Source organism: Phyllobates terribilis, unplaced genomic scaffold (assembly GCF_046119375.1).
Source record: "Phyllobates terribilis strain yellow unplaced genomic scaffold, ASM4611937v1 Scaffold_13__5_contigs__length_258822181, whole genome shotgun sequence".
Lineage (NCBI taxonomy): Eukaryota > Metazoa > Chordata > Amphibia > Anura > Dendrobatidae > Phyllobates > Phyllobates terribilis.
Genome location: NW_027362773.1, coordinates 77,333,287 through 77,477,465, shown reverse-complemented (window position 1 = coordinate 77,477,465; position 144,179 = coordinate 77,333,287). Strand labels below are relative to the sequence as shown.

General features: G+C 43.5%; 2 protein-coding genes across 3 annotated transcripts; one reads left to right on the top strand and one right to left on the bottom strand.

Moving 5' to 3' along the window:
- The first annotated feature begins 36,168 nt into the window (after positions 1–36,168).
- TRAF6 (TNF receptor associated factor 6) lies at positions 36,169–72,770 on the top strand. The gene is made up of 7 exons (XM_073658143.1): positions 36,169–36,296; positions 42,649–42,985; positions 44,707–44,857; positions 45,612–45,770; positions 46,399–46,470; positions 46,617–46,694; positions 70,403–72,770. Exons 2-7 carry the CDS (start codon positions 42,681–42,683, stop codon positions 71,312–71,314), a joined length of 1,677 nt encoding a protein of 558 aa, XP_073514244.1. The 5' UTR covers positions 36,169–36,296; positions 42,649–42,680; the 3' UTR covers positions 71,315–72,770.
- A 10,842-nt stretch (positions 72,771–83,612) lies between these two features.
- PRR5L (proline rich 5 like) lies at positions 83,613–139,703 on the bottom strand. Of its 2 annotated transcripts, XM_073658142.1 has the most exons (10): positions 139,533–139,703; positions 121,173–121,420; positions 119,305–119,385; positions 111,654–111,702; positions 108,811–108,868; positions 108,227–108,318; positions 106,758–106,898; positions 92,556–92,688; positions 87,340–87,480; positions 84,291–84,427 (listed from the first exon to the last, which is right to left on the bottom strand). In XM_073658142.1, exons 2-9 carry the CDS (start codon positions 121,340–121,342, stop codon positions 87,353–87,355), a joined length of 852 nt encoding a protein of 283 aa, XP_073514243.1. In that variant the 5' UTR covers positions 121,343–121,420; positions 139,533–139,703; the 3' UTR covers positions 84,291–84,427; positions 87,340–87,352. The 2 variants fall into 2 exon arrangements, with proteins under 2 accessions (XP_073514242.1, XP_073514243.1); XM_073658141.1 differs by lacking the exon at positions 87,340–87,480 and having other exon boundaries at positions 83,613–84,427.
- Between the last annotated feature and the right edge of the window lie 4,476 nt (positions 139,704–144,179).

The following is a 144,179-nucleotide window of genomic DNA, read 5'->3' as shown; positions in this document are numbered from 1 at the left end:
CTACTATAATACTGCCCCATATGTACATAAATATAACTACTATAATACTGCTCCTATGTACAAGAATATAACTATTATAATACTACCACCTATGTGCAAGAATATATCTACCATAATACTGCCTCCTATGTAAAAGAATATAACTACTATAATACTGACCCTATGTAAAAGAATATAACTACTATAGTACTGCCCCTATGTACATAAATATAACTACTATAATACTGCCCCTATGTACAAGAATATAACTACTATAATACTGCCCCTATGTACATAAATATAACTACTATAATACTGCTCCTATGTACAAAAATATAACTAATATAATACTGCCTCCTATGTACAAGAATATAACTAGCATAATACTGCCTCCTATGTAAAAGAATATACCTACTATAGTACTGCTCCTATATACAAGAATATAACTGCTATAATACTGCTCGCTATGTTCAAGAATATAACTACTATAATACTGCTTCTATGTACAAGAATATAACTACTATAATACTGCTCCTATGTATAAGAATATAACTACTATAATACTGCTTCTATGTACAAGAATATAACTACTATAATACTGCTCCTATGTACAAGAATATAACTACTATAATACTGCCCCTATTTACAAGAATATAACTACTATAATACTGCCCCTATGTACAAGAATATAACTTCTATAATACTGCTTCTATGTACAAAAATATAACTACTATAATACTGCCCCTATGTACAAGAATATGACTACTATAATACTGCTTCTATGTACAGGAATATAACTACTATAATACTGCCCCTATGTACAAGAATATAACTACTCTAATACTGCCCCCTATGTACAAGAATATAACTACTATAATACTGCACCTATGTACAAGAGTATAACTACTATAGTACTGCCCCTTTGTACAAGAATATAACTACTATAATACTGCCCCTATGTACAAGAATATAACTACTATAATACTGCCCCTATGTACAAGAATATATCTACTATAATACTGCCCTCTATGTACAAGAATATAACTACTATAATACTGCCCCTATGTACAAGAATATAACTACTATAATACTGCCCCTATGTACAAGAATATAACTACTATAATACTGCCCCTATGTACAAGAATATATCTACTATAATACTGCCCTCTATGTATAAGAATATAACTACTATACTACTGCTCCTATGTACAAGAATATAACTACTATAATACTGCCCCTATGTACAAGAATATAACTACTATAATACTACCTCCTATGTACAAGAATATAACTACTATAATACTGCCCCTATGTACAAGAATATATCTACTATAATACTGCCCTCTATGTACAAGAATATAACTACTATAATACTGCCCCTATGTACAAGAATATAACTACTATAATACTGCCCCTATGTACAAGAATATAACTACTATAATACTGCCCCTATGTACAAGAATATAACTACTATAATACTGCCCCTATGTACAAGAATATAACTACTATAATACTGCCCCTATGTACATAAATATAACTACTATAATACTGCTCCTATGTACAAGAATATAACTACTATAATACTGCCTCCTATGTACAAGAATATAACTACCATAATACTGCCTCCTATGTAAAAAAATATAACTACTATAATACTGCTCCTATGTACAAGAATATAACTACTATAATACTGCCCCCTATGTAAAAGAATATAACTACTATAATACTGTCCCCTATCCACAAGAATATAACTACTATAATACTGCCCCTATGTACAAGAATATAACTACTATACTACTGCTCCTATGTACAAGAATATAACTACTATAATACTGCCCTCTATGTACAAGAATATAACTACTATAATACTGCCCCTATGTACTAGAATATAACTACTATCATACTGCCCCTATGTACATAAATATAACTACTATAATACTGCCCCTATGTACAAGAATATAACTACTATAATACTGCCCCTATGTACATAAATATAACTACTATAATACTGGTCCTATGTACAAGAATATAACTACGATAATACTGCCTCCTATGTACAAGAATATCACTACCATAACACTGCCTCCTATGTAAAAGAATATAACTACTATAATACTGCTCCTATGTACAAGAATATAACTACTATAATACTGCCCCCTATGTAAAAGAATATAACTACTATAATACTGTCCCCTATGCACAAGAATCTAACTACTATAATACTGCCCCTATGTACAAGAATATAACTACTATACTACTGCTCCTATGTACAAGAATATAACTACTATAATACTGCCCCTATGTACAAGAATATAACTGCTATAATACTGCTCGCTATGTTCAAGAATATAACTACTACAATACTGCTTCTATGTACAAGAATATAACTACTATAATACTGCTCCTAAGTATAAGAATATAACTACTATAATACTGCTTCTGTGTACAAGAATATAGCTACTATAATACTGCCCCTATGTACAAGAATATAACTACTATAATACTGCCCCTATGTACAAGAATATGACCACTATAATACTGCTTCTATGTACAGGAATATAACTACTATAATACTGCCCCTATGTACAAGAATATAACTACTATAATACTGCCCCCTATGTACAAGAATATAACTGCTATAATACTGCCCCTATGTGCAAGAATATATCTTCTATAATACTGCCCTCTATGTACAAGAATATAACTACTATAATACTGCCCCTATGTACAAGAATATAACTACTATAATACTGCCCATTTGTACAAGAATATAACTACTATAATACTGCCCCTATGTACAAGAATATATCTACTATAATACTGCCCTCTATGTACAAGAATATAACTACTATAATACTGCCCCTATGTAAAAGAATATAACTACTATAATACTGCCCCTATGTACAAGAATATAACTACTATAATACTGCCCCTATGTACAAGAATATATCTACTATAATACTGCCCTCTATGTACAAGAATATAACTACTATACTACTGCTCCTATGTACAAGAATATAACTACTATAATACTGCCCCTATGTACAAGAATATAACTACTATAATACTGCCCCCTTTGTACAAGAATATAACTACTATAATACTGCCCCTATGTACTAGAATATATCTACTATAATACTGCCCTCTATGTACAAGAATATAACTACTATAATACTGCCCCTATGTACAAGAATATAACTACTATAATACTGCCCCTATGTACAAGAATATAACTACTATAATACTGCCCCTATGTACATAAATATAACTACTATAATACTGGTCCTATGTACAAGAATATAACTACGATAATACTGCCTCCTATGTACAAGAATATCACTACCATAACACTGCCTCCTATATAAAAGAATATAACTACTATAATACTGCTCCTATGTACAAGAATATAACTACTATAATACTGCCCCCTATGTAAAAGAATATAACTACTATAATACTGTCCCCTATGCACAAGAATATAACTACTATAATACTGCCCCTATGTACAAGAATATAACTACTATACTACTGCTCCTATGTACAAGAATATAACTACTATAATACTGCCCCTATGTACAAGAATATAACTGCTATAATACTGCTCGCTATGTTCAAGAATATAACTACTACAATACTGCTTCTATGTACAAGAATATAACTACTATAATACTTCTCCTAAGTATAAGAATATAACTACTATAATACTGCTTCTATGTACAAGAATATAGCTACTATAATACTGCCCCTATGTACAAGAATATAACTACTATAATACTGCCCCTATGTACAAGAATATAACTTCTATAATACTGCTTCTATGTACATGCATATAACTACTATAATACTGCCCCTATGTACAAGAATATGACCACTATAATACTGCTTCTATGTACAGGAATATAACTACTATAATACTGCCCCTATGTACAAGAATATAACTACTATAATACTGCCCCCTATGTACAAGAATATAACTACTATAATACTGCCCCTATGTGCAAGAATATATCTTCTATAATACTGCCCTCTATGTACAAGAATATAACTACTATAATACTGCCCCTATGTACAAGAATATAACTACTATAATACTGCCCATTTGTACAAGAATATAACTACTATAATACTGCCCCTATGTACAAGAATATAACTACTATAATACTGCCCCTATGTACAAGAATATATCTACTATAATACTGCCCTCTATGTACAAGAATATAACTACTATAATACTGCCCCTATGTAAAAGAATATAACTACTATAATACTGCCCCTATGTACAAGAATATAACTACTATAATACTGCCCCTATGTACAAGAATATATCTACTATAATACTGCCCTCTATGTACAAGAATATAACTACTATACTACTGCTCCTATGTATAAGAATATAACTACTATAATACTGCCCCTATGTACAAGAATATAACTACTATAATACTGCCCCCTATGTACATAAATATAACTACTATAATACTGCCCCCTATGTACATAAATATAACTACTATAATACTGCTCCTATGTACAAGAATATAACTACTATAATACTGTCACCTATGTGCAAGAATATATCTACCATAATACTGCCTCCTATGTAAAAGAATATAACTACTATAATACTGCCCCCTATGTAAAAGAATATAACTACTATAATACTGCCCCTATGTACATAAATATAACTACTATAATACTGCCCCTATGTACCGAAATATAAATACTATAATACTGCCCCTATGTACATAAATATAACTACTATAATACTGCTCCTATGTGCAAGAATATAACTACTATAATACTGCCTCCTATGTACAAGAATATAACTACTATAATACTACCTCCTATGTACAAGAATATAACTACTATAATACTGCTCCTATGTATAAGAATATAACTACTATAATACTGCTCCTATGTACAAGAATATAACTACTATAATACTGCTCCCTATGTACAAGAATATAACTACTATAATACTGCCTCCTATGTATAAGAATATAACTGCTATAATACTGCTTCTATGTACAAGAATATAACTACTATAATACTGCTTCTATGTACAAGAATATAACTACTATAATACTGCTCCTATGTATAAGAATATAACTACTATAATACTGCTCATATGTACAAGAATATAACTGCTATAATACTGCCCCTATGTACAAGAATATAAATACTATAATACTGCCCCTATGTACAAGAATATAACTACTATAATACTGCCCCTATGTACAAGAATATAACTACTATAATACAGCCTCTATGTACAAGAATATGACTACTATAATACTGCTTCTATGTACAAGAATATAACTACTATAATACTGCTCCTATGTATAAGAATATGACTACTATAATACTGCTCCCTATGTACAAGAATATAACTACTATAATACTGCCTCCTATGTATAAGAATATAACTGCTATAATACTGCTTCTATGTATAAGAATATAACTACTATAATACTGCTTCTATGTACAAGAATATAACTACTATAATACTGCTCCTATGTATAAGAATATAACTACTATAATACTGCTTCTATGTACAAGAATATAACTGCTATAATACTGCCCCTATGTACAAGAATATAAATACTATAATACTGCCCCTATGTACAAGAATATAACTACTATAATACTGCCCCTATGTACAAGAATATAACTACTATAATACAGCCTCTATGTACAAGAATATGACTACTATAATACTGCTTCTATGTACAAGAATATAACTACTATAATACTGCTCCTATGTATAAGAATATGACTACTATAATACTGCTTCTATGTACAAGAATATAACTACTATAATACCGCCCCCTATGTACAAGAATATAACTACTATAATACTGCTCCCTATGTACAAGAATGTAACTACTATAATACTAACCCTATGTACAAGAATATAACTGCTATAAGACTGCCCCCTTTATACCAGAATATAACTAGTATAATACTGCCCCATGTACAAGAATATAACTGCTATAGTACTGCCCCTATGTACAAGAATATAACTACTATAATACTGTCCCCTATGTACAAGAATATAACTGTTATGTTCTGCTACCAAAGCTAAGGAAAGAGAGGAGATCTGTCCCTACTATGAGACTCAGCTGAATCCCTACGATGTAACAGGGAACCTGATCCTGCGATCAGACCTGCTAAAGTCCTAATCTAGTCTGTACGAAGACCTATAGATGTGGGGAGGGAATCCCTACAAGTACTAAGGACTGGGAGGAATATGGGACACCTCCTAACAGAAATAGTAGCAGACAGACGAACAAACAAAATAGATAGAACATAGAGGTCCGTAGACCAAGCAAACTAACAGAGTTAGATACAGAGCACAGGCAAGCTAGAAAGTAGATATACAATGAAGTCCAGCAAAGCCAGAAGGGCGGAGCAGGACTAAATAGGCCAACAAGGTCATGTGACCAGCAAAGGAAAAAAAAACTAACAGCAAGGTTCTAACAGTACCCCCCCTTCTAAGAGGATCCTCCGGATCCCCTAGGACCAGGCTTATCAGGAAATCTCCTGTGAAACGCTCTGATAAGTCTGGACGCGGAAACATCATCTGACCTCACCCAAGAGTTATCCTCGGGTCCGAAACCTTTCCAGGCCACAAGATACTGCAAACTACCTCTATACCGTCTAGAGTCAAGGATGCGAGAAATTTCATATTCCCCGTCCTCCACCACCGGAGGAACAGAGGCAGAGGCGTCACCATCCGACACAACAGCTTTTTTTAACAGAGAGACATGAAAGACCGGATTAATTCTCCAGGAGGTAGGAACCTCCAACCTAACAGCAGATTGGTTGACAACCTGAAGCACCTTAAAGGGCCCTACAAACTTGGGACCCAATTTCTTAGAAGGAATCCTCAACCGCAGATTCCTAGAGGACAACCAAACCATGTCACCAACAGCGAACAAAACCTCCTGTCGTTTCCTATCAAAGTAGTCTTTAGATTTTCTGTTGGCCTCCTGAAGATTACCACGCACATCCGTCCAAACTCTTTCCAAATCACCGGAAAAATTCTCCTCCTCAGGCACGGCAGATCCCAACTTGGAGAACGACCCAAACGACGGATGTCTCCCAGAACAACAAAAAAAAGGCGAACAACCAGCAGAAGAAGATGTATGATTGTTCAGAGCAAATTCGGCAAGTGGCAGAAACTCAGACCACCCCTCTTGATTGTCTGCCACAAAACAACGCAAGAACTGCTCAACATCCTGGTTTTTCCTTTCTGTCTGGCCATTAGATTCAGGATGATATCCGGACGAAAACGACAAATGAATTCCCAACCTGTCACAAAAGGCACGCCAAAAACGAGCCACGAACTGAGGACCCCTATCAGAAACAATGTCAGTAGGAACGCCATGAAGTCTGACAATTTCCTTGACAAAGGCCTTAGCGAGAGTTTTAGCGCAGGGCAGTTTGACGAAGGGAACCAAGTGACACATCTTGCTAAAGCGGTCCACGACCACCCAGATGACAGTAAAACCCTCAGAGGGGGGAAGGTCAGTTATAAAGTCCATAGCCAAATGTGTCCAAGGAGCACTGGGAACCTCCAAAGGACAAAGCAACCCCGCAGCAGGAGTATGTGAGGACTTAGATCTAGCACATATAGTACATTGGCGCACCCACTTAATGACTTCCTTCTGCCATCCAGGCCACCAAAAACTGCGACCCACCAGTCTCTTGGTCTCAGAGATTCCGGGATGACCTGCCAACCGAGATTCGTGACACTCAACAAACAAATCTCTCCTAAAGGTCTCAGGCACAAACAACCTCCCATGAGGAGTGTTAGATGGGGCATTCTCCTGAGCTTTAAGAATCTCATCTTCCAAAACGGAGTCTAAAGCAGCTATCACAACACCTTCTTGTAAAATGTTTTCCTCTTTCTCAGCACCGACTATGGGAGAAAAACTGCGAGACAAGGCATCCGCCTTAACATTCTTAGTACCAGGGATGTAAGTAACGGAGAAATTAAACCGCGAGAAAAACAGTGCCCACCTAGCCTGACGGGCATTCAGGCGCTTGGCAGCATCAAGATATATCAGATTTTTATGATCCGTAAGAACCTGAACGGGAAATTCCGCACCTTCCAAGAAGTGGCGCCAGTGTTCAAATGCGAGTTTAATAGCCAATAATTCCCGATTACCAATATCGTAATTCAATTCAGTCTCCGAAAATTTTTTTGAAAAAAAGGCACAGGGATGTAATCCATCCCCGTTATCCTGAGACAATACTGCGCCAACCCCCACAGAGGAAGCATCAACCTCAACCAAAAACGGCCTAGTAACATCAGGCTGCATAAGGATGGGAGCAGAGGTGAACCTCTCCTTGAGATACACAAAAGCTTCAATGGCCTCAGAAGACCACTGAACCGCATCAGCACCTTTCCTGGTGAGATCAGTCAGAGGTTTGACAATACTAGAAAAATTTTTTATGAACTTTCTATAGTAATTGGCGAAACCCAAAAACCTCTGTATCGATTTCAAACCAATAGGCCTAGGCCATTCCTGCACAGCCTGAACCTTAACCGGGTCCATCTCAAAACCTTTGCTGGAGATAATGTAGCCCAAAAAACTAATTCTCTGTACAGCGAACTCACATTTCTCCAGCTTAGCAAAAAGCGAATTGTCCATTAATAACTGTAATACCTCACGCACGCTCCGCCAATGAGACTCCAGATCTGGCGAATAAATCAAAATGTCATCCAAATACACAACCACATTTTTACCGATCAAAGGTCTAAGGATGTCATTAATCAGATTCTGAAAAAATGCAGGAGCATTAGTAAGACCAAAAGGCATAACCAGATTCTCAAAATGACCCACAGGAGTGTTAAAAGCAGTCTTCCATTCATCACCCTCCTTCATGCGCAACAGATTGTATGCCCCCTTAAGGTCAATTTTAGAGAACCACTTGGCCCCCAATAACTGGTTAAACAGATCAGGAATCAATGGCAGTGGGTAAGGATTGCGTACCCTAATTTTGTTAATCTCACGAAAATCCAGACAAGGACGTAAACCGCCGTCCTTTTTTTTTACAAAAAAAAATCCAACCGCCACAGGAGACTTAGAGGGCCTAATGTGACCGGCGGCCAAGCTTGTCTGTATGTATTCCTCCAAAGCCTTCCTCTCAGGAATAGTAAGGTTAAATAAACGACTTTTAGGAAGAGTCGCTCCAGGGACAAATTCAATAGAACAATCATAGTCTCTATGGGGAGGCAAAACCTGCGATTCCTTCTCAGAAAAAACTCTCCAAAAATCCTGAATAGGAACAGGCAATTCTCCCCTATCCAAAGCTGCAATACGCCCGTTACAACACTTGTCATAACATTTATGGCTCCAGGATTTAATTTCACTGGTAGACCAATCCAGTACAGGATTGTGAAATTTTAACCAGGGCAATCCCAATATTACTGGAGAAGGCAAGTTATTCAACACTACCAAATCCAATTTCTCATGGTGAACACCATTAATAGTGAGAGGAAATTCACTGACCTTGAGAGTAATATTCTTCAAAGGGGAGCCATCCACAGAAACCACAGCAATGGGGGATGACAAAGGTTCAGGTTTTAAATTGAGTTTTTCCACGAATCCTCCATCAATTACATTCAGTGTAGACCCGCAATCAACAAACACCCGAAATTCCATTAATTTTTCCTGAGCAATCGTGGAAGCAGCTAAAAATATACCCTTGGAATTTAAACAGGCAATACGGGCATGACTGACCATTTTTTTTTTCTTTCTTCATACGAAGCTCACAGCCTTTAATCAAATGACCAGATCTTCCGCAGTAGAAACACAAGCCTTGCGAAAAACGACGGTCTTTTTCTTGAGAGTGAGGTGCCACCGATCCAATCTCCACCGGTTCACCACTGTTAGTACACACATTATCATAACCAGAAACTGACATAGCAGAGGATTTGCTCTCATTAACCCTAGCACGCAGTCTTCTATCCACCCGTATAGCTAATTGCATAGCCTGTTGCAAATCTTCAGGTGTAGGATAAGCAATTAGCAGGTCTTTAACCCTTTCACTGAGCCCAGCAAGAAATAGACTTTTCAGAGCAGAATCGTTCCACCCTGTTTGAGTGGACCAACGACGAAAATGTGTACAATATTTTTCCACATTACCCGATCCTTGTTTTAGACGTCTCAACTCAGTCTCAGCTGATGCGACACGGTCAGGATCATCATATAATAGTCCCAAAGCAGAAAAAAAACTATCCACTGATCTGAAGCATGAATCATTAGGTTGCAAAGAAAAGGCCCACTCCTGAGGCTCTTTGCGCAAAAGTGACATTATGAACCCTACGCGCTGGGATTCATCCCCAGAGGACTTAGGTCTCAAACGAAAATACAATAAGCAAGCATTTTTAAATGAAAAGAATTCTCGGTGTTCACCAAAAAACAAATCCGGCAAACATACCTTAGGCTCCAAGAAATGTGCTCCAGGACAGTTACTCACGTGCTGACGGAGCTCGGCCACCTCCAGAGAGAGTCCCTGCAGGCGATGAGCCAAATCCTGAACCGACACCATGATGGAAAAGAAAAATCTTTCCTTAGAGAATTTGCTGGCTGGACTTACTGTTATGTTCTGCTACCAAAGCTAAGGAAAGAGAGGAGATCTGTCCCTACTATGAGACTCAGCTGAATCCCTACGATGTAACAGGGAACCTGATCCTGCGATCAGACCTGCTAAAGTCCTAATCTAGTCTGTACGAAGACCTATAGATGTGGGGAGGGAATCCCTACAAGTACTAAGGACTGGGAGGAATATGGGACACCTCCTAACAGAAATAGTAGCAGACAGACGAACAAACAAAATAGATAGAACATAGAGGTCCGTAGACCAAGCAAACTAACAGAGTTAGATACAGAGCACAGGCAAGCTAGAAAGTAGATATACAATGAAGTCCAGCAAAGCCAGAAGGGCGGAGCAGGACTAAATAGGCCAACAAGGTCATGTGACCAGAAAGGAAAAAAAAACCTAACAGCAAGGTTCTAACAATAACTACTATAATGCTGTCCCCTATGTACAAGAATATAACTACTATAATACTGCCCCTATGTACAAGAATATAACTACTATAATACTGCTCCTATGTACAAGAATATAACTACTATAATACTGCCCCTATGTACAAGAATATAACTACTATAATGCTGCCCCTATGTACAAGAATATAACTACTATAAGACTGCCCCCTATGTACAAGAATATAACTACTATAATGCTGTCCCCTATGTACAAGAATATAACTACTATAATACTGCTCCCTATGTACAAGAATATAACTACTATAATACTGCCCCTATGTATAAGAATATAACTACTATAATACTGCCCCCTATGTACAAGAATATAACTACTACAATACTGTCCCTATGTACAAGAATATAACTACTATAATACTGCCCTCTATGTCCAAGAATCTAACTACTATAATACTGCCCCTATGTACAAGAATATATCTACTATAATACTGCCCTCTATGTACAAGAATATAACTGCTATAATACTGCCTCTATGTACAAGAATATAACTACTATAATACTGCCCCTATGTACAAGATTATAACTACTATAATACTGCCCCTATGTACAAGAATATAACTACTATAATACTGCTCCTATGTACAAGAATGTAACTACTATAATACTGCTCCTATGTACAAGAATATAACTACTATAATACTGCTCCAATGTACAAGAATATAACTACTATAATACTGCCCCCTATGTACAAGAATATAGCTACTATAATACTGCCCCTACGTACAAGAATATATCTACTATAATACTGCCCCCTATGTACAAGAATATAACTACTATAATACTGCCCCCTATGTACAAGAATATAACTACTATAATACTGCCCCTATGTACAAGAATATAACTACTATAATACTGCTCCTATGTACAAGAATATAACTGCTATAATACTGCCCCTATGTACAAGAATATAACTACTATAATACTGCCCCTATGTACAAGAATATATCTACTATAATAGCGCCCCTATGTACAAGAATATAACTGCTATAGTACTGCCCCTATGTACAAGAATATAACTACTATAATGCTGTCCCCTATGTACAAGAATATAACTACTATAATACTGCCCCATATGTACAAGAATATAAGTACTATAATACTGCCCCTATGTATAAGAATATAACTACTATAATACTGCCCCCTATGTACAAGAATATAACTACTACAATACTGTCCCTATGTACAAGAATATAACTACTATAATACTGCCCTCTATGTCCAAGAATCTAACTACTATAATACTGCCCCTATGTACAAGAATATATCTACTATAATACTGCCCTCTATGTACAAGAATATAACTGCTATAATACTGCCTCTATGTACAAGAATATAACTACTATAATACTGCCCCTATGTACAAGATTATAACTACTATAATACTGCTCCTATGTACAAGAATATAACTACTTTAATACTGCCCCTATGTACAAGAATATAACTACTATAATACTGCCCCTATGTACAAGAATATATCTACTATAATAGCGCCCCTATGTACAAGAATATAACTGCTATAGTACTGCCCCTATGTACAAGAATATAACTACTATAATACTGTCCCCTATGTACAAGAATATAACTACTATAATGCTGTCCCCTATGTACAAGAATATAACTACTATAATACTGCCCCATATGTACAAGAATATAACTACTATAATACTGCCCCCTGTGTACAAGAATATAACTACTATAATACTGCCCCTATGTACAAGAATATAACTACTATAATACTGCCCCCTATGTACAAGAATATAACTACTATAATACTGCCCCTATGTCCAAGGATATAACTACTATAATACTGCCCCCTATGTCCAAGAATATAACTACTATAATATTGCCCCTATGTACAAGAATATATCTACTATAATACTGCCCTCTATGTACAAGAATATAACTACTATAATACTGCCCCTATGTACAAGAATATAACTACTATAATACTGCTCCTATGTACAAGAATATAACTACTATAATACTGCTCCTATGTACAAGAATATAACTACTAGAATACCGCTCCCTATGTACAAGAATATATCTACTATAATACTGCCCTCTATGTACAAGAATATAACTACTATAATACTGCCCCTATGTACAAGAATATAACTACTATAATACTGCCCCTATGTACAAGAATATAACTACTATAATACTGCTCCTATGTTCAAGAATATAACTACTATAATACTGCTCCAATGTACAAGAATATAACTACTATAATACTGCCCCCTATGTACAAGAATATAGCTACTATATTACTGCCCCTACATACAAGAATATATCTACTATAATACTGCCCATATGTACAAGAATATAACTACTATAATACTGCTCCTATGTACAAGAATATATCTACTATAATACTGCCCCTATGTACAAGAATATATCTACTATAATACTGCCCTCTATGTACAAGAATATAACTACTATAATACTGCCCCCTATGTACAAGAATATAACTACTATAATACTGCCCCTATGTACAAGAATATAACTACTATAATGCTGCCCCTATGTCCAAGAATATAACTACTATAATACTGCCCCCTATGTCCAAGAATATAACTACTATAATACTGCCCCTATGTACAAGAATATATCTACTATAATACTGCCCTCTATGTACAAGAATATGACTACTATAATACTGCCCCTATGTACAAGAATATAACTACTATAATACTGCCCCTATGTACAAGAATATAATTACTATAATACTGCTCCTATGTACAAGAATATATCTACTATAATACTGCTCCTATGTACAAGAATATAACTACTATAATACTGCCACCTATGTACAAGAATATAACTACTATAATACTGCCCCTATGTACAAGAATATAACTACTATAATACTGCCCCTATGTACAAGAATATAGCTACTATAATACTGCCCCCTATGTACAAGAATATAACTACTATAATACTGCTCCAATGTACAAGAATATAGCTACTATAATACTGCCCCCTATGTACAAGAATATAGCTACTATAATACTGCTCCAATGTACAGGAATATAACTACTATAATACTGCCCCTATGTACAAGAATATAGCTACTATAATACTGCACCCTATGTACAAGAATATAACTACTATAATACTGCCCCCTATGTACAAGAATATAACTACTATAATACTGCCCCTATGTACAAGATTATAACTACTATAATACTGCCCCTATGTACAAGATTATAACTACTATAATACTGCCCCTATGTACAAGAATATAACTACTATAATACTGCTCCTATGTACAAGAATGTAACTACTATAATACTGCTCCTATGTACAAGAATATAACTACTATAATACTGCTCCAATGTACAAGAATATAACTACTATAATACTGCCCCCTATGTACAAGAATATAGCTACTATAATACTGCCCCTACGTACAAGAATATATCTACTATAGTACTGCCCCCTATGTACAAGAATATAACTACTATAATACTGCCCCCTATGTACAAGAATATAACTACTATAATACTGCCCCTATGTACAAGAATATAACTACTATAATACTGCTCCTATGTACAAGAATATAACTGCTATAATACTGCCCCTATGTACAAGAATATAACTACTATAATACTGCCCCTATGTACAAGAATATATCTACTATAATAGCGCCCCTATGTACAAGAATATAACTGCTATAGTACTGCCCCTATGTACAAGAATATAACTACTATAATACTGTCCCCTATGTACAAGAATATAACTACTATAATGCTGTCCCCTATGTACAAGAATATAACTACTATAATACTGCCCCATATGTACAAGAATATAACTACTATAATACTGCCCCTATGTATAAGAATATAACTACTATAATACTGCCCCCTATGTACAAGAATATAACTACTACAATACTGTCCCTATGTCCAAGAATATAACTACTATAATACTGCCCCTATGTACAAGAATATATCTACTATAATACTGCCCTCTATGTACAAGAATATAACTGCTATAATACTGCCTCTATGTACAAGAATATAACTACTATAATACTGCCCCTATGTACAAGATTATAACTACTATAATACTGCTCCTATGTACAAGAATATAACTACTTTAATACTGCCCCTATGTACAAGAATATAACTACTATAATACTGCCCCTATGTACAAGAATATATCTACTATAATAGCGCCCCTATGTACAAGAATATAACTGCTATAGTACTGCCCCTATGTACAAGAATATAACTACTATAATACTGTCCCCTATGTACAAGAATATAACTACTATAATGCTGTCCCCTATGTACAAGAATATAACTACTATAATACTGCCCCATATGTACAAGAATATAACTACTATAATACTGCCCCTATGTATAAGAATATAACTACTATAATACTGCCCCCTATGTACAAGAATATAACTACTATAATACTGCCCCCTATGTACAAGAATATAACTACTATAATACTGCCCCTATGTACAAGAATATAACTACTATAATACTGCCCCCTATGTACAAGAATATAACTACTATAATACTGCCCCTATGTCCAAGGATATAACTACTATAATACTGCCCCCTATGTCCAAGAATATAACTACTATAATATTGCCCCTATGTACAAGAATATATCTACTATAATACTGCCCTCTATGTACAAGAATATAACTACTATAATACTGCCCCTATGTACAAGAATATAACTACTATAATACTGCCCCTATGTACAAGAATATAACTACTATAATACTGCTCCTATGTACAAGAATATAACTACTATAATACTGCTCCTATGTACAAGAATATAACTACTAGAATACCGCTCCCTATGTACAAGAATATATCTACTATAATACTGCCCTCTATGTACAAGAATATAACTACTATAATACTGCCCCTATGTACAAGAATATAACTACTATAATACTGCCCCTATGTACAAGAATATAACTACTATAATACTGCTCCTATGTTCAAGAATATAACTACTATAATACTGCTCCAATGTACAAGAATATAACTACTATAATACTGCCCCCTATGTACAAGAATATAGCTACTATATTACTGCCCCTACGTACAAGAATATATCTACTATAATACTGCCCATATGTACAAGAATATAACTACTATAATACTGCTCCTATGTACAAGAATATATCTACTATAATACTGCCCCTATGTACAAGAATATATCTACTATAATACTGCCCTCTATGTACAAGAATATAACTACTATAATACTGCCCCCTATGTACAAGAATATAACTACTATAATACTGCCCCTATGTACAAGAATATAACTACTATAATGCTGCCCCTATGTCCAAGAATATAACTACTATAATACTGCCCCCTATGTCCAAGAATATAACTACTATAATACTGCCCCTATGTACAAGAATATATCTACTATAATACTGCCCTCTATGTACAAGAATATGACTACTATAATACTGCCCCTATGTACAAGAATATAACTACTATAATACTGCCCCTATGTACAAGAATATAATTACTATAATACTGCTCCTATGTACAAGAATATATCTACTATAATACTGCTCCTATGTACAAGAATATAACTACTATAATACTGCCACCTATGTACAAGAATATAACTACTATAATACTGCCCCTATGTACAAGAATATAACTACTATAATACTGCCCCTATGTACAAGAATATAGCTACTATAATACTGCCCCCTATGTACAAGAATATAACTACTATAATACTGCTCCAATGTACAAGAATATAGCTACTATAATACTGCCCCCTATGTACAAGAATATAGCTACTATAATACTGCTCCAATGTACAGGAATATAACTACTATAATACTGCCCCTATGTACAAGAATATAGCTACTATAATACTGCACCCTATGTACAAGAATATAACTACTATAATACTGCTCCAGTGTGCAAGAATATAACTACTATAATACTGCTCCAATGTACAAGAATATAACTACTATAATACTGCTCCTATGTACAAGAATATAACTACTATAATACTGCTCCTATGTACAAGAATATAACTACTATAATACTGCTCCAGTGTGCAAGAATATAACTACTATAAAACTGCTCCCTATGTACAAGAATATAACTACTATAATACTGCTCCAATGTACAAGAATATAACTACTATAATATTGCTCCTATGTATAAGTAAGATCATTTTAGTACGAGACTGGAGCAGTAATGTCTTGAGATTGTTTCTTGTCTCGCCCAGTGTCAGGCTGCTGTTTAGCACACTCTGTGATACGTATTGCCTCGGCTGCTGCCGGTGACAGCTGTCAGTAAGATTTTCATCTCTTCCTCGCACAATGCTAATTTCTAATAAACCTCACATAATACGTCACAGCCTTTGCCTGTTGTAACGCTACGAGCCGCGTTTTAATTGAAGTTTGTAGATCTTTATTAGCACGGCTGAGCTGAATTCCTTTTCTCATGAAATATTAAACATCCCTGAGACTGGCACCGAAGAACCCTCCAGCTGCACAGGGTCTGTGCCATCACACTTACATAATGCAAGAAACACAAGCTGCAAAAGTGCAGAGACAGTTCACAGTTTGCAATCTATTTTTTTTGGGGGGGAGTGGCAGAAATTGGAAAACAGCAGGGTTTACTACAACCCCTGGCAAAAATTATGGAATCACCGGGCTCGGAGGATGTTCATTCAGTTGTTTAATGTTGTTGAAAAAAAGCAGATCACAGACATGGCACAAAACTAAAGTCATTTCAAATGGCAACTTTAGGGCTTTAAGAAACACTAAAAGAAATCAATATTAAAAATGTGGTACTCAGTAAGGGTAATTTTTTTCAGACCAAGCAGAGGGAAAAAATTATGTAATCACTCAATTCTGAGGAAAAAATTATGAAATCATAAAAAACAAACACACAAAAGAACACTCCAATACATCACTAGTATTTTGTTTCACCACCTCTGGCTTTAATAACAGTTTGCAGTCTTTGAGGCATGGACTTAATGAGTGACAAACAGTACTCTTCATCAATCTGGCTCCAACTTTCTCTGATTGCTGTTGCCAGATCAGCTTTGCAGGTTGGAGCCTTGTCATGGACCATTTTCTTCAACTTCCTCCAAAGATTTTCAATTGGATTGAGATCCGGACTATTTGCAGGCCATTACATTGACCTTTTGTGTCTTCTTTCAAGTAATGTTTTCACAGTTTTTGCTCTATGGCAGGATGCATTATCATCTTGAAAAATGATGTCATCATCCCCAAACATCCTTTCAATTGATGGGATAAAAAACTGTCCAAAATATCAATGTAAACTTGGGCATTTATTGAAGATGTAATGACAGCCATCTCGCCAGTGCCTTTACCTGACATGCAGCCAGATATCATCAATGACTGTGGAAATTTGCATGTTCTCTTCATGCCATCATCTTTATAAATCTCAGAATTGAGTGATTCCATATTTTTTTCCCTCTGCTTGGTCTGAAAAAAATTACCCTTACTGAGTACCACATTTTTTATCTTGATTTCTTTTAGTGTTTCTTAAAGCCCTAAAGTTGCCATTTGAAATGACTTTAGTTTTGTGCCATGTCTGTGATCTGCTTTTTTTCAACAACATTAAACAACTGAATGAACATCCTCCGAGCCCGGTGATTCCATAATTTTTGCCAGGGGTTGTATAGTAGTGGGAAGGTGTGTACACTTTTGCTAGCAATATATTCATTGATCCAATGCATTTGGAATAATATTGATGCCAATTATGTTGATTAAAGATTTCCAACTGTTCAGTGTACACAGCTCCTATGCAGAACTATGAGATTCTGTGGCCGTTGCAATCTCTGTACTGTATTTCATCAATTTCTCAACATAAACCGCAGTATAATCTATTAAAGAAGGGATCAAGTAATCGCATGTTGAAGTCACCACTTTAATGAGACTAAAAAAATAAAGTAGAAAAGTTTAATACAATGTTTAAAAAAAACTGAAAAATAATTAAAAAAAGCAACAAAAAAAGTCAAATAATAAAAAAGCATGAATTATTGTCATCTTTGTATCTTGTAAAAACCCAAACTATAAATTTATCGGAGTTGTTGTTGTTCATCCTCCTAAAAAAAAAAGAAAAACAGAATAAAAAGTGATGGAAAAAGTTTTCTCTGTCTTATCTGCTCAGTGAAGTACGACCCTTGGTCATTCTATCGATCGTCGCTCGCCGGGCAGTTCTATCCCACGTTGCTTCCCTCAGTTCCCTAATGGCCGTGCCGATGTCGCTCTTGATGGTGTCTAATCCAGCAGATTCTTGGACGTATTCTTTTTCTTCTGCCACTGACCTATCCAAGCAAGACGTCTTTCTCCACCGACGGACTGGCTGAATGGCCAAAATAAGCTAACTTATGCTTGGTTATCTTAGCTTCCAGTGACAGTTTTGGCTTGACCTGGTCCAATCCTCACTGTCAATGGAAATCAGTGGAAGTCTTAGAAAGAGTTGTATGTGCCGCAAAATACTAGCAATAAAAACTACGACTTGTCCCGCAAAATGAAGTTCGCAGAAAACAATGTCAATGAAAAAATAAAAAAAGATTTTTTTGTAAATAAAAAAAAAAAAGTCGGTCCACCAAAAATTTATGGGACAAAATTTTTACTGTTTTGAATGAAAGTAGTAAAATATTAAAATATATTTGCTGTTTTTTGCTTGTCCTGCCTCCCAAAAAAATTGAATAAAGAACTATCAAAATGCCACCAGTGAGAAATGCTGCTCATCAACCAAACATGGTGCTAAAACAGCTTTCAGACATTTATGACATTTATCCTCAGTTCTCTTATTATTATTTATTATGCTTTGCTTATATATTACTCCGCACTTTACAGACATCATCATCACTGTCCCCATTGGGGCTCACAATCTACATTCCCTATCAGTATGTCTTTGGAGTGTGGGAGGAAACCGGAGAACCCGGAGGAAACCCACGCAAACACGGGGAGAACATACAAACTCCTTGCAGATGTTGTCCTTGGTGGGATCTGAACCCAAAACCTAGATCTCTTACCTATATCCCCTAAATGCTTTCCAGACTTTGATAACTAGCTGGAGCACCGCAACACTCTTAGCTGAATGATGGGGGTCCCGGGGGTCTACCCCTGACCTACGACTCAGTAATGACCTGTGGTTCAATGAGTATTTTTAATTGATAAATGACTATGTATCATGTGCATTTACAATGTTGCAATATATCACATCTTGTTGCATTCAAAAGCTTTCAGGCGTTATTCCTTTCTGAAAAAATTAAGACTAGAAAATGGCATCATTTTATGATTAGTTGGGGCACTGGCGGACACAGACATAAAAGGGCCCCTGTGCAAGAACAATATATGGGCCCTTTGCAGCCCAAGAGCTCCTAAAAATGCAACATTGCAACTGCTTTGGAGGTAGAAATGGGCCCCCTTACATCTTGGGCCCCTGTGCGGCCACACAGGTTGCACCAATGGTATGTCCGCCCCTGAGTAGGGGTCTGATCTCTGGGACCAATCCTGAGTATTTAGGATTTGCAATGCTGATCTATGTTCTCTCTGCACAGCGGCCATCACTCTGACGCTGGACAGTGAAGAGTTTGCACTAGTCAATGCAATAGCCCCTTCATTCTTAGGATTGTTGGGGGTCCTAGCGACCATAAAGTGATGGCTGTCCCTGGCATTACACCATTACTTTATCAGATGGGAATAACCCTTTAAAGGGGTCATCTCAGGTTGAATGAAGTTGGCCAATCAATAAGCCGATTCCTACAGTTTTGGCTTCTGATACATGTTTGGATCTGTTGGCCAGAGCAGAAGCCGCTGGTACTGGTCAGCTCTATCCTTTGGATATTATTAAGCGTGGCCCCCTACTCAGGACCCCTCTTATGCCATAAAAGGGATTAAAGTATAGGACTCCATTGACTGTAGAAATCCTGATGTTGAGACTAAAGAAATAGCGAGCTGACGAATGTGTGAACTGTGACAGCTGTATTATCTCAGGATACTAAATATTTCAGCATAAGTTCCCCCGTCCCTCATTCCTCATGCGGATACTGCCCCCTAAAGGCGACTCTACAAATAGCACATGAAGGGAAATTCTGTCTTTGAAACGTAGAGTCTACTGTTCAGGTTTCCTACCTATCTGCCGATGAGCAAAGTCAGAAGAAAAAGACCAGATTGTCAGTTTTGATACATTTCAGGGTAGAATTTCACAATATGGTTACTTTCTAGCCTTACATTATGGCATAGATGGGGGTGTTCCCGTCTGAGTAAGGGACGACGTATCGCCACTTAATGATTGCTGGGGTCCGACAATGATTGACGACATCACAAGCCCTGTCTTTGGAGACATCAAGCCATATAGGATGAGAATATTCCATGGACAGACTGATTTGACTCTGCAGCGTCTCCATCTCCGTGACCGAGCAGACCCAAATATCAGAAAGCGAGAGTGGCCATTAAACTTCATTTTTAAGAAAGTGACACATCAACTTCAGGCTCTAAAAGACAAGTCTTAAGATTTCAGGTGTGGAACTATTAGCAGGTTGTAGTGCTCGGGGGGCAAAAACCTTCTCTCGGGTTCCCTTTGACCATAAAGTTTCAAAAAGAATGACACTTTTACTTTTTGACACTACAGTGCTATGGAAACCAGGAAATAATCCTAGAGAACTGGAGAATAAAGAGGAGCTGAGACGCAAAGTGCATTTAAAAGTCGCAAAACTTCCATTATTATACAAGATTTTAGACATAAAGCTTTAGTCGATTTGGAGTGCATTCCTCATTTCAAACACAAGAGGGCGATAGAAACTTTGAGATAATAATCATTTCCTACATTTCATCGTCATAATGAAAAATTAATGAGACAAAAAAAGAAAGTGAAAAACATCACCAGATCTCCACAACTCTTCAATCTGTCCGAGCTGGAAGTTTTCTTTCTGGCGGCTCCCTGCTCTGCCTTGTAAAGTGGAGTCCTAAGTGTGTATTCGTCTATAACTTCAATGCACCCTAATAAAGCACTGCAACTGTCTGATAGTGATGGCCTTAGGTTATCAATATCAGATCGGTGAGGGTCCAATGCAGAGGTGTAGCCTGAAGCTCATACCCCAACGCAAAACCTCAAACGGGCCCCCAATTATCACAGATCTTTATTAGTTATGGTCTTTTCATATGAGCCAAAGGGGCCTTTTATGCCCCCTAGGCTCCAGGACCCGGGTGTGATTGCAATCCCTGCACCTATTATAGTTTCGCCCCTGGTCCAACGCCACTCACCCCCACTGATTATCAGCTCCTTTACACATTCGAATACCACAGCGCCATACACTGTGTAGTGGCCGTTCTCAGGAACTGCAGCTCTGCTCCGAATGAAGTGAAGTTGAGCCAAGCTGTGGCTCTTGGCAGCGGCCACTACACAGTGCACAGAGCCATGCTCTTCAGCTCTCTACACTATGTACATCCAGGGCTGGTAACAGCTGATCACAGAGGGCGCTGCGTGTCCGACCCCCACCGATCTGATATCGATGACCGGTCCTAAGGGCGCAGTCAGACGGCCGCTGTGCAGGGATATACCGCAGGGAGCACCACTGTGCAGAGATATACCGAAAGGAGCACCGCTGTGCAGGGATATACTGCTGGGAGCACTGCTGTGCAGGGATATACCGCAGGGAGCACCGCTGTGCAGAGATATACCGCAAGGAGCACCGCTGTGCAGGGATATACTGCTGGGAGCACTGCTGTGCAGGGATATACTGCAGGGAACACTACTGTGCAAGGGATATACTGTAGGGAGCACTACTGTGCAAGGGATATACTGTAGGGAGCACCACTGTGCAGGGATATACTGCTGGGAACACCGCTGTGCAGAGATATACTGCAGGGAGCACTACTGTGCAAGGGATATACTGCAGGGAGCACCGCTGTGCAGGGATATACTGTAGGGAGCGCCGCTGTGCAGAGATATACTGCAGGGAGCACCGCTGTGCAAGGGATATACTGTAGGGAGCACCACTGTGCAGAGATATACTGCAGGGAGCACTACTGTGCAAGGGATATACTGTAGGGAGCACCACTGTGCAGAGATATACTGCAGGGAGCACCGCTGTGCAGGGATATACCGCAGGGAGCACTACTGTGCAAGGGATATACTGTAGGGAGCACCACTGTGCAGAGATATACTGCAGGGAGCACCGCTGTGCAGGGATATACCGAGGGGAGCACCACTGTGCAGAGATATACCGCAAGGAGCACCAGTGTGCAGAGATATACTGCAGGGAGCACCGCTGTGCAGGGATATACTGCAGGGAGCACTACTGTGCAGGGACATACTGCAGGGAGCACCACTGTGCAGGGATATACTGCAGGGAGCACCGCTGTGCAGGGATATACTGCAGGGAGCACCGCTGTGCAGGGATATACTGCAGGGAGCACCACTGTGCAGAGATATACCGCAAGGAGCACCAATGTGCAGAGATATACTGCAGGGAGCACCGCTGTGCAGGGATATACTGCAGGGAGCACCGCTGTGCAGAGATATACCGCAAGGAGCACCAGTGTGCAGAGCTATACTGCAGGGAGCACCGCTGTGCAGGGATATACTGCAGGGAACACCGCTGTGCAGGGATATACTGCAGGGAGCACCGCTGTGCAGGGATATACTGCAGGGAGTACCGCTGTGCAGGGATATACTGCAGGGAGCACCGCTGTGCAGGGATATACTGCAGGGAGCACCACTGTGCAGAGATATACCGCAAGGAGCACCAATGTGCAGAGATATACTGCAGGGAGCACCGCTGTGCAGGGATATACTGCAGGGAGCACCACTGTGCAGAGATATACCGCAAGGAGCACCAGTGTGCAGCGCTATACTGCAGGGAGCACCGCTGTGCAGGGATATACTGCAGGGAGCACCGCTGTGCAGGGATATACTGCAGGGAGCACCGCTGTGCAGTGATATACTGCAGGGAGCACCGCTGTGCAGGGATATACTGCAGGGAGCACCACTGTGCAGAGATATACCGCAAGGAGCACCAGTGTGCAGAGCTATACTGCAGGGAGCACCGCTGTGCAGGGATATACTGCAGGGAGCACCACTGTGCAGAGATATACCGCAGGGAGCACCAATGTGCAGGGATATACTGCAGGGAGCACCGCTGTGCAGGGATATACTGCAGGGAGCACCGCTGTGCAGGGATATACTGCAGGGAGCACCACTGTGCAGAGATATACCGCAAGGAGCACCAGTGTGCAGAGCTATACTGCAGGGAGCACCGCTGTGCAGGGATATACTGCAGGGAGCACCACTGTGCAGAGATATACCGCAGGGAGCACCAATGTGCAGGGATATACTGCAGGGAGCACCGCTGTGCAGGGATATACTGCAGGGAGCACCGCTGTGCAGGGATATACTGCAGGGAGTACCGCTATGCAGGGATATACCGCAGGGATCACCGCTGTGCAGGGATGTACCGCAGGGAGCACCACTGTGCAGGGATATACTGCAGGGAGCACCGCTGTGCAGGGATATACTGCAGGGAGCACCGCTGTGCAGGGATATACAGCAAGGAGCAGCGCTGTGCAGAGATATACAGCAAGGAGCGCCGCTGTGCAGGGATATACTGCAGGGAGCACCGCTGTACAGGGATATACTGTAGGGAGCACCACTGTGCAGAGATATACCGCAGGGAGAAACGCTGTGCAGGGATATACTGCAGGGAGCACCGCTGTGCAGGGATATACTGTAGGGAGCACCACTGTGCAGAGATATACCGCAGGGAGCAACGCTGTGCAGGGATATACTGCAGGGAGCACCGCTGTGCAGGGATATACTGCAGGGAGCACCGCTGTGCAGGGATATACTGTAGGGAGCACCACTGTGCAGAGATATACCGCAGGGAGCAATGCTGTGCAGGGATATACTGCAGGGAGCACCGCTGTGTAGGGATATACTGTAGGGAGCACCACTGTGCAGAGATATACCGCAGGGAGCAACGCTGTGCAGGGATATACTGCAGGGAGCACCGCTGTGTAGGGATATACCTCAGGGAGCACCGCTGTGCAGGGATATACTGCAGGGAGCACCACTGTGCAGGGATATACCGCAGGGAGCACCGCTGTGCAGGGATATACCGCAGGGAGCAACGCTGAGCAGGAATATACCACAGGGAGCACCGCTGTGCAGGGATACGGAAAGTATTCCGACCCCTTTACATTTTTCACTCTTTGTTTCATTGCAGCCATTTCGTAAATTCTAAAAAGATCATTTTTTTCTCATTGAAGTACACTCTGCACCCCATCTTCACTGAAAAAAAACAGAAATGTAGAAATTTTTGCAAATTTATTAAAAAAGAAAAACTGAAATATCACATGGTCATAAGTATTCAGACCCTTTGCTCAGCATTGAGTAGAAGCCCCTTTTGAGCTAGTACAGCCATGAGTCTTCTTGGGAATGATGCAACAAGTTTTTCACACCAGGATTTGGGGATCCTCTGCCATTCTTCCTTGCAGATCCTCTCCAGTTCCGTCAGGTTGGATGGTGAACGTTGGTGGACAGCCATTTTCAGGTCTCTCCAGAGATGCTCAATTGGGTTTAGGTCAGGGCTCTGGCTGGGCCAGTCAAGAATGGTCACAGAGTTGTTCTGAAGCCACTCCTTTGTTATTTTAGCTGTGAGCTTAGGGTCATTGTCTTGTTGGAAGGTGAACCTTCAGCCAAATCTGAGGTCCAGAGCACTCTGGAAGAGGTTTTCATCCAGGATATCTCTGTACTTGGCCGCATTCATGTCTCCTTCATTTGCAACCAGTCGTCCTGTCCCTGCAGCTGAAAAACACCCCCATAGCATGATGCTGCCACCACCATGTTTCACTGTTGGGATTGTATTGGGCAGGTGATGAGCAGTGCCTGGTTTTCTCCACACATACCGCTTAGAATTATCACCAAAAAGTTTTATCTTTGTCTCATCAGACCAGAGAATCTTATTTCTCATAGTCTGGGAGTCCTTCATGTGTTTTTGAGCAAACTCTATGCGGGCTTTCATATGTCTTGCACTGAGGAGAGGCTTCCGTCGGGCCACTCTGTCGTAAAGGCCCGACTGGTGGAGGGCTGCAGTGATAGTTGACTTTGTGGAACTTTCTCCCATCTCCCTACTGCATCTCTGGAGCTCATCCACAATGATCTTGGGGTTCTTCTTTATCTCTCTCACCAAGGCTCTTCTCCCACGATTGTTGAGCTTGGCTGCACGGCCAGATCTAGGAAGACTTCTGGTGGTCCCAAACTTCTTCCATTTAAGGATTATTGAGGCCACTGTGCTCTTAGGAACCTTGAGTAATGCAGAAATTCTTTTGTAACCTTGGCCAGATCTGTGCCTTGCCACAATTCTGTCTCTGAGCTCCTTGGGCAGTTCCTTCGAGTTCATGATTCTCATTTGGACTGACATGCACTGTGAGCTGTGAGGTCTTATATAGACAGGTGTGTGCCTTTCCAAATCAAGTCCTATCAGTTTAATTAAACACAGCTGGACTCCAATGAAGGAGTAGAACCATCTCAAGGAGGATCACAAGGAAATGGACAGCATGTGACTTAAATATGAGTGTCTGAGCAAAGGGTCTGAATACTTATGACCATGTGATATTTCAGTTTTTCTTTTTTAATAAATTGGCAAAAATTTCTACATTCCTGTTTTTTTTCAGTCAAGATGGGGTGCACAGTGGACTTTAATGAGAAAAAAAATGAACGTTTTAGAATTTACCAAATGGCTGCAATGTAACAAAGAGTGAAAAATTTAAAGGGGTCTGAATACTTTCCGTACCCACTATATACAGCAGGGAGCACCACTGTGCCGGGGTATACTGCAGGGTGCACCACTGTGCAGGGATATACCACAGGGAGTACCGCTCTGCAGGGATATACCGCAGGGAGCACCGCTGTGCAGGAATATACTGCAGGGAGCACCGCTGTGCAGGGATATACTGCAGGGAGCGCCGCTGTGCAGGGATAAACTGCAGGGAGCACCGCTGTGCTGGGAGCACCGCTGTGCAGGGATATACTGCAGGGAGCACCGCTGTGCAGGGATATACTGCAGGGAGCACCGCTGTGCAGAGATATACTGCAGGGAGCGCCACTGTGCAGGGATAAACTGCAGGGAGCGCCGCTGTGCAGGGATATACTGCAGGGTGCACCGCTGTGCAGGGATGTACTGCAGGGAGCGCCACTGTGCAGGGATATACTGCAGGTTGCACCACTGTGCAGGGATATACGACAAGGAGTACCGCTCTGCAGGGATATACCGCAGGGAGCGCCGCTGTGCAGGAATATACTGCAGAGAGCACCGCTGTGCAGGGATATACCACAGGGAGCACCGCTGTGCAGGGATATACTGCAGGGAGCACCACTGTGCAGAGATATACCGCAAGGAGCACCAATGTGCAGAGATATACTGCAGGGAGCACCGCTGTGCAGGGATATACTGCAGGGAGCACCACTGTGCAGAGATATACCGCAAGGAGCACCAGTGTGCAGCGCTATACTGCAGGGAGCACCGCTGTGCAGGGATATACTGCAGGGAGCACCGCTGTGCAGGGATATACTGCAGGGAGCACCGCTGTGCAGAGATATACCGCAAGGAGCACCAGTGTGCAGAGCTATACTGCAGGGAGCACCGCTGTGCAGGGATATACTGCAGGGAGCACCGCTGTGCAGGGATATACTGCAGGGAGCACCGCTGTGCAGGGATATACTGCAGGGAGTACCGCTGTGCAGGGATATACTGCAGGGAGCACCGCTGTGCAGGGATATACTGCAGGGAGCACCACTGTGCAGAGATATACCGCAAGGAGCACCAATGTGCAGAGATATACTGCAGGGAGCACCGCTGTGCAGGGATATACTGCAGGGAGCACCACTGTGCAGAGATATACCGCAAGGAGCACCAGTGTGCAGAGATATACTGCAGGGAGCACCGCTGTGCAGGGATATACTGCAGGGAGCACTACTGTGCAGGGACATACTGCAGGGAGCACCACTGTGCAGGGATATACTGCAGGGAGCACCGCTGTGCAGGGATATACTGCAGGGAGCACCGCTGTGCAGGGATATACTGCAGGGAGCACCACTGTGCAGAGATATACCGCAAGGAGCACCAATGTGCAGAGATATACTGCAGGGAGCACCGCTGTGCAGGGATATACTGCAGGGAGCACCGCTGTGCAGAGATATACCGCAAGGAGCACCAGAGTGCAGAGCTATACTGCAGGGAGCACCGCTGTGCAGGGATATACTGCAGGGAGCACCGCTGTGCAGGGATATACTGCAGGGAGCACCGCTGTGCAGGGATATACTGCAGGGAGCACCGCTGTGCAGGGATATACTGCAGGGAGTACCGCTGTGCAGGGATATACTGCAGGGAGCACCGCTGTGCAGGGATATACTGCAGGGAGCACCACTGTGCAGAGATATACCGCAAGGAGCACCAATGTGCAGAGATATACTGCAGGGAGCACCGCTGTGCAGGGATATACTGCAGGGAGCACCACTGTGCAGAGATATACCGCAAGGAGCACCAGTGTGCAGCGCTATACTGCAGGGAGCACCGCTGTGCAGGGATATACTGCAGGGAGCACCGCTGTGCAGGGATATACTGCAGGGAGCACCGCTGTGCAGAGATATACCGCAAGGAGCACCAGTGTGCAGAGCTATACTGCAGGGAGCACCGCTGTGCAGGGATATACTGCAGGGAGCACCGCTGTGCAGGGATATACTGCAGGGAGCACCGCTGTGCAGGGATATACTGCAGGGAGTACCGCTGTGCAGGGATATACTGCAGGGAGCACCGCTGTGCAGGGATATACTGCAGGGAGCACCACTGTGCAGAGATATACCGCAAGGAGCACCAATGTGCAGAGATATACTGCAGGGAGCACCGCTGTGCAGGGATATACTGCAGGGAGCACCACTGTGCAGAGATATACCGCAAGGAGCACCAGTGTGCAGCGCTATACTGCAGGGAGCACCGCTGTGCAGGGATATACTGCAGGGAGCACCGCTGTGCAGGGATATACTGCAGGGAGCACCGCTGTGCAGGGATATACTGCAGGGAGCACCGCTGTGCAGGGATATACTGCAGGGAGCACCACTGTGCAGAGGTATACCGCAAGGAGCACCAGTGTGCAGAGCTATACTGCAGGGAGCACCACTGTGCAGGGATATACTGCAGGGAGCACCACTGTGCAGAGATATACTGCAGGGAGCACCAATGTGCAGGGATATACTGCAGGGAGCACCGCTGTGCAGGGATATACTGCAGGGAGCACCGCTGTGCAGGGATATACTGCAGGGAGCACCACTGTGCAGAGATATACCGCAAGGAGCACCAGTGTGCAGAGCTATACTGCAGGGAGCACCGCTGTGCAGGGATATACTGCAGGGAGCACCACTGTGCAGAGATATACCGCAGGGAGCACCAATGTGCAGGGATATACTGCAGGGAGCACCGCTGTGCAGGGATATACTGCAGGGAGCACCGCTGTGCAGGGATATACTGCAGGGAGTACCGCTATGCAGGGATATACCGCAGGGATCACCGCTGTGCAGGGATGTACCGCAGGGAGCACCACTGTGCAGGGATATACTGCAGGGAGCACCGCTGTGCAGGGATATACTGCAGGGAGCACCGCTGTGCAGGGATATACAGCAAGGAGCAGCGCTGTGCAGAGATATACAGCAAGGAGCGCCGCTGTGCAGGGATATACTGCAGGGAGCACCGCTGTACAGGGATATACTGTAGGGAGCACCACTGTGCAGAGATATACCGCAGGGAGAAACGCTGTGCAGGGATATACTGCAGGGAGCACCGCTGTGCAGGGATATACTGTAGGGAGCACCACTGTGCAGAGATATACCGCAGGGAGCAACGCTGTGCAGGGATATACTGCAGGGAGCACCGCTGTGCAGGGATATACTGCAGGGAGCACCGCTGTGCAGGGATATACTGTAGGGAGCACCACTGTGCAGAGATATACCGCAGGGAGCAATGCTGTGCAGGGATATACTGCAGGGAGCACCGCTGTGTAGGGATATACTGTAGGGAGCACCACTGTGCAGAGATATACCGCAGGGAGCAACGCTGTGCAGGGATATACTGCAGGGAGCACCGCTGTGTAGGGATATACCTCAGGGAGCACCGCTGTGCAGGGATATACTGCAGGGAGCACCACTGTGCAGGGATATACCGCAGGGAGCACCGCTGTGCAGGGATATACCGCAGGGAGCAACGCTGAGCAGGAATATACCACAGGGAGCACCGCTGTGCAGGGATACGGAAAGTATTCAGACCCCTTTACATTTTTCACTCTTTGTTTCATTGCAGCCATTTCGTAAATTCTAAAAAGATCATTTTTTTCTCTTTGAAGTACACTCTGCACCCCATCTTCACTGAAAAAAAACAGAAATGTAGAAATTTTTGCAAATTTATTAAAAAAGAAAAACTGAAATATCACATGGTCATAAGTATTCAGACCCTTTGCTCAGCATTGAGTAGAAGCCCCTTTTGAACTAGTACAGCCATGAGTCTTCTTGGGAATGATGCAACAAGTTTTTCACACCAGGATTTGGGGATCCTCTGCCATTCTTCCTTGCAGATCCTCTCCAGTTCCGTCAGGTTGGATGGTGAACGTTGGTGGACAGCCATTTTCAGGTCTCTCCAGAGATGCTCAATTGGGTTTAGGTCAGGGCTCTGGCTGGGCCAGTCAAGAATGGTCACAGAGTTGTTCTGAAGCCACTCCTTTGTTATTTTAGCTGTGAGCTTAGGGTCATTGTCTTGTTGGAAGGTGAACCTTCAGCCAAATCTGAGGTCCAGAGCACTCTGGAAGAGGTTTTCATCCAGGATATCTCTGTACTTGGCCGCATTCATGTCTCCTTCATTTGCAACCAGTCGTCCTGTCCCTGCAGCTGAAAAACACCCCCATAGCATGATGCTGCCACCACCATGTTTCACTGTTGGGATTGTATTGGGCAGGTGATGAGCAGTGCCTGGTTTTCTCCACACATACCGCTTAGAATTATCACCAAAAAGTTTTATCTTTGTGTCATCAGACCAGAGAATCTTATTTCTCATAGTCTGGGAGTCCTTCATGTGTTTTTGAGCAAACTCTATGCGGGCTTTCATATGTCTTGCACTGAGGAGAGGCTTCCGTCGGGCCACTCTGCCATAAAGGCCCGACTGGTGGAGGGCTGCAGTGATAGTTGACTTTGTGGAACTTTCTCCCATCTCCCTACTGCATCTCTGGAGCTCATCCACAATGATCTTGGGGTTCTTCTTTATCTCTCTCACCAAGGCTCTTCTCCCACGATTGTTGAGCTTGGCTGCACGGCCAGATCTAGGAAGACTTCTGGTGGTCCCAAACTTCTTCCATTTAAGGATTATGGAGGCCACTGTGCTCTTAGGAACCTTGAGTAATGCAGAAATTCTTTTGTAACCTTGGCCAGATCTGTGCCTTGCCACAATTCTGTCTCTGAGCTCCTTGGGCAGTTCCTTCGAGTTCATGATTCTCATTTGGACTGACATGCACTGTGAGCTGTGAGGTCTTATATAGACAGGTGTGTGCCTTTCCAAATCAAGTCCTATCAGTTTAATTAAACACAGCTGGACTCCAATGAAGGATTAGAACCATCTCAAGGAGGATCACAAGGAAATGGACAGCATGTGACTTAAATATGAGTGTCTGAGCAAAGGGTCTGAATACTTATGCCCGTTTGATATTTCAGTTTTTCTTTTTTATTAAATTTTGCAAAAATTTCTTCATTTCTGTTTTCTTTCAGTCAAGATGGGGTGCAGAGTGTACTTTAATGAGAAAAAAAATGAACGTTTTAGAATTTACCAAATGGCTGCAATGAAACAAAGAGTGAAAAATTTAAAGGGGTCTGAATACTTTCCGTACCCACTATATACAGCAGGGAGCACCACTGTGCCGGGGTATACTGCAGGGTGCACCACTGTGCAGGGATATACCACAGGGAGTACCGCTCTGCAGGGATATACCGCAGGGAGCACCGCTGTGCAGGAATATACTGCAGGGAGCACCGCTGTGCAGGGATATACTGCAGGGAGCGCCGCTGTGCAGGGATAAACTGCAGGGAGCACCGCTGTGCTGGGAGCACCGCTGTGCAGGGATATACTGCAGGGAGCACCGCTGTGCAGGGATATACTGCAGGGAGCACCGCTGTGCAGAGATATACTGCAGGGAGCGCCACTGTGCAGGGATAAACTGCAGGGAGCGCCGCTGTGCAGGGATATACTGCAGGGTGCACCGCTGTGCAGGGATGTACTGCAGGGAGCGCCACTGTGCAGGGATATACTGCAGGGTGCACCACTGTGCAGGGATATACGACAAGGAGTACCGCTCTGCAGGGATATACCGCAGGGAGCGCCGCTGTGCAGGAATATACTGCAGAGAGCGCCGCTGTGCAGGGATATACTGCAGGGAGCACCGCTGTGCGGAGATATACTGCAGAGAGCACCGCTGTGCAGGGATATACCGCAGGGAGCACCGCTGTGCAGGGATATACCGCAGGGAGCGCCGCTGTGCAGGGATATACCGCAGGGAGCGCCGCTGTGCAGGGATATACTGTTGGGAGCACCACTGTGCAGGGATATACCGCAGGGAGCACCACTGTGCAGGGATATACTGCAGGGAGCGCCGCTGTGCAGGGATATACTGTAGAGAGCGCCGCTGTGCAGGGATATACTGCAGGGAGCACCGCTGTGCAGGGATATACTACAGGGAGCACCACTGTGCAGAGATATACCGCAGGGAGCACCAATGTTCAGGGATATACCGCAGGGAGCACAGCTGTGCAGGGATATACCGCAGGGAGCACCGCTGTGCAGGGATATACCGCAGGGAGCACGGCTGTGCAGGGATATACCGCAGGGAGCGCCGCTGTGCAGGGATATACCACGGGGAGCGCCGCTGTGCAGGGATATACCGCAGGGAGCGAAGCTGTGCAGGGTATACTGCAGGGAGCACCGTGGTGCAGGGATATACTGCAGGGAGCACCACTGTGCAGAGATATACCGCAGGGAGCACCAATGTGCAGGGATATACCGCAGGGAGCACCGCTGTGCAGGGATATACCGCAGGGAGCACCGCTGTGCAGGGATATGCCGCAGGGAGCACCGCTGTGCTGGGATATACCGCAGGGAGCACCGCTGTGCAGGGATATACCGCAGGGAGCACCGCTGTGCAGGGATATACTGCAGGGAGCACTGCTGTGCAGGGATATACCGTAGGGAGCGCCACTATGCAGGGTATACCGCAGGGAGCATATCTGTGCAGGGATATACTGAAGGGAGCACCGCTGTGCAGGGATATACTGCAGGGAGCACCGCTGTGCAGGGATATACTGCAGGGAGCACCGCTGTGCAGGGATATACCGTAGGGAGTGCCACTATGCAGGGATATACTGCAGGGAGCACCGCTGTGCAGGGATATACTGCAGGGAGCACCGCTGTGCAGGGATATACCGTAGGGAGTGCCACTATGCAGGGATATACTGCAGGGAGCATAGCTGTGCAGGGATATACTGCAGGGAGCACCGTTGTGCAGGGATATACTGCAGGGAGCACCGCTGTGCAGGGATATACCATAGGGAGCGCCACTATGCAGGGATATACTGCAGGGAGCATAGCTGTGCATGGATATACCGCAGGGAGCACGACTGTGCAGAGATATACAACAGGGAGCACCGCTGTGCAGGGATATACTGCAGGGAGCACCGCTGTGCAGGGATATACTGCAGGAAGCACCACTGTGCAGGGATATACCGCAGGGAGCACCACTGTGCAGAGATATACCACAGAGAGCATCGCTGTGCAGGGATATACTGCAGGGAGCATAGCTGTGCAGGGATATATTGCAGGGAGCACCACTGTGTAGGGATATACCGCAGGGAGCACCACTGTGCAGAGATATACCGCAGGGAGCACCGCTGTGCAGGGATATACTGCAGGGAGCACCGCTGTGCAGGGATATACTGCAGGGAGCACCGCTGTGCAGGGATATACTGCAGGGAGCACCGCTGTGCAGGGATATACTGCAGGGAGCACCGCTGTGCAGGGATATACTGCAGAGAGCACCGCTGTGCAGGGATATACCATAGGGAGCGCCACTGTGCAGAGATATACAGCAGAGAGCATCGCTGTGCAGGGATATACTGCAGGGAGCATAGCTGTGCAGGGATATACTGCAGGAAGCACCGCTGTGCAGGGATATACCGCAGAGAGCATCGCTGTGCAGGGATATACTGCAGGGAGCATAGCTGTGCAGGGATATACTGCAGGAAGCACCGCTGTGCAGGGATATACCGCAGAGAGCATCGCTGTGCAGGGATATACTGCAGGGAGCATAGCTGTGCAGGGATATACCGCAGGGAGCACCACTGTGCAGGGATATACCGCAGGGAGCACCACTGTGCAGGGATATACTGCAGGGAGCGCCGCTGTGCAGGGATATACTGCAGGGAGCACCGCTGTGCAGGGATATACCACAGGGAGCACCGCTGTGCAGGGATATACTGCAGGGAGCACCACTGTGCAGGGATATACTGCAGGGACCACCGCTGTGCAGGGATATAGTGCAGGGAGCACCGCTGGGCAGGGATATACTGCAGGGAGCACCGCTGTGCAGGGATATACTGCAGGGAGCACCGCTGTGCAGGGATATACCACAGGGAGCACCGCTGTGCAGGGATATACTGCAGGGAGCACCACTGTGCAGGGATATACTGCAGGGACCACCGCTGTGCAGGGATATAGTGCAGGGAGCACCGCTGGGCAGGGATATACTGCAGGGAGCACCGCTGTGCAGGGATATACTGCAGGGAGCACCGCTGTGCAGGGATATACTGCAGGGAGCACCGCTGTGCAGGGATATACTGCAGGGAGCACCGCTGTGCAGGGATATACTGCAGGGACCACCGCTGTGCAGGGATATACTGCAGGGAGCACCGCTGGGCAGCGATATACTGCAGGGAGCACCGCTGTGCAGGGATATACTGCAGGGAGCGCCGCTGTGCAGGGATATACTGCAGGGAGCGCCGCTGTGCAGGGATATACTGCAGGGAGCGCCGCTGTGCAGGGATATACTGCAGGGAGCGCCGCTGTGCAGGGATATACCGCAGGGAGCGCCGCTGTGCAGGGATATACCGCAGGGAGCACCGCTGTGCAGGGATATACCGCAGGGAGCACCGCTGTGCTGAGATATACTGCAGGGAGCACCGCTGTGCAGGGATATACTGCAGGGAGCACCGCTGTGCAGGGATATACTGCAGGGAGCACCGCTGTGCAGGGATATACTGCAGGGAGCACCGCTGTGCAGGGATATACTGCAGGGAGCGCCACTGTGCAGAGATATACCGCAGGGAGCACCGCTGTGCAGGGATATACTGCAGGGAGCACCGCTGTGCAGAGATATACTGCAGGGAGCACCGCTGTGCAGGGATATACTGCAGGGAGCACCGCTGTGCAGGGATATACCATAGGGAGCGCCACTGTGCAGAGATATACAGCAGAGCATCGCTGTGCAGGGATATACTGCAGGGAGCATAGCTGTGCAGGGATATACTGCAGGAAGCACCGCTGTGCAGGGATATACCGCAGATAGCATCGCTGTGCAGGGATATACTGCAGGGAGCACCGCTGTGCAGGGATATACTGCAGGGAGCACCGCTGTGCAGGGATATACTGCAGGGAGCGCCGCTGTGCAGGGATATACTGCAGGGAGCGCCGCTGTGCAGGGATATACTGCAGGGAGTACCGCTGTGCAGGGATATACTGCAGGGAGCGCCGCTGTGCAGGGATATACTGCAGGGAGCGCCGCTGTGCAGGGATATACTGCAGGGAGCACCGCTGTGCCGATATACGTGCTGTGAGAGCTATAAGGACATAATAACACAACATTGGTCTGTAGGAGGAAAACACAGGAAGAAAAGGAGTTAAATATGGAGCGGGCACCGCAGCATCCAATCAGATCACTGCTCTCATCTGTACACAGAACCTCTGAAACGTGAAAGTGTCTTCTGATTGGTTGCTGACAGACGTCTGTCATGTAGTTTCTCGGGTCACGTGATATGACTTTTTCCCGTCACCTGGTGTACCACTGGTCACGTGCTGTGCGTCACGTGGTGCCGCTCGTCACAGACTAGGTGTTACTGGTGAGAGGAGGAAGTCTCTGCCGAGAGTGAAACCGGGAGCGGGGCCGTGCGGGTGAGTAACCGGGGGCCGGGAGGGAGGCGCGGGGTCTGCGGGGCGGTTACTCCCCGTGTATAACGTGTGCTCGCCCGGCGGCTCGGACATAAGCAATTACACGACCGCAAGTGAAGGATGGAGTCGTGACTGGGGTTTTCCATCAGAAGAATCCATAGGTCATGACAGTCTGTGATCAGTGGAGGGCAGACTCCAGGGACCCCCCCCCCCCACAGATCCTGAGATTGGTAGCGCCCGTCCCCAGGGTCTCAGTGGTCACAGAGGTGGGGGCAGCGCCCAGTGACCTTCACACATGTCCTCCCCTCACCCTGAGGGGCAGGGAGCCGGGACCCCCTATACTATGCCTCAGAGGGGTCCTGAAAGTGGATCTCAGCGCTGCGCCAGGAAACTCCATGGTCTGTACAAGCCCTTTAAGTGGCCGTACACAGAATGATCCTCTGCCGCCACATTTGTCGTTTTTTTTTAGCGGGGCGCTCTGTGTGTGGCGGGGCGCTCTGTGTGTGGCGGGGCGCTCTGTGTGTGGCGGGGCGCTCTGTGTGTGGCGGGGCGCTCTGTGTGTGGCGGGGCACGGGGCGCTCTGTGTGTGGCGGGGCGCTCTGTGTGTGGTGGGGCACGGGGCGCTCTGTGTGGGGCGCGGGGCGCTCTGTGTGTGGTGGGGCGCGGGGCGCTCTGTGTGGTGGGGCGCGGGGCGCTCTGTGTGGTGGGGCGCGGGGCGCTCTGTGTGGTGGGGCGCGGGGCGCTCTGTGTGGCGGGGCGCTCTGTGTGTGGTGGGGCGCTCTGTGTGTGGTGGGGCGCTCTGTGTGTGGTGGTGCGCTCTGTGTGTGGTGGGGCGCTCTGTGTGTGGTGGGGCGCTCTGTGTGGTGGGGCGCGGGGCGCTCTGTGTGTGGTGGGGCGCTCTGTGTGGTGGGGCGCGGGGCGCTCTGTGTGGTGGGGCGCTCTGTGTGTGGTGGGGCGCTCTGTGTGTGGCGGGGCGCTCTGTGTGGTGGGGCACGGGGCGCTCTGTGTGTGGCGGGGCGCTCTGTGTGTGGTGGGGCGCGGGGCGCTCTGTGTGTGGTGGGGCGCGGGGCGCTCTGTGTGGCGGGGCGCTCTGTGTGTGGTGGGGCGCTCTGTGTGTGGTGGGGCACGGGCGCTGTGTGTGGTGGGGCACGGGCGCTCTGTGTGTGGCGGGGCGCTCTGTGTGTGGCGGGGCGCTCTGTGTGTGGCGGGGCGCTCTGTGTGTGGCGGGGCGCTCTGTGTGGCGGGGCACGGGGCGCTCTGTGTGTGGTGGGGCACGGGGCGCTCTGTGTGGCGGGGCGCGTGGTGGGGCGCGGGGCGCTCTGTGTGGTGGGGCGCGGGGCGCTCTGTGTGGTGGGGCGCGGGGCGCTCTGTGTGGCGGGGTGCTCTGTGTGGCGGGGCGCTCTGTGTGTGGTGGGGCACGGGGCGCTCTGTGTGTGGCGGGGCGCTCTGTGTGGCGGGGCGCTCTGTGTGTGGTGGGGCACGGGGCGCTCTGTGTGGCGGGGCGCTCTGTGTGTGGTGGGGCACGGGGCGCTCTGTGTGTGGCGGGGCGCTCTGTGTGGCGGGGCGCTCTGTGTGGCGGGGTGCTCTGTGTGGTGGGGCGCGGGGCGCTCTGTGTGTGATGGGGCGCTCTGTGTGTGGCGGGGCGCTCTGTGTGTGGTGGGGCGCTCTGTGTGGCGGGGCGCTCTGTGGGGCACGGGGCGCTCTGTGTGTGGTGGGGCGCGGGGCGCTCTGTGTGGCGGGGGGGGCGTGGGTCGCTCCGCTTGATTCGGCGTGGGGCGCTCTGTACTGTGTGTTTGGAGCAAAAACCTCTAACAATGTAAGGTGTGAGGAGGGACTTTTGGTTCTTTCCCCTCACACCTTAGATTGTTGGGGTGCAACTGCTCATCTTCTTGTCAGATATTTTTAACTTTTTGCAATAAAGGAATTTGTTTTATATATTCCTGGATTGGAAGCTGGATCTTTCCTCCTTCTCCTGCATATACTGGGCGCTGAGCAGTGGCGTCCATCGCCGGCTTCCATGCCGATTGTTCCTCAAAAGGGTGAGCTGGTCTCTTTTTCCTTCTACATACACTTTGAGGATCGGAGTTGGGGAACCCTGCTTTAGACGCCAGGGGCAATAGCAACTGTGACATCCAAAGCCCACCAACAGGTCATGTTTTCAGGATTTCCTTAGTATTGCACAGGTGGTGGAATTATTGCCCGAGCAATTCTAAGGAAATCCTGAAAACATGACCTGTTGGTGGGCCTTGAGGACTGGAGTTGGGGAACCCTTGTCTAAAGGACTAAATGATCAGAGACAAACTTCCTTAAGGTCAGTTTTTTTTTTGTTTGTTTTTTGGCTGGGGGGGTGTTTGGCTCAGTTTCTCTTCAAAAACTCTTAGGAAAACTCTTCCAATTCATTTCAATGGGAAATCCATTGTAATGTTCATAAGAGGAGTTTTTTGAGCATTTTTTTTTTTTTCTGGAAAGGTTTTGAAAACTTCCTTGGGGGGAGGGGTGGGGGAGTTCATGTCACTTCTTTGAAGCGGATTCTGAAGGAGACCTCTCCGGACTAGGGATTGTCCAATCAAAAAGCTGGAATAAAAAAAAAAAATCTTAATAAAACTGCTTCAGGAAAAAGAAAAACTGCCCCTAAAACGTGCATTTCCTGGAGAGGTTTTTGCTTGCACTACTCTGTGCGCACGTTGTCCTGGTCCCCGATCAGTGCAGGCTGCGCGGAGCTGCGGAGTTCTCCTGTAAACAGGTGACGCCTCGGAGAAAGTCTAATGATCACCATAAAGTCACGGTATGGCGTCCTGTACGGTTATATTGGCGCCTTTCTTGTGTACGTTGTGGACATCTGCTGGTAAACTCCTGAGACGTAGCGTGGGCGCGTGCCATACAGTAATATACTATGTCAATTATCTCACATTGTTAATATATAAACCCAGAGAAGCGCCTCTTACCGGACGGCATCTGATGTGCGCGGTGTATGGAGCCAGGGCCGCTCCGCGCGCTGTATAGGGGCCATTCTTTATTATCTGACTCTCCATGTTAGTGGATTCTTACATTTTGATGACTTTTGCTGTTGTCACGATCTCGGCTCTGTATATTGACCGCAGTTTATGACGAGCAGGAATGCATCCTATAAAGTGGAGCTCATCCTGCACATCCCACGTGTCTTGTTCACACTCGCAGGTACCGGACAAGTCTCTCTGGTGACTGATTAACTCTTTCTGCAGGTGGGCGACAGCTCCAGCACACCCGTCATTGTCAGAGCTTGTTGTTCCCATCTGGAATGTTGGGAATGTAATCCCTATGGTTGTGGTGGAAAAGGGAAGCAATGATGGAATTTCCCCTGGACGGCCGTCTACCCGGCTGATGTCATTCTCCACCGGCCTGCAACCTGAGCACAAATACAGGGATGCTTGTATATAGCTGTATACTGTACCTATTGTATACATCCAGATCTAATAGCCAGAACTGTGGCCCTCAGATCTGGGTGTATACTATTCCTGCACCACTAGATCTGGGTGTATATACCGTCCCAGCGGCCCCTAGATCTGGGCGTATGTACCGTCCCTGCACCACTAGATCTGGGCGCATATACCGCCCCGGCGGCCCCTAGATCTGGGCGTATGTACTGCACCTTGCACTACTTGATATAGGTGCATATACCGTCCCTGCGCTGCTAGACCTGGGAGTATATAGCGTATGCGGCGGCCCCTGGACCGGTGGGCGCATGCGGCGACCTCTGGACCGGTGGGCGCATGCGCCGGCCCCTGGACCGGTGGGCGCATGCGCCGGCCCCTGGACCGGTGGGCGCATGCGCCGGCCCCTGGACCGGTGGGCGCATGCGCCGGCCGCCCCTGGACCGGTGGGCGTATGTTTCGTCCTGCAAGAACATATGCAGACAACGTTCATTCTGAGCAAGGGGATGTCCGGCGATCTTATTAATAAACTGCTCTAGTCCTTGCCGTCGCTCTTCAATGAAAGACTCTTCAAAAATGCCCTCTACCCCTCGGAATGGAAGCTGTCTCTTCAGTGCATTTCCTGGAAATGGCGGTACAACAGTCTTACTGTCTCTCTCCAGCTCATTCTTCAGCCACTCGAAGTCACTACCTCCTTCTAACAGTGGAGTCCTTCAGCTTAAAGATCGGAAGATTTGTCCTCATGCGGACCTCGCATACGCCCCCTGGATCGGTGGGGGTTTGTGCCGTAATGGCGGCCCCTAGATCCTAGAGGATGAATGGAGAGGAGCTTGGATTGGGCCACCCAGGGATGGTTTGTAGTCTGTTATCTTGGAGATTCATCGCTCTACATAGCAACTGTTGGCTTAAAACAATAATATACACTGGTCAAAAAAATAAAGGGAACACTCAAATACCACATCCTAGATCTAAATGAATGAAATATTCTCATTGAATACTTTGTTCTGTACAAAGTTGAATGTGCCGACAACAAAATCACACAAAAATCATCAATGGAAATCACATTTGTTAACCAATGGAGGCCTGGATTTGGAGTCACCCCCAAAATTAAAGTGGACAAACACACTACAGGCTGATCCAACTTTGATGTAATGTCCTTAAAACAAGTTAAAATGAGGCTCAGTATTGTGTTTGGCCTCCACGTGCCTGTATGACCTCCCTACAACGCCTGGGCATGCTCCTGATGAGGCTGAGTATTGTGTTTGGCCTCCACGTGCCTGTATGACCTCCCTACAACGCCTGGGCATGCTCCTGATGAGGCTGAGTATTGTGTGTGGCTTCCACGTGCCTGTATGACCTCCCTACAACGCCTGGGCATGCTCCTGATGAGGTTGAAGATGATCTCCTCCCAGACCTGGACTAAAGCATCCGCCAACTCCTGGACAGTCTGTGCTGCAACGTGACGTTGGTGGATGGAGCGAGACATGATGTTCCAGATGTGCTCAATCGGATTCAGGTCTGGGGAACGGGCGGGCCAGTCCATAGCTTCAATGCCTTCATCTTGCAGGAACTGCTGACACACTCCAGCCACATGAGGTCTGGCATTGTCCTGCATTAGGAGGAACCCAGGGCCAACCGCAGCAGCATATGGTCTCACAAGGGGTCTGAGGATCTCATCTCTGTACCTAATAGCAGTCAGGCTACCTCTGGCGAGCACATGGAGGGCTGTGCGGCCCTCCAAAGAAATGCCACCCCACACCATTACTGACCCACTGCCAGACCTGTCATGCTGAAGGATGTTGCAGGCAGCAGATCGCTCTCCACGGCGTCTCCAGACTCTGTCACGTTTGTCACATGTGCTCAGTGTGAACCTGCTTTCATCTGTGAAGAGCACAGGGCGCCAGTGGTGACTTTGCCAATCCTGGTGTTCTGTGGCAAATGCCAAGCGTCCTGCACGGTGTTGGGCTGTGAGCACAACCCCCATCTGTGGACGTCAGGCCCTCATACCACCCTCATGGAGTCGGTTTCTAACCGTTTGTGCAGACACATGCACATTTGTGGCCTGCTGGAGGTCATTTTGCAGGGCTCTGGCAGTGCTCCTCCTGTTCCTCCTTGCACAAAGGCGGAGATAGCGGTCCTGCTGCTGGGTTGTTGCTCTCCTACGGCCCCCTTCACGTCTCCTGGTGTACTGGCCTGTCTCCTGGTAGTGCCTCCAGCCTCTGGACACTATGCTGACACACAGCAAACCTTCTTGCCACAGCTCGCATTGATGTGCCATCCTAGATGAGCTGCACTACCTGAGCAACTTCTGTGGGTTGTAGAGTCCGTCTCATGCTATCACGAGTGTGAAAGCACAACCAACATTCAAAAGTGACCAAAACATCAGCCAGAAAGCATTGGTACTGAGATGTGGTCTGTGGTCCCCACCTGCAGAACCACTCCTTTATTGAGGGTGTATTGATAATTGCCAATAATTTCCATCTATTGTCTATTCCATTTGCACAACAGCATGTGAAATTGATTGTCAATCAGTGTTGTTTCCTAAGTGGACAGTTTGATTTCACATAAGTTTGATTTACTTGGAGTTATATTCTATTGTTTAAGTGTTCCCTTTATTTTTTTTGAGCAGTGTATTATCATTTTGGACTCGTCCACGCCGTTACTGCCCTAAAAATCTGAGCTGAGAATCTATCCAGCCATTGCTGATGCCGCCTTAAAGGGGTTGTACAGGGTTAGAGAACATATCTGCTGGTTTTTAGAGACTGATCCGCTCCATTGCAGTGAGTAGCACAAAGCTGCAATACCATATACAACCTGTGGGCAGCAGTGGCGCTGTTTTTGGAAAACGATGCCTCTTGGCACACGCACACAGCTGTTATTGTTATTTTCTATTTATTAGTTGCATTTATTGTATATTTAAGTTTCTTCCTCTCTTCCCCTCTTAGATGGTGCAGACGGCCATAAAAGCCTCGTTACTATGAGTCTAGTGAACTCCGGAGCCAGCTACGAGGGTTGTTGGGATTCAGACGACGCTTGCTGCGGAGCTACGGCCGGCGCTTGCGCACTGAACACCAAGGAGGATGTCACCAGCCCCTCCGTGGAGACGCCAGGGATTAACCCCTCCAGCCTGGTCATTGAGGAGACGCAAGGATACGACGTAGAGTTTGATCCCCTACTAGAGAGCAAGTACGAGTGTCCGATCTGCCTCATGGCACTGAGGGAGCCCCTGCAGACGCCGTGTGGCCATCGTTTCTGTAAAGCGTGCATCATAAAGTCTATAAGGTGAGCTCTGCTCCAGCAGCGCCACGGTGTGCACAGCAGATATTCCACTGCCTTTTTATTTTCCCACAAGCAGCGAGATTAAGGTAAATTTCCAGTCTAGTGTTCGGCTTTCTTGAACATCATTCAAGATGGTTGACAATCTTTTCAGGAGTTGAACGGTCCAAGCAAATTCACCCCAAGGTCAGATCATGCAATGCTCGGAAAAATTGCAATAAAAAAACCCAAGAGCTAAAGTTCAGACTCCAAAGGCCTCATCGTGTTAAATGTTCACATTCATGACAGATCAGGTAGAGACTGAACGTCTTGAAATTAGGCAAATCTAATCTCGGAAACACAACACATGACACATTACACTGTTATTTTCCAAAAGCTAGTAGTCTGTGGAAAAATGTAAGTACACCCCATAGTGATGGCTGGAGATGCCTCCTGTGCAGTGCAGTGCAGGACACTCTGGTACCAGCCAGGACGGGAAGGCGTCTGCCTTGTCCGTCTATGTATCATCTGGTCCGGCCTTTCTTGTTCCACCTGCAGCAACCGAGAGAGACGGCAGGAAAGCTTTTATTAGAGAAGTGGTCGCGAGCAGGACACCGCTGTGTGCCGACAGCCCAGAAACAAAGACGCGTCCTCTGCTCTTTAATCAGAACTTGAATTATTTAAAAAAATTATTTTAAAGGGGGAAAAAAAAAAACTTTTCTAGGATTTTTATGAAAGATGGAAGGTGGTAACATAAGAAAGCGGCATTGTGTCATGTGCGGCTTTATGTACTTGTATAGAAAAGAGAGGATAGTATCACCTTACCCGGGCTGATGGCGCCTGAAGCAGGGATTCCAAAGGACCACTTGGCCAGCAGACAAAATGATTGAAGAGAAAAATCCAGCTTCATAAAAAGTTCAAAATTTATTTCCAAAGCAGCTTAAAAATTATTAAAATCCGTAATACGCAATACGCGTTTCGAATGCCCAGAGCTCTGATAAAGAACGCCATGAGCTTTCGAAAGCTGTATTGCTGTACCTATTATGGATTTTAATAATTTTTAAGCTGCTTTGGAAATTTTTAACTTTTTATGAAGCTGGATTTTTCTCTTCAGTCATTTTTTATGAGCTTGTACCACTCGCCTTCCGTGGGTGCGGATTTTATCAGAATCAGCAGGAGGGGAACAGGAAACCGCCGTCGCTCTGTGTAACATAAAAAATAACCCCCGGGACTGCAGGAAACAGGTGAATAAACTCTCTGCATCTCATCGCCTTCACCTAAATCCACCAGCTCGTCCTTCCTCTGCCCCAGAACTCATCATCGTCACATTCTCCGGCAGCTTTCGCCTCCACTCACGTCCTGTTTACACCGATCACGTGTCCCCGAGCCTCGTACGATCACATGTCCTTTAGAAATTAGAATTTTATTTTATTTTTTTTTACTTCAAGGATTCTAACTTCCAAAAGTTTCAAAAACTTTATCCAAATGGATGGATCATATCTACTCTTTAGGGGTGGGGGGTGTTTAACCCTTTTCTGTCCCCTTAACATATTTAGGATGGCTTCTCTTCTCTCTCAAATATTAACCCCTTGATGTTCCATAACATATTTATCCATCACTGAGTGGGTCGGACCAGGGATCAGGAGCAGAGCCCAGTCCAAAAAACTTTGAATACTTGCTGACTGTTTCTCAATTTTCTCCCCTGTTAATCCCTTCTTTCTGTTATATCCACTTGCTTTATCTTCCAGGGATGCCGGACCGAAGTGTCCCGTGGATAATGACCTCCTCCTGGAGAACCAACTCTTCCCCGATAACTTTGCCAAAAGAGAAATCCTGTCCCTGACTGTGAAATGTCCCAGCCAGGACTGTGCGGGCAGGATGGAGCTGAGAAACCTGGAGGTGAGCGAGCCCGAGATCGGAAGGACAAATCTGTGCAATGCCGTGTGTAATGTATGATCCAACCTGAACTCTGCAGCCTCATGTGTCTGTACACAGAGTCCGGCCTTTATACCTCACCAGAGGGCTGCACTAGTGAGTCTCAGTAGTGCAGACTGAGGCTTTGTGCCTGTTCTCCAACTACATCCACAGTTTTGTGCTGAGTAAGTTCTATTTATTCAGCATATACAGTGGATGTGGAAAGTATTCAGACCCCTTTAAATTTTTCACTCTTTGTTTCATTGCAGCCATTGTGATATTTCTTCAGTTTTTCTTTTTTAATAAATTTGCAAAAATTTCTACATTTCTGTTTTTTTTCAGTCAAGATGGGGTGCAGTGTACTTTACTGTAATGAGAAAAAAATGAACGTTTTAGAATTTACCAAATGGCTGCAATGAAACAGAGTGAAAAATTTAAAGGGGTCTGAATACTTTCCGTACCCACTGTACACTGCATAGATGTTTAATTGCATCCACTAGGGGGAACCGGCTGCATACTGTGTAGACACAGATCTGTATGCAGTAAACTCCTGAGCTCCCTCTAATGGTAGCTGCAGGAAGTCAGAATTTTAGCTGAGCTAGAAAGATATATTATGATGGATTAGATTAAAAATAAATAAATGCAAGAGTAAAGTTCAGGGTTGTAAGATTGTACTCCGAGATCATCATTGCTGCCAGAATATTACAAGGCTTGTATGTTTTTCTTCCTTTTTTTGCAGCATCACTTAGCTGCCTGTGAGTTCACCAGTGTGGAGTGCAAACTGTGTCAGCAGCCCTTTAAGAGAAGCCAGCTACAACGACACGTGGAGGGCGAGTGCCCGAGACGCCTGGTGTCGTGTGAGAACTGCCTGACGGAGATGCCCTATGAGGAGAGGACGGTAAGTCTGCAAACCTATAGGCGTTGATGGATAAATCTGTGCAATTCATGTAATTTACGGTCCGGTAACAACCTGCAAAAGAAATGAAATGTTATTCAGTTTGATCACTATCTGTCCTACTGAGCTCAATAGGACTGAAAATACACTGAGGGGTGCAGTTTGGGGCACCTTTATAAAGTGTTCAGAATATCCTCATCTGTTGTTGAGCTGTAAGGGGAAAAATTGCTTCTTTGCTTTCATGCATCTCTGGATAGAATCAGTCTCCTTCCCCCTCTGACAGCTGTACTGCCAGGTGCTGCAGAAGCCCCACTCCTTCTTTAACAAGTAGACAGAAAGCTATTCCTACTGGCTGCTCTGCGGTAATCGCTATCCACAGACCTGGCCGTGCGCGTGACTGAGCATGTGCGACCACCGCAGCTTGTCTCGTTAGGTGGACGTGCTTATTGTTATACACCATTTGGCGTCCTATTATGTGTCACAACTTTTCAGTCGATTGTTTTCTGTTTTTTTTGGGGCTTGTTTTCCCACCACGTGGCAACTGATAACGTTTATTAAATTAATTTTGGATATTAAAAGGTGGGGCGTCCATTTCTTTATAGTAATCTTGCATCGTTCATTTATTCTACAGGGACACGACCAGACCTGCCCCTTGGCCTACGTGACCTGCGAATACTGCCAAACCGATTTGGCCCGGAAACAGGTAAGAAAAGCCCCGAATAGACTGGTACAATTCAGTGATCTCCTACTGATCTAAGCCGAGCGGTCAGATGGAAGGAGGCGCCGGGGCTGTAATCAGAGGGATGAGGCTGCGATTAATCCGCGTGACCGGCTCTGCTTCTCTTTCAGATGGCCGATCATTATGACATGGACTGTTACAAGGCTCCAATCCCCTGTACATACAGCCACTTTGGATGCAAAGAAAAGGTGAATATTGTAAATGTGAAACAACCGGTATTCAGACTTATGTACATAGGAGCAGTATTATAGTAGTTATATTCTTGTACATAGGAGCAATATTATAGTAGTTATATTCTTGTACATAGGAGCAATATTATAGTAGTTATATTCTTGTATATAGGGGGCAGTATTATAGCAGTTATATTCCTGTACATAGGGGCAGCATTATAGTAGTTATATTCCTGTACATAGGAGCAGTATTATAGTAGTTATATTCCTGTACATAGGAGCAGTATTATAGTAGTTATATTCTTGTACATAGGGGGCAGTATTATAGTAGTTATATTCTTGTACATAGGAGCAATATTATAGTAGTTATATTCTTGTATATAGGGGGCAGTATTATAGTAGTTATATTCCTGTACATAGGAGCAGTATTATAGTAGTTATATTCTTGTACATAGGAGCAGTATTATAGTAGTTATATTCTTGTACATAGAGGCAGTATTATAGTAATTATATTCTTGTACATAGGGGGTAGTATTACAGTAGTTATATTCTTGTACATAGGAGCAGTATTATAGTAGTTATATTCTTGTACATAGGGGGTAGTATTACAGTAGTTATATTCTTGTACATAGGAGCAGTATTATAGTAGTTATATTCTTGTACATAGGGGGTAGTATTACAGTAGTTATATTCTTGTACATAGGAGCAGTATTATAGTAGTTATATTCTTGTACATAGGAGCAGTATTATAGTAGTTATATTCTTGTACATAGGGGGTAGTATTACAGTAGTTATATTCTTGTACATAGGAGCAGTATTATAGTAGTTATATTCTTGTACATAGGGGCAGTATTATAGTAGTTATATTCTTGTACATAGGAGCAGTATTATAGTAGTTATATTCTTGTACATAGGAGCAATATTATAGTAGTTATATTCTTGTACATAGGAGCAATATTATAGTAGTTATATTCTTGTATATAGGGGGCAGTATTATAGCAGTTATATTCCTGTACATAGGAGCAGTATTATAGTAGTTATATTCTTGTACATAGGGGGCAGTATTATAGTAGTTATATTCTTGTACATAGGAGCAATATTATAGTAGTTATATTCTTGTATATAGGGGGCAGTATTATAGTAGTTATATTCCTGTACATAGGAGCAGTATTATAGTAGTTATATTCTTGTACATAGGAGCAGTATTATAGTAGTTATATTCTTGTACATAGAGGCAGTATTATAGTAGTTATATTCTTGTACATAGGAGCAGTATTATAGTAGTTATATTCTTGTACATAGAGGGCCGTATTATAGTAGTTATATTCTTGTACATAGGAGCAGTATTATAGTAGTTATATTCTTGTACATAGGAGCAGTATTATAGTAGTTATATTCTTGTACATAGGGGACAGTATTATAGTAGTTATATTCTTGTACATAGGGGCAGTATTATAGTAGCTATATTCTTGTACATAGGGGCAGTATTATAGTAGCTATATTCTTGTACATAGGGGGCAGTATTATAGTAGTTATATTCTTGTACATAGGGGGCAGTATTATAGTAGTTATATTCTTGTACATAGGGGCAGTATTATAGTAGCTATATTCTTGTACATAGGGGCAGTATTATAGTAGCTATATTCTTGTACATAGGGGGCAGTATTATAGTAGTTATATTCTTGTACATAGGGGGCAGTATTATAGTAGTTATATTCTTGTACATAGGGGGCAGTATTATAGTAGTTATATTCTTGTACATAGAGGCAGTATTATAGTAGTTATATTCTTGTACATAGAGGCAGTATTATAGTAGTTATATTCTTGTACATAGGGGGTAGTATTACAGTAGTTATATTCTTGTACATAGGGGGTAGTATTACAGTAGTTATATTCCTGTACATAGGGGGCAGTATTATAGTAGTTATATTCTTGTACATAGGGGCAGTATTATAGTAGTTATATTCTTGTACATAGGAGCAGTATTATAGTAGTTATATTCTTGTACATAGGAGGTAGTATTACAGTAGTTATATTCTTGTACATAGGAGCAGTATTATAGTAGTTATATTCTTGTACATAGGAGCAGTATTATAGTAGTTAGATTCTTGTACATAGGAGGCAGTATTATAGTAGTTATATTGTTGTACATAGGGGGCAGTATTATAGTAGTTATATTCTTGTACATAGGGAGCAGTATTATAGTAGTTATATTCTTGTACATAGGAGCAGTATTATAGTAGTTATATTCTTGTACATAGGAGCTGTATTATAGCAGTTATATTCTTGTACATAGGAGCTGTATTATAGCAGTTATATTCTTGTACATAGGGGCAGTATTATAGTAGTTATATTCTTGTACATAGGGGGCAGTATTATAGTAGTTATATTCTTGTACATAGGGGGCAGTATTATAGTAGTGATATTCTTGTACATAGGGGCAGTATTATAGTAGTTATATTCTTGTATATAGGGAGCAGTATTATAGTAGTTATATTCTTGTACATAGGGAGCAGTATTATAATAGTTATATTCTTCTATATAGGGGCAGTATTATAGTAGTTATATTCTTGTACATAGGAGCAGTATTATAGTAGTTATATTCTTGTACATAGGGGCAGTATTATAGCAGTTATATTCCTGTACATAATAGCAGTATTATGGTAGTTATATTCTTGTACATAGAGGGCAGTATTATAGCAGTTATATTCCTGTACATAATAGCAGTATTATGGTAGTTATATTGTAGTACATAGGAGCAGTATAATAGTAGTTATATTCTTGTACATAGGGGCAGTATTATAGTAGTTATATTCTTGTACATAGGGGCAGTATTATAGTAGTTATATTCTTGTACATGGGGTAGTATTATAGTAGTTATATTCTTGTACATAGGGGTAGTATTATAGTAGTTATATTCTTGTACATAGGGAGCAGTATTATAGTAGTTATATTCTTGTACTAGGAGCAGTATTATAGTAGTTATATTCTTGTACATAGAGGGCAGTATTATAGTAGTTATATTCTTGTACATAGGGGACAGTATTATAGTAGTTATATTCTTATACATAGGGAGCAGTATTATAGTAGTTATATTCTTGTACATAGGGGACAGTATTATAGTAGTTATATTCTTATACCTAGGGAGCAGTATTATAGTAGTTATATTCTTGTACATAGGGGCAGTATTATAGTAGTTATATTCTTGTACATAGGGGGCAGTATTATAGTAGTTATATTCTTGTACATAGGGGCAGTATTATAGTAGTTATATTCTTGTACATAGGGGGCAGTATTATAGTAGTTATATTCTTGTACATAGGAGGCAGTATTATAGTAGTTATATTCTTGTACATAGGGGGCAGTATTATAGTAGTTATATTCTTGTACATAGGGGTAGTATTATAGTAGTTATATTCTTGTACATAGGAGGCAGTATTATAGCAGTTATATTCCTGTACATAATAGCAGTATTATGGTAGTTATATTCTTGTACATAGGGGCAGTATTATAGTAGTTATAGTCTTGTACATAGGGGGCAGTATTATAGTAGTTATATTCTTGTACATAGGAGGCAGTATTATAGTAGTTATATTCTTGTACATAGGGGGCAGTATTATAGTAGTTATATTCTTGTACATAGGGGTAGTATTATAGTAGTTATATTCTTGTACATAGGGGTAGTATTATAGTAGTTATATTCTTGTACATAGGGAGCAGTATTATAGTAGTTATATTCTTGTACATAGGAGCAGTATTATAGTAGTTATATTCTTGTACATAGGAGCTGTATTATAGCAGTTATATTCTTGTACATAGGAGCTGTATTATAGCAGTTATATTCTTGTACATAGGGGCAGTATTATAGTAGTTATATTCTTGTACATAGGGGGCAGTATTATAGCAGTTATTTTCCTGTACATAGGAGCAGTATTATAGTAGTTATATTCTTGTATATAGGGAGCAGTATTATAGTAGTTATATTCTTGTACATAGGGAGCAGTATTATAATAGTTATATTCTTCTATATAGGGGCAGTATTATAGTAGTTATATTCTTGTACATAGGAGCAGTATTATAGTAGTTATATTCTTGTACATAGGGGCAGTATTATAGTAGTTATATTCTTGTACATAGAGGGCAGTATTATAGCAGTTATATTCCTGTACATAATAGCAGTATTATGGTAGTTATATTCTAGTACATAGGAGCAGTATTATAGTAGTTATATTCTTGTACATAGGGGCAGTATTATAGTAGTTATATTCTTGTACATAGGGGCAGTATTATAGTAGTTATATTCTTGTACATAGGGGTAGTATTATAGTAGTTATATTCTTGTACATAGGGGTAGTATTATAGTAGTTATATTCTTGTACATAGGGAGCAGTATTATAGTAGTTATATTCTTGTACTAGGAGCAGTATTATAGTAGTTATATTCTTGTACATAGAGGGCAGTATTATAGTAGTTATATTCTTGTACATAGGAGCAGTATTATAGTAGTTATATTCTTGTACATAGGAGCAGTATTATAGTAGTTATATTCTTGTACATAGGGGACAGTATTATAGTAGTTATATTCTTATACATAGGGAGCAGTATTATAGTAGTTATATTCTTGTACATAGGGGACAGTATTATAGTAGTTATATTCTTATACCTAGGGAGCAGTATTATAGTAGTTATATTCTTGTACATAGGGGGCAGTATTATAGTAGTTATATTCTTGTACATAGGGGCAGTATTATGGTAGCTATATTCTTGTACATAGGGGCAGTATTATAGTAGCTATATTCTTGCACATAGGGGGCAGTATTATAGTAGTTATATTCTTGTACATAGGAGCAGTATTATAGTAGTTATATTCTTGTACATAGAGGCAGTATTATAGTAGTTATATTCTTGTACATAGGGGGTAGTATTACAGTAGTTATATTCCTGTACATAGGGGGTAGTATTACAGTAGTTATATTCCTGTACCTAAGGGGCAGTATTATAGTAGTTATATTCTTGTACATAGGGGCAGTATTATAGTAGTTATATTCTTGTACATAGGAGGCAGTATTATAGTAGTTATATTGTTGTACATAGGGGTCAGTATTATAGTAGTTATATTCTTGTACATAGGAGCAGTATTATAGTAGTTATATTCTTGTACATAGAGGGCAGTATTATAGTAGTTATATTCTTGTACATAGGAGCAGTATTATAGTAGTTATATTCTTGTACATAGGAGCAGTATTATAGTAGTTATATTCTTATACCTAGGGAGCAGTATTATAGTAGTTATATTCTTATACCTAGGGAGCAGTATTATAGTAGTTATATTCTTGTACATAGGGGGCAGTATTATAGTAGCTATATTCTTGTACATGGGGGCAGTATTATAGTAGCTATATTCTTATACATAGGGGCAGTATTATAGTAGCTATATTCTTGTACATAGGGGCAGTATTATAGTAGCTATATTCTTGTACATAGGGGCAGTATTATAGTAGCTATATTCTTGTACATAGGGGCAGTATTATAGTAGTTATATTCTTGTACATAGAGGCAGTATTATAGTAGATATATTCTTATACATAGGGGACAGTATTATAGTAGTTATATTCTTGTATATAGGGAGCAGTATTATAGTTATATTCTTGTACATAGGGGCAGTATTATAGTAGTTATATTCTTGTACATAGGGGCAGTATTATAGTAGTTATATTCTTGTACATAGGGGTAGTATTATAGTAGTTATATTTTTGTATATAGGGAGCAGTATTATAGTAGTTATATTCTTGTACATAGGGAGCAGTATTATAATAGTTATATTCTTGTATATAGGGAGCAGTATTATAGTAGTTATATTCTTGTACATAGGGGCAGTATTATAGTAGCTATATTCTTGTACATAGGGGCAGTATTATAGTAGCTATATTCTTGTACATAGGGAGCAGTATTATAGTAGTTATATTCTTGTACATAGAGGCAGTATTATAGTAGCTATATTATTGTACATAGGGGCAGTATTATAGTAGTTATATTCTTGTACATAGGGAGCAGTATTATAGTAGTTATATTCTTATACATAGGGGACAGTATTATAGTAGTTATATTCTTGTACATAGGGGCAGTATTATAGTAGCTATATTCTTGTACATAGGGACAGTATTATAGTAGCTATATTCTTGTACATAGGGAGCAGTATTATAGTAGTTATATTCTTGTACATAGAGGCAGTATTATAGTAGCTATACTATTGTACATAGGGGCAGTATTATAGTAGTTATATTATTGTACATAGGGGCAGTATTATAGTAGTTATTTTCTTGTACATAGGGGCAGTATTATAGTAGCTATATTCTTGTACATAGGGAGCAGTATTATAGTAGTTATATTCTTGTACATAGAGGCAGTATTATAGTAGCTATATTGTACATAGGGGCAGTATTATAGTAGTTATATTCTTGTACATAGGGGCAGTATTATAGTAGTTATATTCTTGTACATAGGGGACAGTATTATAGTAGTTATATTCTTGTACATAGGGGACAGTATTATAATAGTTATATTCTTGTACATAGGGGGCAGTATTATAATAGCTATATTCTTGTACATAGGGAGCGATATTATAGTAGTTATATTCTTGTACATAGAGGCAGTATTATAGTAGTTATATTCTTATACATAGGGGACAGTATTATAGCAGTTATATTCCTGTACATAGGAGCAGTATTATAGTAGTTATATTCTTGTATATAGGGAGCAGTATTATAGTAGTTATATTCTTGTACATAGGGAGCAGTATTATAATAGTTATATTCTTCTATATAGGGGCAGTATTATAGTAGTTATATTCTTGTACATAGGAGCAGTATTATAGTAGTTATATTCTTGTACATAGGGGCAGTATTATAGTAGTTATATTCTTGTACATAGAGGGCAGTATTATAGCAGTTATATTCCTGTACATAATAGCAGTATTATGGTAGTTATATTCTAGTACATACGAGCAGTATTATAGTAGTTATATTCTTGTACATAGTGGCAGTATTATAGTAGTTATATTCTTGTACATAGGGGCAGTATTATAGTAGTTATATTCTTGTACATAGGGGTAGTATTATAGTAGTTATATTCTTGTACATAGGGGTAGTATTATAGTAGTTATATTCTTGTACATAGGGAGCAGTATTATAGTAGTTATATTCTTGTACTAGGAGCAGTATTATAGTAGTTATATTCTTGTACATAGGGGGCAGTATTATAGCAGTTATATTCCTGTACATAGGAGCAGTATTATAGTAGTTATATTCTTGTATATAGGGAGCAGTATTATAGTAGTTATATTCTTGTACATAGGGAGCAGTATTATAATAGTTATATTCTTCTATATAGGGGCAGTATTATAGTAGTTATATTCTTGTACATAGGAGCAGTATTATAGTAGTTATATTCTTGTACATAGGGGCAGTATTATAGTAGTTATATTCTTGTACATAGAGGGCAGTATTATAGCAGTTATATTCCTGTACATAATGGCAGTATTATGGTAGTTATATTCTAGTACATACGAGCAGTATTATAGTAGTTATATTCTTGTACATAGTGGCAGTATTATAGTAGTTATATTCTTGTACATAGGGGCAGTATTATAGTAGTTATATTCTTGTACATAGGGGCAGTATTATAGTAGTTATATTCTTGTACATAGGGGTAGTATTATAGTAGTTATATTCTTGTACATAGGGAGCAGTATTATAGTAGTTATATTCTTGTACTAGGAGCAGTATTATAGTAGTTATATTCTTGTACATAGAGGGCAGTATTATAGTAGTTATATTCTTGTACATAGGAGCAGTATTATAGTAGTTATATTCTTGTACATAGGAGCAGTATTATAGTAGTTATATTCTTGTACATAGGGGACAGTATTATAGTAGTTATATTCTTATACATAGGGAGCAGTATTATAGTAGTTATATTCTTGTACATAGGGGACAGTATTATAGTAGTTATATTCTTATACCTAGGGAGCAGTATTATAGTAGTTATATTCTTGTACATAGGGGGCAGTATTATGGTAGCTATATTCTTGTACATAGGGGCAGTATTATAGTAGCTATATTCTTGCACATAGGGGGCAGTATTATAGTAGTTATATTCTTGTACATAGGAGCAGTATTATAGTAGTTATATTCTTGTACATAGAGGCAGTATTATAGTAGTTATATTCTTGTACATAGGGGGTAGTATTACAGTAGTTATATTCCTGTACATAGGGGGCAGTATTATAGTAGTTATATTCTTGTACATAGGGGCAGTATTATAGTAGTTATATTCTTGTACATAGGAGCAGTATTATAGTAGTTATATTCTTGTACATAGGGGGTAGTATTACAGTAGTTATATTCTTGTACATAGGAGCAGTATTATAGTAGTTATATTCTTGTACATAGGAGCAGTATTATAGTAGTTATATTCTTGTACATAGGAGGCAGTATTATAGTAGTTATATTGTTGTACATAGGGGGCAGTATTATAGTAGTTATATTCTTGTACATAGGAGCAGTATTATAGTAGTTATATTCTTGTACATAGAGGGCAGTATTATAGTAGTTATATTCTTGTACATAGAGGGCAGTATTATAGTAGTTATATTCTTATACCTAGGGAGCAGTATTATAGTAGTTATATTCTTGTACATAGGGGGCAGTATTATAGTAGCTATATTCTTTTACATAGGGGCAGTATTATAGTAGCTATATTCTTGTACATAGGGGCAGTATTATAGTAGCTATATTCTTGTACATAGGGGCAGTATTATAGTAGCTATATTCTTGTACATAGGGGCAGTATTATAGTAGTTATATTCTTGTACATAGAGGCAGTATTATAGTAGTTATATTCTTATACATAGGGGACAGTATTATAGTAGTTATATTCTTGTATATAGGGAGCAGTATTATAGTTATATTCTTGTACATAGGGGCAGTATTATAGTAGTTATATTCTTGTACATAGGGGTAGTATTATAGTAGTTATATTCTTGTATATAGGGAGCAGTATTATAGTAGTTATATTCTTGTACATAGGGAGCAGTATTATAATAGTTATATTCTTGTATATAGGGAGCAGTATTATAGTAGTTATATTCTTGTACATAGGGGCAGTATTATAGTAGCTGTATTATAGTAGCTATATTCTTGTACATAGGGGCAGTATTATAGTAGCTATATTCTTGTACATAGGGAGCAGTATTATAGTAGTTATATTCTTGTACATAGAGGCAGTATTATAGTAGCTATATTATTGTACATAGGGGCAGTATTATAGTAGTTATATTCTTGTACATAGGGAGCAGTATTATAGTAGTTATATTCTTATACATAGGGGACAGTATTATAGTAGTTATATTCTTGTACATAGGGGCAGTATTATAGTAGCTATATTCTTGTACATAGGGGCAGTATTATAGTAGCTATATTCTTGTACATAGGGAGCAGTATTATAGTAGTTATATTCTTGTACATAGAGGCAGTATTATAGTAGCTATATTATTGTACATAGGGGCAGTATTATAGTAGTTATATTATTGTACATAGGGGCAGTATTATAGTAGTTATATTCTTGTACATAGGGGCAGTATTATAGTAGCTATATTCTTGTACATAGGGAGCAGTATTATAGTAGTTATATTCTTGTACATAGAGGCAGTATTATAGTAGCTATATTATTGTACATAGGGGCAGTATTATAGTAGTTATATTCTTGTACATAGGGAGCAGTATTATAGTAGTTATATTCTTGTACATAGGGGACAGTATTATAGTTGTTATATTCTTGTACATAGGGGCAGTATTATAGTAGTTATATTCTTGTACATAGGGGCAGTATTATAATAGCTATATTCTTGTACATAGGGAGCAGTATTATAGTAGTTATATTCTTGTACATAGAGGCAGTATTATAGTAGCTATATTATTGTACATAGGGGCAGTATTATAGTAGTTATATTCTTGTACATAGGGAGCAGTATTATAGTAGTTATATTCTTATACATAGGGGACAGTATTATAGTAGTTATATTCTTGTACATAGGGGCAGTATTATAGTAGCTATATTCTTGTACATAGGGGCAGTATTATAGTAGCTATATTCTTGTACATAGGGAGCAGTATTATAGTAGTTATATTCTTGTACATAGAGGCAGTATTATAGTAGCTATATTATTGTACATAGGGGCAGTATTATAGTAGTTATATTATTGTACATAGGGGCAGTATTATAGTAGTTATATTCTTGTACATAGGGGTAGTATTATAGTAGTTATATTCTTATACATAGGGGACAGTATTATAGTAGTTATATTCTTGTATATAGGAGCAGTATTATAGTAGTTATATTCTTGTACATAGGGGACAGTATTATAGTAGTTATATTCTTGTACATAGGGGCAGTATTATAGTAGTTATATTCTTGTACATAGGAGCAGTATTATAGTAGTTATATTCTTGTACATAGGGGGCAGTATTATAGTAGATATATTCTTGTACATAGGGAGCAGTATTATAGTAGTTATATTCTTGTACATAGAGGCAGTATTATAGTAGTTATATTCTTATACATAGGGGACAGTATTATAGTAGTTATATTCTTGTACATAGGAGCAGTATTATAGTAGTTATATTCTTGTACATAGGGGCAGTATTATAGTAGTTATATTCTTGTACATAGGGGCAGTATTATAGTAGTTATATTCTTGTACATAGGGAGCAGTTTTATAATAGTTATATTCTTGTATAGAGGGAGCAGTATTATAGTAGTTATATTCTTGTACATAGGGAGCAGTATTATAATAGTTATATTCTTGTATATAGGGGCAGTATTATAGTAGTTATATTCTTGTACATAGGGGGCAGTATTATAGTAGTTATATTCTTGTACATAGGGGTAGTATTATAGTAGTTATATTCTTGTACATAGGAGGCAGTATTATAGCAGTTATATTCCTGTACATAATAGCAGTATTATGGTAGTTATATTCTTGTACATAGGGGCAGTATTATAGTAGTTATATTCTTGTACATAGGGGGCAGTATTAGTTTTATTCCTGTACATAATAGCAGTATTATGGTAGTTATATTCTTGTACATAGGGGCAGTATTATAGTAGTTATATTCTTGTACATAGGGGGCAGTATTATAGTAGTTATATTCTTGTACATAGGAGGCAGTATTATAGTAGTTATATTCTTGTACATAGGGGGCAGTATTATAGTAGTTATATTCTTGTACATAGGGGTAGTATTATAGTAGTTATATTCTTGTACATAGGAGGCAGTATTATAGCAGTTATATTCCTGTACATAATAGCAGTATTATGGTAGTTATATTCTTGTACATAGGGGCAGTATTATAGTAGTTATAGTCTTGTACATAGGGGGCAGTATTATAGTAGTTATATTTTTGTACATAGGAGGCAGTATTATAGTAGTTATATTCTTGTACATAGGGGGCAGTATTATAGTAGTTATATTCTTGTACATAGGAGCAGTATTATAGTAGTTATATTCTTGTACATAGGGGCAGTATTATAGTAGTTATATTCTTGTACATAGGGGGCAGTATTATAGCAGTTATATTCCTATACATAGGAGCAGTATTATAGTAGTTATATTCTTGTACATAGGGGCAGGATTATAGTAGTTATATTCTTGTACATAGGAGCAGTATTATAGTAGTTATATTCTTGTACATAGGGGGCAGTATTATAGTAGTTATATTCTTGTACATAGGGGGCAGTATAATAGTAGTTATATTCTTGTACATAGGGGGCAGTATTATAGTTATATTCTTGTACATAGGGGCAGTATTATAGTAGTTATGTTCTTGTAAATAGGGGGCAGTATTAGTTTTATTCCTGTACATAATAGCAGTATTATGGTAGTTATATTCTTGTACATAATAGCAGTATTATGGTAGTTATATTCTTGTACATAGGGGCAGTATTATAGTAGTTATAGTCTTGTACATAGGGGGCAGTATTATAGTAGTTATATTTTTGTACATAGGAGGCAGTATTATAGTAGTTATATTCTTGTACATAGGGAGCAGTATTATAATAGTTATATTCTTCTATATAGGGGCAGTATTATAGTAGTTATATTCTTGTACATAGGAGCAGTATTATAGTAGTTATATTCTTGTACATAGGGGCAGTATTATAGTAGTTATATTCTTGTACATAGGGGGCAGTGTTATGCACACGCCCGGGCTAAGCGGCGTGTGCGTGTGATTGGTAGTGATTCCACTGGACCGTGCCGGAGAGTGAATGCCTGGAGGGGCGTGACTAAGTATTCACCCGATCCGACCAGGGTCGCACGACGGCATACGACGCCAGTGCACCAAGGAGGAACCGAGCAGAGGGACCAGGTGCTACTCCAGGACAGACCCCGGACACGGCTGTTGACCCACACAGGGAAATACAGGAACAGGCTGGTAGGCTGGCACACAGACTGGAGGGTATAGGCAGGCACGACTGGTATGCAGGCAGGCGGGTATGCAGGCATGGGGGTAAAGGCAAGCACAGCTAGAGTGCTAGCAGGTAGGAACACAGGCGGGATAGGACCCAGTACACACCGGGACTCAGGAACAATACAGGCAGAGGGTTACAGGCAAGCACAGCTAGAGTGCAGACAGGGAGGCACTAGCAGGTAGGAACACAGGCGGGATAGGACCCAGTACACACCGGGACTCAGGAACAATACAGGCAGAGGGTTACAGGCAAGCACAGCTAGAGTGCAGACAAGGCTGAGCAGGGAGGACAGGGCTCTGTTCACACGGAACAGACAGGAAGGGAAAGACAGAGCCAGATACTCACACAGTACTTGCAGAGACAACAAGCAGGAGTTAGGTACGAGTTCAGACTCTGCAGAAAAAGGAAGGGAACGGACATAGAGGCAAAACAGGTAAAGGACAGGAGAGAGTTCAGACTGGAACTGAGTGTACGGAGGAGACCGACACTGCAGAGGGATACAGGAGCGGGTCTGGGAATACGGCCCCCAGAGAGGCGGAACGAACAGGCAAGGAGCGTGTTCAGACAGGACAGACAAGAGAACACAGAAAGGAGTCAGTTCAGACACGGGAGCTGATACCGCAAAGCAGGAGACATACAGGACTCAGTTCAGACACGGGAGCTGATACCGCAAAGCAGGAGACATACAGGACTCAGTTCAGACACGGGAACAGATACAAAAAGCAGGAGACAAGAGACGGGACCTGGCACCTTCAGAGTGCAAGCACACACTGAAGGAAACACTATGCTCAGGCAGGAATAGAAGGGAGCTGCTGAGCTATATACCAAGTGACAGACAGCAATAGGCTGAGGACGCACAAGGGGTGTGACCCACAGCAGGTACAAAAGGCAGGAAGTGATCGGGCGCCGCCCTTAAGCAGCAGAAACAGACACAAACAGACAGCATGGAGGGAAGCCAGAGAGACATTCTGAACAGGAGATCAAGTGCGCCCTCTTGCACAGTGGGAGATGGACCACCATGCAAGGACGCCGCCAGGTATGTTACAGTACCTCCCCCCTTACGCCCCCTCTTCTTCAGGCCTGCCAGAATCTTCCGCAGGGAATTCGAGGGCCAGTCGTTCACTGGGTTGGAGGGGGACAGAGACTTAAGGGTAATCTCTGCTTCGAGGTACATCTTGTCAAGCTCACAGGAAGAAATAGACGGGTTATCAGGTACATAATGAGGAAAAGTCACTGTCTCTTTGTTATCTGGTGGTATCCCGGAGGATTCAGGAAACAACTGGAGGTCCTCCGCCGGGTCAGAAGAGTGCAGAGGCTCAGAGAAAACAACTGCTTCAGAGTACACTAGGTCGGACTCACTGGAGGAAGCAGGCGAGGTATCTGGTACCGAGTATAGGAAAGTCTCTGTCCATTCACCACCAGGTGGCACCCCGAAGGGTTCTGGAGACAGCTGGCGGTCCTCCGCCTGGTCAGAGGGGTGTAGAGACTCACGGGTAACCTCTGCTTCAGAGTACACTAGGTCGGACTCACTGGAGGAAGCAGGCGAGGTATCGGGTACCGAGTATAGGAAAGTCTCTGTCCATTCACCACCAGGTGGCACCCCGAAGGGTTCTGGAGACAGCTGGCGGTCCTCCGCCTGGTCAGAGGGGTGTAGAGACTCACGGGTAACCTCTGCTTCAGAGTACACTAGGTCGGACTCACTGGACGAAGCAAGCGAGGTATCAGATCCAGGATATAGGAAAGTCTCTGTCCATTCACCACCAGGTGGCACCCCGAAGGATTCTGAACACAACTGGAGGTCCTCCGCCTGGTCGGAGGGGTGTAGAGACTCAGGAGTAACCTCTGCTTCGGAGTACACTAAGTTGGACTCACTGGACGAAGCGAGCGAGGTCTCAGGTACAGAGTATAGGAGAGTCTCTGTCCTTTCGCTACCAGGTAGCACCCCGAAGGGTTCAGGAGACAACTGGAGATCCTCCGCCTGGTCGGAGGGGTGTAGAGACTCGGAGGTAACTACCACTTTGGGGTACCCATTGTCAGGCTCACAGGACGAAGCGGACAAAGTATTGAGTACCGGGTGTAGAGAAGTCTCTCTCCATTTGTCATCGAGTGGTATCCCGGAGGGTTCAGGAGGCAACAGGGGATCCTCCGCCAGGTAGTAGAGGTGCACAGACTCTGAGGTAACCACAGCTTTGGAGCATCCTTGGACATGCACACCGGTTAAAGAGAAAGAAGCATCTGATGCCGGGTGCAGGAAGTTCTCCTGTGTGGAGTCTGGATGGGCAGAAGTCTCTTCGGCCAGGAGAACTGGTGCACTACCCACGCACATTACCCATTGGGGTTTCTCCGGGATACAGGGAGATGAAGCTTCAGTAGGGACTTCAAGGTTGGGGTCAGGAGGTCTCAGGGAGGACAGACCCTGGCGTGACGGCTTGCCTCTAAGTCTAGCACGTCTGGACTGCCTCTTGAGGTTGAGAGAAGTATTCCGGAAAGCGTAGTCACCCTGTGAGGATTCTGGGTGGGCAGTAGTCTCATTGGGCTGGAGGACTATTGCGCTACCCACACACATTACCCGTCGGGGCTGCTCCGGGATATTGGGAAGTGAAGCTTCAGCAGGGGCTTCAGAGTTAGGGTCCTCGAAGACCATACGAAAGGCCACCAGGAAGGCCTGCAGGTCAAGGATGACAGGATCCCATGCTTCCCATAGGGGGGTGACCCATTTCAAGGCATCACCCGCTAGGTAGTCAATCATAAAGGCCACTTTAGCCCAATCGGAAGGAAAATAGAGAGGGTAGGCCTTAAAGTGTAGCATGCATTGCTCCACAAATGAACGACACTGTCTTGGATCCCCATAGTAACGTGGCGGATCCGCAGGAACGAGGGCTGATAGATCCATCTGGACGGGTGCGTAACTCGCCTGGAACTCAGCTAAAGGGGGAAAAAAATTTATTTATTTTATTTTAATGCATGTATTCGCTGGAAAAACTTCTCAAAGAGCGAAGGCCGTGGGGCTCAACGGGAACCATGGCCTGAGCATGCTGTTATGCACACGCCCGGGCTAAGCGGCGTGTGCGTGTGATTGGTAGTGATTCCACTGGACCGTGCCGGAGAGTGAATGCCTGGAGGGGCGTGACTAAGTATTCACCCGATCCGACCAGGGTCGCACGACGGCATACGACGCCAGTGCACCAAGGAGGAACCGAGCAGAGGGACCAGGTGCTACTCCAGGACAGACCCCGGACACGGCTGTTGACCCACACAGGGAAATACAGGAACAGGCTGGTAGGCTGGCACACAGACTGGAGGGTATAGGCAGGCACGACTGGTATGCAGGCAGGCGGGTATGCAGGCAGGGGGGTAAAGGCAAGCACAGCTAGAGTGCAGACAGGGAGGCACTAGCAGGTAGGAACACAGGCAGGATAGGACCCAGTACACACCGGGACTCAGGAACAATACAGGCAGAGGGTTACAGGCAAGCACAGCTAGAGTGCAGACAGGGAGGCACTAGCAGGTAGGAACACAGGCGGGATAGGACCCAGTACACACCGGGACTCAGGAACAATACAGGCAGAGGGTTACAGGCAAGCACAGCTAGAGTGCAGACAAGGCTGAGCAGGGAGGACAGGGCTCTGTTCACACGGAACAGACAGGAAGGGAAAGACAGAGCCAGATACTCACACAGTACTTGCAGAGACAACAAGCAGGAGTTAGGTACGAGTTCAGACTCTGCAGAAAAAGGAAGGGAACGGACATAGAGGCAAAACAGGTAAAGGACAGGAGAGAGTTCAGACTGGAACTGAGTGTACGGAGGAGACCGACACTGCAGAGGGATACAGGAGCGGGTCTGGGAATACGGCCCCCAGAGAGGCGGAACGAACAGGCAAGGAGCGTGTTCAGACAGGACAGACAAGTGAACACAGAAAGGAGTCAGTTCAGACACGGGAGCTGATACCGCAAAGCAGGAGACATGCAGGACTCAGTTCAGACACGGGAGCTGATACCGCAAAGCAGGAGACATACAGGACTCAGTTCAGACGCGGGAACAGATACAAAAAGCAGGAGACAAGAGACGGGACCTGGCACCTTCAGAGTGCAAGCACACACTGAAGGAAACACTATGCTCAGGCAGGAATAGAAGGGAGCTGCTGAGCTATATACCAAGTGACAGACAGCAATAGGCTGAGGACGCACAAGGGGTGTGACCCACAGCAGGTACAAAAGGCAGGAAGTGATCGGGCGCCGCCCTTAAGCAGCAGAAACAGACACAAACAGACAGCATGGAGGGAAGCCAGAGAGACATTCTGGACAGGAGATCAAGTGCGCCCTCTTGCACAGTGGGAGATGGACCACCATGCAAGGACGCCGCCAGGTATGTTACAGGCAGTATTATAGTTATATTCCTGTACATAATAGCAGTATTATGGTAGTTATATTCTTGTACATAGGGGCAGTATTATAGTAGTTATATTGTTGTACATAGGGGGCAGTATTATAGTAGTTATATTCTTGTACATAGGAGGCAGTATTATAGTAGTTATATTCTCGTACATAGGGGGCAGTATTATAGTAGTTATATTCTTGTACATAGGGGTAGTATTATAGTAGTTATATTCTTGTACATAGGAGGCAGTATTATAGCAGTTATATTCCTGTACATAATAGCAGTATTATGGTAGTTATATTCTTGTACATAGGGGCAGTATTATAGTTGTTATATTCTTGTACATAGGGGGCAGTATTATAGTCGTTATATTCTTGTACATAGGGGGCAGTATTATAGCAGTTATATTCCTGTGCATAATAGCAGTATTATGGTAGTTATATTCTTGTACATAGGGGCAGTATTATAGTAGTTATAGTCTTGTACATAGGGGGCAGTATTATAGTAGTTATGTTCTTGTACATAGGAGGCAGTATTATAGTAGTTATATTCTTGTACATAGGGGGCAGTATTATAGTAATATTCTTGTACATAGGGGTAGTATTATAGTAGTTATATTCTTGTACATAGGGGTAGTATTATAGTAGTTATATTCTTGTACATAGGGAGCAGTATTATAGTAGTTATATTCTTGTACATAGGAGCAGTATTATAGTAGTTATATTCTTGTACATAGGAGCTGTATTATAGTAGTTATATTCTTGTACATAGGAGCTGTATTATAGTAGTTATATTCTTGTACATAGGGGCAGTATTATAGTAGTTATATTCTTGTACATAGGGGGCAGTATTATAGCAGTTATATTCCTGTACATAGGAGCAGTATTATAGTAGTTATAGTCTTGTACATAGGGGTAGTATTATAGTAGTTATAGTCTTGTACATAGGGGGCAGTATTATAGTAGTTATGTTCTTGTACATAGGAGGCAGTATTATAGTAGTTATATTCTTGTACATAGGGGGCAGTATTATAGTAATATTCTTGTACATAGGGGTAGTATTATAGTAGTTATATTCTTGTACATAGGGGTAGTATTATAGTAGTTATATTCTTGTACATAGGGAGCAGTATTATAGTAGTTATATTCTTGTACATAGGAGCAGTATTATAGTAGTTATATTCTTGTACATAGGAGCTGTATTATAGTAGTTATATTCTTGTACATAGGAGCTGTATTATAGTAGTTATATTCTTGTACATAGGGGCAGTATTATAGTAGTTATATTCTTGTACATAGGGGGCAGTATTATAGCAGTTATATTCCTGTACATAGGAGCAGTATTATAGTAGTTATAGTCTTGTACATAGGGGTAGTATTATAGTAGTTATAGTCTTGTACATAGGGGTAGTATTATAGTAGTTATGTTCTTGTACATAGGGGTAGTATTATAGTAGTTATAGTCTTGTACATAGGAGGCAGTATTATAGTAGTTATAGTCTTGTACATAGGGGGCAGTATTATAGTAGTTATAGTCTTGTACATAGGGGGCAGTATTATAGTAGTTATAGTCTTGTACATAGGGGGCAGTATTATAGTAGTTATATTCTTGTACATAGGAGGCAGTATTATAGTAGTTATATTCTTGTACATAGGAGGCAGTATTATAGTAGTTATATTCTTGTACATAGGAGGCAGTATTATAGTAGTTATATTCTTGTACATAGGAGGCAGTATTATAGTAGTTATAGTCTTGTACATAGGGGGCAGTATTATAGAAGTTACATTTTTGTACATAGGGGGCAGTATTATAGTAGTTATATTCTTGTACATAGGAGTAGTATTATAGCAGTTATATTCTTGTACATAGGGGCAGTATTATAGTAGTTATATTCTAGTACATAGGAGGCAGTATTATAGTAGTTATAGTCTTGTACATAGGGGGCAGTATTATAGTAGTTATAGTCTTGTACATAGGGAGCAGTATTATAGTAGTTATATTCTTGTACATAGGGGGCAGTATTATAGTAGTTATATTCTTGTACATAGGGGGCAGTATTATAGTAGTTATATTCTTGTACATAGGGGGCAGTATTATAGTAGTTATATTCTTGTACATAGGAGCAGTATTATAGTAGTTATATTCTTGTACACAGGTGTAGTATTATAGTAGTTATATTCTTGTAAATAAAGAGCAGTATTATAGTAGTTATATTCTAGTACACAGGGGTAGTATTATAGTAGTTATATTCTAGTACACAGGGGTAGTATTATAGTAGTTATATTCTTGTACATAGGGGGCAGTATTATAGTAGTTATATTCTTGTACATAGGGGTAGTATTATAGTAGTTATATTCTTGTACATAGGAGCAGTATTATAGTAGTTATATTCTTGTACATAGGGGTAGTATTATAGTAGTTATATTCTTGTACATAGGGAGCAGTATTATAGTAGTTATATTCTTGTACATAGGAGCAGTATTATAGTAGTTATATTCTTGTACATAGGAGCTGTATTATAGTAGTTATATTCTTGTACATAGGAGCTGTATTATAGTAGTTATGTTCTTGTACATAGGGGCAGTATTATAGTAGTTATATTCTTGTACATAGGGGGCAGTATTATAGCAGTTATATTCCTGTACATAGGAGCAGTATTATAGGAGTTATAGTCTTGTACATAGGGGGCAGTATTATAGAAGTTACATTTTTGTACATAGGGGGCAGTATTATAGTAGTTATATTCTTGTACATAGGAGCAGTATTATAGTAGTTATATTCTTGTACATAGGAGCTGTATTATAGTAGTTATATTCTTGTACATAGGAGCTGTATTATAGTAGTTATATTCTTGTACACAGGTGTAGTATTATAGTAGTTATATTCTTGTAAATAAAGAGCAGTATTATAGTAGTTATATTCTAGTACACAGGGGTAGTATTATAGTAGTTATATTCTTGTACATAGGAGGCAGTATTATAGCAGTTATATTCCTGTACATAATAGCATTATTATGGTAGTTATATTCTTGTACATAGGGGCAGTATTATAGTAGTTATAGTCTTGTACATAGGGGGCAGTATTATAGTAGTTATAGTCTTGTACATAGGAGGCAGTATTATAGCAGTTATATTCCTGTACATAATAGCAGTATTATGGTAGTTATATTCTTGTACATAGGGGCAGTATTATAGTAGTTATAGTCTTGTACATAGGGGGCAGTATTATAGTAGTTATATTCTTGTACATAGGGGGCAGTATTATAGTAGTTATATTCTTGTACATAGGGGTAGTATTATAGTAGTTATATTCTTGTACATAGGAGGCAGTATTATAGCAGTTATATTCCTGTACATAGGAGCAGTATTATAGTAGTTATAGTCTTGTACATAGGGGTAGTATTATAGTAGTTATATTCTTGTACATAGGGGTAGTATTATAGTAGTTATAGTCTTGTACATAGGGGCAGTATTATAGTAGTTATAGTCTTGTACATAGGGGCAGTATTATAGTAGTTATAGTCTTGTACATAGGAGGCAGTATTATAGTAGTTATAGTCTTGTACATAGGGGGCAGTATTATAGTAGTTATAGTCTTGTACATAGGGGGCAGTATTATAGTAGTTATAGTCTTGTACATAGGGGGCAGTATTATAGTAGTTATAGTCTTGTACATAGGGGGCAGTATTATAGTAGTTATAGTCTTGTACATAGGAGGCAGTATTATAGTAGTTATAGTCTTGTACATAGGGGGCAGTATTATAGAACTTACATTTTTGTACATAGGGGCAGTATTATAGTAGTTATATTCTTGTACATAGGAGTAGTATTATAGCAGTTATATTCTTGTACATAGGGGCAGTATTATAGTAGTTATATTCTAGTACATAGGAGGCAGTATTATAGTAGTTATAGTCTTGTACATAGGGGGCAGTATTATAGTAGTTATAGTCTTGTACATAGGGGGCAGTATTATAGTAGTTATAGTCTTGTACATAGGGGGCAGTATTATAGTAGTTATATTCTTGTACATAGGGGGCAGTATTATAGTAGTTATATTCTTGTACATAGGGGGCAGTATTATAGTAGTTATATTCTTGTACATAGGAGCAGTATTATAGTAGTTATATTCTTGTACACAGGTGTAGTATTATAGTAGTTATATTCTTGTAAATAAAGAGCAGTATTATAGTAGTTATATTCTAGTACACAGGGGTAGTATTATAGTAGTTATATTCTTGTACATAGGGGGCAGTATTATAGTAGTTATATTCTTGTACATAGGGGTAGTATTATAGTAGTTATATTCTTGTACATAGGGGTAGTATTATAGTAGTTATATTCTTGTACATAGGGAGCAGTATTATAGTAGTTATATTCTTGTACATAGGAGCAGTATTATAGTAGTTATATTCTTGTACATAGGAGCTGTATTATAGTAGTTATATTCTTGTACATAGGAGCTGTATTATAGTAGTTATGTTCTTGTACATAGGGGCAGTATTATAGTAGTTATATTCTTGTACATAGGGGGCAGTATTATAGCAGTTATATTCCTGTACATAGGAGCAGTATTATAGGAGTTATAGTCTTGTACATAGGGGTAGTATTATAGGAGTTATAGTCTTGTACATAGGGGTAGTATTATAGTAGTTATAGTCTTGTACATAGGGGGCAGTATTATAGTAGTTATAGTCTTGTACATAGGAGGCAGTATTATAGCAGTTATATTCCTGTACATAATAGCAGTATTATGGTAGTTATAGTCTTGTACATAGGGGCAGTATTATAGTAGTTATAGTCTTGTACATAGGAGGCAGTATTATAGTAGTTATAGTCTTGTACATAGGGGGCAGTATTATAGTAGTTATAGTCTTGTACATAGGGGGCAGTATTATAGTAGTTATAGTCTTGTACATAGGGGGCAGTATTATAGTAGTTATATTCTTGTACATAGGAGGCAGTATTATAGTAGTTATATTCTTGTACATAGGAGGCAGTATTATAGAAGTTACATTTTTGTACATAGGGGGCAGTATTATAGTAGTTATATTCTTGTACATAGGAGTAGTATTATAGCAGTTATATTCTTGTACATAGGGGCAGTATTATTGTAGTTATATTCTAGTACATAGGAGGCAGTATTATAGTAGTTATAGTCTTGTACATAGGGGGCAGTATTATAGTAGTTATAGTCTTGTACATAGGGGGCAGTATTATAGTAGTTATAGTCTTGTACATAGGGGGCAGTATTATAGTAGTTATAGTCTTGTACATAGGGGGCAGTATTATAGTAGTTATAGTCTTGTACATAGGGGGCAGTATTATAGTAGTTATATTCTTGTACATAGGAGTAGTATTATAGCAGTTATATTCTTGTACATAGGGGCAGTATTATTGTAGTTATATTCTAGTACATAGGAGGCAGTATTATAGTAGTTATAGTCTTGTACATAGGGGGCAGTATTATAGTAGTTATAGTCTTGTACATAGGGGGCAGTATTATAGTAGTTATATTCTTGTACATAGGAGCAGTATTATAGTAGTTATATTCTTGTACATAGGGGGCAGTATTATAGTAGTTATAGTCTTGTACATAGGGGGCAGTATTATAGTAGTTTTAGTCTTGTACATAGGAGGCAGTATTATAGTAGTTATAGTCTTGTACATAGGAGGCAGTATTATAGTAGTTATAGTAGTTATATTATTGTACATAGGGGGCAGTATTATAGTAGATATATTCTTGTACATAGGGGGCAGTATTATAGTAGTTATATTCTTGTACATAGGGGGCAGTATTATAGTAGTTATATTCTTGTACATAGGGGGCAGTATTATAGTAGTTATATTCTTGTACATAGGGGGCAGTATTATAGTAGTTATATTCTTGTACATAGGAGCAGTATTATAGTAGTTATATTCTTGTACATAGGGGCAGTATTATAGTAGTTATATTCTTGTACATAGGGGGCAATATTATAGTAGATATATTCTTGTACATAGGGGGCAATATTATAGTAGATATATTCTTGTACATAGGGGGCAGTATTATAGTAGTTATATTCTTGTACATAGGGGGCAGTATTATAGTAGTTATATTCTTGTACATAGGGAGCAGTATTATAGTAGTTATATTCTTGTACATAGGGGCAGTATTATAGTAGTTATATTCTTGTACATAGGATGCAGTATTATAGTAGTTATATTCTTGTACATAGGGAGCAGTATTATAGTAGTTATATTCTTGTACATAGGGGGCAGTATTATAGTAGTTATATTCTTGTACATAGGGGGCAGTATTATAGTAGTTATATTCTTGTACATAGGAGCAGTATTATAGTAGTTATATTCTTGTACATAGGGGGCAGTATTATAGTAGTTATATTCTTGTACATAGGGGGCAGTATTATAGTAGTTATATTCTTGTACATAGGAGCAGTATTATAGTAGTTATATTCTTGTACATAGGGGGCAGTATTATAGTAGTTATATTCTTGTACATAGGGGGCAGTATTATAGTAGTTATATTCTTGTACATAGGAGCAGTATTATAGTAGTTATATTCTTGTACATAGGGGGCAGTATTATAGTAGTTATATTCTTGTACATAGGGGGCAGTATTATAGTAGTTATATTCTTGTACATAGGGGGCAGTATTATAGTAGTTATATTCTTGTACATAGGGGGCTGTAGTATAGTTGTTAGTATTGTAGTTATTCAGTTTGTCTACATTTTGCCCAACAATGGGCTCAGTTCAGATGTCCCCGTCCCTCACTCTTTATATTACGGTATTATGATGCTTCTCGTATTTCTTCTGGCAGATGCAGCGGAACGATCTTGCTCGGCACTTGCAGGAGTTCACCCAGGCTCACATGCGAATGATGGCACAAACGCTGAGAAGCGTCAGCAGTTCCTTCACACCGATGTCCAACATGGCTAGCGTGTCACTTGATCCCAACCAGTTTGAACCTGCTCCTTTATCATTCCCAGTGCCATCTTCCTTAATGTCCACGCCTCATGACTCCAGCCAACAGATCCAGAGCATGAAGGAGACCATTGAACAGCTGGAAGCTCGCCTGGTGATTCAGGACCATCAGATCCGTGAGCTCTCCGCCAAAATGGAAACCCAGACTGCCGTAGTGACGGACTTGAAGCACACGGTCCGCGTCTTGGAGGACAAGCTGGTGGAGGTGGAAGCGCAGCAGTACAATGGCGTCTTCATATGGAAGATCCACAACTTCAGCGCTCACCTAAGGAACCAGGAGGAGGAGCGACCGGTGGTCATCCATAGTCCTGGGTTCTACACAGGGAAGCCCGGCTACAAGCTCTGCCTCCGGATGCACCTGCAGTCGCCGAGTGCGCCTCGCTGCGCCAACTACATCTCCCTCTTTGTGCACACCATGCAAGGCGAATATGACAACCTCCTCCACTGGCCTTTTCAGGGAACCATCCGCCTCTCCATCTTGGACCAGTCAGAAGGTTCCAACTTTCAGGACCAAGAAGAAATTATGGACACTAAACCAGACTTGTTGGCCTTCCAGAGGCCCACCGTGGCCCGCAACCCGAAGGGCTTCGGCTACGTCACCTTTATGCCCATCCTGGCCTTAAGACAGCGCATGTTCATAAAAAACGACACGTTGCTGGTGCGTTGCGTCGTCACCACCCATGGGGAGCTGAACAGCCCGCGCCGCGAGGGCTTCCACCCACGCAATAGCGACGGGGCCACCTTATAGTCCATGAACCCTCCTCTAATGAAAGGTTCTCCTAATTGCCACGGGGAATCGTCGCCTTACTTCCTTTAAGACTGTGCAAAGTATCTGAACTTTACTGTCTGTGACACGACTGTATATTAAACAAATTTTTACCTGGACTCAACCTTTTGATGCTGGATACGGGGTCTAAAACTTTTTTTTTTTTGTAAATAATAGCAACGATATTCATCTCCCATCTATGACTTCACCAAACTTCGTAAGTGATCACCTAGCTTTTTTCAAACTACAAATCCCAGCAAGCTCTGGTTTGCAACCATTGGGGACCTACGTACATTATACACTTTCATGGACGTTCTCACAGTCCTAACCTCACAGGAGTAGACTGTCCTAATATGTCCTATATAAATCCCTTTACATACGTGCTTAACCCTTTGGCAACGGCTGCTGTACATGTACGATGCCATGCACCATAAAGTATATGGACGGGCTCGGGGGTTGAGCCCGGTCCATACAGCTCTGGTACTGACTCCTTTATATCATCGGCAACAGACATCTCCGATCACAACAGGTTAACTTCTTAAATTCGGTCACGCCTTTTGAAGACCCCTTATGTAGCCTGTGACTGGGTTTTATAGATGATAATTTTCTCAATGCATTGCAATACCACAGTACTGCAGGGTATCGTATAGGCAATCAAGTGATCTCCGGTTCAAGTTCTCAATATCTGAAAAGAAATCAGAATAAACTTTTCCCATTTTAGGACAATTAGGATTACCAGAATGTTTAATATTTGCCAAATGCCAGAATAATGAGAGAGAGAGAATGTTTTAAGGCATTTTTATTACTTACTGCAAAGTCAAAGGTTTCCATACATTTCATTAGTATTTGGTGCCATTGCCCTTAAACTGAATGGCTTGGGTGAAATGTTTGGGATCTCCTTCCACAAGCTTCTCACAATAGTTGGTGGGAATTTGGGCCGATTCCTCCTGACAAAACTGGTGTAACTGATCCAGGTTTGTAGGTCGCCTTGCTCTCACCTGGCTTTTCAGATTTGCCCAAAAATTTTCAATAGGATTGAGATCAGGGCTTTGTGATGGCCACTACAAAACATTGACTTTGTTATCCTTAAGCCACTTTATCATTTTGGCAGTATGCTTCGGGTCATTGTCCGTTTGGAAGAATCATTTCTGCCCAAGCTTTAACTTCCTGGCTGATCATCTTTTCTCATGATGCCATCTATTTTGTGAAGTGCACCAGTCCCTCCTGAAGCAAAACAACCCCACAACTTGATGCTGCCACCCCCATGTTTCACAGTTGGGATGGTGTTTTTAGGCTTCTCTCTTTTCCCTCCAAATGTTATAATGGTCATTATGGCCAAAAAGTTGAATTTTAGTTTCACCAGACCACAGGACATGTCTTCAAAAATTAAGGTCTTTGTTCCTGTGTGCATTTGCGAACATTAATCTGGCTTTTTCATGTTTCTTTTGGAGTAATGGCTTCTTCCTGGCAGAGTGGCCTTTCAGCCCATGTTGATACAGTACTGGTTTCACTGTGGATATTGACACAATCTTACCAGCTTCCGCCTTCATCTTCACAAGGGCTTTTGCTTTTGTCCTTGATATGCACATGTCGGACCAAAGCACGTTCATCTCTGGGACACAGAACCCGTCTCCTTCCTGAGCGGTATGATGGCTGGACATTCCCATCTTGTTTGTACTTGCGTATAATTGTTTGTACAGATGAACCAAGCTCCTTCCGGTATCTTGAAATTATACCCAAGGATGAGCCAGACTTGTGCAAGTCCTCAATTCTCTTCCTGATATCTTGGCTGATTTCTTTAGACTTTCACATGATGTTACACAAAGAAGCAGCGTGTTTCAGGTGTGCATTAAAATACATTCACAGGTGTGTCTCTAATTAACTCAGATGTTGCCAAAAAAACTATCAGAAGCTTCTAAACACATGACATCATCATATGGACAGTGCAGAATTGTTTAAAGGCATAGTAATCTTAGTGTATGTAAACTTTTGACTTTGCAGTAAGTAATAAAAATACCTTAAAACATTCTCTCTCTCAAAAAAAATCTAAATACTTATCCCATAAGGTGAACACCCCCCCCCCAAAAAATAAAAATGTAAAAAACAGAATTGTTTGTTTCCCACACTTCCTCCAACAAGTGCAATAAAAGCGATCAAGTGTTATTAATTAAGGGAATTATTCCATCGACTGTAAAAATAAAGTTTTAAGTCTCAGAAAATGGTGACGCAAACTGAATTTTTTTTTTTCTTTTGTGAATATTTTTTTTAACCAATTAAAAAAATTAAAAAAAAATTGTAAGTTTTGTTTTCTCCTTTTTCATACTGAGCTGGAGAATAACGCTGCAGGGTCATTTTTACATCATAATGAACATTGTTAAAGCAAAACCCCAAAATATGATGGTGGAATTACTGCTCTGGTGATGGAACGATAAAAAAAAAAGTTATGGCTTTTGAAAGAAGTGGAGGATAAAATAAAACTGCAAAATTTGAAAAATCACCCAGTTATGGATCGGATTAAAGGGTTTTTTACATTTTACAACTTATCCTACGCCCACAGGAAAGAGGTTATTGGCTGCTGATCGCTCAGGATCCCACCAATCACAAGGTCCTGTGCCCCTTATTGGTCGGGGAGCATCGGTTGTGCTGCCTCTATACATTTTCTAAGGGGTTACAGGACCCCGCTGTCGTGATCGGTGGGACCTTTACAGATCAGCATCTCCTCACCAATCATTTCGGGTAACTTGTGATACAGCTTCTTTTTTCTGTCCGTCCTTTCTTATGTCCGTCCTTCCATGGTGATGTAAAGGGTTGGGGTAATTGCCTTTGAATATAGTTGACCAGAAAGATGTGCAGGATCCCGATCCGTGGCCATGTCGATAGTCCGTGGTTTCCGGTCCTGAGCCCTGCGAATCTCCTACCTGCACCATCCCTGGTATCTCTTCTGATTAGTAAACCTTGTGGTGGTCTCCTACTTGGGAGAGGTGCTGGGGGTCCAGTGACCACAGATTATGGACACGGTCATCTTGGGTCCTTGCTCCTCTCTGGGACTAGGACTACAAAGCCTTCCATAAATGGCGAGATCTGCGCTGGTTGGTGAGCCATGTCTCCTCTGCCAGTCTTGCCTACGTTAGTCCTTTTCTAGGGGATCCAACAAGGAAGCCTCTGCAGCCGGCCATTCGTTACTTCTACCATGTTCATCTGTATCAAGTCTGGACCAACGCAGGAAGCCATTAGTTACTATACGCATTCACATTCCATATGATGGAAATCCGTTCCCCCTCCCCACCATAGAAACCTGCCTCATTGACCTCAAATCTTTCCAATCCATGGCAGCAGAAATTATCAACCTGACTGTAAAATCTCCCGTCCTGTCTGCAAGCACAATACAGATCCTTATTACATCACTCCGGAGTCACCGTGCTCCATGTAATGAGGATTTTCCTGTTCTACAGGTGGAAGCGATGTATGAAGCGCCGGGATATTCTCAGTGTGTAGCATCATTATGTACGCTGTAATTAAAGTATATTTAGCTTCACCTCCCTCATCTTGTCTGACATATCTATAAAGCTTCAGAACAATGCCGCTCTCTTATTTAAAGATGTCCTTATTTTTGCACCCCCACCGGGAGCTTCATGGCCGAGCAGCTGCCTGCAGCCGTACATCACCAAGCAGAATGCTGAGCGTCAGATGGAGTGGTGTAAAGTCGCCACCACTGGACTGTGGAGGAGACGTATTCTGTGCAGTGATGGATCGCACTTCTCTATCTGCGTCTGATGGAGCAGTCTGGGTTTGGTGATTCCAGGAGGACGTTACCCCCTGACTGCATTGTGCCCCCTGTACAGATGGTGGAGGAGGATAATGCTATGGGCTGTTATCAGGGGGCGGCCGCAGACCCTCAGTTTCAGTGATGGGAAATCTTAATCTTCAGCACAAGACATTGAGGACAATTGTAGCTTCAGCTTTGTGGGAACAGTTTGGGGAAGACCCTTATCTGTTCCCCCATGACTGTGCCCAGCGCACAAGCTCCATACAGAAATGGGGGAGAACATGAGCGACTGCACAGATCCTGGACCTCTTGGAGATTATGAGGCTGGCATCCACCCAACATCAGGGTCTGACACCACAAATGGGCAAGAATTCCTACAGACTCCAAAATCTTGTAGAAATCCTTCCAAGAAGAGCGGGAGCTGTTATATCTGCAGAGGAGCGACTCCATATTAATGTCTCTGGCTATAGAATAGGAAGTCAGAAAAGCTCCTGGAGGTGGATGTGGGGGGCACATACCTTTCTCCATATTAATGTCTATGGATGTAGGATGGGAGGTCAGAGGAGCCCCTGGAGGTGGGTGTGGGGGGCACATACCTTTCTCCATATTAATGTCTCTGGCTATAGAATAGGAAGTCAGAAAAGCTCCTGGAGGTGGATGTGGGGGGCACATACCTTTCTCCATATTAATGTCTATGGATGTAGGATGGGAGGTCAGAGAAGCTCCTGGAGGTGGACATGGAGGGAGCACATACTTTTCTTCATATTGTGTAATCTAAACATGCAATTCCAACAAACGCCCTGCAGGTGGCAGCAGATTCTGCTAAATTGAGAGGGTGAAGTCCATTGCCCGAGCAGATCTGGGGATGGCGGGATTGTGCTATACATTCAATAATTTAATAATGGAGATGTCATTTCTTTTAGACTCCTGACAGTCAGTAGTAACGGGCGGCAGGATCTGATACAGAAGGAGGAATTTACAGAAGAGCCGCAGATCTGGGAGGCATTGGGGGGCTGAGTGGCATCGTCGTAGATGGCAGTGCCACACGCACCTCAGCTGCTGCAGCCTTCTTTTACAGATATGCTACCTGTTTTTATTTCAATCAGTGATTATTTTTCAATAAGAGGTTCTGCAGCAGCTGAGGTGCACATTATAAGGATTTGCAGCAGTGTGCAGCTCTATTATACTTGCAGAGATCCTGCTGCTGTGGGTAATGCCCCCAGGGAAAAAAAGGTTTGTAATGGAATGGTGGCAATTTGTAGAGTCCTGGAGAACTAATAGAATTCACCCAAGACTCTTGGCCGCCCTCTGCAGGATAGGTGCAGTATGACAACTGAAAGCTCCACAAGCACAATCACTTTTTTTTTTTTTTAAAAAAGTTTGCAACTCTGGCAGCCAGATTATAGATGTAGCAGAGCTGGATTTGTCATCTGCCTGAACTCATGTAGCAACTTTAAATAGGATTGCTACATATTAGACAGTAAATAGGATGCAGCCACAAAGGGTTAAATGACATGAATCTCACATATGCGCGTTTTCCGCTCCTAAAGTCTGCAGCACTTTTCTCAATCTTAGAGGAGAACGAGCCTCCAGTTACAGTCGTGCTGAGTGAGCGATGTGTGTTTTTATGGGGTCACCAGACACCGGGTTTCACATGACGCCCCATAAATAATGCGCAGCCGTCAATGTTACTGTATTAGGAATAGGAGAATGTGTCACGCAAAGGGTTCGGCATAATCTAATTCTTCTGCTTTATACGTAAGCGGGGGTGGGGGGGACTTAGAGGGTCCGACGTTCCTCATTCCTCCAAACCCCAGGTAAAGAGCGCCCCCTTGTTTTTGCCCTTAAATTCCTTTTAAAACAGTTGATGATATATTAAAATAAAAAATAATGATAAAAAAAAAATTAAAAAGGGAGGAGGTCATCTTTATGACCCCCCCTCCCACATATTCAAGCCTGGCTACCGAGAAAGTAAATTACACAAATCGTTTTTAAATTTGTGTAATACTCCATGTCACCTGCGGGGGCACTGTGGGTTAGTTGAACACTTGCTGCCAAGAGGTCACAGGTGATCACTGTAGGACACAAATGATATCACTTTCATCAAGGTAACAGCTGATGATTTTAGACCTTGATGTCACCCCCCCCCCCCATAACTAGAATGAAGAAGCCCCTCGAATGGATGATCGATTTAATTTGCAAGGAGCAGGAAAAGAGATCTGGAATGTTTGGGAATGTATCTTAGTAGGATATTACTCACTGATTATTACAAGAGTAAATGGGGGTCCCCGGCTTCCTATCCGATACAATGCCTCAATTCAAAATAAACGATGAGAAATTTATCTTCTTAAAGTGCAACTCCATTCGCCATTAATATGAACATTTCCTGGACTGTGCACATTCCTTATTTACAAAGCAAAATTAAAATAAAAAGTTGCTAAATGCCTTTTTTCCTATCCTGAATATCCCTCCCATCATGCCTCAGGATTCAACACAGGTTTCATATTCCCCTCCTTGTGGGAGGAGCTTTTTTTCCTTTGCTCATTGTCGCCCTCTACTGGGGAATGTTGGAAGGGAAATCACAGCTTAGTTGTGACGTACAACGTCGTTTTTTTTTTTTTGTTTTTTTTTGTCCATTCAGCCAAGAAAATTGATTTTTGATACTAAATATATAAACGGCAATCAGAACAGAAGCGGATTCTGGGCTTTGGCTACAGCGTCTGTGCTGTGGCCGCTTTATGTGCCTCTGCTGCTGCATGCAGGGACTGATTCTCCAGAATTTTACCACCAGATAGAACCTGAAATCCTAACAGAGACACCCCCCCAGATGAAGTAAGGTCAAAACGCGCGTTGGGGGTCTGAGGTGGAGGCTATTCTATTGTTATTTTTTGGCTATGTCTGATTATAATGCATCTTTATCTCTTCACTATTGATTTTATTTTTGTGCAGTATATTGCACCTAATCTCTATACATTTAAGAATGCATTGTGATTAACTTTGTGGATATACATACAGTTAGGTCCATATGTATTTGGACAGAGACAACATTTTTCGAATTTTGGTTCTAGACATTACCACAATGAATTTTAAGCAAAACAATTCAGATGCAGTTGAAGTTCAGACTTTCAGCTTTCATTTGAGGGTATCCACATTAAAATTGGATGAAGGGTTTAGGAGTTTCAGCTCCTTCACATGTGCCACCCTGTTTTTAAAGGGACCAAAAGTAATTGGACAATTGACTCCAAGGCTATTTCATGGACAGGTGTGGGCAATCCCTTCGTTAGGTCATTCTCAATTAAGCAGATAAAAGGCCTGGAGTTGATTTGAGGTGTGGTGCTTGCATTTGGAAGGTTTTGCTGTGAAGTAAACATGCGGTCAAAGGAGCTCTCCATGCAGGTGAAACAAGCCATCCTTAAGCTGCAAAAACAGAAAAAAAACATCCGAGAAATTGCTACAATATTAGGAGTGGCAAAAGCTATAGTTTGGTACATCCTGAGAAAGAAAGAAAGCACTGGTGAACTCATCAATGCAAAAAGACCTGGGCGCCCACGGATGACAACAGTGGTGGATGATCGCAGAATAATCTCCATGGTGAAGAGAAACCCCTTCACAACAGCCAACCAAGTGAACCACACTCTCCAGGAGGTAGGCGTATCAATATCCAAATCTACCATAAAGAGAAGACTGCATGAAAGTAACTACAGAGGGTTCACTGCACGGCGCAAGCCACTCATAAGCATCAAGAATAAAAAGGCTAGACTAGACTTTGCTAAAAAACATCTAAAAAAGCCAGCACAGTTCTGGAAGAACATTCTTTGGACAGATGAAACCAAGATCAACCTCTACCAGAATGATGGAAAGAGAAAAGTATGGCGCAGGCGTGGTACAGCTCATGATCCAAAGCATACCACATCATCTGTAAAACACGGCGGAGGCAGTGTGATGGCTTGGGCATGCATGGCTGCCAGTGGCACTGGGTCACTAGTGTTTATTGATGATGTGACACAGAACAGAAGCAGCGGAATGAATTCTGATGTATTCAGAGCCATACTGTGTGCTCAGATCCAGCCAAATGCAGCCAAACTGATTGGTCGTCGTTTCATACTACAGATGGACAATGACCCAAAACATAAAGCCAAAGCAACCCAGGAGTTTATTAAAGCAAAGAAGTGGAATATTCTTGAATGGCCAAGTCAGTCACCTGATCTCAACCCAATTGAGCATGCATTTCACTTGTTAAAGACTAAACTTCAGACAGAAAGGCCCACAAACAAACAGCAACTGAAAACCACCGCAGTGAAGGCCTGGCAGAGCATCAAAAAGGAGGAAACACAGCGTCTGGTGATGTCCATTAGTTCAAGACTTCAGGCAGTCATTGCCAACAAAGGGTTTTCAACCAAGTACTAGAAATGAACATTTTATTTACAATTATTTAATCTGTCCAATTACTTTTGGTCCCTTTAAAAACAGGGTGGCACATGTTAAGGAGCTGAAACTCCTAAACCCTTCATCCAATTTTAATGTGGATACCCTCAAATGAAAGCTGAAAGTCTGAACTTCAACTGCATCTGAATTGTTTTGTTTAAAATTCATTGTGGTAATGTCTAGAACCAAAATTAGAAAAATGTTGTCTCTGTCCAAATATATATGGACCTAACTGTATGTGCCTACATATACCTATTATTGTCATCCTTCGGTAGTATTCTGCTTTCTGGTGTATTGTTTCTTATTTTCATTATTTTGTGTCTCTCACCGGTCTCCCCTTTCTTGCATTGTTTTGTGTTTTTACTCTTAACTTTTAAATGCTGTTTTTATTGTGCAGTTGAGCATCTTAATAAAATATTTATGGCATATAAACATTTGTCTGAATTCTGATTAAATTGGAGTAACACTTACAAGATATTTTAGTCTGAATCTTCTTATTTCACTGACAGTCAATAATAGTCCAATCTGTTATATAATGACAGCAGGGTGATCTATAGATACACCCAACGCATCAGAGAAAATAACTTGTATAGAGATCGGACTGCAGAGGATGGGGGGGGTTAAGTTATTTCTTTAATGATGCCCCATCAGACTATTTGGGACATGTGGAAGAATGATTGTCCAGAGAAGAGACAGTGACGTTAGCCTGAGTCCTGTGTCTGTCGGTGGTAAAGCCTCCTGAGACCCTTCATGCGTGGGGGGCTTCTAATCCATGGAGCGGACTCACAACTTTGCCTAAGACCTTGGCCAGGAATAAAGAATGGGACCTAAACATCTTCCAAGAACAACGTCTCCCATCATCCAGGACAATGTGGTGATGATGATTTTTCCAGCATGATGGAGACCAGGTCACGAGGCAAAAATGATAACCAAGAGGCTCAGGGAACAAAATATTGACATTTTGGGGCCAGGAAACTCCCCAGATCTCATCCAATTGAGAACCTGAGGTCAGTCCTCAGAAAACGACAAACAAAACCCTCGAAATTGTGATTAAATCTGAGCACTGATGAGACAAGAACAGGCGGCCATCAGTCAGGATCTTCCGGGGTGAAGGGCAGAAGTCTGGAGAATAAGGGGAATATTGAGGTGTCACAGAAACTTCAATAAAAGTTTATAAACTTCTGAAATTTCCGATAGCAAGGCTACATTGATTCGTCCTGCTGAGGTCTTCCTTCCTCATCGCAACCTAAACTATCCGGTCAGGCTGTGGTTGGCGACAGATGTGCAGATGCCCGAGGAAAAATTATTACGCCAAGCAGTCTGTTTTTTTTTTTTTACAAGCCGTGATGGCTGCCTCCTCCAGCTGTTAAATTCCAGCTTTTAAGAACCATTTTTTATTTTAGTGTTGCATTGCTGATCCCTTATTAGACAGATTATAGTAATCCCGAGTCTTGTTTCCCGTGCTCCCCTCAGATCTCTCCTAATATGGGGAAGTTAGAAGTAAAAGATCTTCTCCCACCATGAAACCTGACATTTACTGTAACATTTGGAAACTGATGTACAGTCAACGAGTTGTCAAGTTTTACTTTTTATTCTGGGTTCTGTGTCCAGACAGGAAATGAAGCAGCTCTCTCTACCTCTCTCCCAGCATCAGTTATCTCCAGCCAATAACATGCACTCCACTCACACAGAAAATTACCTTTGCAAATTGTATCAAGTTGGAAAGTATTTCCTGCAGACTTAGGTACTCTTTCACACGTCAGTGTGTCTGGTTCGCGTGGTGACCGTTTCCACACGTACTGGAGACACTGACACACACAGACCCATTCAAATCTATGGGTCTGCACTCGTCAGTGTTTCCACGGGCCACGTGTCCGTGTGCTCCACACGTAGACATGACAGTTTTTTTTACACGCTGCACGATCCGCAAAATGTCCCACGCTGAACGCACACAGATGAAATCATCAGTGTGACATGTACCGGCACCTGGGAATCAGCTGTACAGTTAGCGCTGTTCCCTAGCGCAGGGTACTGAACGCTGCCCTCATCATTGTCCCTTGCTCGCGCTGTGATCAGCACGAGCAAGGGACAATGTTGGGAGTAGTAGTAGTCTGCTCTGCAGTGTCCATGTGTAAAAATAAGAATAAAATAATAAAATCCTTATACTCACCTGTCTGAAGATGTCCCCCGCTGCAATCCTCTGACCGCTGACACCGAGGAGCTGGGGAGAATGACTTGCTTCAGCGAGTGAGCCGAGGAGCTGCGCTGATCTCAGGAGCGGTGTCCTGTCACTCAGTGAGCTCCGCTCAGTGCAGGGCCCCGCTCACTGGAGTGGCTCATTCTCCCCGACGTCAGTGGTCAGAGGATTACAGCGGGGAACATCTCCGGACAGGTGAGTATAAGGATTTTATGTTTATATTCATGGACACTGCGGGAGCAGAATACTACTCCCAACATTGTCCCTTGCTCGCACTGATCAGAGCGTGAGCAAGGGACAATGATGAGGGCAGCGTTCAGCACCCAGAGCTTGGGAACAGCGCTAACTTTACTGCTGATTTCCAGGCGCCGGTACAAGTACTTCTGATGCGGCACACAGACGTCACACACGGACACGCATATCTCCAGTATCGGGAAAATCAGGACGTGTGAAACCAGCCTAAGATAGTTCTCTCTCCCAGCGAGACGTCCCAGCACCATCTACTTGGAGACAGTACATCTTGTTTTTTATGGGACAGATTGTAGTTTTGAATGATACAATTCAATTTACTGCATAATGGACTAAAAAATGGTGAAAAAAAAATTCCAAGTATGGTGAAACAGAAAAACGCAATTTCTGACATTGCTTTTTAGGTTTCGTTTTTATGGGGGTCAATCAATCAGCACCCTGCGATTGTGTTGCATGGGATGCTGATCGCCATTCTTGGATGCCTCTCCTTCCCTACTATGGAAAACTGAGCAGCGGTGGCTGAAGTGTGGCCAGATAAGTTTGCCTGTAAAATGGCGCAGCGTCCAGACAGCAGGCGTCTCCTCCGTGGCCTCATTTGCACCTTTGAAGTGTCCTAGAAGCGTCTGCGGTTGTTGTGGGATCAAACAAGTTTTATAACGAGAGACAAAGAGAAGCTTCACAACTGCATGCACACAAGTAACCTCTTTTATGTCTTGCCCGCTCTCATACACCTCAGACGCAGATACATCCCGGCCCTAATAGCTTTTATTATTGTTATTATTATTTTATTTTCGAGATGAAAAGAAAATTGCCAGGTTTCCATAAACAGGAGACAAGTCTGCTCAGTCACATTCACCTTTAGGTCTTTACACACAGCAAGACATGAATGGAGACCGCGCCTGCAATTTGCACGGGCGCTTTAATCACCCAAACATCGCGTCAATCACCTAAATCCATTAAATCCATTTACAAGTCACCGAACAGGTCTCATATGTACACACATGTCCTATCATGTGCCAGTCTTGTACTCTAAATCCACCGGAGTAAGGTGCTCCGAAGTTTAGTTGGTGCACATGTTCTAGTAAATTCGGCACAACTTTTCGGCACAGAATGAAACCTAAAGTTTTAGTTATAATGTCACACCAAATTTCTGGCAGGCATTATAGAAAATTTGCCATAAGTTTGCTCCTACTTTGCCTTTTTCTGCACTAAAGTTAACAAAACATGATGTTTGATAAAGTTGGCATAACTTTAGATATAAAACTTATGTCTACACATGTTGTCTACCTTTTTTCGTCTCCCCCCCTCATCCCCTTCCATCCCACATAAATTTGTGTTTCACCTATTTTCAAAGTCAACCACGACCCTCCTTCCCAACCATATTTCAAAAGTAGCGAGAGAGGAGCAAAATAACACAAAGCCACTTTTTTTTTTTGCACAAAGATGCTTTGGAAAAAAACTACATTTTTGGACAAAAAAAAATTGGCACAAAACCAATGATAAATACCCCCCTTTATGCAATTTATCCGTATCTGTTGTAACAACCGTTATACACAATGGGTGCCAGAACTTTGCGATAGACCCTCAATTTTTAAAAAAACATTTTTTAGCACAAAAGGTACAAAAACACCGCTAAACGCAAATTTGAAAAAATAAAACTTTATTTTGCTTTCCAGTTTGTTCCATCTTCTCCGACTCCTGATCTTAAATGCACTTTAATTAGAACAGCAACTAAAAAGTTAAAAACCATTTCAAGTTTTGTGCGATCAGGAAGCACCGATTGGGCAGAATCCAAGGTGTTAGTCCAACCTTTGTCGCTGGCTGATTTTCAGTTTTCACGCGTCGACTGAGAACAAAACGTGAGGGCTTCACATACGAAGGATGTACCTTATTATAAAACATATCATATACAGTTAAAAGTACCATTAAAAAGTGATTTCTATTTTGTTTTATTGCGTTAGGCTCTTGGTAAGACATGGTGTGGTCAGTCTGTGATCATGCGGTGGAGTAGAAGTTGGGATCATTGTGAGGGTCTCCAAAAATATTTCAGATATATATTTTTGCTCTAGTTTTCAGGGTACCTGTCAGCTGGGGGATGGACAGCAGTGCTCGGAGCCATCATGGAGGTCGGTACTCAGCAGCTCCAATGGACTGTCCACAATATTTGGTTCACTGCTAAACTGTCGCTGGGTGAAACTGGGCTGCAGTAGAAGACATGGGTCGGAAAGCTCTGTCTCCTCGGATCTGGGATGCATGATGGAGGCCATTGCCAAAAGTTGGATGTCCGTGTGAGCGTTGGCTACTGTGTGTCTCCTGATGCTTCCACATTTTTCCAAATATGCCTCACCCTCCTGCTCGGTGAGTGGGGAAAGACAACGCTCAACTGGAAGGGAAATACCTCCATGTGGGGTGTAGGGTACAGTGTCGGATCTTAGACGACATTTAGGAAATCGATGCTCTAGAAAGAGAGAGAGAAAACATATAAGAAGAGTCATCGTGGAACATTTGGCCACAATCATAGTAATAAGTCCAAAAATAATCCAAAAGAAAGTCTAAAAATAATCACTCAAAAGCTATGAGCTAATCTGAACATTTTAATGCAAGGACTGTAGTACTCCTTGTGGCCAGTAGGTGCTAAATAATTATTTATTCATTTTTTAATAACTGATTAATCATTAAAAATACAAAAATGATGAGATTTCTTCTCAGTCTTGTGTCTAGGGCATCACTGAAACCATGAATACGCCAGAGAGTTGTCTGATGCGTTTATCACCTCCCCGCCACACCGCTTATACAAGCCAGTTATAGTTATATTGATGGTCGCCAACCAGTGGGTCTTCAGCTGTGGCAAAACTGCAACTCCCGGCATGGGTCATTGCTGTACCATTCACTTGCCATTTCCTACTCTCCAAAATGTCCAGGAAACAGTAGACATCGTCCAAAATCGCAGAGGAGTTGGCAAATCTCCTAGGTGCCAATGAAGCCTCCTAAGATTTGGTGGCAATAAAATGGACATTCAAGGGGTAAGGAAAAGGTATGGAGGGGCCTGACCGGGAAAAGTGGGGGACTACACAGGAAACTTTTCATGCGGTCCCCATCGCGCCACAATCCGTTTCCTCCTGGAGTCCTTATGCAAAAGATTGGAAAGTATGATTTACCTACTGGATGAGCTGAAAAGTCGAAAACCATCCTATTATTTGCAAGGCAATTCAAGGGGCGTTTCACCACTATGATATTGATGACCTGTTCTTAGGATAGATCATCAATGTCAGATTGGTGGAGTGGAACACCCAACTGTTCTCAGGTCTGTCAGTAACCGGATGTAGACAGGTGCAGAGCGGAACAGCTTAGGGCCAATGCCTGGTACTGCAGGTAAGCTCAACATTCATTTGGCCAGGAGTGGTCATGAAACAGTTGACGGAGCTGTGGCTTTTCCTGCTCCGCATTTGTTTACATCCAGTCGTTGTCGAAGCTGAGAACAATTCTTCTATGGGGTACCGGGTGTCAAACCCACGCCAATCTCATAATAATGACCCATCCTTAGGACAGGTCATCGATATCATAGTGGTGAAACACCCCTTTAACTTTACCTTTAACGGTAAATGTAGCGCCCCGAGGGTTCGGCCGCTACAGGGGTATTGCACCTCAGACCAGAGGTGTGATATTCCACTCCCAGGTAAGGATGGAGTATGGACCAGGGCTCAGTTAGCTGCATACAGCACACACACCCCATTTCCGAGGGACAGCTCAACGGTGCTCCCACTAGACAGAAGTGCAGGCACGACCGACTATGTCCCTGCCTGGAGTGGGGAGGGGGGTGGAACACCCAGTGCTGTAGGGGCAGATAGGGGTTGGTTCCTGAGCGTAGGAAGGAGCTCATTGGTTGCTGGTCACCTGGGCTCATGGTCAGAGGGAGGTATAAAAGGTGGGCACCATCTCAGATCTAGGTTCTGTCCAGAGAGGAGAAGACAGGGAGTAGAGGCTCTGTAGGAGCTCTACTCCAGAAGGGCCTAGTGAGAGGCCGAGGAGGAGGTGAAGGGGAGCTGAGATTTTGGCTCATCTCAGCTCCAAGAGAACGGAACAGAAACAGAAAGGAACTGCAAAGAAAGAGAGAGAGAAACAGAAGGGCTCAGGAACAAGAAGGTGGAAGGGACCCTAAGAACCCACGAGAATCCAGGGTGAAGGATCAGGCAGATTAAGGGTACCGGATCCCAAGTTGGTGGAGGAGAAACTACCCTCAGCCAAAGACCGGTCGTCGTGATCATCTATTGGTGCGACACCTCATCAAACCTGCTAGGAAGGCACCATATAGGACAGCGGAGGACGGGGCCCACGTTTAACCGCACGAGTCCGCGGCAGCTGGACAAAAGTGGGTCACTGGTGAGGCAGGCCAGAGAAAGGATTAAAGGGGGTCCTGTGCCATGCTCCTGAACTGCCTGGGAGTTGACCGAGCCCCTCACCTGGTGGACGCAGCACGGCTCGGGCGGTCACTGCTGTCAGAAGTGACCCGGAACAAACGAACTGTGAGTAAAGACCCTGGACTGTAACTTGTTGTCCGTGTGCTCCTTCGCTCCTCCGGCACTACCGGTACTGGGACCTTCACCACCATCACTCCCACCATCCACTACACTGCCCTGGGGCCGCACTCTTCCCGTGGGGAGTCACACTACCCTAGCTGCACACTTCATCAGCCCCAGCGGTCTGCATGCAGCGGCGGTTCCTAATAACCGCAATCCACGGGTGGCGTAGTCGGACATTATCTGAAGCACGTAGCAGACTACCATTGGCCTGACCACCCTGAGCCGCGGGACCGGGCCGCCACTACTACTACCCCCATCGTTCCCCTATCGCCCGGATCCGCGTGCCCCACGGCCCAGGGGGCGAGTCATAAGAATGAGATCAATACACTTTCGCTTTCAGGATGGATTTAGAAGGCTTCCTTGACAATAGGTTGACTATAAAGTGTCCCCCCCTGCTGAGACCCCAGCGATCAGCTCCTATCTATGGGGAATCCTGGCAGAAAGTGTTCTATTTCCCTGCAGCACCTCCGCAGGTGAAATGAAGCATTACACAGTGTACATTCATATTCATAGTAACACAAGACAGGACACTCAGGTCCTCCTAAACCCCTCCTCACATTGCACAAGACATGAGCATCGTAAAGAGAAGACCCCATTTATTGTCAGAACATCACAGGAGTTAGGTAAGAAGCATGACTACCACCCCCGTAGATGAGGAGCTCACACTATGGTTTTTAGGAGTTCAGTAGGAGGGTTTGTGACTGTCTGGATGATCTGTAAGAAATGACACTTAGGCGGAGATGAGCTCAGACTTGTCGTGACTTTGAGGACTGAAATCTATAAAACTTACTGAACTTTTCAACTCAACCATTTAGCCTGTGGGAAGTGGAGTCCAGATACGTCCAGACACTGGAATAGTAAAATGACGTTCGGGGAGATGTTTCCTGAGGCACATGGTCTTCACATCCAATTCCAGGACAATGGGCACATCCTGGAATTAGACATGCGGTGGATATAAGAAACTAAAAATACTCTAATCGTTCCTTCATCTACCAGGGGTTAAATTGGGTTTCCACAAAAGGGGTATTCCCACCCAGAGACTATGCAATGATCGCCCCCTTTGGAAAGTATGATCGGCCCCTTAAAAGTGACCATGACAAGATTCCCCGGAGTGCCCCTTCCCAAAGTAATACTTCTACCTTGGTGCCACTTTCTCAGGAAAAAAAAATAGTTTAGAATCTTCTAATCCAAGAACTCTTCTCCCGGCACATAGAGTGAGGTTGGCACAGGCGGCGCAATGCAGTGATATCATTGTGCCACCTGTGAAGAACGTTGAGGTGGTGTAGGCCGTGGGCAGGATGCAGTGTGGTGGGCAGGAGCAGGAGTATCCCCACTCTACTACAGGCACCAAAGTATTGGCGTGATGTTGACAGCGAAACAATTCAAAGACGCCAGATGTTCCCTGCCGCGGATCATAGTGATGCTACTGCTAGAATTTTGCGCCCAACTGATCCTGTTGTCTTCTTCTCAAACTACACCACTGGCCCATAGATCATATTCGTTTTTTTGTAAGAAAGCAATAAGCATATAAAAAAAAATAATCAGGAAAATCTGTTGTGTGAACAAAAACAAATCCCCCCCCCAAAAACCACAACTTTATCTAAACACTTCAGTTGTAGTAAACTCTGAACTCTTTCACACATGATGGGTTTATCGTTTTAATCAACAGATTGTCTTCCATACGCCAACGCCTGTCTCACTCTGGACACGTATAGAGGTTCTCAGAACTGGAGACATGTAACTATGTCATCATCATGGGGCAGACACGTCCCGGACTACACTATTAGGGGCCCCATACACAATAGGTAGCCGACTGCTAAACCATGGTTTGGCCAGTAGCCATCACCCCCGACTCCTCCATACTCTGTGCCGACCGTTCGCTCTACAAGAGAGACACTTCCACCCTCTTCTTCTGGTGGCTTCTCTCGCCAAAAACTTCTCTCCCCTGACATCATCTCTCGGGGACCCCATGGCACATTGGACTGTCAGCCAAGCCAACCGATATCGTTTGACATTGGTCAGCCAAGCCAACCGATATCGTTTGACATTGGTCAGCCAAGCTTATCGATATCGTTTGACATTGGTCAGCCAAGCTCATCGATATCGTTTGAACGTTAGTCCAAATTCAAGCCTAACCCTACAGTCAGCCTCCTCCAGCCCAAAATGGTTGATAATGGGATAGAATAGGATCCAATAAATTTTCTGATTCACATCACCTCCCCCCACCCACCCACCCGAAACCCCTCTATAAACTAGAACGAGAGCTGTTCTGGAAACACGCCTTGCTCCGATGGACATGAACAGTCTCTGGATTACATGGATGACCATTCAGAAGCAAATCTGTGAGAACATTCTGCATGCCCCAAGCGTCCTCCGGCAAAATCATCTGTATGATGAGCAATCCCTTTTAAGGGGTGGGGACCTAGAAACTATAGTCTCCAAATGCAGAGTCTTGGGGAAGGGCTTCTGCAGCCGTGTAGCCTTACAGCAGAGACGATCAGATCTGTAGGCGCTCATCCTTAACGCCACTTTACCCTGCCACATAGAAAGAGGTCCTAAGTAAGGAATCCCCCCCTCCCCGATGGACTTCTACAGCATTTCGATGAGGGTTGTTTTACTGAGACATCTCCAGGTTTGCTCTGTTTTTTTACATTTTTATTAATATGAAGCACATTTGCTATATTTTGGGGTCACCTGTGCCCCAAGAAAGTAAAATCTGGGCCATCTAGACCAGAGCAACTTTTCATTAAGCCCCAATAATTTGCACTTTGGAAAAGTGTCGAGAGCGCAGGAATCAGGAGAAAGTCTCCAATTATTGCACAAATATGGCATCTGCAACAATTTGTGACTTTTTTTGCAAAAAATACGGCCACTAATAAGCCGCCCCCCAGCGAGATCTGCGATTATTGTTCTGCAGGAATTCTCTCCGAGAAGTGTTGATGATGGCGACTAATTGGCATTCACCCCGCGTGAGGTGTCTCCACAGCTGCCCATGAGAGTGGGCAGAGTGTTCAAATAATAACACCAAGGATTCTGGGAAAACCCACCAAATAAATGAGACCCCTGCTGCGACCCCCTCGCTCCTCCTCTGAAAACCTGAACATAGACGCCAATGATCAGAGTCATTTTTTTGGCATTGATTAGTCACGCAGCTGCTTTGGATTTCATGTGTCTATTCACTGCGGCCGCGGTTCTGTGCACTAAATGTATCACACCAGGCGGGAAGCCAAGGAGAACGTCAGCTCTGAGGACACAACTCTGTGCAGCTGAACAGAGGCCAACAAGAGTCATTATGGGGTATTCAGAAGCATTTAAAGAGGACCGATCACACCTATGTACAGTACAAGTCACCCAGGATCAGTGCAGGATCAGTAATGTAATGTACATAGTGACTGCACCAGCAGAATAGTAAGTGCAGCTCTGGAGTATAATACAGGATGTAACTCAGGATCAGTAATGTAATGTATGTACACTGTGACTGCACCAGCAGAATAGTGAGTGCAGCTCTGGGGTATAATACAGGATGTAACTCAGGATCAGTAATGTAATGTACATAGTGACTGCACCAGCAGAATAGTGAGTGCAGCTCTGGAGTATAATACAGGATGTAACTCAGGATCAGTACAGGATCAGTAATGTAATGTATGTACACAGTGACTGCACCAGCAGAATAGTGAGTGCAGCTCTGGGGTATAATACAGGATGTAACTCAGGATCAGTAATGTAATGTATGTACACAGTGACTGCACCAGCAGAATAGTGAGTGCAGCTCTGGGTATAATACAGGAGGTAACTCAGGATCAGTACAGGATCAGTAATGTAATGTATGTACACAGTGACTGCACCAGCAGAATAGTGAGTGCAGCTCTGGAGTATAATACAGGATGTAACTCAGGATCAGTAATGTAATGTATGTACACAGTGACTGCACCAGCAGAATAGTGAGTGCAGCTCTGGAGTATAATACAGGATGTAACTCAGGATCAGTAATGTAATGTATGTACACAGTGACTGCACCAGTAGAATAGTGAGTGCAGCTCTGGAGTATAATACAGGAGGTAACTCAGGATCAGTAATGTAATGTATGTACACAGTGACTGTAGCAGCAGAATAGTGAGTGCAGCTCTGGAGTATAATACAGGATGTAACTCAGGATCAGTAATGTAAATGTATATACACAGTGACTGCACCAGCAGAATAGTGAGTGCAGCTCTGGAGTATAATACAGGATGTAACTCAGGATCAGAACAGGATCACTAATGTAATGTAAGTACAGGGTGACTGCACCAGCAGAATAGTGAGTGCAGCTCTGGAGTATAATACAGGATGTTACAGATCAGTACAGGATCAGTAATGTATGTACACAGTGACTGCACCAGCAGAATAGTGAGTGCAGCTCTGGAGTATAATACAGGATGTAACTCAGGATCAGTAATGTAATGTATGTACACAGTGACTGCACCAGCAGAATAGTGAGTGCAGCTCTGGAGTATAATACAGGATGTAACTCAGGATCAGTACAGGATCAGTAATATAATGTATGTGCACAGTGACTGCACCAGCAGAATAGTGAGTGCAGCTCTGGAGTATAATACAGGAGGTAACTCAGGATCAGTAATATAATGTATGTACACAGTGACTGCACCAGCAGAATAGTGAGCGCAGCTCTGGAATATAATACAGGATGTAAGTTAGGATCAGTACAGGATCAGTAATGTAATGTATGTACACAGTGACTGCATCAGCAGAATAGTGAGTGCAGCTCTGGAGTATAATACAGGATGTAACTCAGGATCAGTACAGGATCAGTAATGTAATGCATGCACACAGTGACTGCACCAGCAGAATAGTGAGTGCAGCTCTGGAGTATAATACAGGATGTACCTAATACTTAGAAAAAAAACTACTGCTAAATATGAATTATATTATACTGTTCAAAGGTGGAGATGAGCTTTAGTTGGTAGATCTGAACTGACTCTGGAAGCAGAGGTGACTCAGTTACGGCCCTGTGCATCTCTATGGGAGATTGTTCATGAGCCGATGTAAATGTTTTCCATCTATAGGGGGCATTGGCCTTTACAGTCTCATTATCCCGGGCCCTTCTATACTTTCCAGCTGACAGGATGGCGATTTGGAGTCTGGAATTAATATTTGACTAATGTTTGCCTCTTAATTGGTTTGGATTAGCAATTATACAGCAACATAAACATGTCAGTATGAAAACGGGGTTAATTACCGAAACTGCGTTGACTTTCTTCCCACACTCTGGAGGCTGAGAACACCACGTATGGCCCGAGGTTATGCTCATCTGATCACACTCAATGCTTTCTAAGGCTTCGGAATATTATTTTCTGCCTTGTGTGGTCTTGTGATTAATGATGATATAACATAAAAAATAGTTCCCAAAGTATCAGCTCTCTAACACTTAAAGGGATTGTCTGGCCAGAGATGTGGTGGCCGTTCCCCTGAATAGTGGACAATTCAATAGAAGGATGGCTTGCGTCCACCATATTGGGAGCCTTCTATGTCCTAGCTTATGGAGGAGGTCCCACCACAGCGCTCAGACCATGCGCTCAGACCATCTGAACCGCTGCCCCGGGTCACAGGCTGAGAGCTGCCCGGGGCCACAGGCTGAGAGCTGCCCGGGGCCACAGGCTGAGAGCTGCCCGGAGCCACAGGCTGAGAGCTGCCCGGAGCCACAGGCTGAGAGCTGCCCGGGGCCACAGGCTGAGAGCTGCCCGGGGCCACAGGCTGAGAGCTGCCAGGGGCCACAGGCTGAGAGCTGCCAGGGGCCACAGGCTGAGAGCTGCCCAGGATTGCAGAAGATGTCAGCCTGTAGCCGTCAGTGCATGCTAGGAGTTGTAGTGTTGCAACAGTTGAAGAGCCACACGTTGGAGACCATGGACCACCATTTGAGGTCCACCATGAAGTCACCACAATGGTTCTAGCTTTCATCGTATTCGGCCATATTGGGTCATGTCCATCTAAAAGAAGAGGCGATCTTACCAAGTAGACAGGGAGCACTATTGTGGCAGTAGCTCCGGTCCCCATAAGCCGCCAGATATGGAGATACCACCATCTTTACCAGCTCTTCCAGCTTCAGGTAACCATCACTGGGTCCCGATGGCTCGTGGATGCCCTGAAAAGAACAACACAATACGTTATCCTTAGAAAGCAGTAAAGGAGAACAAGTTCTCAGCTCGTCCGGAGGTCTTCAGAGTTAATGTGAGTGCACACGTCGGTTCTGGTAACCGAGGGGCCCGAGGCCATATGAGAAGATACCAGTTTATACTGGGCTCATAGGACCTGATACAGATCTGGCACTGGGGGCCCAAAAACAAGTTACACCTCTACCGGGGAATCAATGGTTTCATCTGCATTCATGGAAGGCAGAAGACTTAAAGGGTTTGTCCCATACACAGCATATCCCCTATTCCCAGGACAGGTATTATTGTATGATCCATGAGGGTCCTACAGCTGGCCCCCCTACTGTTCACAAGAAGAGAAGTCCCAGAAGTCCCCTGTGTGAATAGAGATGTAGTGAGCAATTGCGACCGCTGCTCCATTCACTGTCTATAGGAGGTGGTCACACTCGCTCACTAAGGCTTCATTCACTGTCTATAGGAGGTGGTTGCACACGCTCACTACCGCTCCATTCACTGTCTATAGGAGGTGGTCACACACGCTCACTACCACTCCAGTCACTGTCTATAGGAGGTGGTCACACACTCTCACTACCGCTCCAGTCACTGTCTATAGGAGGTGGTCGCACACGCTCACTACCGCTCCAGTCACTGTCTATAGGAGGTGGTCACACACTCTCACTACCACTCCAGTCACTGTCTATAGGAGGTGGTCGCACATGCTCACTACCTCTCCAGTCACTGTCTATAGGAGGTGGTCGCACACGCTCACTACCTCTCCAGTCACTGTCTATAGGAGGTGGTCGCACATGCTCACTACCACTCCAGTCACTGTCTATAGGAGGTGATCGCACAGGCTCACTACCGCTCCAGTCACTGTCTATAGGAGGTGGTCGCACACGCTCACTACCACTCCAGTCACCGTCTATAGGAGGTGGTCGCACACGCTCACTAAGGCTTCATTCACCGTCTATAGGAGGTGGTCGCACACGCTCACTACCTCTCCAGTCACTGTCTATAGGAGGTGGTCGCACACGCTCACTACCGCTCCAGTCACTGTCTATAGGAGGTGGTCGCACACGCTCACTACCACTCCAGTCACTGTCTATAGGAGGTGGTCGCACTCGCTGACTACCGCTCCAGTCACCGTCTATAGGAGGTGGTCGCACACGCTCACTACCACTCCAGTCACCGTCTTATAGGAGGTGGTCGCACACGCTCACTACCGCTCCAGTCACCGTCTATAGGAGGTGGTCGCACACGCTCACTACCGCTCCAGTCACTGTCTATAGGAGGTGGTCGCACACGCTCACTACCTCTCCAGTCACTGTCTATAGGAGGTGGTCGCACATGCTCACTACCACTCCAGTCACTGTCTATAGGAGGTGGTCGCACACGCTCACTACCGCTCCAGTCACTGTATATAGGAGGTGATCGCACACGCTCACTAAGGCTTCATTCACCGTCTATAGGAGGTGGTCGCACACGCTCACTAAGGCTTCATTCACCGTCTATAGGAGGTGGTCGCACACGCTCACTACCGCTCCAGTCACTGTTTATAGGAGGTGATCGCACACGCTCACTACCACTCCAGTCACTGTCTATAGGAGGTGGTCGCACACGCTCACTAAGGCTTCATTCACCGTCTATAGGAGGTGGTCGCACACGCTCACTAAGGCTTCATTCACCGTCTATAGGAGGTGGTCGCACACGCTCACTACCTCTCCAGTCACTGTCTATAGGAGGTGGTCGCACACGCTCACTACCGCTCCAGTCACTGTCTATAGGAGGTGATCGCACACGCTCACTACCACTCCAGTCACTGTCTATAGGAGGTGGTCGCACTCGCTCACTACCGCTCCAGTCACTGTATATAGGAGGTGGTCGCACACGCTCACTACCACTCCAGTCACCGTCTTATAGGAGGTGGTCGCACACGCTCACTACCGCTCCAGTCACCGTCTATAGGAGGTGGTCGCACACGCTCACTACCACTCCAGTCACTGTCTTATAGGAGGTGGTCGCACACGCTCACTACCACTCCAGTCACCGTCTATAGGAGGTGGTCGCACACGCTCACTACCGCTCCAGTCACTGTATATAGGAGGTGATCGCACACGCTCACTACCGCTCCAGTCACTGTCTATAGGAGGTGGTCGCACACGCTCACTACCACTCCAGTCACCGTCTTATAGGAGGTGGTCACACACGCTCACTACCGCTCCAGTCACTGTCTATAGGAGGTGGTCGCACACGCTCACTACCACTCCAGTCACCGTCTATAGGAGGTGGTTGGACATGTTTTAAATGTTGTTTAAGAGACAACCCCTTTAAGGATATAGAATTTGTCAAGAAAAATCAGAGGAACCTTCTAGACCACATCCTTTTTCCCCATATTGATGTTTCACATGCACTAGCACTGGATGAGAAGAGGGAAGGGTGCACAAAACAGACAAAAAATTTACATCTTCCAGTTAGAACATGGTAGGTGCAATCTTCTATACCACTGAAACCCCCAATAATTGAGACTTAGGTCCCCCATTTGGATAGAGAGGTGGGTTCACGTGTGCACTGTCGCTTGATGCAATCAGTATAGGACTTTCGGAGATAGTCAAGCACCAACGACTTTGAATAACTCATCAGCGCACATGCAGAACTTCCACTAAACATGGCTGGCCATTCTAGTGGAGGTCCCAGTAAATGGACCCCCATCCACCTAGTAGTCTTTTTTTTTTTTTGTTTTCAAGTAGCATGGAAGAAGCTTGCGTCTTGTCCTTCCGAAGTGCAAGCACAGTTATAGAGGGTGCAGAGGAGCCCAAAGACCCTTCTGCTACAGAAGAAGACACCAGTAATACAAAGGGCACGTGGCAGGTGGGGGTCCTGGTACAGATACTGCATTGGGGTCCAGGAGCTTCACCTTACCCCTCTCTCTCCTCGGCCCACCCTTTGATCAGCTGTTATCAGTTCCTGCGGCGATCGGTTGCACATAGTCGGACAACACAGCTCCATACACCATGTAGTGGCCATTCTCTGTACTGCAGCTCAGCTTCAATTAAAGTGAATGTGATTGGAGCTGCACTACAGAAAACTGGGGGGTCCGACACAGGCCACTGCCACCTAGTCTGGGGCAGCCTCGTTAAAGGATGCAATTGTACCGACTACTTCAGCTCTGATTGGACAGTGCGACAATTCTCTAGCGATCCGGACAGGTCCCCTTTAAATAATATAATACTAAAAGACAATCATCCCTTTGTCAGCTCCCAGGACGGGCTGTGCTCATGCGTTATTGATGAGGCCCCGTCATTGTGATCTATACGGCTATTCTGCAAAACTTCGGTTCAGGCTTTCTTTTCCCACATTGCCCTAATTCTCTATTGTCACTTTCATTCGTTCGGGGGTCTTACGGCCCTTTGTGTCATTTTCTATAAAAAAAATAAATAAATATATGTGAAAAAAAGAAATAGAGCAAAGTAATTACATGACCCAGAAAGTCTAACAATCCTGCGGTGACTCGGCTTTATACAGCGCTAATGGGTAACCAAGTAAGTCCCTAAAAATAGACGACGGATGATCGGGTCACTGGGTCACGGCTGCAATCCGGCTGCTAAAGCCAAGATTATCCCAGGATCGTCCGCACCGTGTATAACCCTATTACTGAGCGACCCCCTATGATTCAGCCAGGACGAGGGAATGAAGAGCGGCTCCAGCCTGGAGGACCCAAAGACGGCTGACCTCAATAGGAACCTTGCAGTACTTCATTTTTCCTGTGGGGCGCTGCAGGAAAATACAACACTTACTTCCCAGTCTGATTGCACCAAAGAGACACCCTGTGATTTGCATATATAAAGGGGATACGTAAAAATGTCAAAATGGATAAATAACTATAACTAAGAGTGTTTTATGCATCCTTGAAATTCTGCTTATAAAATGTGAGGTTAAAAAAAAGCAGAATAATGAATGCAGCTCTGGAGAAGAATATATGATAAAACTCAGGATCAGTAATGTATGTACACAGTGACTGCACCAGCAGAATAGTGAGTGCAGCTCTGGAGTATAATACAGGATGTAACTCAGGATCAGTACAGGATCAGTAATGTAATGTATGTACACAGTGACTGCACCAGCAGAATAGTGAGTGCAGCTCTGGAGTATAATACAGGATGTAACTCAGGATCAGTAATGTAATGTATGTACACAGTGACTGCACCAGCAGAATAGTGAGTGCAGCTCTGGAGTATAATACAGGATGTAACTCAGGATCAGTAATGTAATGTATGTACACAGTGACTGCACCAGCAGAATAGTGAGTGCAGCTCTGGAGTATAATACAGGATGTAACTCAGGATCAGTAATGTAATGTATGTACACAGTGACTGCACCAGCAGAATAGTGAGTGCAGCTCTGGAGTATAATACAGGATGTAACTCAGGATCAGTAATGTAATGTATGTACACAGCGACTGCACCAGCAGAATAGTGAGTGCAGCTCTGGAGTATAATACAGGATGTAACTCAGGATCAGTACAGGATCAGTAATGTAATGTATGTACACAGTGACTCCACCAGCAGAATAGTGAGTGCAGCTCTGGAACATAACACAGGATGTAACTCAGGATCAGTACAGGATCAGTAATGAAATGTAAGTATACAGTGACTGCACCAGCAGAATAGTGAGTGCAGCTCTGGAGTATAATACAGGAGGTAACGCAGGATCAGTAATGTAATGTATGTACACAGTGACTGCACCAGCAGAATAGTGAGTGCAGCTCTGGAGTATAATACAGGAGGTAACGCAGGATCAGTAATGTAATGTATGTACACAGTGACTGCACCAGCAGAATAGTGAGTGCAGCTCTGGAGTATAATACAGGATGTAACTCAGGATCAGTAATGTAATGTATGTACACAGTGACTCCACCAGCAGAATAGTGAGTGCAGCTCTGGAGTATAACACAGGAGGTAACGCAGGATCAGTAATGTAATGTATGTACACAGTGACTGCACCAGCAGAATAGTGAGTGCAGCTCTGGAGTATAATACAGGAGGTAACTCAGGATCAGTAATGTAATGTATGCACACAGTGACTCCACCAGCAGAATAGTGAGTGCAGCTCTGGAGTATAATACAGGAGGTAACGCAGGATCAGTAATGTAATGTATGTACACAGTGACTGCACCAGCAGAATAGTGAGTGCAGCTCTGGAGTATAATTCAGGATGTAACTCAGGATCAGTAATGTAATGTAAGTACACAGTGACTGCACCAGCAGAATAGTGAGTGCAGCTCTGGAGTATAATACAGGATGTAACTCAGGATCAGTACAGGATCAGTAATGTAATGTAAGTACACAGTGACTGCACCAGCAGAATAGTGAGTGCAGCTCTGGAGTATAATTCAGGATGTAACTCAGGATCAGTAATGTAATGTATGTACACAGTGACTGCACCAGCAGAATAGTGAGTGCAGCTCTGGAGTATAATACAGGATGTAACTCAGGATCAGTACAGGATCAGTAATGAAATGTAAGTATACAGTGACTGCACCAGCAGAATAGTGAGTGCAGCTCTGGAGTATAATACAGGAGGTAACTCAGGATCAGTAATGTAATGTATGTACACAGCGACTGCACCAGCAGAATAGTGAGTGCAGCTCTGGAGTATAATTCAGGATGTAACTCAGGAACAGTAATGTAATGTAAGTACACAGTGACTGCACCAGCAGAATAGTGAGTGCAGCTCTGGAGTATAATACAGGATGTAACTCAGGATCAGTACAGGATCAGTAATGTAATGTATGTACACAGTGACTCCACCAGCAGAATAGTGAGTGCAGCTCTGGAACATAACACAGGATGTAACTCAGGATCAGTACAGGATCAGTAATGAAATGTAAGTATACAGTGACTGCACCAGCAGAATAGTGAGTGCAGCTCTGGAGTATAATACAGGAGGTAACGCAGGATCAGTAATGTAATGTATGTACACAGTGACTGCACCAGCAGAATAGTGAGTGCAGCTCTGGAGTATAATACAGGAGGTAACGCAGGATCAGTAATGTAATGTATGTACACAGTGACTGCACCAGCAGAATAGTGAGTGCAGCTCTGGAGTATAATACAGGATGTAACTCAGGATCAGTAATGTAATGTATGTACACAGTGACTCCACCAGCAGAATAGTGAGTGCAGCTCTGGAGTATAACACAGGAGGTAACGCAGGATCAGTAATGTAATGTATGTACACAGTGACTGCACCAGCAGAATAGTGAGTGCAGCTCTGGAGTATAATACAGGAGGTAACTCAGGATCAGTAATGTAATGTATGCACACAGTGACTCCACCAGCAGAATAGTGAGTGCAGCTCTGGAGTATAATACAGGAGGTAACGCAGGATCAGTAATGTAATGTATGTACACAGTGACTGCACCAGCAGAATAGTGAGTGCAGCTCTGGAGTATAATACAGGATGTAACTCAGGATCAGTACAGGATCAGTAATGTAATGTATGTACACAGTGACTGCACCAGCAGAATAGTGAGTGCAGCTCTGGAGTATAATTCAGGATGTAACTCAGGATCAGTAATGTAATGTAAGTACACAGTGACTGCACCAGCAGAATAGTGAGTGCAGCTCTGGAGTATAATACAGGATGTAACTCAGGATCAGTACAGGATCAGTAATGTAATGTAAGTACACAGTGACTGCACCAGCAGAATAGTGAGTGCAGCTCTGGGGTATAATACAGGATGTAACTCAGGATCAGTAACGTAATGTAAGTACACAGTGACTGCACCAGCAGAATAGTGAGTGCAGCTCTGGAGTATAATACAGGATGTAACTCAGGATCAGTACAGGATCAGTAATGCAATGTATGTACACAGTGACTGCACCAGCAGAATAGTGAGTGCAGCTCTGGAGTATAATACAGGATGTAACTCAGGATCAGTAATGTAATGTATGTACACAGTGACTGCACCAGCAGAACAGTGAGTGCAGCTCTGGAGTATAATACAGGATGTAACTCAGGATCAGTACAGGATCAGTAATGTAATGTATGTACACAGTGACTGCATCAGCAGAATAGTGAGTGCAGCTCTGGAGTATAATACAGGATGTAACTCAGGATCAGTAATGTACTGTATGTACACAGTGACTCCACCAGCAGAATAGTGAGTGCAGCTCTGGAGTATAATACAGGATGTAACTCAGGATCAGTAATGTAATGTATGTACACAGTGACTGCACCAGCAGAATAGTGAGTGCAGCTCTGGAGTATAATACAGGATGTAACTCAGGATCAGTACAGGATCAGTAATGTAATGTAAGTACACAGTGACTGCACCAGCAGAATAGTGAGTGCAGCTCTGGGGTATAATACAGGATGTAACTCAGGATCAGTAACGTAATGTAAGTACACAGTGACTGCACCAGCAGAATAGTGAGTGCAGCTCTGGAGTATAATACAGGATGTAACTCAGGATCAGTACAGGATCAGTAATGTAATGTATGTACACAGTGACTGCACCAGCAGAATAGTGAGTGCAGCTCGGGAGTATAATACAGGATGTAACTCAGGATCAGTAATGTAATGTATGTACACAGTGGCTGCACCAGCAGAATAGTGAGTGCAGCTCGGGAGTATAATACAGGATGTAACTCAGGATCAGTACAGGATCAGTAATGTAATGTATGTGCACAGTGACAGCACCAGTAGAATAGTGAGTGCAGCTCTGGAGTATAATACAGGAGGTAACTCAGGATCAGTAATGTAATGTATGTACACAGTGACTGCACCAGCAGAATAGTGAGTGCAGCTCGGGAGTATAATACAGGATGTGGCTCAGGATCAGCAATGTAATGTATATACACAGTGACTGCACCAGCAGAATAGTGAGTGCAGCTCTGGAGTATAATACAGGATGTAACTCAGGATCAGTAATGTAATGTATGTACACAGTGACTGCACCAGCAGAATAGTGAGTGCAGCTCTGGAGTATAATACAGGATGTAACTCAGGATCAGTACAGGATCAGTAATGTAATGTATGTGCACAGTGACTGCACTAGCAGAATAGTGAGTGCAGCTCTGGAGTATAATACAGGATGTAACTCAGGATCAGTACAGGATCAGTAATGTAATGTATGTACATAGTGACTCCACCAGCAGAATAGTGAGTGCAGCTCTGGAGTATAATACAGGATGTAACTCAGGATCAGTACAGGATCAGTAATGTAATGTAAGTACACAGTGACTGCACCAGCAGAATAGTGAGTGCAGCTCTGGGGTATAATACAGGATGTAACTCAGGATCAGTAACGTAATGTAAGTACACAGTGACTACACCAGCAGAATAGTGAGTGCAGCTCTGGAATATAGTACAGGATGTAACTCAGGATCAGTAAGGTAATGTATGTACACAGTGATTGCACCAGCAGAATAGTGAGTGCAGCTCTGGAATATAGTACAGGATGTAACTCAGGATCAGTAATGTAATGTATGTGCACAGTGACAGCACCAGCAGAATAGTGAGTGCAGCTCTGGAGTATAATACAGGATGTAACTCAGGATCAGTAATGTAATGTATGTACACAGTGACTGCACCAGCAGAATAGTGAGTGCAGCTCTGGAGTATAATATAGGATGTAACTCAGGATCAGTAATGTAATGTATGTACACAGTGACTGCACCAGAAGAATAGTGAGTGCAGCTCTGGGGTATAATACAGGATATAACTCAGGATCAGTAATGTATGTACACAGTGACTGCACCAGCAGAATAGTGAGTGCAGCCCTGGAGTATAATACAGGAGGTAACTCCGGATCAGTAATGTAATGTATGTACACAGTGACTGCACCAGCAGAATAGTGAGTGCAGCTCGGGAGTATAATACAGGATGTGGCTCAGGATCAGCAATGTAATGTATATACACAGTGACTGCACCAGCAGAATAGTGAGTGCAGCTCTGGAGTATAATACAGGATGTAACTCAGGATCAGTAATGTAATGTATGTACACAGTGACTGCACCAGCAGAATAGTGAGTGCAGCTCTGGAGTATAATACAGGATGTAACTCAGGATCAGTACAGGATCAGTAATGTAATGTATGTGCACAGTGACTGCACTAGCAGAATAGTGAGTGCAGCTCTGGAGTATAATACAGGATGTAACTCAGGATCAGTACAGGATCAGTAATGTAATGTATGTACATAGTGACTCCACCAGCAGAATAGTGAGTGCAGCTCTGGAGTATAATACAGGATGTAACTCAGGATCAGTACAGGATCAGTAATGTAATGTAAGTACACAGTGACTGCACCAGCAGAATAGTGAGTGCAGCTCTGGGGTATAATACAGGATGTAACTCAGGATCAGTAACGTAATGTAAGTACACAGTGACTTCACCAGCAGAATAGTGAGTGCAGCTCTGGAATATAGTACAGGATGTAACTCAGGATCAGTAAGGTAATGTATGTACACAGTGATTGCACCAGCAGAATAGTGAGTGCAGCTCTGGAATATAGTACAGGATGTAACTCAGGATCAGTAAGGTAATGTATGTACACAGTGACTGCACCAGCAGAATAGTGAGTGCAGCCCTGGAGTATAATACAGGATGTAACTCAGGATCAGTAATGTAATGTATGTGCACAGTGACAGCACCAGCAGAATAGTGAGTGCAGCTCTGGAGTATAATACAGGATGTAACTCAGGATCAGTAATGTAATGTATGTACACAGTGACTGCACCAGCAGAATAGTGAGTGCAGCTCTGGAGTATAATATAGGATGTAACTCAGGATCAGTAATGTAATGTATGTACACAGTGACTGCACCAGAAGAATAGTGAGTGCAGCTCTGGGGTATAATACAGGATATAACTCAGGATCAGTAATGTATGTACACAGTGACTGCACCAGCAGAATAGTGAGTGCAGCTCTGGAATATAGTACAGGATGTAACTCAGGATCAGTAAGGTAATGTATGTACACAGTGACTGCACCAGCAGAATAGTGAGTGCAGCCCTGGAGTATAATACAGGATGTAACTCAGGATCAGTAATGTAATGTATGTGCACAGTGACTGCACCAGCAGAATAGTGAGTGCAGCTCTGGAGTATAATACAGGATGTAACGCAGGATCAGTAATGTAATGTATGTACACAGTGACTGCACCAGCAGAATAGTGAGTGCAGCTCTGGAGTATAATATAGGATGTAACTCAGGATCAGTAATGTAATGTATGTACACAGTGACTGCACCAGAAGAATAGTGAGTGCAGCTCTGGGGTATAATACAGGATGTAACTCAGGATCAGTACAGGATCAGTATTGTAATGTATGTACACCGTGACTGCACCAGCAGAATAGTGAGTGCAGCTCTGGGGTATAATACAGGATGTAACTCAGGATCAGTACAGGATCAGTAATGTAATGTATGTACACAGTGACTGTACCAGCAGAATAGTGAGTGCAGCCCTGGAGTATAATACAGGATGTAACTCAGGATCAGTAATGTAATGTATGTACACCGTGACTGCACCAGCAGAATAGTGAGTGCAGCTCTGGAATATAGTACAGGATGTATCTCAGGATCAGTAATGTAATGTATGTACACAGTGACTGCATCAGCAGAATAGTGAGTGCAGCCCTGGAGTATAATACAGGATGTAACTCAGGATCAGTAATGTAATGTATGTACACAGTGACTGCACCAGCAGAATAGTGAGTGCAGCTCTGGAGTATAATACAGGATGCAACTCAGGATCAGTAATGTAATGTATGTACACAGTGACTGCACCAGCAGAATAGTGAGTGCAGCTCTGGAGTATAATACAGGATATAACTCAGGATCAGTAATGTAATGTATGTACACAGTGACTGCACAAGCAGAATAGTGAGTGCAGCTCTGGAGTATAATACAGGATATAACTCAGGATCAGTACTGTAATGTATGTACACAGTGACTGCACAAGCAGAATAGTGAGTGCAGCTCTGGAGTATAATACAGGATGTAACTCAGGATCAGTAATGTAATGTATGTACACAGTAACTGCACCAGCAGAATAGTGAGTGCAGCTCTGGAGTATAATACAGGATGTAACTCAGGATCAGTACAGGATCAGTAATGTAATGTATGTACACAGTGACTGCATCAGCAGAATAGTGAGTGCAGCTCTGGAGTATAATACAGGATGTAACTCAGGATCAGTAATGTACTGTATGTACACAGTGACTCCACCAGCAGAATAGTGAGTGCAGCTCTGGAGTATAATACAGGATGTAACTCAGGATCAGTAATGTAATGTATGTACACAGTGACTGCACCAGCAGAATAGTGAGTGCAGCTCTGGAGTATAATACAGGATGTAACTCAGGATCAGTACAGGATCAGTAATGTAATGTAAGTACACAGTGACTGCACCAGCAGAATAGTGAGTGCAGCTCTGGGGTATAATACAGGATGTAACTCAGGATCAGTACAGGATCAGTAATGTAGTGTATGTACACAGTGACTGTACCAGCAGAATAGTGAGTGCAGCTCTGGAGTATAATACAGGATGTAACTCAGGATCAGTAATGTAATGTATGTACACAGTGACTGCACCAGAAGAATAGTGAGTGCAGCTCTGGGGTATAATACAGGATGTAACTCAGGATCAGTACAGGATCAGTATTGTAATGTATGTACACCGTGACTGCACCAGCAGAATAGTGAGTGCAGCTCTGGAATATAGTACAGGATGTAACTCAGGATCAGTACAGGATCAGTAATGTAATGTATGTACACAGTGACTGTACCAGCAGAATAGTGAGTGCAGCCCTGGAGTATAATACAGGATGTAACTCAGGATCAGTAATGTAATGTATGTGCACAGTGACTGCACCAGCAGAATAGTGAGTGCAGCTCTGGAATATAGTACAGGATGTATCTCAGGATCAGTAATGTAATATATGTACACAGTGACTGCATCAGCAGAATAGTGAGTGCAGCCCTGGAGTATAATACAGGATGTAACTCAGGATCAGTAATGTAATGTATGTACACAGTGACTGCACCAGCAGAATAGTGAGTGCAGCTCTGGAGTATAATACAGGATGCAACTCAGGATCAGTAATGTAATGTATGTACACAGTGACTGCACCAGCAGAATAGTGAGTGCAGCTCTGGAGTATAATACAGGATATAACTCAGGATCAGTAATGTAATGTATGTACACAGTGACTGCACCAGCAGAATAGTGAGTGCAGCTCTGGAGTATAATACAGGATATAACTCAGGATCAGTACAGGATCAGTAATGTAATGTATGTACACAGTGACTGCACAAGCAGAATAGTGAGTGCAGCTCTGGAGTATAATACAGGATGTAACTCAGGATCAGTAATGTAATGTATGTACACAGTGACTGCACCAGCAGAATAGTGAGTGCAGCTCTGGAGTATAATACAGGATATAACTCAGGATCAGTACAGGATCAGTAATGTAATGTATGTACACAGTGACTGCACAAGCAGAATAGTGAGTGCAGCTCTGGAGTATAATACAGGATATAACTCAGGATCAGTACAGGATCAGTAATGTAATGTATGTACACAGTGACTGCACCAGCAGAATAGTGAGTGCAGCTCTGGAGTATAATACAGGATGTAACTCAGGATCAGTAATGTAATGTATGTACACAGTGACTGCACCAGCAGAATAGTGAGTGCAGCTCTGGAGTATAATACAGGATGTAACTCAGGATCAGTAATGTAATGTATGTACACAGTGACTGCACCAGCAGAATAGTGAGTGCAGCTCTGGAGTATAATACAGGATATAACTCAGGATCAGTAATGTAATATATGTACACAGTGACTGCACCAGCAGAATAGTGAGTGCAGCTCTGGAGTATAATACAGGATATAACTCAGGATCAGTAATGTAATGTATGTACACAGTGACTCCACCTGCAGAATAGTTAGTGCAGCTCTGGAGTATAATACAGGATGTAACTCAGGATCAGTAATGTAATGTATGTACACAGTGACTGCACCAGCAGAATAGTGAGTGCAGCTCTGGAGTATAATACAGGATATAACTCAGGATCAGTAATGTAATGTATGTACACAGTGACTCCACCTGCAGAATAGTTAGTGCAGCTCTGGAGTATAATACAGGATGTAACTCAGGATCAGTAATGTAATGTACGTACACAGTGACTGCACCAGCAGAATAGTGAGTGCAGCTCTGGAGTATAATACAGGATGTAACTCAGGATCAGTAATGTAATGTATGTACACAGTGACTACACCAGCAGAATAGTGAGTGTAGCTCTGGGGTATAATACAGGAGGTAACCCAGGATCAGTACAGGATCAGTAATGTAATGTATTTACACAGTGACTGCACCAGCAGAATAGTGAATGCAGCTCTGGGGTATAATACAGGAGGTAACCCAGGATCAGTACAGGATCAGTAATGTAATGTATTTACACAGTGACTGCACCAGCAGAATAGTGAGTGCAGCTCTGGAATATAATACAGGATGTAACTCAGGATCAGTAATGTAATGTATGTACACAGTGACTGCACCAGCAGAATAGTGAGTGCAGCTCTGGAGTATAATACAGGATGTAACTCAGGATCAGTAATGTTATGTATGTACACAGTGACTGCACCAGCAGAATAGTGAGTGCAGCTCTGGAGTATAATACAGGATGTAACTCAGGATCAGTAATGTAATGTATGTGCACAGTGACTGCACCAGCAGAATAGTGAGTGCAGCTCTGGAATATAATACATGATTATAAAACAATTTACATTACATGCCTGGACGGGGTCATAACTGTATCCTAGCCAGAAATGTAGACTCCGGTTTCATTGCAGTTTTGTGAGCTCTGTAAAGTTTGTTGTTGGAGTCGCCTACAGCAGTCGTTCTTGTAACCTGCTGGTATCAATACTAGGAAGTAGGTAAGAAGTTATTTCCTTCCATTTGTTGTTGACACATAAAGTGCTTTATATACAAAAAGGCAGACGAATCACATACAATATGGGAAGAAACTGATAAAAGTTTTCCCGACTTTTCCCACCTGAAGGACCAGCAGCATCTGCAGGATGGGAGGTGGCGTCGGCGACTTCATTAACGGCAGCGCAGAGTCCAGGTTCACTTTTAAGAGAACAGAGTCCCTGAAGCCGAGGAGAGCAATCTGCCGAATAGTAAGCTCCTGGCCCTGCAATATAGAGAAAGACATGAGCACAGGAGCGCTCCCTAGTGGAAGAGTAGAAGCCATGAAAAGATGAACCATAATAAGACAATGGAGGCCAAAAACAAAGACGCTTTACACTTCAAAGGGTTGAATCCGCAGTCCTATGACATGCGCAGAATTAAAATCTGCAGTGCTGGAAGTTCTCTCCCCGCAACATGGGAATGTGCCCTAAAGTTATTTTTTTCATGCACCCACATTGGGACGTTGTTACCCTTCTGGATGTTGCAGCCGCTAATCATTAATTCATTAGAGGATGTGAAAAGCTATTAGGAAGAATAGGATTGAATGTTAATTAATAACCAGGACGTTTATATGTAGGGAAAGTAATGAAGGCAAGGTGGAAATGGCTGGAGGTAACGAGCGAGCTGAACTTTAAAGAGTAACCATCGTTTTAATTGTTTGTTTGTTTGTTTTTCCCATAAATTGAAAATAAATAAATAATATACATGAAAATAAGAAACTTTGTAATATATCTTATCAGAGAAATCTCCTTCCTTCTCCTCCTGGACTGATCATTTACTCTCTAGCTCCTTCCTTCTCTGTAGAACTTTATGAGCACCAACTGTCATCTCCTATCTCAGCAATGACAAAATCTGCAATCACTGAAGATTGATTTTACCTAATTCATAGGTAAAATGTGTTTTCAGTGAATGCAGATTTTCCCATTACTGACATACGAGATGACAGTTGGTGCTCATAAAGTTCTACGGAAAGGAGAGGAGCTAGAGACAGACACAGAAATTCTGCTGCAAGTTCTCCTGAAACAAGCAGTTTCACTTTAAAGGATATAAACATCTTTAAGGACATTTTTTTTTCTTAAATATGTGCATATTGGATTAAAAATGATTTCCGGACTTCAGGAAATATCTTGCACCATTTGGCTTTTGATTTCATTGTCCATTGCTCGCTGCAGAATGAGCTAACTGAGATACTAACAGTGAGCTCTTTCTTACTGGGAGTTTGTAGCTTTTTCATCTGTCTTTTTCTGAGCTCCTCTGGGGTGGTTTATGACCACATCAAAAGTTTATCTCATTGTTGATGTGGTCTGTGGCCATAAATGAGCTCAGAAGAGACTTAAAAAACAAACAAACAAAATGAGCTTACTGATGGATTCTTAATTAACTCATTCTGCAGCCAACAAGGTGAAGAGCTTGTAAAAAAGTACAATTTTTTTTTTTTTAGCCAAAATGAATGCACTCAAAGTCCTTGAAGGTGTCTATGTCCTTTATTTCTATCATGAACCAAGTTCTATGATAAGGGTGCTCACTATACAGACAAATATGGAGTAATACCTGGACGGGATAAAATATCGCCTGGAGGGTTGGCAGGATTTCCGTGAAGAAATGATCCCACAATTCGGAAAGAATCAAGACGCGGTTCTCACCTAAGAATAAATAAACGTATAAAGGATCCAACCGTTCCATTCACTATATACTGGCGCTACGCTGTAACATTGGTGGCGCGACCGGGAGATCTCATAGTATAGAGACACAACGCAACTGCCACACGAGGGTCACCCCAAAAAATACAAACCAGCTGGACTTTTAATTGCACATAGACTGAATGTATTTCCCCTCCGTCTGCGATTAACTTGTGATTTTGTTATTTATTTTTATTTTTTTACAGCTCTAAAGTAGACACCAGCCAAGAAGTCACGGATAAAATCACACACGTTTTTTTTTGATTTCCAGAAATGAAGCGTCAGCTACAATCTGGTTGCATTTCCTTATCTCAGCACAGTAATGTCTGACATCTGCACTGATGGCACCTTGGGTCTTGCGGGTCAGAGTAGGTGTCAATGTGGTAAAGTGCTGCGAATGTCCGTGCAGCCGTCGCACAGCGTCCGCTCTCCCGCCGGTGTCAGTGTGTCTCTCACCTTCGTACAGTTTGACTTTCTCCTCCATGAAGGCCAAACCCTTCGAGAGCAGCTGATTCTACAAACACAAAGAGCAGTTTCATCTTCAACAGAGAAATGAGCGGAGAAGTCCCGACTAAACCAGGACAAGCACAGTCACCTGCTGGGCTTAAAGGGAAAGTGTCGTCAGAAAATGACCCATTGGTTAAATCAGGTTTTTGTGTTTATGGTTTTTTTTTCTGATACAAAACAATAAATAAATAAAAATTTGCCAAGATTAGTAATCTTGCTATTTTCACAGTGGCCACTGGGGCTTTTTTAGACTTGTACTTCATGTCCTTTTAGGAAGAGTTTTCAGTAGACTCATTATCATCAGAGATAGGATTATAATAACTGATAATACCTCTATATACAGCTGATAACACAGAATCCACCATTCACAATAGGTGATGTCACAGTTCACCTCCTCCTCCTGTACAATGACTGATAACACCTCTATATACAGTAGCTAACACAGGATCCACCATTCACAATAGGTGATGTCACAGTTCACCTCCTCCTCCTCCTGTACAATGACTGATAACACCTCTATATACAGTAGCTAACACAGGATCCACCATTCACAATGGGTGATGTCACAGCTCACCTCCTCCTCCTCCTGTACAATGACTGATAACACCTCTATATACAGTAGCTAACACAGGATCCACCATTCACAATAGGTGATGTCACAGTTCACCTCCTCCTCCTCCTGTACAATGACTGATAACACCTCTATATACAGTAGATAACACAGGATCCACCATTCACAATAGGTGATATCACAGATCACCTCCTCCTCCTGTATAATGACTGATAACACCTCTATATACAGCAGATAACACAGGATCCACCATTCACAATAGGTGATGTCACAGCTCACCTCCTCCTACTGTATAATGACTGATAACACCTCTATATACAGTAGCTAACACAGGATCCACCATTCACAATAGGTGATATCACAGCTCACCCCCTCCTGTATAATGACTGATAACACCTCTATATACAGCAGATAACACAGGATCCACCATTCACAATAGGTGATGTCACAGCTCACCTCCTCCTCCTGTACAATGACTGATAACACCTCTATATACAGCAGATAACACAGGATCCACCATTCACAATAGGTGATATCACAGCTCACCTCCTCCTCCTGTACAATGACTGATAACACCTCTATATACAGTAGATAACACAGGATCCACCATTCACAATAGGTGATGTCACAGATCACCTCCTCCTGCTGTATAATGACTGATAACGCCTCTATATACAGTAGATAACACAGGATCCACCATTCACAATACACAATGTCACAGCTCACCTTCTCCCCCTGCCTTCACAATCACCTTTGCACACGTTCATTAGATGCATCAATAATAGATATAGGGGCAAAGTCTGTACATTGTTGCTAATGTACGTGTGGAGTCTAATAAAGCCCCAGTGCTCAGTCTGAAAATTTTAAGATGTCTGATGTTTATACAGAAAGCGATGCAAAAAAAAAATAAATAAATGTAATAATATTTAAAGACACAAAACCCTGATTTAAACATTAGGTAATATAATGATGACACGTTCACTTTAATGAAGTTCAACGGGTTATCAAAAAAAACACACATAACTTAATGAAATAAATAATTATCAATAATGATTAAAGAGGTTGTCCACTACTTTAATATTAGGAGAAGTCATCAATGTTTCATAGGTGGGGGGTGCGACAGCTGTCCCCGCTGTTGGCGGCGACCAGAAGTGCTCAGTTGCGGAGCTGAAGAGCACAGCTCCGTCAACTCTATAGTGGCCGGGTACTGCACATCCGCCCCCTATTCAAATCAATGTTGTCACGACATTTCCAGTCTCAAATCCCCTCCCTTTTCCCATGACGTAATTTAAATAAATCTAACAAAATCATTATATTTGTTAATACTGCAGCCATAACTGCCCAAACTAATAATTTACCAACCTAGCCTGATTTACAGCTCCTGAAATGCCCCTCCTATCCGCAGAGCTCACACTGCTCAGTACAAGCTGCAGCTGTCAGTCAGGTTGGGTGGACGTAGTTTAATTAGCTGTCAGTCGGCCTGGCTGGGCGGAGACTGAATACATTGGACTCTTGACCTCTATTACTATTTAGCTGGACTCATAAAATGCTCATTTTAATATCAGGATTACACAGTCATTCTGAACATGAATTTTCAGAGTAAGCACACCAGCCTCATCAGGTGTGAGATCTATTTAATAATGTATGCAATTTTTCTAATGACAATTTTTTTTTATTTTTTTTTTTAACAGATCCACTTTAAGCCTGGAAGCATACCTTCACCTTAAGTTTGTAAAAGATTTTGGAGCCAAATCATGAAGGAGAAGTACAAAGTCCTTTCTATTGGGAATGTATAGATTTATAAAAATAAATTCTACTTTTTTTTTACCCCAGAAATACCTTCATGAGCTGAACGTGGTATTATCACTCACTTGATGTAAATGAGGTTAAGCTGCAATACCACATATTGCCAATGGGCCCGAGTGGCGCTGTTTCAGGTGGAAAGTTGTAAGTTGCATTTATCTACTGTAATCGTCAGTCTGTTGTTCTCTGTTATCAGCCATTTTTAGCCGAAACTGCAAAAATCCCTGCCTCCATAATCTTGTCACTTAAGTGTCGTCCTAAAAACTCATGATTTTAAGTTTACTAGTATCCATGAAAAGTGAGACACACAACAATGTCTCCGCGTGATTCATCACGGCTGCGGTGAGACGACTGCCGCTGCCGTACGATTACGGGGTAAAACCCAGCAGGTCTGTACACGACGACCGCACCGACTTACCTGAAAGTAATCCGTAATAAACGAGCCAAGTTCACTCTTTAGTAAATGTCTGGGAAAAAAACAAGAAAAAAAAATGTGGATCATTTAATATAATTTACCAATTTAGACAAAGGGGTCTCCCGATTTTTTACAGATCCCAGGATGTAATCTATTGTTGCAGGTGTTCAATTCCTCTGCAGCACCTCCGCAGGAGAAACAAAGCATTACACCAGCTGGCTGTATAATGCATGGACAGCTCAGGTCCTCCAAACCAGGAGACCCTCTTGGTCACCTTTCTTTTGTCTAGGAGGGACCCGTAAGTCTTTCCAGACTATATCCCTTTAATAAAACTAATGATTCGCCCCTTCTGGGTCAGAGTTAGCGCTGTCCGGTGCCATCTTTGCATCTTAGTGGAAACAAAGACTCCATTGTGCCGAGCATCTTCCTCCCTTCTTATCTCGCCGAAACCCGGCACCAGCTCTGACCTCAAAAACAAAAAATAAAAAAACATTTTCACCAATATCCCCCTGTAACTAAAAAGATACAGAATTTGGATAAGTAGTTACAGATCGGTAGCTATGGGCAATGGAGATTTCCCATAGAAAAAAGGAGATTAAATCTGGTTACTATGGGGAATTATATTGCCCATAGCAGCTGATCAGTAACAACTTAAAAAGTATGAGATGAACTCTGGTTGCTAAGTGGTTACTGATTGGTTGCTATGGTCAATAAGATTCCCCATAACAACCAGATTTCATCTAGTATTTTTTTAAGTAGTTACAGATCGGTTGTGATGAGGTTTCATAGCAACCAGATTTTATCTCATATTATTTAAGTAATTACAGATCGGTTGCTATGGGTGATGAGGTTTCCCATAGAAAAAAAAAAGATTAAATCTGGTTGCTATGGGGAATCCTATTATGCGACCGCTCAGTAGATACTTAGCAACCAGATTTCATCTCATATTTTTATTTTAGAAAAAAGATTAAATCTGGTTGCTATGGAAAATCTCAATGCCCATAGCAACCTATCAGCAACAACTTAAAAAGTATGAGATGAAATCTGGTTCCCAAGTGGTTGCTATGGTCAATAAGATTCCCCATCGCAACCAGATTTCCTATGGTATTTTTTAAGTAGTTACTGATCGGTGGTTATGGGCAACAAATTTCCCATAGAAAATAAAAAATTAAATCTGGTTGCTATGGGGAATCCTATTATGCGACCGATCAGTAGCTACTTAGCAACCAGATTTCAGCTCATATTTTTTCAAGTAGTTACTGATCGGTTGCTATGAGCAATGAGATTCTCCATAGCAACCAGCTTTCATCTCGTATTTTTGGGGAACTTTGATGCCCATGTAAACGATCAGTAACTATTTAAAAAAATGGGAGATGAAATCTGGTTGCTTTAAGGGTCTCTCTTTATCCATAGCAACCAATCTATGACTACTTAGCAACCAGATTTCATAATCTGGTTGCTATGGGCAACACAATTTCTCATTAGAAAATAAATCAGCAGCTACTTAGCAACCAGACTTGTCTGATATTGTGATTACTGATCGGTTGCTATGGGCAACAAGATTTCATCTAATTTTCTAATCAGTTACTAATTGGTTGCTATGGGCAACAAGGACGAATTGTTTTTGTTTTTTTACAGTTTTTCTTTTACCTTGTATATTCGGATGTCTAATTAGTCCCGATTAATTCTAATGATATAAAGGGGACTGGAGCCACTGGAGAGTTGTACTTTAAGTCATGGTGACAGGTGCATTAAGCTCGGGGGGCTTTACAATCACATTCTGTCGGCTGTAAATAATGTTTCTTGGCCCGGAGTCTGAGGATGATTGAACCCGTTTAGACAAGTCCAGATTTTTCACTGAACGCCGGGCTGAGCGAGCTGCGAGCGCGGCGGGACTGTGAAATACTAGTGGAATATGCGGCATTTAATGAATTAAAGGGCCAGACAGCCGAACCTTTTAATGGACGCGGCTATTTTTCGTTTTTACATTCTCTTTTTTTTTTTTTTCTTCCCTTCTTCTAAGAGTCCTAACTTTTTTTTGTTATTTTTCCGTTCCCATAGCCGTGCGAGGGCTTGGGGTTTGTTTTTTTTTGCGGGATGAGTCATGATTCTGAATAAGACCATTCACTTCTAATGTTCAATGCACCGAAAAATGGGGGGAAAAAAATTACAAATGTAAAAAGATTGAAAAATGCAATCTTTTTTTGGGATTTGTTTTTCAATGCGTTTAGTGTTCAGTAAAAATAACCCGGCATCACGATTCCTTAGGACTGTATGATTAAAGCAATAACAAACTTGTAAAGGTTTTTTTTTTTTATTTTCTGTCAATGGCATTAATGATAAAATTTGGGGATACATATGATGTTTTGATTGCTTTTTATTGCATTTTCGGAAGAGGTGAAGCAATTTTTTTTACGCCGTTTACCTTATCGATTCATTCATTTAATACATTGATAAATCAGACTTTTGAGCGTCAATACAGAATTTCTATTTTTTTTTTGTGTGCTTCTTTAATTTATTTTCACATTTATGAAAGCCTTTTTTTATTATGACCCTTTATTTTTTTTTCTGTCCCCTCTAGGGGAATACAACATGTGATCATTTGATTTCTTATTATATATATTTCTACATATATATATATATATATATATTATATATATATAAATATATACAGTGGGGGAAATACCTATTTGATCCCTTACTGTTTTTGTAAGTTTGTCCATTGATAAAGACATGAACAGTCTAAAATTTTAAGGGTAGGTTAATTTCAACATTGAGAGATAGAATATCCCCCAAAAAAAATCAAGAAAATCACATTGTATAAATTAGAAAAAAAATGTTGCATTTTGCAGTGAGAAATAAGTATTTGATCCCCTACAAACCATTATGAGTTCTGGCTCACAGTTAGACGCTCCTAATCAACTCATTACCTGCATTAAAGAGAGCTGTCTTACATAGTCACCTGTATAAAAGACTCCTGTCCACAGACTCAATTAATCAGTCTGACTCTAACCTCCACAACATGGGCAAGACCAAAGAGCTTTCTAAGGATGTCAGGGACAAGATCATAGACCTGCACAAAGCTGGAATGGGCTACAAAACCATAAGTAAGACGCTGGGTGAGAAGGAGACAACTGTTGGTGCAATAGTAAGAAAATGGAAGAAATACAAAATGACTGTCAATCGACATCGATCTGCGGTACCATGCAAAATCTCACCTTGTGGGGCATCCTTGATCATGAGGAAGGTGAGAAATCAGCCTAAAACTACACGGGGGGAACTTGTTAATGATCTCCAGGCAGCTGGGACCACAGACACCAAGAAAACCATTGGTAACACATTACGCCTTAAAGGTTTAAAATCCTGAAGTGGCCGCAAGGTCCCCCTGCTCAAGAAGGCACATGTGCAGGCTCGTCTGAAGTTTGCCAATGAACACTTGGATGATTCTGTGAGTTATTGGGAGAAGGTGCTGTGGTCAGATAAGACAAAAATTGAGCTCTTTGGCATTAACTCAACTCGCCAAGTTTGGAGGAAGAAGAAGGATGAGTACAACCCTAAGAACATCGTCCCAATCGTGAAGCATGGTGGGGGAAACATTATACTTTGGGGGTGCTTTTATGCAAAGGGGACAAGACGACTGCACCGTACTGTAGGGAAGATGGATGGGGTCATTTATCGTGAGATTTTGGCCAACAACTTCCTTCCCTCAGTAAGAGCATTGAAGATGGGTCATGGCTTGGTCTTCCAGCAAGACAATGACCCAAAACATACAGCCAGGGCAACAAAGGAGTGGCTCGAAAAGAAGCAGAGTAAGGTCATGGAGTGGCCTAGCCAGTCTCCAGACCTTAATCCCATAGAAAACTTATGGAGGAAGTTGAAGCTTCGAGTTGCCAAGCGACGGCCTCAAAATCTGAATGATTTAGAGGCGATCTGCAAAGAGGAGTGGACCAAAACTCCTCCTGACATGTGCACAACCCTCACCATCAACTACAAACAACGTCTGACTGCTGTGCTTGTCAACAAGGGTTTTGTCACCAAGTATTAAGTGTTGTTTGCCAGAGGAATCAAATACTTATTTCTCACTGCAAAATGCAAATAAATGTATCTAATTTATACAATGTGATTTTCTTGATTTCTTTTTGGATATTCTATCTCTCAATGTTAAAATTAACCTACCCTTAAAATCATAGACTGTTCATGTCTTTGTCAGTGGGCAAACTTACAAATACTTATTTCCCCCACTGTATATACAGTACAGACCAAAAGTTTGGACACACCTTCTCATTTAAAGATTTTTCTGTATTTTCATGACTATGAAAATTGTACATTCACACTGAAGGCATCAAAACTATGAATTAACACATGTGGAATTATATACTTAACAAAAAAGTGTGAAACAACTGAAAATATGTCTTATATTCTAGGTTCTTCAAAGTAGCCACCTTTTGCTTTGATGACTGCTTTGCACACTCTTGGCATTCTCTTGATGAGCTTCAAGTGGTAGTCACCGGAAATGATCTTCCAACAATCTTGAAGGAGTTCCCAGAGATGCTTAGCACTTGTTGGCCCTTTTGCCTTCACTCTTCGGTCCAGCTCACCCCAAACCATCTCGATTAGGTTCAGGTCTGGTGACTGTGGAGGCCAGGTCATCTGGCGTAGCACCCCATCACTCTCCTTCTTGGTCAAATAGCCCTTACACAGCCTGGAGGTGTGTTTGGGGTCATTGTCCTATTGAAAAATAAATGATGGTCCAACTAAACGCAAACCGGATGGACTAGCATGCCGCTGCAAGATGCTGTGGTATCCATGCTGGTTCAGTATGCCTTCAATTTTGAATAAATCCCCAACAGTGTCACCAGCAAAGCACCCCCATACCATCACACCTCCTCCTCCATGCTTCAGGGTGGGAAGCAGGCATGTAGAGTCCATCCGTTCACCTTTTCTGCATCGCACAAAGACATGGTGGTTGGAACCAAAGATCTCAAATTTGGACTCATCAGACCAAAGCACAGATTTCCACTGGTCTAATGTCCATTCCTTGTGTTCTTTAGCCCAAACAAGTCTCTTCTGCTTGTTGCCTATCCTTAGCAGTGGTTTCCTAGCAGCTATTTTACCATGAAGGCCTGCTGCACAAAGTCTCCTCTAAACAGTTGTTGTAGAGATGTGTCTGCTACTAGAACTCTGTGTGGCATTGACCTGGTCTCTAATCTGAGCTGCTGTTAACCTGCGATTTCTGAGGCTGGTGACTCGGATAAACTTATCCTCAGAAGCAGAGGTGACTCTTGGTCTTCCTTTCCTGGGGTGGTCCTCATGTGAGCCAGTTTCTTTGTAGCGCTTTATGGTTTTTGCAACTGCACTTGGGGACACTTTCAAAGTTTTCCCAATTTTTCACACTGACTGACCTTCATTTCTTAAAGTAATGATGGCCACTCGTTTTTCTTTACTTAGCTGCTTTTTTCTTGCCATAATACAAATTCTAACAGTCTATTCAGTAGGACTATTAGCTGTGTATCCACCTTACTTCTGCACAGCACAACTGATGGTCCCAACCCCATTTATAAGGCAAGAAATCCCACAGGCACACCTGTGAAGTGAAAACTATTTCAGGTGACTACCTCTTGAAGCTCATCAAGAGAATGCCAAGAGTGTGCAAAGCAGTTATCAAAGCAAAAGGTGGCTACTTTGAAGAACCTAGAATATAAGAAATATTTTCAGTTGTTTCACACTTTTTTGTTAAGTATATAATTCTACATGTGTTAATTCATAGTTTTGATGCCTTCAGTGTGAATGTACAATTTTCATAGTCATGAAAATATAGAAAAATCTTTAAATGAGAAGGTGTGTCCAAACTTTTGGTCTGTACTGTATATGCCATATATGGTATTAATTATGATCTCCTATGAAACCCAGCCATGGGAGTACCAAGACTGGAGCAACGGGGTGGGCGGGACATTGGCTAGCCCCCAATTGCCAGGACAAGCCATCAGCATCTTACAAATCACATTGCAGGGTAAAGAGTTAGGCCAGTGGGCTCTGAACGGACGTGCCACCGGGATGGTGAGACTTAAATGCTGCTATAATTGATTGATGGTTGCATTTAAAGGAGTTAAACAGCAGAGATCGGAGCTAGCTCTGATCACTGATATTAGAGGCAGGTGTTGGTTGTATTACACAACCAACACCTGCCCTGCATGGAGCAGGCTCAGCACCTGAGCCCATTCCTTATACCCTAACCATGACATAGGTAAACAGCATGAAGTGTGAAGGGTTTAATAATCGAGAATCTAGAGGACATCCTAAAGAAGATAAGTAAGCAGGATTATCTGTGCCAACTAAAAGCCTCCAAAAGTATTACGAGGGCAAAAGAATTTAGAACCTTTATAGAAATTGGAAGCCTGATCTTTTTTAAATCAGTCTCAATCAAAAGCATAATGTTGGCCTGAATGGGTCTTTGCGCACGTTGCAGTTTTGTCTCTTTTTTTTTTTCTGCTCAGATTTATCACAAACCCTGAAAAATTTTCTGATGCCAGCAAAGTGAATGAGACTTTCAGTTTCACTCATCAATACAACTGGACAGTCATAGCAAAACTTCAGATACTTTGCAAATAACAACTTTGAAGGCTGAAATGATGTTGAAACTAGAAATTAAATAGTAATATTAGAAAAAAATATTCCATAAAAATGTTGCAAAAACTAGTGTCCATTACAGTGCAATGCTGTAAAGTGAGACCTTCTTGTTAAGCATTCTAGGAAGTTTGCATCCATGGGAGGAAACAATCAGTATTCATATGCAACTATAATCTGTGAAACTAGCAGAATTTTAGATTGTTGCTTTACTGTGACTTTTTGTGACCGACAAGCGATAGTAGATGGGATGCCATAATGCCTTGCACCTACACACGGTTCCATATACACCCACTGGCTATACAGTCTGCATATGTAAAAACTGACATATTTGCTCATCCTTTTCCTTTATTTATTTTAACTCAATTTTAGGACATAAGTATGGGAAACCATCAGCAAGTTGCTGTTGACAGATTATTATTTTATAGCAGCCATTTACACTGAAAAAATATCAACCTGACATAAGAGAAACTTTATTCTTAACATTTGATTATGTCATTTTAAAGAGGACTTGCCAAAAATAAGATTTTTTATTCCCCTAGAATTAATGCCGCTGTTCTCCTGAATCCGGCGATGTTTTCCTTTTTTTTCTGCGCCTTTCTGTTCCCGAGATATGACCCCTCTCTTCCATATATATATAAATGTAATCTTTTAAGCCAACAGGGCGTGATTACCCAAGAAAACGCCCACAGAGCAGAGTTGAGGACCACGCCCCCTTAGCTAAGACAACTAGATTTATCTGCAGGGAAGAGGAGGCCATATCTCAGCAATGGAGAGGCGCAGGAAGAAAAGAAAAACATCTCCGGATTCAGGAGAACAGCGGCTTTTACACCAGTTTAAAAAAAATGACATATTTATGGTAAGTGACGGGTCCTTTAAGTTTTGTGAAACCAAGTGTTTGTGTGTGAACCTCACAGTTCAGTGTGAGAATAGCGATAATGCAGCAGGTGAGTGTGAGAAAGGTCGGACGTGTGATATTGTGGTTAGGCTTGTGGGGTTGACCTTGCAGCTGTGCCCCTCTACACCATACCTGATGTTCTCGTTGAGGGAGTAGAGCTCGTTAGCTTGCAGGCCTCCTCCTTTGAACACGTTGATGACTGCATTCTGCACGCTGAGGAGGGAAACCACTAAATATTCAGTATGTGACATCTGTCCCAGAACAGCTGAGTAGCATGAATGTGGTGACAAATATAAGAAATAACTAACAACATACAGAAAACTAACTATCCATGGCCTATTAAAGTCCCCCCCTCCCCAAATAAAAAAAATGGGTGTCCAAGAGTATCAAAAGGGGCTCCTTTTAAAGAAATAGCACCTCTCTTCCTCTACGGTGATCAGCTGCAATTTGTTGCTGCAGGTGTTACATTTCCCTGCAGTGCCTCCACTGGGGAAATGAAGTATTGCACAGCTTCCATTGAGGCTGTCTGAGTAATGCATGGACCTGCCGGGTCCTCCAGAGCAAGAAATACTTTTTTTTTTTAGCCACGTTTTGCTCTGGTTAACTATTGAGGGTCCTGAATACAGGGCCTTCCTCTATTCACTCACTAAGGTAGGCAGTCGAAATTAAGTTTTCTAAACCAAACAACCCCTTTCAGGAGTGATAAGAGGTCAAGGTTGAGTTTCTAAAAATGGATGTAACAAAGAAAACTGTACAGCGGCCAGCTGCTCAGCAACATATTAACAGGCCTTTATATTCTTTAGGGGAAATACCCAATAGAGCAATGAACCCAATCATGTGCAGCACTTGGATGTTAAACCTGTATTGCAACATTGTTAGTGTTAGATCCTTTCATTTTCTCATTAAAGATGTATTCCCATCTCCAATATCCTATCCCAATATGTAGTAGGTGCAATAATAATAAAATATTAGCAAATACCTCCAATTAGAAATGTAGTATAGTTCTTCTGATAAGCTATGGCACTTACCCCATGTGCAGGGCATTGCAGTAGCTTAGGAATCCATGGTTATGACCACTCATATAGTTACAGTTGGTTAGCCGTTAGTGGTCGTAACCATGGATACCTAAGCTACTGCAATGCCCTGCACATGGGGTAAGTGCCGTAGCTTATCAGAAGAACTATACTGCATTTCTAATTGGAGGTATTTTCTAATATTATTATTATACCTACTACATATTGGGATCGGATCTTTGAGATGAGAATACCCCTTTAAAGTAGGAAGGGAAGGTGTACATACTATAGAAGCAGTCAAGGCTTCAGTGAAAGTAAAAATGGGTCACCAGCAAATATTAACCCCCAAGCTGCCGCAGAGGAACATCCCATCGCCATGATTTCTGCAACCTAACATGTGCCATTTATAATACTGGTGTCTTCTTATGGGGCAGAGAGGTCTTTGGGCCCCTTATTACCCGGGGTCCGGATCTACCTGCTCTCTTCCTCCTCTCCCCCAACTACTCCCCTTGGGGTTACATGGCAGAAAACTATTCATGTATTTTAGTCTAATCTTAAAATAAAAAGAGAAAGGGAGATCTTTTGAGGTCAGATATAGGATTAACTGCGGGATTAACGCTCAGATTTAGCGTCCTAAATATGAAAACACAAGACCGGGTATCGAAAGGGGGATATATTAATATACAAAGTTCGATCACGTTACTGGGTAAATGCACATTCAGGTTCATTCTAGCGTCTGTGAATGATATGTGATCTTGGAGGACAGCCTTTATGGGCACTATTACTGCTCCCATTGAGGTGCCGCAGAGTCCATGGGCGTAACGATCGCGGTCACAGAGGTCGCAACTGGGCCCATGCGGGTGATGGGCCCGCTGACGCCAGTGCAAACTTCAACTGGATGTGCGTCCTCGGAAAAGCTGGAATGGCGGCCATATTGGTAGTCACCCGACCCAAGTGGATTCCCACGACTATTATATGTCACTGTACCTGTTCCACATTGCGCTGGAATTCAATTGCACGGCCGGTCGGCCGGCATAAAAGCGCGGTAAGTCGCTGAGCGCCGGAGAGCTCATAAAGCGCGGCCGAGGGCGCCGGAATGATCCCATCTTGGTCAACTGCACCGTGAAGTACGGCAGGAGGGTCTGACTCCCAGTCATGCGGGCAGGAGGATGAATGCCAGACGTGGTGGATGTGGTGAAAGGGATGGACGGGAGTGGAGGAAGGAAACAGAGAAACTGCGAAAAGAAGAAAATATCATGTAAAGATAATAATAACAACATTAAGGCCATGTTCACACGCAGCGTTTTTGCAGCATTTTTTTTTCTGCAGCCAAAGTTGGCTCTCTTTGCAGTAAAAAAACACTGCATTTTTGATGCATTTTTTTGGTTGCCGATTACATCTATGTTTTGTCTGCCGTACATGCTTAATAAGCTTAATTTTATTCATCAGAAACGCTGCAAACATGTCCGTCATGGGTTTCTTTGCAGCATTCTTGCACATTCTCATTGCTTTTTATGGGTGAAAAAAAAACCTTGCAAAAATGCTGAATTGACACGCTGCAGCTTTCCAATTTAGTCAGGAAAAAAAAAAGGCAATGGTGTGCACGAGATTCCTGAAATCTCAGAGCTTTCGCTGGTACTGTAAAAAGCAGCTTTTTATTACAAAAAAAAAAAAGTTGCATGTGAACATATACCAACAGCGTATAATAATGCAGCGAGTTAGGATCTTCCACATCAGCTGAGGTGTGTGTTCAGATGTTCCGCAGCAGCTGAGGCATGTGTTTTTCGGGTAGCTATTTTTTGGGTATTTTTCACACAGGCTTCTTTACAGGATGTGAAAAACACCCAAAAATTAATGCACAAAATGTTACAAATAATGGAACTTTTTTTTTTTTTTTTTTTTTACAGAAGCTGCATTGAGACACAGTCCCTGCAGCAGAGTATTGCAGAGATCCATGTGGCACCATATGTTGCCTCTGTATGGAGCATGTCCCAATGCCACTTACAATGTCAGGGGAAAAAAAATGTCATATTCCCAAGTGGAGTTTTATTGGATCTGTAATCCGCTCTTTAGCCTGAGGCCTAAAAGCCAGATGAAGGTTGTCGCAGCCTTGAGAACATGAGACCGACCCCAATACAAAAAAAACAGCAATAGGGCAATTTAATAATGTATTGCTGCAGTACACCTCGAATATGAAAAAAAAAAATAAAAAAAAGTTAAGCAACTTTGCAAAAAAATCTTCATTAAAAATTCCCCACTTTTGTATCTGCATCTTCTATGCAGACCTACGTATCCATGGACACAGACTACAAACAAACCCTGTGTAGTCAGATCCAGCAGTTCTATAAAAAAAAAAAAAAATTAATTAAAAAAAATGGATGACCGCTTTGTTTATGGTCAGACGGAGTTCTTCAGCATACAGGCTAATAGAAGCGGGTCTCAAATAGAGGATCAATACTCTCTGCTGCCCGTACACTGTATAGAAAGCGGTTGTCCTCCCGAAAAAAAAAAATAAGAATAATAAAGGGAGCTAGCTGCAATTTGATCAGTTGCAATACAGAGCCCCTTTTTTTTATCTGAGACCTCATTGGTTGATTATTTTTGGCAATTCACCTAAAAAAATAAAATAAAAAAAAAACAATATTTACCAGCGGATTTCTTCCCCTTTTTTTTTCTATGAGACGGTTTTGACCTTTGCAGAACATACTGGAGGCTGATGTACTAATCTTCAGTATCACACACAAACATCGTCCTGGAGGTTTTCTAATAACCGCCTCCACTTCCCGAGCGATCGCGTTGCACGCGGTCTGTGTGCATTTCCAAGGGCGGCTGATCCGGGTATGTGGCATTTGTTGGGTTTTTTTTTTTTTTTTTTTTGCAGAACTTCAAAATGTCACTTCAGTCTTTGTTCATTACTTCCCTTAGTCACAGGTCGATTACATTTAACCCCTCAGTGAGATGTTTGTTTCTCAAAAAAAACACATTGCAATTCTATAAACGGCCCACGCATCAGTCATTTTAAGAAAAGCAAAAAAAAAAAAAGAGCGAAGCTCCGCAAGGAACAAGTCAAAAAATTTCTGCCACTTTGTTGTGTATCTCTCCATTTTTTGCTCAATTTGTCTCATTCCGAATAGAAAAAAATATATACAGTACAGACCAAAAGTTTGGACACACCTTCTCATTTAAAGATTTTTCTGTATTTTCATGACTATGAAAATTGTACATTCACACTGAAGGCATCAAAACTATGAATTACCACATGTGGAATTATATACTTAACAAAAAAGTGTGAAACAACTGAAAATATGTCTTATATTCTAGGTTCTTCAAAGTAGCCACCTTTTGCTTTGATGACTGCTTTGCACACTCTTGGCATTCTCTTGATGAGCTTCAAGAGGTAGTCACCGGAAATGGTCTTCCAACAATCTTGAAGGAGTTCCCAGAGATGTTTAGCACTTGTTGGCCCTTTTGCCTTCACTCTGCGGTCCAGCTCACCCCAAACCATCTCGATTGGGTTCAGGTCTGGTGACTGTGGAGGCCAGGTCATCTGGCGTAGCCCCCATCACTCTCCTTCTTGGTCAAATAGCCCTTACACAGCCTGGAGGTGTGTTTGGGGTCATTGTCCTGTTAAAAAATAAATGAGGGTCCAACTAAACGCAAACCAGATGGAATAGCATGCCGCTGCAAGATGCTGTGGTAGCCATGCTGGTTCAGTATGCCTTCAATTTTGAATAAATCCCCAACAGTGTCACCAGCAAAGCACCCCCACACCATCACACCTCCTCCTCCATGCTTCACGGTGGGAACCAGGCATGTAGAGTCCATCCGTTCACCTTTTCTGCATCGCACAAAGACACGGTGGTTGGAACCAAAGATCTCAAATTTGGACTCATCAGACCAAAGCACAGATTTCCACTGGTCTAATGTCCATTCCTTGTGTTCTTTAGCCCAAACAAGTCTCTTCTGCTTGTTGCCTGTCCTTAGCAGTGGTTTCCTAGCAGCTATTTTACCATGAAGGCCTGCTGCACAAAGTCTCCTCTTAACAGTTGTTGTAGAGATGTGTCTGCTGCTAGAACTCTGTGTGGCATTGACCTGGTCTCTAAACTGAGCTGCTGTTAACCTGCGATTTCTGAGGCTGGTGATTCGGATAAACTTATCCACAGAAGCAGAGGTGACTCTTGGTCTTCCTTTCCTGGGGCGGTCCTCATGTGAGCCAGTTTCTTTGTAGCGCTTGATGGTTTTTGCAACTGCACTTGGGGACACTTTCAAAGTTTTCCCAATTTTTCGCACTGACTGACCTTCATTTCTTAAAGTAATGAGGGCCACTCGTTTTTCTTTACTTAGCTGCTTTTTTCTTGCCATAATACAAATTCTAACAGTCTATTCAGTAGGACTATCAGCTGTGTATCCACCAAACTTTTGCACAACACAACTGATGGTCCCAACCCCATTTATAAGGCAAGAAATCCCACTTATTAAACCTGACAGGGCACACCTGTGAAGTGAAAACCTTTTCCGTTGACTACCTCTTGAAGCTCATCAAGAGAATGCCAAGAGTGTGCAAAGCAGTCATCAAAGCAAAAGGTGGCTACTTTGAAGAACCTAGAATATAAGACATATTTTCAGTTGTTTCACACTTTTTTGTTAAGTATATAATTCCACATGTGTTAATTCATAGTTTTGATGCCTTCAGTGTGAATGTACAATTTTCGAAGTCATGAAAATACAGAAAAATCTTTAAATGAGAAGGTGTGTCCAAACTTTTGGTCTGTACTGTATAAGGAAACCATCAGCAATCTGCTGTTGACTGATCTTATACTGTGTCTGTACTGCTATGGAAGCGTAATCATATCCTACTGTGAATGGGGCTGTAGATCTGATTAAAGAAGTTTTTGGGATAAACAAAGTGGATCACACAACTAATTAGAATAAAGAACGTAGAATTGCAAAAATAAGTTCCAGCAGCTTCTAGACAGTTTCCAATAGCAATTTTATTTTTTCTTGATGTTGTAGAATTAGTGACGCCTTAATAGATTTTAATCGGTTGTCTCATCATGACAGAAGCTGCAGCTCTGGATTCAGAAACTCCTGCATGAATTGGATAATTAGGTTTTTTTTTTGCTTGTTTGTTTTAATAAAAATAGGAAATTGACTTAGTTAAAAGAGAAGAATCATACACTGAGATGATGATATCATTATGTCAAAGTAGAAAGAAGCTCTGCCATTATCAAGCGTCCCCACTCATATAATACCGAAAACCATGATATTGGAGCAACACTAAAAGATTGTAGCACCAAGTTTACAAAAATTTTGCTTTTCTAAATTTTGCACAATTTTCTGCAAATTATGCTCTTTGGGTCGCCACAGTCATGATGGTGATCTGCACAGCATAAAAGACTGCAACTTTAGGATGCCCAGTGGTTCATGGGTCAGCACCGTATGGTTGCTCGGGGGCACAGCACCGTACGGTGGCTTGGGGGCTTAACACCGTACAGTTGCTCGGAGGCTCAGCACGCTGCTCTGGCTCGGGGGCCCAGCACGCTGCGCTGGCTCGGGGGCACAGCACCCTGCGCTGGCTCCGGGGCACAGCACCGTACGGTTGATCGAGGGCCCAGCACCCTATGGTAGCTTGGGGGCTCAGCACCCTGTGCTGGCTCGGGAGCTCAGCACCCTGCGGTGGCTCGGGCGCCCAGCACCCTACGGTGGTTCGGGGCCCCAGCATTCAAGGTGGCTCGGAGGCCCAGCACCCTGCGCTGGCTCGGGGGTCAGCACTGAACAGTGTCTCAATGGTTAGCACAGCAGCCTTGCAGCGCTGGGGTCCTCCCACACTCCAAAGACATACTGATAGGGAATGTACATTGTGAGCCCCGATGGGGACAGTTATGATAATGTCTGTAGAGCGCTGGATAATTAATGAATGGTGCTATATAATAAATGAAATAAATAAACTTTCACCCATTATATAACCTTTAGGCCCTTTCGACAGCAGTTGCAAAATGTCCTCGAGCAACCCGCGGAGAGTTGTAGTTTTGCAACCTCTGTATGGAGGGAGATAACGGATTCGTCACAAATTTTAGCTGCAGAGTTTCTAAAATGCTTATCAAGATGCCAAAAACGCCGGGTGCCCCCCTTCCCTCTCTCCATCCGGCACGAGAACTTTTCTTTTTCCACGAAGCGACATAGCGAAGTCACAAGAACACATAAACGCTGGTTGATTGCCATCATTATGCATTTATGGAGAATTTGGAGTTATTGATTAGCTTTTATACCGGTTAATGATTAACCGCGGGGACGAGCTGCAATCCATAAAGCGGCTGCTGCGATATGACAATTGAATATGGATTTTTGCAAGATCGGGGGCTGGGTATAAACCACAGCGGCAGCGAGTGCACGTGGCCGGATACATCACGTATTACGGCGGTACCCGCTGCTCCACGACTCAGGGACTCACCGGCTCAGACCAGACACTTGGAAAAATGGACATTTTCTTTCTACACATTCAATACGTTACTCCACATTCTCTCTATGATCCTTGGTAATAATGAGGATTCGCTGCACAAGTTCTATTGTTTAAATCTTGTTTTTGTGTTGAATGTATTTATTTTCTTTTTCCCTTTTTGCAATCGTAATTATCAATAGAAATCTTACAATTTTCACTGGGCCTTTTTTTTTAGATTAAAACTGTTGTTTCAGGATACAACACCTGTGCATTAGGGGCAATGGTCATACCTCCACCCTATCTTCTGTACTGAAGTGTGTAATGAGCACATGCAAGGGTTATTGAGGGGGAGGAGGTGAGCTGCGACATCACCTACTGTGTATAATGGATCCTGTGTTATCTACTCTATATAGAGGTGTTATCAGTCATTGTACAGGAGGAGGAGGTGAGCTGCGACATCACCTATTGTGAATGGTGGATCCTGTGTTATCAGTCATACAGGAGGAGGAGGTGAGCTGCGACATCACCTATTGTGAATGGTGGATCCTGTGTTATCAGTCATTATACAGGAGGAGAAGGTGAGCTGCGACATCACCTATTGTGAATGGTGGATCTTCTGTTATCTGCTGTATATAGAGGTGTTATCAGTCATTATACAGGAGGAGGAGGTGAGCTGCGACATCACCTATTGTGAATGGTGGATCCTGTGTTATCTACTGTATATAGAGGTGTTATCAGTTATTGTACAGGAGGGGAGGAGGTGAGCTGCCACATCACCTACTGTGTATAATGGACCCTGTGTTATCTACTCTATATAGAGGTGTTATCAGTCATTGTACAGGAGGAGGAGGTGAGCTGTGATATCACCTATTGTGAATGGTGGATCCTGTGTTATCTACTCTATATAGAGGTGTTATCAGTCATTGTACAGGAGGAGGAGGTGAGCTGCGACATCACCTATTGTGAATGGTGGATCCTGTGTTATCAGTCACTGTACAGGAGAAGGAGGTGAGCTGTGACATCACCTATTGTGAATGGGGAATCCTGTGTTATCTGCTGTATATAGAGGTGTTATCAGTCATTGTACAGGAGGAGGTGAGATGTGACATCAGCTATTGAGAATGGTGGATCCTGTGTTATCTACTGTATATAGAGATGTTATCAGTCATTGTACAGGAGGAGGAGGTGAGCTGTGACATCACCTATTGTGAATGGTGGATCCTGTGTTATCAGTCACTGTACAGGAGGAGGAGGTGAGCTGTGACATCACCTATTGTGAATGGTGGATCCTGTGTTATCTACTGTATATAAAGGTGTTATCAGTCATTGTACAGGAGGAGGAGGAGGTGAGCTGTGACATCAGCTATTGTGAATGGTGGATCCTGTGTTATCTACTGCATATAGAGGAGTTATCAGTCATTGTACAGGAGGAGGAGCTGAGCTGTGACATCACCTATTGTGAATGGTGGATCCTGTGTTATCTACTGTATATAGAGGTATTATCAGTCATTGTACAGGAGGGGGAGGAGGTGAGCTGTGACATCACCTATTGTGAATGGTGGATCCTGTGTTATCTACTGTATATAAAGGTGTTATCAGTCATTGTACAGGAGGAGGAGGAGGTGAGCTGTGACATCACCTATTGTGAATGGTGGATCCTGTGTTATTTACTGTATATAGAGATGTTGCGGCTTGATACTATCAAGATAATGGCGGAGAAGACCCAGATGGACCTATCTAGGCTTGTAGAAGATCGATCTTCCCACAGATCGTTCATCCAGCAAGTCGCCATGGCTTGACATCGAGCCGAAAGCCGTTAAATAATAATAATAGAGCTGCTACCACTCATCCTGCCTTTGATGATAAGGAACCTGCAGAAAACTCTTCCTGAAAGGAAATAGGAGTCTAAAATAGCCGCACTGTGATAAATGCAAGATTTCTATATGTTTTTTTTAAAGATTGTGATGTGGGAAAAAAAAGCCGACATTTTTGTAAAAATCCACGCATCACAGAAAACTTGATTTAAACAATTGCTCATGTTCGATAACACATTCCCTTTAAGAAGTTAAATGACGAGCTCAGCTCTGCTGCATCTGTCATCTTGTGGCGGTCAGTTCATTTGACCATTATATTCTGAGAAGACGCTTGTGTTCGCCCGGTCGCCCATGGGAGATTCCTCAGCTCTTTCCTCTTCTTACCACATACAATATGGTGTCCGGAAACAATGGGGGTCATAGTCCGGCTCGACACACAATTCCGCCCAAATTCGACAGCATTTCTAGACTTGCAAAGTGCTCATGGGGGGGTTGTCCGGATTCCTGGACCCAAGAATCCACAAGGAACAAGACAGATGACCTCCAAATCTTCTACAGGTTCAGGGCTAGGTGCAACAATAGTAGGGGGCAAAGGGGGCACCTTTTATAGTTCTTATTTTGGGACCCCATCAGGTCAGTACATTTATTCCTACAATGCCAGGAAGAATAACAGAGGAACGATAGAACAGTTCTAAGAAGAAGAACACTGCAGAATTGTCCTTTACATGTAGTTACTTGATCAGACATCAGACGGGATGTCCGCTCCATTACAGGAGATTATCATTAGTGATCCCACTAACGCCAATTTGGGGCCGCAGCCGGTCAGACCCTCGTTAGGGGAATCCCTCCTTTTTATATAATGATGCTTGTGTTCTCCGCTGTCATGGGGTCGGTGATGGGAACGTTCTCCGCATGCAGGCGATTACTGCTTGTGTCAGCACATCAGACAGCCGATCCAGCACGGTCCGGTCAGATCACAGCCGGATCCGGCACGGTTCGGTCAGATCACAGCTGGATCCGGCACGGTGCGGTCAGATCACAGCCGGGTCTGGCACGGTGCGGTCAGATCACAGCCGGATCCGGCACGGTGCGGTCAGATCACAGCTGGGTCTGGCACGGTCCGGTCAGATCACAGCCGGGTCTGGCACGGTCCGGTCAGATCACAGCCGGATCTGGCACGGTCCGGTCAGATCACAGCCGGGTCTGGCACAGTCCGGTCAGATCACAGCCGGGTCTGGCACGGTCCGGTCAGATCACAGCCGGATCCGGCACGGTCCGGTCAGATCACAGCCGGGTCTGGCACGGTCCGGTCAGATCACAGCCGGGTCTGGCACGGTCCGGTCAGATCACAGCCGGGTCTGGCACGGTCCGGTCAGATCACAGCCGGGTCTGGCACGGTCCGGTCAGATCACAGCCGGGTCTGGCACGGTCCGGTCAGATCACAGCCGGGTCTGGCACGGCTGGAGAAGGGAGCAGCAGAAAAAAGAACTGGACGCAGCATTGGGCGCCCCCTAAGTTTCCCTCCCATTATTAGTGCAACCTTTCTAACACTGACTGAAGAATACACTGGGGATCAGTTACGTGCCAATTGTTACAGGACCGGCCGCCATCATGGACTCGTCTACCGGGCTGATTGCCAAAATTTACAACTTCGAATTCCCCTTTACACGCCTATAACCGCATATGACCTCCTTTACAGCTCTCGTTATGACTATCACCCAGCTTTCCTGCATTCCTGAAAGGTGACATGTGCCCATTTAGGCAGTAATACATCCGCAGCTTCCAAATTACATCACACACATAGGATAAAAGGGATAACTTATGGATCGCTGGGGGGTGCAACCACTGTTCCCGAAAATGGAGATTTGCAGCCCTGTCTTGGATGGAGCGGGTGCACATGCTCGGTCTCAGCTGAATTCATTGTACATGGGACTGCCGAATACAGGGCTCCGCTATTTCCAACAGCCCCACTGACCATGAACGGAGTGCAGCTCCGGCATATATTCTTATATAAGGGTATATAAATATTACGGAGATGGGCAAAGACGCGTAGCATGCCGGGTGCACCATGGTGCCTACATAACAGAAAGCGACAGGCCACCCATGGCTCTGATGCCAACTAATCCTTCACTTCCATTGGGAGTATTCCCTGATAAAACATACATTATAATAAATGTATACCATGTAATATAAATTTACAACATATCCCTCTGTATGAGAAAGTGTGGCCAACTATGCATCATAGGCCAGCGTATACTGAATGGACACTTATTAGGCATACGCCGGGTGCATGGTGGCCTATGGCCATGTTCGCCCTCTGTACCAGGAACCTTCTTGGTGCATGCGCTGTACATGATGCAAAGACAACTTATGCTATAGCCATAGTGTCACCATAACCCTGGCTCCTAAAAATTTGCCAACCCTCCCTGCCACCGAGCATGCACGAGCCCGCCCGCCACCGAGCATGCACGAGCCCGTCCGCCACCGAGCATGCACGAGCCCGCCCACCACCGAGCATGCAAGAGCCCGCCCACCACCGAGCATGCAAGAGCCCGCCCACCACCAAACATGCACGAGCCCGCCCGCCACCGAGCATGCACGAGCCCGCCCGCCACCGAGCATGCACGAGCCCGCCACCGAGCATGCACGAGCCCGCCCGCCAACGAGCATGCACGAGCCCGCCCACCAACGAGTATGCACGAGCCCGCCCGCCAACGAGCATGCACTAGCCCGCCCGCCACCGAGCATGCACAAGGTTCCCGCCACCGAGCATGCACAAGCCCGCCCGCCACAGAGCATGCACAACTTATGTTATAGCCATAGTGTCACCATAACCCTGGCTCCTAAAAATTTGCCAACCCTCCCCGCCACCGAGCATGCACGAGCCTGCCCGCCACCGAGCATGCACAAGCTTCCCACCACAGAGCATGCACAAGCCCGCCCGCCACAGAGCATGCACAAGCCTGCCCGCCACAGAGCATGCACAAGCCTGCCCGCCACAGAGCATGCACAAGCCTGCCCGCCACAGAGCATGCACAAGCCTGCCCGCCACAGAGCATGCACAAGCCCGCCCGCCACAGAGCATGAACAAGCCCGTCCGCCACAGAGTATGCACAAGCCCGCCCGCCACAGAGCATGCACAAGCCCGCCAGCCACCGAGCATGCACAAGCCTGCCAGCCACCGAGCATGCACAAGCCTGCCAGCCACCGAGCATGCACAAGCCTGCCAGCCACCGAGTATGCACAAGCCTGCCAGCCACTGAGTATGCACAAGCCTGCCAGCCACCGAGCATGCACAGGCCTCCCGCCATCGAGCATGCACAAGCCTGCCAGCCATCGAGCATGCACAAGCCTGCCAGCCACCGAGCATGCACAAGCCTGCCAGCCACCGAGCATGCACAAGCCTGCCAGCCACTGAGCCACATAACCATGTCTACCAAAATTGCCAATAACAGTGACAACCACAGTCTTTCCTAACATTGCCCACCACAGTGCCCCAGAGCAGTGCCAGGAGAGGAATCTGGATCAGCAGAACAATCCAGCTGATTTATTGGATGAATAGGATCACTATGTGGTGCGTCCTCTGTCTCTCACACATATGGCGCCGTGTCCTGTGCTCCATTAACAGCTGTATTGACTCTGGCATCGGTAGCTTCATTATGACTTGTTTTTATAATCCCGCTCTTCCTCTTTTTGAAGTTCCGTGTGAAATTACTCGTCCATAAAATCCTTCTTCATACAGTAAACACTTGTAACACCTATAATCCACATACCAGAGTCCGTGACATGTGATCGGGCGCGCAGAGGACATGACGGGGCGCACCGAGAAGCATTTTGGGTCAATAAAATATGTCACGATAGATACCATGCAAATCTCTTCCGTAATGTCCTGGAAACTCCCTGAAAAAAGGGTCAACTACCCTGTCAACGAGAAGATTGTTCTACCGGATTACCGGAGACGCCAACCAACGATCAACAGCGCCAAGACCAGCACCGATATAAGAGGCCTGTGGTTGGCACAGTTATATGGGCCCTACGGATGGAATTATTGCGGTGGCACTGTTACTGGGACATTGTGCCTGACACTGAGATTGGGGCACTATGGCTGGTACTGTTATTTGGACACTGTCACAGGACACGGTAGTTCTGTTATGTGGGTGCTGTGAATCACAGTGTTGTGTGGACACTGTGGCTGGCACCACTTTGTGTGTAACATGGCTGACACCGTTAAAGGAGTTGTCCACTACTTTGTTATTAATGACCAATGCTTAGAACAGGTCATTGTGGAGACACGGGGTCTCCCGTGGGCAGAATGCTACTCAGACTACACAGGGTGAGGATAAAACAGTGTGGCAATAATTTATTGAACCACCAGCAGACAATAACATATAGTACAGTCCCTGCAAATACAACAAGATGATGCAAAATTACACAGTCTCACCCTTCCGCTGACTCACCGGGATTAGAGCAGCTGCGACTCCGGGGCTTCCAGGACTACCCCCACTAGTTAAACCAAGCTTTAGGCTGGCACCCACAGAGAGGAGGTAATGACAAGTTTAGGAAGCCGACAGTCCATTGAGGCACCTCAACAGGTGACCAGATGGTCCCGAAGTGGCTTCTCCGAGTGTATCCATGGGGGCCAGGCGGCCAGAGGGTCCCAACCTGGCTACCCCAAACATATCCATGGGACCAGGTAACCAGAGGGTCCCAACCTGGCTTCCCCAAATGTTTCCATGGGGCCAGGTTATCAAAGGGTCCCAACCTGGCTTCTCCGAACATATCCTTGGGTTCCACCTAACCGGAGGGTCCCAACCTAGCTACCCCAAACATCTCCATGGGATTAGGTGACCGGATGGTCCCAACCTGGCTTCTCTGAATGTATCATTGTATTATTGGTTCTCTGATAGCCAAATTAAGCACATCTGTGTTCTTCCAGCTGGGGCCGTGGCCCCCTAAGCTGACATCCTGTAAAAAGTCAAATCTATGACCCTCTTGATGGAACCATGTTGTCCTAGCTGTTGCTCTGGCAAGTCAGTCTGATTCTCCTTGCAGAACGATAGAAATCTCTTTTTATACTTACATCTGTGGCTCAGGTCATCATCCACATGTCAGGGGGTTGGTGGGATGAGTTTAACTCTCATTGTTTGAGCATTTAATCGATCTGCATAGTTTGTCCTTCTCTATTTTGCGAGTCAACAAGCCACAGGGCCCAAGCAATGGTCAATCAACATATTTAGCAAACATCCATTGTTCAAAGACCCTGAGTCTTGCAAAGTTAGCAGATAATAAGTTGCAGTAAATATGAACTCAAGTGTCACCATCCAGGCTTATACAAATAATAGTCTGTGCTTCTTGACCAACCAAAGAAAAACACATAAATTCAAAAGTTAACATAAAGATAATGGCGTATGTCTCCTGGCCTACTGAATTTACGTCTGGATAATTAAAATTAAATGCTGTGTCGTCACAGTCATCAGTATCCGATCAGTGGAGGTCCGACACCCGGTACCCCCACCAGTTATGAGCTCCGACATTCACATGTAAACAGTGTATGAAGCGGAACCGTACACTGTTTAGTGTCCAATATCAAAGTAGTGGACAACCCCCTTATGGGACATTGTGGTGGGCACTGCTGCCGACATTATCATGGGGAATTGTGGCTGGCACAGTTATGGGAGCACCATGCACAACACTGTTATGGGGTATGTTGACTGGCACTGAAACATGGGCACCATATCCAACATTTATGGGGTATTGTGGTTGGCACTGTTAATGGAGATTCATGAGGGACATTGTAACGTTACCTGGTGATGTTAAATTATACTGACACACTGTACAGCAAATGCAGAATTATGCTTGGCACTGTAATGGGAGACCATAACAGCTATTGTAATGGGGGCACTATAGCTGGCACTGTAATGGGAGCCCATCAGAGATATTGTAATGGGGGCACTATAGCTGGCACTGTAATGGGAGCCCATCAGAGATATTGTAATAGGGGCATTATAGCTGGCACTGTAATGGGAGCCCATCAGAGATATTGTAATGGGGGCATTATAGCTGGCACTGTAATGGGAGCCCATCAGAGATATTGTAATGGGGGCACTATAACTGGCACTGTAATGTGAGCCCATCATAGATATTGTAATGGGGGCACTATAACTGGCACTGCAATGGGAGCCCATCAGAGATATTGTAATGGGGGCACTATAGCTGGCACTGTAACGGGAGACCATCAGAGATATTGTAATGGGGGCACTATAGCTGGCACTGTAATGGGAGCCCATCAGAGATATTGTAATGGGGGCACTATAGCTGGCACTGTCATGGGAGCCCATCAGAGATATTGTAATGGGGGCACTATAGCTGGCACTGTAACGTGAGCCCATCAGAGATATTGCAATGGGGGCACTATAGCTGGCACTGTAATGGGAGCCCATCAGAGATATTGTAATGGGGGCACTATAGCTGGCACTGTAACGGGAGACCATCAGAGATATTGCAATGGGGGCACTATAGCTGACACTGTAACGGGAGACCATCAGAGATATTGCAATGGGGGCACTATAGCTGGCACTGTAACGGGAGACCATCAGAGATATTGTAATGGGGGCACTATAGCTGGCACTGTAACGGGAGACCATCAGGATACTGTAATGGGGGCACTATAGCTGGCACTGTAACGGGAGACCATCAGGATATTGTAATGGGGGCACTATAGCTGGCACTGTAACTGGAGACCATCAGAGATATTGTAATGGGGGCACTATTGCTGGCACTGTAATGGGAGCCCATCAGAGATATTGCAATGGGGGCACTATAGCTGGCACTGTAATGGGAGACCATCAGAATATTGTAATGGGGGCACTATAGCTGGCACTGTAACGGGAGCCCATCAGAGATATTGTAATGGGGGCACTATAGCTGGCACTGTAACGTGAGCCCATCAGAGATATTGTAATGGGTGCACTATAGCTGGCACTGTAATGGGAGCCCATCAGAGATATTGTAATGGGGGCATTATAGCTAACACTGTAATGGGAGCCCATCAGAGATATTGCAATGGGGGCCCTATAGCTGGCACTGTAACGGGAGACCATCAGAGATATTGTAATGGGGGCACTATAGCTGGCACTGTAACGGGAGACCATCAGGATACTGTAATGGGGGCACTATAGCTGGCACTGTAATGGGAGCCCATCAGAGATATTGCAATGGGGGCACTATAGCTGGCACTGTAACGGGAGACCATCAGGATATTGTAATGGGGGCACTATAGCTGGCCCGTTGATGGGACACTGCCTGGTACTTACGTGTTTTCCGGGGATCACCAATTTTGCACACGACTTCTGCCATTCCCTTTGATAGGAGGTATAGTGGGACATAGGTATTAAGATGATGGACATATGCCAATAAAATCACTGCTCCTCTCCATTCATTGTCTATGAGACGATGGAGACGGCCGAATGCGGTACCGGACTACATCTGTCAGTCCTATAGACAATGAATGGAGCGAAAGTGCGCAGGCGTGACCATCACTCTGTTCAGACTGGGATAACGAAACCCTTGAAATAAAAAAACTAAAAAGAAAACTAGCAACTTGCGCCATTTTATTTTACAAAGGTTCACATGGTGTAAAAATGAATATCTCAGGTCTATGGGACCCAGGACCAGGGGTCAGTGCTACGTGATCAGAGGAGGGTGCACGCCCGCCACTCTTTAATGTCCGGGAAGCTGAGATATGGGGAGCTGTTTGCAGAGTTCTCCATGACTCTGGACAGTGGCCGATGTGACATCAATGGAAGAAGGATCCTGGGATCAACCACAACCACAACCTGAATTGTCAGATGGAGACTGAACTTCTCTGCAGATGTGGAAGTTGTTCTGACCGTGCAGGTTCAGGGTTGGGGGTTCTTGTTGCAAATTTTTCCTTGGGACCCTTGCGCCTCAAATTCCATCTGGTGATTGCAAAGACAACATACAGGTATCCTGCTCAGCACTATGGGGTCATTGTAAATCACTTTTTAGGGAATTACTAGACAACTGCTCCTGAGAAAAAGTTGTTTCACACGAATGCGCCGCACCATAAAATGACGAATAAAACAATTCCCTAATGTGATGCTTAAAGCTGTTGGAGTCTTGCAGATTTCTCCATCTTTTCCTCGTAGAAATGTTGACCATGTCAGGCACTTTGCTGCCACATTTTAAAGGGATTGTCCACTCCTCGCACATGCCTTTCTCAGTTACTATGTTCCTCCATGTAACATATAAAACAGCCTGTGCTCGCCTCCGGTTTCAGCGATGTCGGCGCCAGGGCTTGCATGACATTGCTATGTCACGTGAGCCCTGCAGCCAATCAGCGGCCACTGATGAGCCGCTTCACTCTCACTTCCTTCAGACAAACCTGACATCTGAAAGAAATGAGAGGAAGTCTGTATTCTGTAAATAGCGACAGCCACTTCCACAATACAGGTGACCAAAAACAGCAGTGATATGAGGCTGCCAGCGCTTGCAGTTTTTCTCACTTATCTGAATTAGCAAGATGGCTCAGTGATTAGCACTGTATAGGGGCTCGGTGGTTAGCACTGTACGGTGCCTCGGTGGTTAGCACTGTACAGGGGCTCGGTGATTAGCATTGTACAGGGGCTCAGTGGTTAGCACTGTACGGTGCCTCAGTGGTTAGCACTGTACGGTGCCTCAGTGGTTAGCACTGTACGGAGGCTCAGTGGTTAGCACTGTACGGAGGTTCAGTGGTTAGCACTGTACGGAGGCTCAGTGGTTAGCACTGTACGGTGCCTCAGTGGTTAGCACTGTATCGTGGCTCAGTGGTTAGCACTGTATGGTGCCTCAGTGGTTAGCACTGTATGGTGGCTCAGTGGTTACCACTGTACAGGGGCTCAGTGGTTAGCACTGTACGGTGCCTCAGTGGTTAGCACTGTATCGTGGCTCAGTGGTTAACACTGTACGGTGCCTCAGTGGTTAGCACTGTATGGTGCCTCAGTGGTTAGCACTGTATGGTGCCTCAGTGGTTAGCACTGTAAGGTGCCTCAGAGGTTAGCACTGTACCGTGGCTCAGTGGTTAGCACTGTACGGTGCCTCAGTGGTTAGCACTGTACGTTGCCTCAGTGGTTAGCACTGTACAGAGGCTCGGTGTTTAGCACTGTATGGAGGCTCAGTGTTTAGCACTGTATGGAGGCTCAGTGGTTAGCACTGTACGGTGCCTCAGTGGTTAGCACTGTATGGTGGCTCAGTGGTTAGCACTGTATGGTGGCTCAGTGGTTAGCACTGTATGGTGGCTCAGTGGTTAGTACTGTATGGTGGCTCAGTGGTTAGCACTGTATGGAGGCTCAGTGGTTAGCACTGTACGGTGCCTCAGTGGTTAGCACTGTATGGTGGCTCAGTGGTTAGCACTGTATGGAGGCTCAGTGGTTAGCACTGTATGGTGCCTCAGTGGTTAGCACTGTACGGTGCCTCAGTGGTTAGCACTGTACAGTGCCTCAGTGGTTAGCACTGTACGGAGGCTCAGTGGTTAGCACTGTACAGGGGCTCAGTGGTTAGCACTGTTGCTTTGGGACTGGGGTCCTGGGTTCAAACTCCACCAGGGACAACATCTGTAAGGAGTTTGTATGTTCTCCCCATGTTTGATTGGGTTTCCTGCAGTTTCTCCCACATCCCAAAGACATACTGATAGGAAATGAAGATTGTGAGCCCCAATGATGATGACGTCTGTAATGCGCTGTGGAATATGATGGTGATATATAAGCAAGTAAAATAAATAAAAATAATAAGATAATAGAAAATTGCTTATAGTGCAATCACGTAAAACAACCTACAGCTTCATTTTACGATATATGATACAAATGTTCAGCGAGGGTTTTGTTGCTTCGCAGCCATGAGAGAAGACACCTCTGTTTGCAGCCAGATTCTGACCTAGTACAATACAAGCTTTCCAAAGTATAGAAATGATTGCACAGGTGGAGCAGAGCTGGATTTGCATTTCTTTACCAATGTAAAGTCTCGGTTGCAATTTTTCAATAATCGCAGCAAATAAAAAAAGAAATGCAGTTGTAGAACTAAAGGCAGCATGAAATGACAATGAGTTGTAAAAGTGCTCCAGCTACTGTGCTCTCCTGGACACTCTCAGGTCCACAACCTATGACAAACTCAGCACAATTATACAAAAGAAAAACAATCTTCACTGCATCTGACAAACCCAGCACTGCTGCCCTGACAAACCCAGCACTGCTGCCCTGACAAACCCAGCACTGCTGCCCTGACAAACCCAGCACTGCTGCCCTGACAAACCCAGCACTGCTGCCCTGACAAACCCAGCACTGCTGACCTGACAAACCCAGCACTGCTGCCCTGACAAACCCAGCACTGCTGCCCTGACAAACCCAGCACTGCTGCCCTGACAAACCCAGCACTGCTGCCCTGACAAACCCAGCACTGCTGACCTGACAAACCCAGCACTGCTGACCTGACAAACTCACCACTGCTGACCTGACAAACCTAGCACTGCTGCCCTGGCAAACCCACCACTGCTGACCTGACAAACCTAGCACTGCTGCAACTGTCAAACCTACCACTGCTGACATGACAAACCCAGCACTGCTGTCTGACATACCCAGCACTGCTGCCCTGACAAACCCAGCACTGCTGCCCTGACAAACCCAGCACTGCTGCCCTGACAAACCCAGCACTGCTGCCCTGACAAACCCAGCACTGCTGCCCTGACAAACCCACCACTGCTGACCTGACAAACCTAGCACTGCTGCAACTGTCAAACCTACCACTGCTGTCTGACATACCCAGCACTGCTGCCCTGACAAACCCAGCACTGCTGCCCTGACAAACCCAGCACTGCTGCCCTGACAAACCCAGCACTGCTGCCCTGACAAACCCAGCACTGCTGCACTGGCAAACCCAGCACTGCTGCTTTGACAAACCCAGCACAGCTGCCCTGACAAACCAAGCACTGCTGCACTATGATACATCACTGACATCATTGCTTTGCAAAAAGGACTAAATGTATCCAAACATTGCATTATTTAGGAAGCAGGGCTAGCAGTCCCTTGGTACTTCAGTACTCACCCAAAGCTGCTGCCTCCTGTCCCCACCCTGAGCAGATGCTCATGAAGACCCCTGACTCTGCACAGCCAGGGGGTCTGCACTCCTCATCAGCCTCCCTGCAGGAATTTCACACTTTAGTGAGTCCCCAGCCCTGGTGCCTGTGATCTCCTCTTCTCCACCCATTGAACACATCTCTCCTCCCCTCTGTCTGTGGCCATTAACTCTCTCTCATCTGCTCACTTCTCAGGAAGTTTACATCTGCTGCCCCCTTTCTGAGGATGTGCCCTGCTCCAGCTATATTTGTAATGTTATTGTGGCCATCAGGGCACAGGGCTCCGCACCGGGTCATGGGGGCACCAAGAAACCTAGAGCTGATACTAAAGAAAGGGCCGAACAAGGGGCATGAATGATGCATGGGAGATTCTTGTATTATCCGTGTAGCTCACATGTCTCTTATGTATTATTCATGGCAGTGGCACTGCAGAACGCCTGGCCCCCCGTGTGCCCCCCGTGTGCCCTGTGCCCTCGCCATCCGGCCAATGAAGAGGAAATAACAAACATGGTAAAAATAGTTGGATTTTTCATCCGTCACTATGCAGCCCCCCTAAACTTCCAGCTATTTTGTAAACTAGGTCATCCAACGAGGCTACCCACTGTCAACCCGCTGTATCCCTGGTATATTACACAATGGTCGGTGTGAGGCAGAATATGCCATAGATGTTCTACCGCCGATCTCGCCCTTCTAAGAATGGAGACTTGGGCACATGCACTATATGGAGAAAAGTATCGCGACACGTCTCTTAATCATTGAATTCTGGATTCTTATCCGGCCACATTGCCCCCAGTGTAAAACCTCCGGCCCTATTGCCCCCAAAGCATAAAATCTGGCCCCATTATTCCCCTCGTGTATAACTTCTGGCCCCTCGTCCCCTAGTGTATAACCTCCAGCCCCCTGGTGTATAACCTCCGGTCCCTGGTGTATAACCTCCGGCCCCCTGGTGTATAACCTCCGGTCCCTGGTGTATAACCTCCAGCCCCCCGCCATGCTGTCTGCTGTTACTACCATGTGAGCGGCCGGTGGTGCAGCCATCACTGATTCCAGCGTGGTCCTGTAATAGGAGCCACCGGGGTAACAAGTCCATCCATAACATTTCTTCTTCCTGAGTGATATTACTGAGAAGTGGAAGGAACCTCAGCAACTCAGCCACGAAGTGGAGACCCCGTAATGTTACAAAGCGGGGGGCAGAGTGCTGAGGAGCAGAGGGCAGAAAAGTCCCCACCGCTCTGATGACCCCATAACTGCAGAGTCCAGACCTCCTCTGGTATCAGCACAAACACTGCGCCCCCTGCCGGCAGCTTCATGGCCGAGCAGCTGCCTCCAGCCGTACATCACCAAGCACAATGCTGAGCGTCGGATGGAGTGGTGTAAAGCCGCCACCACTGGACTCTGGAGGAGACTTGTTCTGTGCAGTGACAGATCGCACTTCTCTATCTGTGTCTGATGGAGGAGTCTGGGTTTGGTGATCCAGGAGGACGTTACCCCCTGACTGCATTGTGCTCTGTACAGATGGTGGAGGTGGATAATGCTATGGGCTGTTATCAAGGGGCGGCTGCGGCCCCTCAGCTCCAGTGATGGGAAATCTTCACCTTCAGCACAAGACATTGAGGACAATTGTAGCTTCAGATTTGTGGGAACAGTTTGGGGAAGACCCTCATCTGTCCCCCATTACTGAGCCCAGTGCACAAGGTCCATACAGACATGGGGGAGAACATGAGCGGCCGCACAGAGCCCGAACCCCGACCCCATCCTATAATGGAGACTGTGAGCCCGGCCTCCCCCCAACATCAGGCTCTGACCCCACAAATGATCTTCTGGATGAAGGGACAAAAATTCTCACAGACGCCTCCAAAATCTTGTAGAAATCCCTCCCAGAAGAGCGGGGGCCGTTATATCTGCAGAGGGGCGACTCCATATTAATGTCTATGGATGTAGAATAGGAGGTCAGAGAAGCTCCTGGAGGATAACGTGCCGGTGTCCCAATACTTTTGTCCTTATAGTGATCCTAGTTGTAGACTGCAGACCACCATAAATGGCAGCTTGTATTCTGCAGATGGAGGACAATCATTTTCTTTGCAGCTCTGCATCTAATGACAATGTTTCTGCTAATCAGATATTATTGTGGAGTTGTCAGTTGAGTAATTTTCTAACATTTTCTACAAAGTGGTTTGCAATTATTACACTATAGGAACTGTAGACACCTAGTAGACGGAGAGATCCCACCCAGATTTCACATTCCGACTCGTCACCAGGTATCTCTTACATTTTTGTCTTGGGGACCTGGGGGCAAACAATCCATCTCCGACGTCTCCATTCTGGACTCTGGAATGACACAAGCTTGGTAGTCAGGAAAAAATGCATTTGTGCCAGGAGATGACAAAATCAGCAGAAATTGACTCGGATCCAATACTGAACTCACAGATTGAAAATGCATTGGTTAAAGTAACTGAAGAGAGATGGAGAAGGCAAACTAATGGTCAATAGCAAAGGAAGTGCATGCTGGTAAGTGAGGTAAAGGAGGTTCCAGTGCATATAGCGCTGGTAGAACGTTGATAGAGGAACTGCCCACTCAGAAAGGTTGGCTAGTTACAGAGGAAGAGAATCAGGACTGTTCCTGGCCATATTTATGCTTCAGCTCTTCTGTCTGGTAAAATACATAATGCATTATGGAAAATGGGGGGGGAAGGGGTGAAGGTTCAAGTACCTATAGTGCTGGCAGAACACTGATAAAGAGGAGCCGCCCACTGAGAAAGGATGGCAAGTTACAGAGAAAGAGAATCAGGACTGGTCCTGGCCATATTTAAGCTTCAGCTCTTCTGTCTGGTAAAATACATACAAGATGAATAACAGACAGACTGTCAGTTCAGGGCAGACAAGCCATTGGACAGTGACAGGAAAATGCATTATGGAAAATGAGGGATGGGGGTGGAAGTTCCAGCACTTATAGTGCTGGCAGAATACTACTGATAAAGAGGAACAACCCACTGAAAAAAGACAGGATGGCAATTTAGTGAGCTTGGAAATCGGGACAATTCTTTGCCATATGTATGCTCTAATTTTCCTATCTGGCAAACTATATAAAGTGTATGAGAATTGGGACAGTTCCGGGACATATTAGACTGGTATGTCCACCAAAAGCAGCTTTACCTTATAGGGAATGAGGGCAGCAAGACACTGCTTTTACTTTGTTTTTTTGGTGAATTGGCAGGTGTGCTATAAGCGCCAGGGTGCTGGCACAGCTACCACATCTGTACCTCAATAATCGTGATCAAAAATCCTTATCCGTTTTATGTATACAGCTCCCATGCAGACCTATGTGTTTCTGTTGTTTCTGCAATCCGGTGATCTTCTGACCTCATTTTCAATGGATTTTCCCTTTTGGGCATTTGGGCAATTGGCTTTCTTCCTGCCTTTAATGAGGATACGGGAACTGTGAATTTGACGGCATAATTAATTCCTAATGACGTTGTTGCATGTTTCATAAACTGTGACTTTCTACAATATAATTATACGACTGTTGGCACAACACGTTGTAAGGTTATGACCCGCCATGATTGGCATCGGCAGAGCGATATAACACAACCGCAGCTCTAGAAATAAAATGTGCCCATTGTTGTGATGTTACACAATCCAGGCTCGGTGGGGCATTGGTCTGCAAATGTATTAGGGTCTAAGCCCCGTCCATTCTTATCTTGACTCCCTCTCCCCAAAGTAGCCTTAGAGAATTCAAGCCCAAAGGTAATGATACAAACAAAACCCGTGATGACAGTGAATGTGTGATGATGAAAAAAAGGAAAAATGTGAATGTATGACGCCACATGGTGCCTACATAGTAGTGCCGCCATACTGCTATTCTCCATTCTTGAGTGCATGAAGAGGGAGAAGCCAAATATAGCGCCAGAATAGGCAATGAGACCCTTGCAGAGCATTCTAGAAAGGCAAGTTATGGAATGATCAGGGGCGATAGACCACAGCCTTGGTGTGGCATGCTCACACTTATCGTCATTGTGCTGTGCAGACAGGAGTCAGATGGAAAGTGTATGGGGTCATTCTAGTAGTTATTACCCTCCAAAACATTATAATGCCAGTATTAGGAGCTGTGAAGGCCAGGGGTCTTCTGTGGGCGTAATACTACTCAGACAACACAGGGTGAGGGTAAAAGAGTTAAGCAATACTTTATTGAACCACCAAACGGACAATAAACAGATAGGACAGTCCCAGCAAATAGCCAAGATGGTGCAACATTACACAGTCTCACCCTTCCGCTGGCCCGCCTGGGATAGAACAGCTGCTACTTTGGGACTTCCAGGGCCAACGGTAACGGGTCTGGGAGGTGGAACCTCTGAGCAACGATACAAAGGGGCAGTCCTTGTAAGGAAGCGGGTGGCTCCCAGGGTAGGCGGGCAGGTAGTCACGGCAAGTGACGGGGACAGTCTCTGGGTAGAAGGGCAGGAGGTCACGGCAAGTGACGGGGACAGTCTCTGGGTAGAAGGGCAGGAGGTCACCGCAAGTGACGGGGACAGTCTCTGGGTAGAAGGGCAGGAGGTCACCGCAAGTGACGGGGACAGTCTCTGGGTAGAAGGGCAGGAGGTCACGGCATGTGACGGGGA

What these genes read in the sequence shown, in the direction of transcription:
- TRAF6 (XM_073658143.1), top strand. Translation starts at nt 42,681, where the DNA reads ATGAGTCTAGTGAACTCCGGAGCCAGCTACGAGGGTTGTTGGGATTCA. An exon ending in TGCATCATAAAGTCTATAAG is followed by an intron (nt 42,986 to 44,706) that starts GTGAGCTCTGCT and finishes TTTATCTTCCAG; the next exon opens with GGATGCCGGACCGAAGTGTC. An exon ending in CCGATTTGGCCCGGAAACAG is followed by an intron (nt 46,471 to 46,616) that starts GTAAGAAAAGCC and finishes CTTCTCTTTCAG; the next exon opens with ATGGCCGATCATTATGACAT.
- PRR5L (XM_073658141.1), bottom strand. Translation starts at nt 121,342, where the DNA reads ATGACTGGGAGTCAGACCCTCCTGCCGTACTTCACGGTGCAGTTGACC. An exon ending in TCCCTCAACGAGAACATCAG is followed by an intron (nt 111,703 to 119,304) that starts GTATGGTGTAGA and finishes TTTTTTTCCCAG; the next exon opens with ACATTTACTAAAGAGTGAAC. An exon ending in CGATATTTTATCCCGTCCAG is followed by an intron (nt 106,899 to 108,226) that starts GTATTACTCCAT and finishes TCTATATTGCAG; the next exon opens with GGCCAGGAGCTTACTATTCG.